This window comes from Xenopus tropicalis, chromosome 2 (genome assembly GCF_000004195.4).
Source record: "Xenopus tropicalis strain Nigerian chromosome 2, UCB_Xtro_10.0, whole genome shotgun sequence".
In the NCBI taxonomy this organism is placed as follows: domain Eukaryota; kingdom Metazoa; phylum Chordata; class Amphibia; order Anura; family Pipidae; genus Xenopus; species Xenopus tropicalis.
This window is the reverse complement of record NC_030678.2, coordinates 160,174,883-160,305,085: the sequence shown is the minus strand read 5'-3', so window position 1 is coordinate 160,305,085 and position 130,203 is coordinate 160,174,883. Positions and strand designations below refer to the sequence as shown.

The window sequence follows — 130,203 nt, the reverse complement described above, 5'->3', positions numbered from 1 at the left end:
AGGGTCTTTTTTTATAGCTTGCTCTAGGGGTGAGAGCTAGCGTTGGGGTATTTAGTGAGCAGCCTGCCGAAGGATTAAAGTCCTGGGTGTACCGCCCTCAGGATAGGGACTCAAGAGTACAGACTTAGACTTTGGGAATACTGTAGCTCGCCTAGCTTCCACTTGAACATTTTGACTATGCGCCAACTGGATACTGGCCCCTGAAGGACAAACACTTCTGAAGGTTTCATTTATGAAGATACTGTATGCTAAACAACTGTACTGTATCATCTGTTTCTGTTCCCCCAAGAGATTGGTGTTACATTCCTGCCAGTTAATACGTTTTGGGTCAATTCCCATAAGGTTCAACCCAAACACACAACTAACCACACCGCCTAGGGCAGGGATTCTTAACTTAAATGCTTTTTAGGGTGATTCACTATAATCCCACCAACTTCTTCTACTGGAGAAAATATTCATTTAAGCAAAAAGTACCGCTGGGTCTAAAGCATTTCGTCATGAAGCAGATCCCCCAACTTTATTTGGGTCCCCTGAGAAATTGGTTAAGAAACACTGTCCTTTAAGTAATTTATTTGAAATTGTCATTATTTTTAAAATCTACAATAATGAGTGCTTTCACTTTCTAGCCAAGTCTTCATCCTTTTTCATTTGTCTCTGTTTTTTGATTACATTGTGATGATAGGAGCTGAAACTTTCCCGTTTAAATGTTTCATTGTGAATTGAAGCGTAAGTTTTAATTACATTCTCGCAAGCAGTTTGGGGCAGCACTGGCGCGCCGAGAATACTGATTGTGGTACAGTCGGAGGTGTAATTGTAAGGAATAACAGACGTCACGAAGGACCAAAAAGCACTAACCAAGTAAAAGTGGTGGTCCAGGTGTACCAGCCCCAGACCCCCAGCAAGAGGTGTAGAGACCAAAGCAGCAACAGATATGGGCAATAAGGCACTTAAGAACATCCACAGGAGTCACAAAGTAAAAAGGTAAAAAGAAGTCTGTATTCAAAGTTACATTAAAACAATTAGTATCTCCATAAACCTTATGCGGTGTGTGTGCCCTAGGGGCACTTAATCACCCCCGTGGATGTTCATGAGTGCCTGATTGCCCACATCTGTTGCTACAGTCTCTCGCATCGGCAAGAGGCCATGAGCAATGATACTGTAATGATGGAGTCAGACCGGGGTTCATATGGAATATAACCAATAACCATTCCAGTGTGGCCTCTTCATTGTAAGTTCTACAGGTTACAAAACAACACCTCAAAAGTCAAAAATTTCAGATCACAGGACTCATATGCCACTGCCAAAGTAGCAAGTGCTAGGAGGTGCAAAAAAATGTTCTTACAGTGCATGTACTTACCTGCTATACCTGGGGAAGGCTAGTACATGGACCAGCTCAAGGTGCAGAGTGCAAGATAGCCCTGTACTTGAAGGGGAAGCAAAGGCTGAAAATGTCCTTAGCCTAGCGTAAAGGGCCATGCCATTTCAGCAAAACTGCACAATAATCCGACTGAAATTTTGACCCCACACTAGTGAATCTCGTTGACCAGGTCCACATCACAGGAGCCCCTCTTCTTATTCCGACCTCCAGCCCCAGGCCACCACATGTGCCCCAGACCTCCAGCACAGGCCACCGTATGTGCCCCTCACCTCCAGCCCCAGGCCACCACATGTGCCCCTGACCTCCAGCACAGGCCACCGTATGTGCCCCTCACCTCCAGCCCCAGGCCACCACATGTGCCCCTGACCTCCAGCACAGGCCACCGTATGTGCCCCTCACCTCCAGCCCCAGGCCACCACATGTGCCCCTGACCTCCAGCACAGGCCACCGTATGTGCATAAGAGCGATTCCAAGGCCCTGAGCCCGCCTGATTCCGCGATGAATTGATGATGCACGGCTGGGAAGAAAATAGCACATTGCACGGCTGGAAGGAAAATAGCACATTGCACTTTAAGAAAGCACCCGGTGGAAGTGATATAATCCAGCACTAAAATGGTGGCCACTAAATTTGTAATTTTGGGTAAAAGATTATGGCGGATAGGGAGAGCAGCACTGGCACCATGTATAGTGAGAGTACTTAGGCAATAGCTTTCCTTCTCCTTCAATGGCTGTCTTAGGAACAATAACTCCTAAGCTAAGGGGCACCTGTGGTTGCTCATATATCACCCCCAGCCCCCATCATGAATAAAGTGCTGCTGAATACAGAATAGATAAAAAATGGATATGCACCTATGGGTGCTAAGTGCAACACACAAAAACATGGCTGTTTTCAGCTATTTTATGCACTTTGCACTATACCTCTACACGTGTAAAACCTATACTGTTGACTTGAAAGGAATAAACCCCTACCCATCTATTTTTAATTGAGCCCCTGCACAGGCATTGCTCCCAATCTGTATGCCAGGCCCTGTGTAAAAGTCCAGGTCGCCCAGCAAAGTAACACGGTGGGACTGTCTTCAACTGTTTCCCATCTGCTGTCTGACTCCCTAGCAGTCACTGCCAAGCAGAAGAACATGGACATAATGTCAATCTGGCCTTGGCATCCAGTAAACATGCTACTGTTCAGAGATTGGAAGCCAGACATAAGCCAAGACACCCCTGACCCCACTGAGCTACTCTGCAGTTAGAGACCATGTAGGTGCCTACAAAGGCATTCTAAAAATGAAGGCATAGTGGCCCTTTAAGGAGCATACGTTTCTGTTTATGGATCAGTAAATCTGTATCTGTATAGGTCATCACTGGTTTTTCTGTAAAATTACAGTTTAACCAAAGTGCCAATATTTCGCCTAATTTGAGCCTAATTTCCTAATTGGGAGCATCATAAATGCAGCAGCATTCTGCCGGGCCTGACCTATATAAGTAGTATCGATGCACAGGATCGCAATTTATTGATACAGAGCAAACATTTAATAAGTGTTGATAAAACTGTCTCTACAGAGAATTATTCTGGCTCAAACCACTGACTGGAAAATTGAATAGGCTCGATATAAAATAGAGGCAGGTGCCTTATCTGCCACAGACAGCTTGCTAAGATCACTGTCCCCTGGGAAATATTTACTAAGGCAAGGCAAACGCTATAGGATTATACTCAGTCAATAACCAACGCCAGCTTGAGCTTCACGTGTACTTTTCATATCTCTTCAAAAAGTTTGTTTCGTTTTAGAATCTGCTGATGACAGGGCATTGCCAAACACCGATGCCCCATTGGCGACTGTGGGATGCTGGGGGGTTTTAGTTCCCCTTTATTTGCTATACATTAAATGGGAAGTGAGGCCTGAGAAATGAAGCTGTTTCATATGTATATTTGTATTTATATGGTGCTACCTATGCACGCTTGACAGCAGAACAACAAGTTAATAGAACAAAGAGGGATCAATACAATATATACAAAGTACAGTAACATTAAAGATTAAAAGCTGAGTGTCATATAGACATAAGGAAGGAGGCCTCTGGCCCATGGAGCTTACAGTCTAAATATATGTAATAACTGACAGTGACTAGAGATTAAGGGGGCGTTAACTAACATTCGGGTATTTTTTCACTCAGGGGAGAATGTCCGGCGGGTGATGGGGACCCCTGTGGGGGTGTGGGGGACATGGCAGGGGTACCTTGAGGGGTGTTGGGCCCCTGGGGCGGTGGGCCCTGCACCCCCCAGTCCGACCCTGAATGGCAGTATAAACTACCTATCTGTAATGGGCATAGAAAGGGTCAGTTTGGGTACTAGAGGGGGTTGCATTTCCTCTTTGCTAAAAGAGATAAATGGATTTTTACCTTAAAGATGACACGGCCTCAAGGTTTAAATTATGAAATTATATTTCTTTTATTACGAGTAATTTTTGAACAGGAGATGCTTTGTTTTATCTATTTTGTGTTTCTTTGCTTATATTGACCCCTCCCCCTGTTCCTTATTGGTTTATTTGTATTTGATTTTGATTGGTGGGTTTGGGGTTATATGTTATATGTTTGTACCAGCCTATGATTAGGTGCTTTATACGCGAAACGCTTAAGGCTATGTCTTTTGTTGATCAAAAAGAACTTAGAGGTCAGGGATATCCTCTTGTGTCTTTGACTCTTAACTTATTGCAACTGTACCTTGTATTTATTATTATACTTTGTATTTATCTATTATTATCTTATTAACCCTCTGTTTGTATTAATGTATTCTACTGTACAGCGCTGCGTACATAAGTAGCACTTTATAAATAAAGATATACATACTGTACATACATATGAGAAGTTATTTTATTCAGTGCTGTTTTAAGGATTTACCTAGAGTGTTCCTATAGTCCAGGGGTCGGGAACCTTTTTGGCTGAGAGAGCCACATATTTTAAAATGTAATTCTGTGAGAGCCATACAATATGTTTGGCCGCGGATGCTGCAGTAGGGTGGGTCCCAAGGATGCCGGATGCGGATGCGATGCAGAGGAGGGCATGGCCTCGCTCGGCGAATAGAAGCCGTGTTCTAAGGCTTAGAACACGTCTTCTATCCGCCGAGCGCAGGTGCAAGGTAGGGTGGGTGCCAAGGATGCCGAATGCAGATGTGATGTAGAGGAGGGTGTGGCCTGCCCTTGGCGGATAGAAGACTAAGGCTTAGAACACGTCTTCTATCCACCGAGTGCAGGCCACGCTCCCTGTTATTTTTTTTATTAAAGATTTGGCAGCGAGCCAGATGCAGCCATCAAAAGAGCGACATCTGGCTCCCGAGCCATAGGTTCCCTACCCCTGGTATAGTCCATGTATAGCCAAGCCACAGATAGGCTGGTATATTGCAATACTTGATATTATTGTACTTCCAGGTGCCCCCTTGACAATCAGTGTCTGTATATTATGCACTGTAATTGTGCTAATTGTTTTGTGAACATCTACTATATAAAGGGCAATATATGTTAAACATACCATTTGCAGTTCTTGTTTTGTTTTAAATAAGTATGCATTGAGCAATTGATTGATTTGTACTGATTTTCTGTTTGCCCCTATGCGGGTTTGGGAAGCAGATTCTCATTTGCACCCTTTTCTTTTTTCTTCTTAAAGATAGTAATTTTGTTCTAGTAATTGTGGTGTGCCTTCCAAAACTGTACTGTTTACATAGAGTGTCCCACAGATATGTGTAAATGTGTAGCCCAGCCACAGATTGGCTACTATAAGCAAAAAAGTGTCAGCACACTCAAAAATTGCAAAAGAAAAGAACATTTTATTAAATACACAACATAGAAAATAAAGCCCAACGTGTTTCAACCCAATAATGGGTCTTCATCAGGGGAAAAAAAGTTAACAAAATTTTCTTTTTTTTGCAATTTTTGAGTGTGCAGACACTTTTTTGCTTATGTGATTATTTCTGGAGTTGCTAAATGGTGTACTGCACCTCGCTCTTTATTTTGGTTTTGGTAAGGTGTGCACTCTGATATTTTGTATTACAGATTGGCTAATAAACTGCATTCCTTGATTGGCCCTCCAGTTTGCATCAATCCAGTCGGTCTGGCAGTTAACAGTCCCACTGGTGTTAATAGGAGGAGTGTTGGTTTCTAGTCCACCCTTTGTTGTTTAATAGGGTTCATTTTGCTTGGGGTGTTCTAATAATGGGGAGTTCTAATAATAGGTCTAGATCCATGGTGCCAGGTGTTTTTTTGTCTACTGACTCCCCAAAACTACACACCCCTGTCCTAAAATATACTCGCTAACTTACCCTTTGTTTTCCGCACTCCTCCCCTTAGAAAAAGGATATTATTTTATCTTTTTGTTCTACTCCCCTTTCTAAGATCTATGAGAAAAGCAACAGTAAATCCAAATAGACAGAAAATAATCCAGCAGCGGATGGAGCTCCCATATGAAAGGTGTTAGATTTAGAAGAATAGGATAGCCCTGGTATCTCTAAGGGTTGAAGCAGAATAGTTTAACTCTTTGTATCCCATCAAACATGGCACTCAATCATCCACATGAAATCAAATTCTTAGTCAAAATCCTGCAACACCATCTTCTAAATAGTTCTGTTTCTTGAGGGAGCTATTAAACTGCAATAAGGCACCAAATACAGCTGGGCATTATGGGTGCTAATAACTCCATCTCTACAGACCATACAGACTCTTCAGCAGTTCAGCTTATAAGCACCCATGCTCTGTGTATAAATACAACATATATGATATCAGAATCTGTGTACAATAAAACTAACATTATTTGATGTCTTTTTATATAAAAGCAAACCCTACTGTTCCCTTTAAATATAGCCCATACGCTACTGAGATGAGGAATTCACAGTATTGGGGGGGGGGGGGGCTGTATCTCTAGGGGCTGGGAAAGAAGCACATTTTCGTAGCCTGTAAATCAGGCATGTCAAACAAATTCAGCTAGCAGTCTGATATAAAGGCTTCTTGCCGAAGGTTCCAATTCTCTACCTTCAAAAGATCAGATATAAAGGAATACGGGATACGCTTGTTAACAATATATCTGATGCCAAGGTTCCACTTTTCCTGTAAAACTCCCAATCTCCTGCAATAATATTGACACAAGCACAACATTTTTTTTTAATATGCGGGTTTCCCAATTCCTGTCAGATTTAACCAGTACTATGTAAAGGGAATGAGAGAAGTGTTCACTATTAAATTGCTGAGTATTAGGAAAAGAAAAAATGATTACAGGTCCTTCAGACATTACAGGTCCTTCAGCAATTAGGGTTGTCTGGTCACTTTTTTACCGGCCCAGGTGGTAAAATATCAGCCAGGGCCGGGACCGGTATTGCAATTTACAAATGTACTTAACGATATATTGGGAAGGGAGCAAGATAGCAGCTCCCAGTAGGTATCAGAATAGCACTCAATAGTAAGAAATCCAAGTCCGACTTTGGACTCCTCCAGTTACATGGGAGTAGGAGAAACAATAGGTTACCTGAAAGCAGTTCTAATGTGTAGCGCTGGCTCCTTCTGAAAGCTCAGACTCAGGCACAAGGCACTGAGATAGGACCCAATAGGACTGTTCTGCCCCCAATAAGGGGTAATTATATCTTAGTTGGGATCAAGTACAGGTACTGTTTTATTATTACAGAGAAAAGGGAATCATTTAACCATTAAATAAACCCAATAGGGCTGTTCTGCCCCCAATAAGGGGTAATTATATCTTAGTTGGGATCAAGTACAGGTACTTTTTTATTATTACAGAGAAAAGGGAATCATTTAACCATGAAATAAACCCAATAGGACTGTTCTGCCCCCAATAAGGGGTAATTATATCTTAGTTGGGATCAAGTACAGGTACTGTTTTATTATTACAGAGAAAAAATAAATCATTTTTAAAAATTACATTTATTTGCTTAAAATGGAGTCTATGGGCTTTCCATAATTCAGAGCTATCTGGATAATGGGTTTCCAGATAACAGATCCCATACCTATATATTTTTCAGGACTATTCTAATAAATCACAGTTTGAGCTGTATATATATATATATAATTCTCCTACTGTATAAAGCGTTTTTGTTGTTACTGTATTACTGAGCATATAATGATGATTTTAGTATTTCTGTATTTGCTAATCTACTTTCTTCCCCATTAAAGATTCTGTTTAACCAAAGTATTATTATTCCGTGATTATCTTATTGATATATGCAAATCTGAATGGCAAAAAGTCCTGAATGATAACAGCAGCCCTCCCTGCTTTATTTAATTATTGCTTGTAAAAGATTAGGAAACCAGCGCATTCCTTGATATTTTAATTAAAGACATAAAGATGTGTGTTTAGTTTATTCTCTTGTTCCTGGCCAAATAAATCACTGTACATATTGGGCACATGTCAGTTTCATTCTGCTGCAATTAAGCTCTGAGCTGCCGTCTCCACTCACCTGAAGTCTGGATGACTTTTTATTGAGTTGCCGTGAATTCAATGCACAAGGTACCGGGATGGACTCACCAATGAGCATCTGTGTTTTATTATAACACAAGGTTTTCATTCTTTATTTTTCCTTTTCTTGCTCCTTTTTCGTTGTGCCACAATCTGGCCAGTGGATTTTCCCCATTTACTGACATTGCAAAGTTTGTTCCTGCTGAATTTACTCTCCGGCTTCAGCAGTTTAATGCGGATAGAAAGGGCTACACACGTTTACGTCCTGACCAGGATCATTAGACATCTCTGTACTGCCTGTACTCTCCCGAGCCCCTCAGCTTTCTGCTACCATTATTATTGTGCACCTGGTGATAGGAAGATCATAATTCAAATTATTGGCTATTTCCAGCACTGTAACACTGTAACTGGCCTTGAATCATTCTGGAATGTATAACAGAGGTGCCTCAGCCTGGGGCAAGGGATACTTTTAATTTTATTGACCACTTTTCTTTTGTACGATGTGAGAGAAGTGGTCGACCAACCTCACCACTGATGAAGTTTCATGACTGAATAAGGATTTTAGTGATGAGTTCTGAGCAGGGTCGGACTAGGGGTGCAGGGCCCACCTTGGCTGCACCCACATAGGCAAACCTAATGCACTGGATTTCATTGATCCTCACAATACTGTACCAAATTATCTGTTGCCTGCTGGGTAGCCTGGTGCGTTATGGGTTCCCTTAACAGCCTGGTATGAAGTACAGTTGCCACACTTGCTATATTTATAATGAGAGCAAATGCAAAATGCTCTGTTTTACCAGAACAGGTAAATCAGAACAATAAAAGAACAAATACAAAGAATGTTAGTAAAGAAAATGCAATACCATAGGCGTAGCAGGATGTATCTTGTGGTGCACCACATAGAGTTTAGGCATGATTGTTGTGTTGGGGCGCATTAATCTGTAATCCGTAGGTTAACATCAAGTCAGGTCGAGTAGGTTTTATTGTCATTTCAACCATATACAGTACAGTACATAGTGAGACGAAACAGCGTTCCTCCAGGCCCAAGATGCTACATACATGCAACCCATGAAAAAATTTACAACACAACATAAGTTTAATTTATGCTGTATTTGTTCTTTTATTGTTCTGATTTACCTGTTCTGGTAAAACAGAGCATTTTGCATTTGCTCTCATTATAAATAGAGCAAGTGTGGCATCTGTACTTCATACCAGGCTGTTAGGGGAACCCATAACGCACCAGGCTGCCCAGAAGGCAACAGATAATTTGGTACAGTATTGTGAGGATCTGGGACTTTGCTCCATTGAAATTCACTGGTTGCACCCAAAAGTCAATTCTTTGCAGTCCTAGAATGAAGCCCAAAAGCTGCGCCTCATTCTGTATGCGTTGCGGTCTGCGTTTGGCGGCTCCTCATACAGAGGGGAGAGGATGTGGACAATACTCTGGTGTCACCTTGCCCCGTTATAAATGATTATTGCTCTTTTTATAGAGTGCATTTCTTTCCAAATTAGATAAGATTCCTTTAAACATTAACTTGTACTTCATCTTGTTCATTCCCTGCGCTGAATCCAAATACCAAATATCTGAATCAAAGTTTTATCTGGGAATGAGGTCATTTCTGCCTGTTCTGCGCCCTTTTGTTACTCGACCTTAACAGTAATTAATAAAGAGACTGATTTATTGGCTGTCGGTCTCAGGAGTACTATATATTCTGCATGGCTGGAGACACTGAGACTGGCCTGGTCGTTCTTCTGCAACCAAAAAGGCTTATTATCAACTGATTGTCCCAGATAAAATATGACTTTATCTTCTAATGTCTCAATAATTTCCTCATGGCCATCAGGTCAAAACCAAATTGTTTTCTTGGTCCAAACAAACAGAACGTCATAAAATTGCTTTCCTAATACATTGTGGATTCTTTGTTAATCAGTTTTATTTTTATAAGATGTAAATCACGGCAGATGGAAATGGGATATTGCTAAGTATAATAACCTCATGAGGATTTACTGGCACAGGAGGCAGTCGAGTCTGTTACCACAAGAGAATATAAAAGAAGATTTTGGGTTACATGGTTTGTTAAAGTAACTCATTTTCTTGAGTCAATGCCCTTTTTTATACAAGACAGCACTTTATTTGCTTTAGTAGCCACAGAATGACACTGCCTGGCATTAGACAACTTGTTATCAACAAAAACCCCTAGATCCTTCTCCATTAAGGAAACCCCCAACACACTACCATTCAGTAGATAGTTTGCGTTTATATTATTCCTACCAAAGTGCATAACTTTGCACTTATCAACATTGAACCTCATTTTCCAGTTTGCTGCCCAGTTTCCCAATTTTGTCAAATCGCTCTGCAAAGCGGCAGCATCCTGCATGGAACTTATAGTTTTGCACAATTTAGTGTCGTCAGCAAAAATGTATACATATTCCTTTATACATATCTTTAAACATTTTTTTCTACCCCCACCCACTTCTGATGATGTCACTTCCGGTTTGCAGCTACAGCACTTCCTGTTTAATGGTAGTCAGCTGGTTATGGATCGGGTTGCAGATAAGGCAGTTGTGGGTCTGGTCAGATAGCAGATCGAAGCAAGTAAAAATGCAGGTTGTGGGCTCTACCTAATCAGTAAATCAGCAAAAGTTTTGTGTCTGTTCGACCAACACTTTGCAACACATATCTTAGATCCATAGATCCTTAGAGATCTCAGCATCTGGTATCTGAACCCTGATTATCTCTGTGGTTAAGACCTACATTCATTGTATTTTACACATCCTATCTGTAAATGTGTGTCCTATTGCCCTATTTCAACTTGAATTGCTGCCCCACCGGCTACACTGCCGTTTATTTATATCATTTCATTTACATCTCTGAAGCAAATAGTCTGAACCCATGAAAGATAACTTGTCACTGTCCAAAATTATGGAAAAAGGGTGAAATAATTTGATTTTGCATCAACATTCAATTTTATCAACATTCGAGTTTGATTTTTGTTTCACGATTTGAGATTTCTAGTACTAAAACTTGCACAATTCGAATTATGGTGCAGAAAATTGAATGTCTAGTATTTATTAAGGGGAAAAAAAATCTAAAAAAACTCCAATGTAAAACTCCATGTAGAAGCCAATGGGAGTTGTCCTGGCGTTTGTAAACTCACAACTTCGAGATCTTCCATATTTCTTTGGATTAGGCTTGAATCTCATGGATATGTGTCTTTCTTTAATCTCAACCACTATGTTCTTTTGAAAAAAAAAATCGTCCTAATTTCTAACTCCTCTGGGGCCCCAATATTTCTTGTAAAAAGACTTGGAGAGCAACACAAGCACCATAAAAGTTCATGGAGGAGCCAAATAAGGGCTGTGATTGGCTATTAGGGACCTCTATGCACCCTATCAGCTTACAGGGGGCTTTATTTGGTAGTAAATCTTGTTTTTATTCAACCAAAACTTGCCCCCAAGCCAGGAATTCAAAAATAACTCCCTGTTTTTTTTAGAATTTGTCAGCAGATGACAGAGTTATGTGAGCGCTCTATATAACTCTGAAGGCTGGTTATGAAAATACAAAAAAAGAAGGTTCTTCTTAGGAATACTTGCCTTTAATTTCACTCTGAAAGAGCATTCTAACAAGGAATTAATTCTCCGAGCGCGAGTAAATTCTCTCTGTGGGCTGCCGGACAGCTTTGTGGTTTTATGAAATAAGGTTGTGGTCAATTAATTTAACTACAGTAGTCCCACAAAGTGATTATTTGTGGAGATGTTCTAGTAACCCAAGGCAAGATAATAGATTTCCACTAGAGTTAAAATAATGCTCTGCTATATATATAATTTAATGTAAATCCTATGTACAGGGGGAGGTCCATTTGTCAACATTCTCATTTTCGTGGTTTTAGAGGTTTTTGAAACCATGACTAACCTCATTTCCACTAATCAATCATTTCTTAAAAAGATCTGAGTTAAAAAAAAACATAAAGAAAAAAGACACAGAAAAGACACCATGACTTTTTCATATTGTCGCACAAATGCACATGGCCAAGAAACCTAAAGTCCTATAAAGCCACAAAGCAATGAGTAAATGTCCCCCTAAATGTTGCTTCCCTCCAACTCTTATTTCCTGATGGTTCATTATAAACCCTTTCCTGTCCCCTCCTGTCTCATTTAACCCCTCCTGTAGCTAAATAGCCAGTAGGGGGCAGATTTATTGATGATCAAATGCAGAACTGAAGGTTTCCTGAAGGACTGCTAGTTATTCAGTCAATTTTGATTGAACCAATCAAGTTCCAGTACATGAAACTATGGCCCCAAGGGTTTCTTCTAAATGACAATGGTGTCATGCAATTAAATGTGAGTATAATAAGGATTGGGTCATTTATTGAGGTGGCATAAAACAATACTACGCACAATGCCTACCGGAGACACTATCCCCATACTATGAAGAGCAGGATCCCCAACTCTTTTTTTTACCTGTGAGCAACATTCAAATGTAAAAATAGTTAGGAAGCAACTCAAGCATGAAAAAAAGTTCAGGGGGTGCCAAATTAGGGCTGTTTGGTAGCTTTTATGTGAACTGGTAGCCTACAAGAGGCTCATTTTGGCATCTGTTTTTTTATACAACCAACGAGATCACCAAGCGAGTGGATCTTCACCCGATATCCCCACCTATGGGTGGGCAATATCGAGGAGCATGTAGGTAAAAAAAAAAAGTGATTTGATCGTTTGGCCCTGCCCCATTTATATTGGCAGCAACGGGGCCGTCAGTTCGGCCAGGTTGGAAAATTCAGTCAGATCGGGGGCCGCATCAGCTCGTTGATGCGGTCCCCATCCGACTGAATTTTCTAACATGGCTGATCGATATCTGGCCAATTTTAGGCCAGATATCGGTTGGGCAGGTCTCTCATTTCTGCCCATACACGGGCCGATAAGCTGCCGAATCAGTCCAAGGGACCGACATTGGCAGCTACTATCGGCCCGTGTATGGGGACCTTAACATGTTGCTCTCAAGTTGCTGGATAGGGAGCACTGATCTATATCAGTTCTGTCCAACCTCTGTGGTACTGAAGGCCGAAACTTTCCTGGCCAATGTGGTGGAGGGATGATAATGGAAGGCAGTTTTGACCGCTACTTTTTTTTTTTCAATCACACTCACTTCAGGCCACACCCATATTATTACAAGGCCTTTTCAGATCATACCCACAACTCTTTACCTGCCAAGAACGTAGTACTTATGTTTTTTGCAGTAGAGGCTTTCTCTCTGCATTGCCAGATTTTTATTTGATTTATTTAATGTCATTGCAGTTATATTCTTGCATTGTTACTTGTTCCATTTTACCTATTTTTGTGAGATAAATGCGGCAAATTGCAACAATTTTAGGTTATTTTCAGAATGCCACCAAAACCGCTAAGTTTAGGCAAGCTTTGCTATTTGGTAGTGTGGTGTAAAAAGATGTCTTACCTTTGTATGCACAATTTCTTACATACAAAGGTAAATCGTCCTAAATATGATGCTAGAGGTCTGCTGAACAGTTTGATGCCCAATATTGCATAGATATTCCAAAGTATGCAGTATGTACTGACCCCAGATGAAAATAGTGAATATGAATTGTGGAGTCGGTGTGGAGTGGGGGCTTACATGTAAAATGAAGGAAGTAGACTCCACGGTCCAAGCCCCCCTGTCCCCCACCCTTACAACTGCAGGGTTCTGCCTCCTCTATTGTTACGCCATTGGCTCATTGTGTAATTAGTATTTGTAAGGGCCAATGGCTGTAATATTGGATTTAGGGACTGAGGAGGAAGCTGGTTCTGGGGATCAGGCAAGACAGGTGCTGGACAGGCAAGGCAGGCAAAACAGGCTTTATCCTTTTTTAGCAAAAATCCACCAAGATAAGGAGTTTATTTTACTTTAACGTATTAGAATTAATAGCATGGTTCCAAACAAGCTAATTTTTTAACAAGAAGAGCTCCTTAAAGCTGTCCTTGGAACTCTCCTTCCAAATCAAATTGCTACTCAAGTCAGCTCTTAAAGCAGCAAAGCACATGCTCTGTCTGATGTTCGTTATGTTTGTAATCAAAGAGAAATGAGAGAGAGATGAGAAGGACAAAATATTGTAAATTGGACTGGAGACACTCAGTATGAAATAAGCTTAAGCTGATAAAGTACAAGTTAGACTGATTTAGGAGAATGCAATATTAAGGGTGCTACAGGTTACATTCATCACATACTGTATGTTATGGAAATGTTGTATTTAATTTAAAGACTCCCTTTTGGAGCACTCACCCAGCACCTAATCTGGGAACTGGCACTTATATTGTGTCACCCACTGTGACCTACAGCACTTATATTTGCCCATTTGTATCTGTTAGTTACCCTCCCATATAGATTGTAAGCTCTACGGGGCAGGGACCTCCTTCATCTTGTGTTTCTGACTCTTATTGCAACTGTACCTTGTATTTATTGTATTTATTGTTGTACTTTGTATTTATCCATTATCTTAATAACCCCCTGTTTGTATTAATGAATTCTACTGTACAGCGCTGCGTACATAAGTAGCATACATACATTTACTGCCCCCAAAGTCATTCAACAATGGATATATGCCATATAAGGGACAGTTTTGGCATAGCTAGGATCTAACATCTTATATTAACATCATGTCAAAATAAATACTTATGGGCTTTACCTTTATCAGTCAGACAGGTCTCAGGTGCAAGATTTACTGAAACTCTATAAATTCTCATTTACTGACATTTCCAAAAAAAAAACGAATATGGAAAGTTTGTGCGAGAAAAACTGTGACTCTTACGAGTTGATGCACCAAAACCTCTACTTTATCTTCTAGTAAAATGATTTCTCAAGTAATTCCCTATCCTTTTAATGTAGGCTGGAGGTAACATTCTGATGTACCTTTATGAGGATTATATGGGCACTAAACACTCACTGCTTGAGAAGGTGATCAAACCTACCTGCCATGGGTCACTTTCCAAGCACTTGATCAGTAAATGCCGTAGTACCTATGTTTTCCACTAGAAACCCAAAAAACCTTCAGCACAATTGGCGACATACACAATTTTAAGTCAAATGGATCTATAGTGGTAGCAAAGTTTTAATGGCTGTGTTGTCACCAATAGTGATGGGCGAAATGTTTAGCCAGGCATGGATTTGCAGCAAATTTCCGCGTTTCCCGAAACAGATGAAAAAATTAGCTGCGGAAAAATTGTCTATGCATCCAAAAATTGTCGCGCGTCAAAATAAATAGTCGCAGGCGTCAAAAGAATAGTTGCGGCATCAAAATAAATAGTCGCAGCATCAAAATAAATAGTCACGGGCCAAAATAAATAGTCGCGCGTCAAAAGAATAGTCATGGCATCAAAATAAATAGTCGCAGCGTCAATATAAATAGTCGCGCGTCAAAAGAAATAGTCGCGGCTCAAAAAATTAGTCGTGGGCGGCAATTTTTTTTACGTGCGTCATTTTCGCCGTTTGTGAATCTTTTGAAAGATTTTTCGGCAAAGTGAAACAGGACAGATTCTCTCATCACTAGTCACCAATCCTCTGTAATATGAACTCCTATTAACAGAGCTTTCCATTCTTTATTGTCATATAATACACAAGAGCCATGTATATCCTGTAAATGATATCCTTATAAATGGTGCTTAGTAGTGTTATCAGTTATAATTGGTACTTAGTGATGTCATTTCTGTCACATGGCTCACTGAAACGTGTGTGTTAAAATAACAAAATGTATCCCCTGTTGTAAAATATGAATATGAGGATATTAGAAGTCACCTGGGAGTTCCATGATGTATATACAAGCACTCGGCCTCGTGCTTTTATGGTCATATTTGGTATGGACTAAGCCAAGCAAAGTTCCTACCATTTGGTGGAGCTAATCTTGATGGGCGACAGATGAGAACATATTTTATGCACTTAGATGTTTCCCTTTTCTTGTAGGAACTCAGGAATGGGCTGTCGGACATGGTTAGCACTTTGAGCCTATAAAGGATTGCTATTAACTAAAGACGAGTTTATATCTTTTACTTTGCCTATTTTGCTGCTGTAAAGCAAAGAGGAGCCAAACGCAGTGTTTCAGCCCATTGATTCTTGCAAAGCAGTTGCCCTCTGCATCACCTTGTCTGCATGAATTCATTTAAACTGAGAGATGGACACAGATAATAAAGCTTCCTTGCAACAAAAAAAAAAAAGAATAATGCCCAAGAAATTTACCTCTTTTCTTTTTCAATATGTGTTGTTATCCGGCTCGACAGCAGCAGCCCTGTTTATAAATTCAACTCTCATCCTGAAGTTCTGATAGAAAAACAGAAAGAGAGGCAATGGAGAATTGGGCCTGTCTGAACACCTCGGCGCATCTCCTAAACGCGTGACACCTCATCTCATGTTCTGTCCCTCTAGTGGGACACAATCCCCTGGTAAAATAAACGTGTCCTGACTCCTCAGTTGGTCGGTTAGATTTAGAGGCCATGACTCCAGCCCTCCTACACTTGAGATGTAGCTAAGAACTTGAGGTGCTTTCTACATACTTGCTTCCCAAATTATTTTAAAATGGCATTGCATTAAAGGGGACCTGTCACCCTAAAAAATGATTCCAAATTCTTTTCTATTGTGTTTGTCAAGCAAAATAAACTTCACTTAAACTATATAAATAATATAAATCTTGTTTCCGTCAGTCTTGGAATAACACAATTACAGCAAATAGGCAGCTGCCATTTTGTGGGCACTGTTAGTAAGGCAAGCTTTGTATTACCACAAAATCTTGTGTATGTGCCAGAATGGGGGAGCTGATGCACGTGTCCATACACAATTAGATGGTGAGGAGGGAGGAGAAGTGAGTTCTGAAGGGAAAGTAAAAGTAATTGTTGCCCCACCTCTGTGCCTAAGGCAGTGAATATGCAGTGCTGTCGAAAGGGTATGCAAGGGCCTAGTTATAAAGTAAGCTATGTATATATATATATATGTAACATTGTTTTGTGGACTTGTTATATGTGACATGTGACTCTTGCCTCTCAGGTGGTCCCTCGCTGTCCTGGTGGAGGAAGGGTTAACTACACCGGATTCACACACAGAGCTTGGTCTCTCAAATAACTTGGGGTTCCTAAAACAAAATATTTACTCTTAATTGACTGTTGAGCTTCTCTTTGTTGGAGGAGGTTAGATGGTATAAACATCAATCATTTTATAAATGCTCAAGACACTTTCTTCCCTCAGATGGTGCTTTTACACTTTCAGCTGTAGTGTTCAGCCCAGAGGTAGGACTCACAGATCGGTGAACTAGTCCCCAGCACTAGGTGATGCTCACAGTGGTGTATTACACCAGGAATCTCCTATTCCTTAACATGACTACTTGAGTCCCTATACTGGCAGGTGGCTACACAGGGTACTAACACTTACTAGCCTCCTTGTTGAAGCCTCTGGCTGCTCTAATAACTACACTGATACTGCCATACACTCCTAGAGAGAGAGAGCTATTACAAAACTTTCTAGAACTCATTTAACCTACTAAGGTCTATGTCCGTCCCAGGCTCTCCAGCACACCACCTCCTTCAGCAAGTGGAGACCAAAAGAAACAGAACATATGATGGCTTTGCCTTTTTAAACACTAGGGAACCCTGACAACCCTGGGCAGTTAGTGAACTGCCAGGCAAATACCTGGAAAAGGAAAGAACTCACCCTCCTTAAAATCAAGACTAGCTCTTGTCCGTTTATTGCAATATACTTCAAGCTGGCCAACTACGTCAAAGTCATCCCTTCTGACCAGTTCCTACACTGACTTATGTGATTCATTACAAATTCTACTGCTTCAATATACGTTTATCAAAGGGACTAAGTTTTACCTGCAACTTAATGGTTTAAAATTTAGTGGTTGAGCACAACTTTCCCTTTTTTTGTTATAGATAAATTATGTGACCCTTTTCTTACCACACTCCTGTAAAATCAAATCACACTTGTCTTTCTTGGCTGTTTACCTGTATTTGGAATCCGGAAGCCTGGGCCTCTTTGCATGAAAGATACTGGGATCTGGGACTCTGGGATCAGTTCCTCCACCTAGTGGGCACTGGGGAGTACACCTTAGGGGAATTCCACTAGGGAAAATAAAACACACACAGTCTGCAGCAACAAAAAGTAAAGATATGCAACAGGCATCGATACCAATTAACCAATTACTATCAATTAACAATCCTGCCCTGGGGACCTATCTGTCTCACTAGCAGATAAAACACACTGGCAGCCTACCTATAACAGTGTTTTTTAATATCACAGTCCCACACAATAAATTATTCACAGTTCAGTTCAATGCAATATGTCCCTCCCCAAGAGCTCTTCTACCCTGGGTAGTGCTACCTTCCCAAAGTACCTCTCCTTGGACTTAGTAGCCATTTTCACGTAGCAGTACATGAATAAAACCTGCTCTGATACAGAGCCTCCTCTATAGCTTGGCCCACTGTACCCAGGCACAGCTTTCCTATTTTCTCCAAGAGGACAGCAGCAAACACAAGTACCCTCTGAGCCTTCTGTGTCTCTATGAAAATAGCTTTGTTTTATAGCAGGTACAGATGGTTTCTCATTTGCTGTTCCGATATCCCATTCTGCACGTAAAAGCTCTTGCAGGAGGGAAAATGCACTGTTCATGCTAAATTAGTTCTTTCCCTTGTGGCAGCTCAAGGTTTCTTGGCTCATACAAAATATAAATACCAACGTCACTCCTACAGAGGACCTTACAGTTTACCTTCATATGAAAAGTAAAATTTAGCAGCTGCAATTTGTAAAGGGGAAAATATAATAAATGTCTCAACTGTTGTAATAAGTCTAGTAACTAGTGATGGCCGAAGAAATTCACCAGGCATGGATTTGCAGCGAATTTCAGCATTTCGCCATTGGCGGATTCTTTTGCGAAATGGGCGTCAAAATTAGCTGCAAAAAATTAGCTGAAAAATTCACTGTGCGTCCAAAAATTGTCGTGAGCATCCAAAGAATTGTCGCAAGTGTCCAAAGAATTGTCTCACTCCAAAAAGAATTGTCTATCTCATGAAAAGAATTGTCTAGCACCAAAAAGAATTGTCTTTCTCATGAAAAGAATTGTCTCCCCATCAAAAGAATTGTTGCACGCCAAAAATAATTGTCTCTCATCAAAAGAATTGTCTCTCGTGTCAAAAAGAATTGTCTCTCTCATTAAAAGAATTGTCTCGCACCAAAAAGAATTGTCTCTCATCAAAAGAATTGTCTCTCTCATGAAAAGAATTGTCGCGCGCCAAAAAGAATTGTCTCTCATCAAAAGAATTGTCTCTCGTGTCAAAAAGAATTGTCTCTCTCATTAAAAGAATTGTCTCGCGCCAAAAAGAATTGTCTCGCACCAAAAAGAATTGTCTCTCATCAAAAGAATTGTCTCTCTCATGAAAAGAATTATCGCGTGCCAAAAAGAATTGTCTTTCATCAAAAGAATTGTCTCTCTCATGAAAAGAATTGTCGCGCGCCAAAACGAATTGTCTCTCATCAAAAGAATTGTCTCGCGCCAAAAAGAATTGTCTATCTCATCAAAAGAATTGTCGCATGTCAAACGTATTGGCGCAAAACAATTTTTTTTTGATGCGCTGCATTTTTACCATTTCGCAAATCTTTTGAAAGATTCAAGAATTTTTTGGTGAAATGGGACAGATTTGCTCATCACTACTAGTAGCCAGGTTGTGACTGGGCTGGCAGGACACCGGGAAAAAACCAAGTGGGCCTCACTGGTCCAGATCCGATCCCTACCTGCTGGTCCCCGTTGCCCTCCCCTGACTGTGGCAAAGTATAAGGCTAATGCCACACTTAAAGTGGACCTGTCACCCAGACATGAAAATCTGTATAATAAAAGTCCTGTTCAAATTAAACATGAAACCCAAATTCATTTTTATATTAACACATCCAAACCCATTATAAAGGCATTTAAAAATCACAGCTGTCACTCATATATTGCTTGCCCCGCCTCTATGCCTTAGGCATAGAGGCGGGGCAGACAATAACTTTAGCTTTCCATTCAGCACTTCCTAGATGTCACTGCACATCTCACTTTTCCCCTCCCTCCTCCTCATCTAATTGTGTAGCCAGTGCATGGGCATGGGCATCTGGTCCCCCATTGTGGCACATAAATAAGATTTTGGCATGATACAAAGCTTGCCTTAATAACAGTGCCCACAAAATGGTAGCTGCCTGCTTGCTTTGACTGAGTAATTCCGAGATGGAAGGAAACAAGATTTATATTATTTATATAGAGTAAGTAAAGTTTATTTTGCTCAACTAACAATATAGAAAATAATTTGGACTTATTTCTTAGGGTGACAGGTCCGCTTTAAGCATATTCTGAGCAAGCCGAAAAAGCGCTTGCCGAGAATACGCCCCTATGCTTGAAAAGCCTCCTATCTGTGCCTGCATCCCAAAGCATTTAATACGCTCGGAAGCAGGCACATGTAGCCAATTGTAATAAATCCTCTAGAGATATATAGATCTAAGCATTTAGAGTAGAAAAAGCTTACCCATTGTACAAGGTTGGTCCAGGTGCTCATGCCCCAGCCCCTCAGCATAGGGAAGCCATATAGGAACCGAATTAGTGAAGTAGGAAGGCACTCCGGGACTCCAAGAAGGCAGAGTTAAAGCTCAGGTATAAAGTAAAATTAAAGTAATTTTATTGGCTTATATACATAAATGCTATGAAGCCTTACACATTTCATACCATACTGGGTACTTAATCATAGGCTAGATAACATCTTTCAAACACAAAGTATTTAAAGTCAGTCTGACCAATCAGAAAACAGCAGTACTGACCAATCGTAAAAGGCATGTAATTAGAAAGTAATTACAGGAGTTGTGGTAGAAAATAAAAAAAAATAAGATTTAACATGCATTATGTGAAAACACTTTATAGTAGATAAATAATAATATGCTAGTATGCTAGCCAATGTGCAGAAGTATATGTCAGTGGTATAATTTTGCTGTTATTTATATATATATAACAAACATACATAATTGTCTGCTAAATATATACATATACACACAAAAATGCACAAAGAAGGAAAGAGGTCCCACAAGATAATTAATAGGTTAGAAAATTAATTGTCAGTATATAGGTAGAAATGGGCAAAAATGTCAAGATATATATAAGTGGGACATATAAGTTATATATATATATATAACTTATATGTCCCACTGGTGTATAACTTATATGGCACTGGTGTGTGGGTCCTGCCTCCTGTTTCAAACCATGCAGAAATACACCTATCAGCGCAGTGGAACCCTTTAGCTAGGTCAATAGGCAGTTAGACTTGCATTTAAGGATCAGACACAGACGTAAGAGTTGGACTGGCCCGCCGTGGTACCGGGAAAAATCTCGGTGGACATGCTGGAGCTGCTGGAAAGTCAGCCAGCCACTATCGCTCCCCGATCCACTGAGCTTTTTACTTTACTTTTAAAAAGATTGCTGTGCATTGCACTGTGCCATGTTTAATTTTTAGCAGCAAAGTAAGTAGCACAGCAGAGCCGAAATGGTGGTGGCTGGGGGTGAAGTGGGAGCAGGGAGTGGCAGTGGCTGGCCCTTGAATCGGGTACACCAGTCTAACTTTGTTACTACCCCTACCCTACCCCCTACTACCCCTACCCTACCCCCTACCCTTACTACCCCCCTGAACCAATAACTGGCTTAGAATTAATTATATAATTCATTTAATTCCTACTTCCTATGGTCGGAATACATATTAAAAGAGACCCCAGCATGGGGACACAAATTATGGACCTTACTCCTAGGTTAAAAGTCTCTGATGGACATGTCTTGTTAGGTGCATAAGGACATCCTGGAGGGACAAAGTGAGACCATTTGGAGAAGGCATCATCATCATCATTCATTAATAAGGGTTTCAGACTGAAACAGAGCGATTATCAGGCCCTGCTCCCAAGGGCTGACACCAAGATCTAGAATCATGTGTCAGTAAATAAAGGGAAAAACCAGAAACCAATACTGACCAAGAGTACTTTGAAAAAGGAGAGCTTTTATAGTGTAGAATTAGTGACCCGCTTCTCGGCTATTCATACCATGTGGGCTATATAAGCACAAAGAGCTGCCTTTCTCTCCCATTTGGCTGAGCGCTGTGCCTTTCTTTCATATGCAAGTTATGATTTATTGTAGATTTCTGCTCGGATTCTGTAATAATTTCAGGCATCCAAGAAGGGCCAGAAGATGTTATTATATTTCCATTTATAGTACAATGACGGGGAGATAGCATCAGAAGGAGAAATTTCCAGTTCTTACATGAGCACAGGACACAAAATAGCAGCCTGCCACGAGCTATTGTGATTTCTGATTTCATTTGCTGACAGGCACTTCTGCTTCCTTCCTTGCATTAACGTGCTCGGGGTTTGAACAAATTGCTGTGTGGAAAATTGCCGAACCTGCCTTAACGCTTCTCTTATTCTGTGCGCATCTGCTCCGTGTGGCTTAGCAGCGCTCCCCGAGATGCTTCGGGCCTGACCCTGGGCAAGAGCCTAGCGCCACATTTTAAACTCGCCAATATCAAAAGAGCTTTTTTTTGAAGACGCAGGGCTAAAACGCTTTGACAATTTCTAGCAGACGGTTGTCAGCGCCGGGCGAAGTTAAAATGATTTTCATGCAAGCGAAGAGAGTGTTGCCATCCATACTAATGGCCTGGCACGGAACTGAGTATTGGTGCTTAATCTACCAAAGCAATCGCAAATAATGAACCGAGCATCCGCGCAACCTTGAACTCTCTGTTGTCGCCGTACTGCGCCAAGGGTCAGCATCGTTTAGTATACAAAGTCACACACCGCTATTTCATTCTCTTTCCACCCACTGATCACATTTATTTAATTCTTCATGCAATACTGAGCCATCTTAAGAGGACTCTCTTCACTCAAGCGGAAAAGGCCATTTACTATACTGACCCGTATTGTAAAGTTTTCATGGCTGAAGAGACATTAGGCCTCATTTTTTTTTTGCCATTTATATGCAAATAAAACGATTACTGTTAATCAAAGAGCAGAACCCACATGATAGATTTTGGAGCACAACATTGGAAGAGTCAGTGTCAAAGTGACAAGGACACTAAGGGGCCCATTTATCGATGTACCATTGAGTCCGAATACAAAAAAAAGTATTTTTTCTAAGTTTTAGAACTGTGCGGATTTTGGCCCCAGGGCCAAACGATCGAATTAGCCTGGATTCTCCCGATATCGCCCACCTGTAGGTGGGGATATCAGGAGAAGATTGCCAAGCGAGCAGATCGGCCCATGTATGGGGACCTTAAGACTACTGAATGCAAGTCTCTACGTTCCCAGCTACAAGAAGCCACCTAATAAGACCCTGTTGAAGCAACAAGAGTTACTCTTTCCGTCAGCAAAAATATGGATCTGACAGCCGGAGGTATGTGTCCTTGCAGACCACTGGGATTTTATTATAGCTATGATTTAGTTAGGTCGCCATGGAAACTACAAAGTAAGCCTGTTTAACAAGGCAGTTATGACACAATATCTATTTTGGGTGACCCAAACCAAATGAGGTCAGCAACACACTGCAGGTAACATAGGGACCTAATATTTGGCTTAAATTATAAAACCTACACCCCCTTATAGCCAATGACTCTGGGGAGGTAACGTTTTTTTAAGTGTGAGATTAATAAATCTGGCATTTTAATTAAATGTTGTTATGCACGGAGAGCTCTTGAAGGCGCAGACGGTGCATTTCTAGGCAACATTTAATAATAGATCAGTGTGCTGCTTTTTGCTTGATCAGTATTTCCACTCTGTTGACCATTGCTTTCAAATACAAGGCAGAAAAACACCTTTATCTAAGCAGGTTCTTGGGTTTCTCATTGGTCAGGAAAGCCCCACAGTGTTGAAGCAAAAGCCATTTAATAGCCCAATAAATAGTCCTTTCTTAATTATAAGCATTTTTTTGTATTTGTTTATTATAAAGAACTGACAGATCATTTTGATTTTACCTGTTTACCCTGTAATCAGGAGAATTTGTTATACAGGTATGGGACCTGTTATCCAGAATGCTCAGGACCAGGGGTACTCCGGATAAGGGATCTTTCCGTAGTTTAGATCTCCATAACATATGTCTGCCAAAAATCATTTCAATATTAAATAAACCCAATAGGCTTGTTTAGTTTTCAATAAGGATTAATTACATATTATTTGGGATCAAGTACAGGTACTGTTTTATTATTACAGAGAAAAGGGAATCATTTAACCATTAAATAAACCCAATAGGGCTGTTCTGCCCCCAATAAGGGGTAATTATATCTTAGTTGGGATCAAGTACAGGTACTGTTTTATTATTACAGAGAAAAGGGAATCATTTAACCATTAAATAAACCCAATAGGGCTGTTCTGCCCCCAATAAGGGGTAATTATATCTTAGTTGGGATCAAGTACAGGTACTGTTTTATTATTACAGAGAAAAGGGAATCATTTAACCATTAAATAAACCCAATAGGACTGTTCTGCCCCAATAAGGGGTAATTATATCTTAGTTGGGATCAAGTACAGGTACTGTTTTATTATTACAGAGAAAAGGGAATCATTTAACCATTAAATAAACCCAATAGGGCTGTTCTGCCCCAATAAGGGGTAATTATATCTTAGTTGGGATCAAGTACAGGTACTGTTTTATTATTACAGAGAAAAGGGAATCATGTAAACATGAAATAAACCCAATAGGGCTGTTCTGCCCATACCTGTATAAGGAATAATAAGCACTGTATAAACAAACACCTCCCTCCAAAAGTAGCACATGACTCAGGCACTGAAGAATCAGGAAATTGCCTAATAAAACTATTGAACTTTCTCTGTTTGCTGTTTAGTTCAAGAACCAAAGATATTCAACAACGGACAGTAGTATATTCAGCACAAAAGCTATTCATAGAACTCATGTTGAATTAGGGGTATAACTCTTCCAAGAGTAATAAGGCTGCATGCAAATTTGTTATATCTGCAGAGTTAGGGAATAGGCACCAAATTAGAGAGAGGCCCTAAGGTGCCCGTAAGTGTAAGAAATAAAGCATCTTAGGGGGGATTTATCAACATTCTGATTTTCAAGGTTTTATATTTTTTAAACCATGAACTAAACTCATGTCAGTCATTTATAAAAAAAAATCAGAATCGAGGAAGCATGAATGAAAAAAAGAACTGCAACTTTTTCAATTTGTTACAAAAAAACACAACTTTATTGTATTGTCGCACAAAAGTCAGCGTCAAATAAATACCCGAAAACCTCTATACAAAGAAAGATCTTCCAGTTGTAAAAGAGACATCTACCACTGACTTTTATCTCGTCAGATTTTAGATGGCGTATTTTTTCATTTGGATTTGTTGCAGTTTTGACAAAATCACTTTTTTTTCCACAACAAAATCAGGTTTTTGCCAATAGTAATTGTCCCCTTTAATGTCAGACTGGACACAGCTAATAAACACTCCCAGTGTATCTTCCATGTCTCACTCAGGAAAATGTTGTAACCGTTTTCCAGCGCCTTTATGATATCCAGTTCAAGAATACTTTTGTAGAATTTAGAAACAGCTCCTTTGGTTTCCCCTCCCTTATTGAGAAGGACATCATTAAAGAAGTATTTTCTAATTTAGGAGGTAGTTCCTGCCTGTGTGTGTAGTGTGGTTATTAGGTTCCAGGGTGCAACAATGATATAACATGATGCAGAGTGTAACCAGTCCAGCGGAATCCTCAGTAGCGCTGCCATATTACATTGTTTAATATCCATTCCATATGCACGTATGGAAGAGCTTTGTTATTTCTTTAAGGTCTTTTTGTTTCAACATGAGGGTTTTACTCATTTCTTATTAAAAAAGAACTTAACCATCCGCTTGGCCAAATCCCTCACTGAAAGGATGAAGAACTTCTTTTCAGGAGAAAATATTGATATTTTCTATCCAGGGATAATATGGTCATAAAACTGCTAATGAAATGATAGGATTTCAAACGGGTGATTCTATTAACACAATTGTTGTTGCCAGTGCACCCAATATTTTCTAAGTCTGCCTGGCATCATTTCTGGTGTTTGAAATGCGAGTGATGTGTGCGCCATATTCAGCTCAAGTGTGTTGCACCTATTGATACAGGAGCTGAGGGAAGAGACCTCTTTATAGGTCCCTGGTAAGGCCTCACCTTGAGTATGGGGGGCAGTTTTGGGCTCCAGTCCTTAAGGATATTAATGAGCTGGAGAGAGTGCAGAGACTGCAACTAAACTGGTAAAGGGGATGGAAGGGTTAAACTATGAGGTTAGACTGTCAGGGTTGGGGTTGTTTTCTCTGGTTGCGAGGGGACATGATTACTCTGTACAAGTACATTAGAGGGGATTATAGGCAGTTGGGGGATGTTCTTTTTTCCCATAAAAACAATCAGCGCACCAGAGGCCCCCCCTTTAGATTAGAGGAACAGAGCTTCCATTTGAAGCAGCGTAGGGGGTTCCTCACGGTGAGGGCAGTGAGGTTGGGGAATGCCCTTCCTAGAGATGGGGTAATGGCAGATTCTGTTAATGTTAATTCTGTTAAACAATGTGAGTGGATAGATAGGTCAGTATGGGTCTGTATGTGAGTGGATAGATAGGTCAGTATGGGTCTGTATGTGAGTGGATAGATAGGTCAGTGTGGGTCTGTATGTGAGTGGATAGATAGGTCAGTATGGGTCTGTATGTGAGTGGATAGATAGGTCAGTATGGGTCTGTATGTGAGTGAATAGATAGGTCAGTATGGGTCTGTATGTGAGTGGATAGATGGGTCAGTATGGGTCTGTATGTGAGTGGATAGATAGGTCAGTGTGGGTCTGTATGTGAGTGGATAGATAGGTCAGTGTGGGTCTGTATGTGAGTGGATAGATAGGTCAGTATGGGTCTGTATGTGAGTGGATAGATAGGTCAGTATGGGTATGTATGTGAGTGGATAGATAGGTCAGTATGGGTATGTATGTGAGTGGATAGATAGGTCAGTGTGGGTCTGTATGTGAGTGGATAGATAGGTCAGTGTGGGTCTGTATGTGAGTGTATAGATAGGTCAGTGTGGGTCTGTATGTGAGTGGATAGATAGGTCAGTGTGGGTCTGTATGTGAGTGGATAGATAGGTCAGTATGGGTCTGTATGTGAGTGGATAGATAGGTCAGTATGGGTCTGTATGTGAGTGGATAGATAGGTCAGTATGGGTCTGTATGTGAGTGGATAGATAGGTCAGTATGGGTCTGTATGCGAGTGTATAGATAGGTCAGTATGGGTCTGTATGTGAGTGGATAGATAGGTCAGTATGGGTCTGTATGTGAGTGGATAGATAGGTCAGTGTGGGTCTGTATGTGAGTGAATAGATAGGTCAGTGTGGGTCTGTATGTGAGTGGATAGGTAGGTCAGTATGGGTCTGTATGTGAGTGGATAGATAGGTCAGTGTGGGTCTGTATGTGAGTGGATAGATAGGTCAGTGTGGGTCTGTATGTGAGTGTATAGATAGGTCAGTGTGGGTCTGTATGTGAGTGGATAGATAGGTCAGTGTGGGTCTGTATGTGAGTGGATAGGTCAGTATGGGTCTGTATGTGAGTGGATAGATAGGTCAGTATGGGTCTGTATGTGAGTGGATAGATAGGTCAGTATGGGTCTGTATGCGAGTGTATAGATAGGTCAGTATGGGTCTGTATGTGAGTGGATAGATAGGTCAGTATGGGTCTGTATGTGAGTGGATAGATAGGTCAGTGTGGGTCTGTATGTGAGTGAATAGATAGGTCAGTGTGGGTCTGTATGTGAGTGGATAGGTAGGTCAGTATGGGTCTGTATGTGAGTGGATAGATAGGTCAGTATGGGTCTGTATGTGAGTGGATAGATAGGTCAGTGTGGGTCTGTATGTGAGTGGATAGATAGGTCAGTATGGGTCTGTATGTGAGTGGATAGATAGGTCAGTATGGGTCTGTATGTGAGTGGATAGATAGGTCAGTATGGGTCTGTATGTGAGTGGATAGATAGGTCAGTGTGGGTCTGTATGTGAGTGGATAGATAGGTCAGTATGGGTCTGTATGTGAGTGGATAGATAGGTCAGTATGGGTCTGTATGTGAGTGGATAGATAGGTCAGTATGGGTCTGTATGTGAGTGATAGATAGGTCAGTATGGGTCTGTATGTGAGTGGATAGATAGGTCAGTATGGGTCTGTATGTGAGTGGATAGGTCAGTGTGGGGTCTGTATGTGAGTGGATAGATAGGTCAGTATGGGTCTGTATGTGAGTGGATAGATAGGTCAGTGTGGGTCTGTATGTGAGTGGATAGATAGGTCAGTATGGGTCTGTATGTGAGTGAATAGATAGGTCAGTATGGGTCTGTATGTGAGTGAATAGATAGGTCAGTGTGGGTCTGTATGTGAGTGGATAGATAGGTCAGTATGGGTCTGTATGTGAGTGAATAGATAGGTCAGTATGGGTCTGTATGTGAGTGAATAGATAGGTCAGTATGGGTCTGTATGTGAGTGAATAGATAGGTCAGTATGGGTCTGTATGTGAGTGAATAGATAGGTCAGTATGGGTCTGTATGTGAGTGAATAGATAGGTCAGTGTGGGTCTGTATGTGAGTGGATAGATAGGTCAGTATGGGTCTGTATGCGAGTGTATAGATAGGTCAGTATAGGTTGTGGGTGCTGGGTTTACTTGGAAGGGTTGAACTTGATGGACTCTGCTCTTTTTTCAACCCTATGTAACTATGTAAGAGCTACCACCTGGTTAGGAGCTGGCGGTTGCATTAGATTTCCCTTGCGTCATAGGTGTAGCAGTCCCTAATTAGGAACAGAAGACAGGAAGGTCTGAGCGACGCTAAGTGCAACTTTATGGATGTGCATATTTTGACACAAGTTATCCCCACCATGGCCTTCACACCTCCCGCAGAGGCTCCAACACCTGTCCGACCCCCTCCCCCGAGCGTGCATAAATTAAATTTACCCTAAACGTGTTGGGAAGGGAGATTGGCAGCTCGGGGGAGTGCCCTACCGGGATCAGGGCCTGCGAGTATCTTTAATAAAAGTGGTTTTATGGTTTTATGTGCAACTCACTGCGAAGAAAAGTGCAATTTGTCAACTGAGCCTTTAAAAGTACTTAGAATTTTGGTGCATGCCTTTGCCAAAACCCGCCTGAAATGCCTAAAATCAGATGACAATTTCCAAAATTCTAGCTTTTTATGAAAAAGGAACTATTTACCATATAAATAATGTCTTGGCTGAGCTTGGGAAAACAATTAGCAAGAACAAAATTGAAATTGTTTTAAATGTATGTCCCAAACTGCATTGATAAAATATATTAATTGTTTTCTTGACAGCCCCATTTATATCACAGATGGTGGGTAATTGAGCACATTAGGTTCAATACATTACTTGGTTATAGAGCCTGGCAAGCCATTACAAGCCATTTGCACTTACGGGCAAAACCCATGCCTGCGAAACAAACAGGGCAGCTAACGTCCTGCAATTAGGAAACAAACGGGTACATTCTGGCACATAAACAATTGCTCATTAATAATCACTCACTAAAACTCATTTACTAACCCTTAGCAAATCTCTACCAAAATCTACCTGTTCTTTAAGAATTTACCTATAATAGAGCCAAGTCAAAGCTAATGGCTGATGAGAATGGTTCTTACTAACTGTAAATACTAAATAAATATTGTGAATAAATAAGTTGTTTGATTCAATATAAAAGAAAAACAATGCATGGCTGTTTATGAAAAATGTCCTTGGATATAAAACATCTTTTCCAGAATAAAGTTAGAAAGTTTCCGTTTTCATACAGAGCCAGATTTAGGTCCAGTGCCGAGGGTGGTCTCCTACGACGTGTAAGTTACATGTGCACCCGAGGGCGGCCCCCCAAAACCTGCCTCCCTAGGCACAGGCCTTTGGTTGCCTATATATAAAGATGGCCCTGTTTACATATACACTGGGTGTATAGTAACTATCATTCTCTATCGGAAAGGTAGGCTAATAGGTAAGAGGTTGGCCAAGAGTGTAGGAATTAGCCCATTTGTCTTATTTCAAGTAGTTGCCAATCCTACATAATGCCCCACGCAATGTGCAAAGTGCAAAAAAAGCTGCAATAGGCCGCTTTTTTTGCACTTTGCTCATAACATTGCCCATTGTGCAAATTGCCTGTAGTAGATTCAAAAGGGGTGGTTGGGGGGCTCATGTAGGCCTTGCTCCTGCCCCCTACCAGCCTTGTATGGAGCGGCAAGAGGCACGGGCAGCATCAGGGCCAATCCTTATTGCCTGTTCTAACGCAGGAGGTAAGGTTATGGCTGGAGTTTGCCTACTGATGCTACTCTTTGCAGGGAATGCCAGAATTATGACCCAGTGCTCCCCTTAAAGAGAAACACATCCCTGGGCACAAGTGCTCTTAGGGTGAGCACTAAGGAGTGTGATCTGGCACTTACATACACTACATATACTGTACTTGCTCCCAAGTATGTAAGAATGACCCCAATAATCTTTCAACTGGTGTGTCATTATCATGTGGAGAGCGAGGCCATTTATACATGGGATCATACATAGAATGTTTCATAGGTCAAACAATATCTATGTACAATGGGTATTAGCCAGTTTTTGGCTTGGGAAGGTTTAAAATTTTATCCGCCAATGCGCCATGTGGGCCAGTGAATGGTGTGCCAGCAAATGAGCAAGGGAAGAGGAGCTGTCTTCACTCTCTGCAGGTCTGATTGTTTGGGCTGTTGGCCTGAACAAATGAAGCAATGTATAGCATATATCGTCCCTGTACAGAATCCATTCATTCGACCTGTGGGCCAATACTGTGCAGAATTGGCCAGTGTATGATTGCCTTTAGTTTCCTTGTTTGGTGTGTGGCACATTATGAAATGGATACCAAGGCATGCCTTAGGGTAAATTTTTTTAACCTTAAATTTGTCTCTTTTATGGCCATTTTTATGAATTTGAAAGTTTTTGCTAATCCAACTTTGCCTAGGACAACTCCCATGGACTTGAGGGTTGGAGATATATCCACCTGACGACTCTTCAGTACTCCTGCTTCTCCACTTCACATCTGTCTCTAGCTCACATTGATATGATTTATTTTATCCCAAAATTTGCTATCAGGTATTAAAGAGTATATATACTTACCCTGTGGAATATCCGACCCCTAATAACAACTTGGGAAACCTCTAGAGTAAACCCAAATAAGAGATGGTCGTTACATTTGATTTGGTTAGATTTAATTGATAAGGATGAACATATAACAGCAAAGATACAAGAATTTTTCCAGTTCAATGAGGACATGCCAATCCTTTAATTGTTTGGGATGCATTTAAAGCTGATATCAAGGGAACCTTACATAGAGAGATAACTGCTGAAGTGCAACACTACTGGAGGAGCAACCCTACACCCCAGAAACTCCAAAATCTCCAAACCTCACAAACTAACTACTCTACCCATTTAGCTCAAAAAGCCAAACAAATTTTCTTTTAGTAAGGCCTCTTACTTGAAAAAATCCCACTGCAAACTCCATCTTGTCCCCACAGACAATCACCAGCTGCCAGTAACGCCTACTCCTGGGGGGCTCTAAGTTTCACAGTTATTATCGCCACATTTATGCATTCATATGTGTCTGTGAATTATGCGTTAGTATTATTTCTATGCGATAATTACCTCAATGTGATAAAAATACCGCTTTGTGATAATGCGCTTTTTAACGCCTGTGATATGAGTGATAACGCATACGAAATGACTTTGATGAATCGGTACTTATTTATCGCATGCTTTTTAACGCAAAAAAACATGCAATAAGCGTTATCAACCTTTAGTGAATCGGCCCCTTAGTGTCTTATATTCTTATTCCCTGCACTTTAAATGCATTTCACTCTCTTACTTCAGATTTCCCTCTCATATCTCGGGAACCACATTACAGCTTTGGATTTGCTGTTATGAGAGGGGCATGTAAGTGAGTGAGCAGAACATTCCATGCAGTTCACCTCGTGTAAGCTACATACATTTTATATAAAGGTGACATTAGCTCTAAAATAAAAAGCAAGAGAGAAGACATCACAATACCTTGCAATCGTATGGAACGCTGGTGTCTCCGAAATTAGCAAGCACTTCTGGCGCCATGTATGGTAAAGGGCCAGACGTGCTACTGCTTCTTCCTCCCAGCGTGGCAAAGGTAAACTCACCTGAAATTGTATGGCAAAAGCAGGAATGTTAATGTTCATATATAAATACAACCCCAACAATAAACAACATGAAAAAAAAAATGTCCATTTTTTTCAGATTCTAAGGGGCTGATTTACTAAGACACGAATTCGAATCCGAATTGGAAAAATTCCGATTGGAAAACGAACATTTTGCGACTTTTCGGTATTTTTTGCGATTTTTTCGGCGACTTTACGACTTTTCGGAAATTATCGCGACTTTTTCGTTACCAATACGATTTGCGTAGCCATTCCGAAAGTTGCGCAAAATCTGGCGATTTTTTCGTAGCGTTAAAACTTGCGCAAAAAGTCGCGCCTTTTTTGTAGCGTTAAAACTTGCGCGAAAAGTCGCGCCTTTTTCGTAGCGTTAAAACTTGCGTGAAAAGTCGCGCCTTTTTCATGGCGTTAAAACTTGCACGAAAAGTCGCGCCTTTTTTCGTAGCGTTAAAACTTGCGCGAAAAGTCGCGCCTTTTTTTGTAGCGTTAACTTAAAAGGCGCGACGTTTCGCGCAAGCTTCAACGCTACGAAAAAATCGCGATTTTGCGCAACTTTCGGAATGGCTACGAAAAACTCTCGTTTTTTCGCGCAAATCGTATTGGTAACGAAAAAGTCGCGACAATTTTCCGAAAAAAATCGCAAAATACCGATCATTACGAAAAAAACGCAATCGGACACATTCGGCCCGTTCGTGGGTTAGTAAATGTGCCCCTAAGCGTCACTTACTAATTTTCACATCTGCCTCTGAAGCAATGACAATGTTCTTGGGCTTTAAGTCATGAAGAATTACCTCCTGCTGTTCCAGATGATACAGGCCCTGTGAAAAGAATAAAGCAAAAGTGAAAATATAAATATTTTTCATGTTTAATTAATTAGATATATCCAGAATAGCACCGAGGAGCACTGCATGTGACATACCTTTAGTATCTCCTTACAGATGTAGATCCAGCCCGGACCAATGGATCTCATGGTGTCAATCACCATGTCTGCACTGTTTCAGCAGCACAAATCTTAGTAGAAACCTACAACACAAATAAAGAATATATGGCACATAGATTTGTGCGTCCTACAATTTCATCAGGTGCTACTGAGAACAAAGTGGTCACATGTGCTGGACCCTTCTTTTTACCAAACTGGATCATATTTGCAGGCAAAACATATTAGGTGCATAATGGTGTAACCTATCACAGAAGTTCCATACTTACCCATAGTCCTTCATATGGAGAAGCTCTCACAGAGGGAGTAAAATAAAATGCCCCATAAAATTCTGATATGTTTCTGTGGTTCGAGATCTTCTCAAGTACCTAGATTTCACTGAGGATTTTTTTCTGCTTCTAGTTTCAAGCAAAAGGAACAAAGTAAATAAAATGGGCACATTTACCATTTCAGATACCCAAACCTTACTATGAAAAATGACAGCTTTGTAATATGACTGACTCTGTTCTTTTATTCCCTAAATGCCATAAAGTATTCAATCGGTATTTGCTACTTATTTTTATATTTACATGGTTATTGGGGGTCAGGGTATTTCATTGATTGGTGCCAAAATGGGAACACACTGATAGCTGGTTAGCAAGTTCTTCTACTGATAACCATAATGTTGGTGTAACAAAAGGCTAATTAGTATCTAATTAGAGTAATCATATAAGGACACATTACCTCCACGTCCTGGATGATAGTAATGGCCACCTCCTTCTTTTGGCTGCGGAGCCATGCCTGTAACAAAAAGTAGGGAAAGAAGCTCTGTGATCATTACTAATGGAACAGTATGGGAAAGCAAACAGATATAGCGTGTGGTAATGGGAAGGTTTATTGGCAGCTTCAGAACCACAAGAAAAACACAAAAATAGGGACAACACTAGAGGGTACAAGCGATAGGCAACATTACAGAGTCACCCAAAAGCATGAGACAAAATACACAATTTTAACACTGAGTAAAATATCTTACAACATAAATGACTCCATTGGGGTCCTCTCCTACAGGCTCTCCTAATTTCAGGAAACTCCCAGGTTTCTAAAAAATAAAATAGTATTTGAAAGCACAATAAATGCAATATTAAACTACTGTATATACTCGAGTATAAGCCTAGTTTTTCAGCACCCAAAATGTGCTGAAAAAAGTCACCCTCGGCTTATACTCGAGTCAGGTGCCATGTGTCCCTCCAGACTAGCACCCTCTGTCCTTTGTGTGCAAATTAGGCCACCTGCAACCAGACCCAGACCAGTGCCCTGGGCTAGGCTCCCACTAGCAATACTTATTCCCCCTTACATCTCCTCCGGGACCGGGTCTGCTGCCAGTTTGCCAATGTGTAATGAGCGTGGGGTAGTACTCATATTGTTTTTGTTGACCCTCTTCTCCGCTTACAGAGCTAGTTTACTGTTTTTCTTTGAAATAAATATTGAAAAACATATACCCCACTGATGCCTCAATTAATGTAATTTTATTGGTATTTATTTTGATTATTGAAACTTAGCAGTAGCTGCTGCATTTCCCACCCTAGGCTTATACTCGAGTCAATACGTTTTTCCAGTTTTCTTAGGTAAAATTAGGTACCTTGGCTTATATTCGGATCGGCTTTTACTCGAGTATATACAGTAATATAATACAGTCGGACAAATAACCTTTCCTTTATTAAATAAAAGGGAAGATTGTTTCATACTTACCATGATCTTCCTTTTGTAGAACTCCATGTCAGTGCGTTTTCCCCCTTGGGGTCGGTCTTTTAAAGATTTGGGGAGGGCCCTTCTGATGGGAGCAGGAGGGAGGGGCTATCCCAGTAAGTACTGGCATGGAGTTCGTCTAGAAAAGGAAGAACACACTAAGTATAAAAACAATCTTCCCTTTTATTTAATTTGTGGTTTTGGGGGGGTTGTTTGTAAGTGGATGAAAACACTTATAAAAACAAAAAATTCAAGGTTTTCGTTCTACATTTTAACTTGTTTGTGCTTTATCCATTCAAATCTTTTACACTAAACATCTGTGGTTTTAGTGAAAATGAGTTTATTTGTGGTTTCACATCTGAAGAACATGGAGCAGCTCTTAATAAACATGTTCTAATACAAAAATGACAGCAGGAGGGAACCATGTTTTATTGTTTGTCTAGTTTTCCTAGAGGGGCAAGATCAGAATTGAGGGCTTAAGTTGAAACAGCTAAAACAGCCTTGTAATGCTGGCGCCAGACAGGGTACCCTATTATCTTAAAGGAGAAGGAAAGGTAACATCACTGGGGGTGCCAAAATTTTAGCACCCCCCTGTGACTGTACTCACTCACCTGATACCCCGGGTTGGTGCTTCTATTAGGAGAAAATTGCACCAGCCTGGGGTAGCTGCGAGAAAGCGATCCTCTTCCTTCTAGGCCAGCCAGTGCTGGATTTATTATCCGGCCCGCCCCCATTCGCCGCCCGCCCCCCTGATGTTCGCAATCCCCTCACGCGCATTTAAACTCACATATGGAGCAGTGGGAAGAGGCCCCCATTTCTCCGTATGGGAGCAGAATTTCGGTGCGGCGGGGTGGCATGCCGCCCCTAAATTTGGGGGCCAGCGCAAACGTTACATAGGGTTGAAAAAAGACCTGAGGCCATCAAGTTCAACTATCCAAGTAAACCCAGCACACACAACCCACACCTACCAATCTAAACACTCACATACATAAACTATATATACAACCACTAATACTAACTGTAGATATTAGTATCACAATAGCCTTATAGACATTAACAGAATCTGCCATTACCACATCACTAGGAAGGGCATTCCCCAACCTCACTGCCCTCACCGTGAGAAACCACCTACGCTGCTTCAAATGGAAGCTCCGTTCCTCTAATCTATAGGGGTGGCCTCTGGTGCGTTGATTGTTTTTATGGGTAAAAAAGAACCCCCCCTATCTGCCTATAATCCCCTCTAATGTACTTGTACAGAGTAATCATGTCCCCTCGCAAGCGCCTCTTTTCCAGAGAAAACAACCCCAGCCCTGACAGTCTAACCTCATAGTTTAACCCTTCCATCCCCTTTACCAGTTTAGTTGCAGTCTCTGCACTCTCTCCAGCTCATTAATATCCTTCTTAAGGACTGGAGCCCAAAACTGCCCCCCATACTCAAGGTGAGGCCTTACCAGGGACCTATAAAGAGTAGTACGTAGTGCTAGTACTACTACGTAGTAGTAGAGTGAAAAGTCAAACTTTATCAAAAAAGCAGTTACCCTGGGCTGGTGCGGTTTTCTCCTAACAGGAGCACCAACCCGGGGTATAAGGTAAGCAATTACAATCACTGGGGGGTACCTAACATTTTGGCACCCCCAGTGATTGTACCTTTCCTTCTCTTTTAAAGAAAATCAACAAATATTTTAGTGCATGGGTCTTTCAAGGTACAAATGCAACCAACAGCTCCTTTTATTCTGAATACGCATTCAGCCACAGCATTCCAAGGTTAATGCCTTGATATCATCATTTGTATGATTATTTGTATACATTCCGCCACAAAATAAAATCGAGAGAGGCAGGCTAAACAGCACTCTGCTTATGAATTATGAGTTGTGTTTTATTTTGAGAGATAAAGGCTGTAATTCAAAAACGTCCTTTCCTTTCTCAAACGCCGGAGATGGAAAAGCCAAAGGGGCAATGCAAATGCGCACAAAGCCTTTCCATCCTATTGTCCTGCAGAGATAAAGGATGGAAGGCACAAAACAACCACGACGAACTTTAATGTCAAACGAAAGATCAATCTCTCTCATTTAATGGAAAAGTTTTATAATTACTTGGGAAAAAGTTTCCAGTCCCAGGTCTGTAATCACTGGTTACAAAATCCTAGTTTGTTGTTTTTGTTTTTTTTTTTTTAATCTTTTCAATTTAGGGCCGGCAATTAGAGGTAGAAACAATAAAGTCGCTTTAGCTAGCTCCGCATTGTTTAACATATTAGATGCAATCAATTCTACGCCCCGTCTCCCCGAGGACAGGAACGCTTTATAGAGTACAGATATTCCATTGCGGCACGAGGCATGGCCAGTAAATGAAAATCAGACGTCGGGGACACAATCCGAACATTGATGATGAAGTTGGTTCTCTAAACAATCGGTCCACTTTTAAAGTGAAAGGAGAGCTGTTTCTTCAAGATGAAGGAGCATATCGTATATCTCATAAAAGTACAAGTTATCTCTGTAGAACTTAAATGGGAACTCTGGTTTCAGGACCAAAAGAGCCCCACACAACACAGAAACCACTAATATACCTATCCCTGTAATCTGTTCCTTCATATAGTAGGAATAAATACAATTTGTATATGCTGAAATCCAGCCGCATCATCTGAAATCCTGGCAGGGGAGGAGGGACTAAAACTCTGAAGTGTAACAACTTTGCTGAAAGACAGCATGCAGGAACTGCATAACCCACAATGCATTGCACTGTGATGTTCCTTTCCTTATTGACATCACGTGTGCAGGGAATTGTGGGTTTGGGAGGATGCAGGCTGAAGGCAGGCTGAGGACAGGCGACTACTGTTACATTTTATTTGAGTCTCAAAGTAGTCAGATCAGCAGGGGAACAGGGGGCGGGGCTTAGGGAACTGTTCCAAACCATATTATTACATTAAAAATAATAAAAAAAGGCTGCATGTTTTTTAATTGATGTATATTGCATAGTTGCTTGAAATTTTGTTTTCTTTGGGGTGGAGTTCCCCTTTAATATACTCCAAACTGCATGGGTTGAGTTTCCAACATGATTAAGATGGATCAGTAATACAAAACAATGAAAGCACTTCCTATACATTTACTTACAGTTCAAATATTGAAGTGGAGACAGTCACCCAGGGCTGTAGGACCTACGGGGAATTGCAGATAACAGTAAGGCTAGTTAGTACATAATTGGTAATAAATATGGAATCGGAATCTGCCCCTATGCTCTAAAAATGTTTCTAATGTGCCGGCTGCTGGAACCAGGCACACACAGTGAATATCTGCTCAGAAATAACAGGATTCTGGGAAGAAATTCCTTTAGGCTCTTAGAAAAGTCCCATTTATATGGGCTTGTCCCATTTACATGGGTTTATCCTATAGACTAATGCTGACCCACTGGGTTTTCAATGCAAAAGCCAGGATAATAAGAGCCTAAAGGAATTTCTTCCCAGAATCCTATTAGGACATTTGCATACGTATGAGGCGATCTCCTCAACCCTTTTAGCTTGTTTGCTCAGAAATACAAACTCTTGCGTTTCAGTGCCAATATCCACCCCTGTGCCTGTGCCCAGGCCGATGCAATGGTTCCAGGTACAGGCCAGGAATAAGGCCACTAATGCCAGCATAGGGGCTGACTCTAGTCCTGCATAAGAACCAGCACCACGTGGCATTAGCCTTAGTGCTCCTTTTAAAGGTACGTGTCTACTTATATGGCGATAAACCAAATCCAGCAAAAGGCACAGAGTGCAATGGCAATGCAGCCCTGTCCTTACCCCCTGCCCTAGGGCCAGAGCTACCATCAGTAATCATGGGGTCCCATATTATGCCAGTTAATAGGGAAAGAGTTAAAAATATAGGAAATCTGGTATTTTTTCCCAGAAAAAGTGGCAACCCTACCTTGATGGTGGACCATATACAGAATGGGCACCTAACAATAAAAAATGCCACTCGTCTACAGGGTCACACCCCTGATTCCCCCCAGTCACATGCCATTATGCCCAAATCCCACCCACTCCCTCAAGTCCCATCTCTTCACATCACCTGAATCGCACATTTTTATGTCTTGGGACCCCCCTTTCTGCCCCAGGGCTGCTGATTGCCGTTCCCACTGTGCCCCCCTGATGGCAGCGTGTAAGTACAGGGCCCATGTGGAGTTAACCTCGAGTCGCTTTATAACCCCTGATGCACAAGTTTGGGGGTGGGTAGTGGGGATGCCTACTTGCACCTACCACTACATATACAATACAGGGATGCCAAACGCAGGGAGTGTTCATGGGACCCACCCAGGTCTCTGTGCTACAAAATGGGTCATGGAGTCCTGTGTTAATTCAACCTGCAGGCAGAGCTCCAAGTGCAAAAAATAGACATGGCTGATTGCACCCATTTTTTTTTACTTTGCACCCTGTCCTGCAGATAATAAATTCCCCCTTTAGTCAACATATAAAATACACAGAAAAAAGACTTGGGCATCAGGAAGCCAAAGCTTTGTAAGGTGTATGTTTGCCTTCTTGGCCCCATTTTTCATTACAAAATATATAAATATAAAATAGCTGCTAAGAATGTCTTGAAATATTTTAATTCAGTAATAGCAAAGATTAGACCTATTTTGCATTGCTTTAGGTGATCCATGCCCAAGTCAGGCAGGCACTTAAATAATTCAACATGAATGGATATTAGCAATTCTGCGCAGAAAAGTCGCACACGGGTTCCCTGGGGGGAGCATATTTTAGTTACACTCAATAGAAATCTTTATGCAGTCAGCAAGAGTTTATTACTCTGAATAACAAAATCTGCCAGTGTCTCTGTCGTTCCTTTTCTCATCTATGGAAGCATCGGTCACATGACCCTTGTGTGTTATACGCAGAGCCCATTATCAGGGGCATCTGGTGGGGATGCAAGGGGCGGTGGGCCTAGGTGCACCACACCCCTCAGCCAGTAATTATATAGTGAATAATGTACCACCTATTGTAAAATATAAGGATATTATCATTCACCAAATTGTTCCATGACCAAATAAAAGTATGAGGCTAAATGCTGGGTCCTTTAATCCTCATATTTCCCGACAGGGGGTACATTATTTATTTATAATACGCACGTTTCAGTGAGTCATGTGACAGAAATGACATTACTAAGCACTGATTATAACTGATGGCATCACTAAGCACTGTTTAAATAGTGAATACAGTACCCCCTGTTGTAAAATATAAGGAAATTATATTACATGACCATATAAAAGAATAAGGCCAAAGGCCAAGTGCTTTAATACAGGTCAGGGATCTCCGAGATGACTCCTAAAATCCTCATCTTTTTCAATCTAATTTTTATTATAAGTTTCAGTGAGTCATGTGGCAGAAGTTACATCACTAAGCACCGATTATAACTGATGACATCACTAAGCAACGTTTATAAGGATATAATTTACAGGATATTCATGGCTCTTGTGTATTGTAAGGATATCATTTACAAGATAACCAGGTCTGTTGTATATTATATTAAGATATAACTGGCTCAGCTAACACTGTTAGCAGTCGCCCCTTTAATGCAATGCTTGTTGCTTGCCATTGGAGATTAAAAGGGGCATGGCCTAGCAGCCCAGGCACGGCACAGTTAATGCTCTGTGTATAACAAGTACAGCTTTATAACTTTATATACAGCTAGGGCCCAGCAGCAATCAGTGTCACTATAGATAATCACAGACCTGCAGGGAGGTTAGAGGGAATACTGGCCTTTCATTTTACTAGCCCTACGACAACACAAATACAGTTTATAATGTTATATAACAGAGAGCAGAACAAGTCCTGTTGCTGCGGAAAACAAATACACAGAATGCGTTAGCATTTCAAATTTGAAGGGATTTGCATTTTCAACTCTAATAGGCATCTGAATATAAATTCTACATGGGCTTTCTGATTGCTGCTTCCCCCCCTGATGTGCAGTTTATCACTGAGAATGGCTGCATGCGTTCTGTTCAACTTGCCAGTTTATTCCATCTGGGTGCAGCTTATGGCCTCTCCAAATTCAGTAGCCCATTGGTTTATTTGGCAGGAAAGGCCATATCAGATATTTACAATTTTCAGAATTCTTAAGTTCTACATGGGCACGAGATTTAATGTGCCTGGGGTGTCAGTACCCGCTGCCTCTCTCTCTATAAAACTAAAACACATCTAAAGGGGGGGTTCACTTTCAAGTTAACTTTTCGTATGTTATAGAATGGCCTATTCCTAGCAACTTTGCAATTGGTCTTCCTAATTATTTTTTTTTATAGTTCTTGAATAATTTGCCTTTCCCTTCTGCCTCTTTCAAGCTTTCAAATGAGGGTCACTGACCCTGGCAGCCAAAACATATTACTCTGCGAGGCTACTATTTTATTATTGATTATTTGTTTAAACCACTACCTGGTTGCTAGGGTAAATAAGACCCTAGCAACCAGATACCTGCTAAAATTCCAAATGGAGAGCTGCTGAACAAAAAGCTAAATAACTGAAAAACCATTAAAAGTAAAGAGGAACAATTGCAAATTGTCTCAGAATATCAAGGTCTACGTCATATTAAAAGTTCATTTAAATGTGAACTACCCCTTTAAGCTAACTGATCACAAATGGATGGAGAACCCCTCACAGAAGTGCACATATAAATCCTTGTATATCCTAAGCATTTTAGGGTAAAAAAAGCCCTCCCACCCGCACTTTTGCACAGTATCCCTGGAAGTCAGTGGGAACGGCAAGAGATAGTTGGGAGGTTAATTTTTTACACCAGCAGCGAATCCACTAAGTCTCAAATTAGCTTTAGGTCAGTCTGTGTATGGGCCATCTTTAGCCTCCCCAAACAAAAAAGTCACCCTCCACCTATGCCCCTGATCTCCTGACTCCCCCATGCAGAGCTGATTAAATAAATTGCAGGGCCCAATTTGGATAATTTATGGAGGGTACACTCAATAGAAAGACTAGACTTTACCTTTCTCCTTGGTTTCATTGGCCCGAGGATTTCATGGCACTCTGTGGCCCTCAAGCACTTCATAGGAGATCCATGACAGTTCTCCATCCCACGCCCTGCCCATCAGGGAACCTCTGGTGTCTCGTCTCAAGGTAGCAATACTACTGTCTCATCCTAGTGATAAGCACTTCGGCAGAGCCTGATTTGGGACAACAGGTTCCGTTGGCCTAAGGCCAGCCCTGGTATTATGCCCCCCCCCCACTAGATCACTACTCATCTACACAAATATGCTGGGAACTTCACCAGAGAATATGGGGGTTACTAATTGGGGAAAAAAGCATCAATAAACAAACATAATCAGTTCCCTAAAAATATAAAGCATTCAAATAAAAATAATGAAATTAAAAAAATAATAAAATCACACCCATTTCATTATCCAGAAAGTTCCGAATTACGGAAAAGTCATCTCCCATAGACTCCATTTTAATAAAATAATTCACATTCTTAAAAATGGTTTCCCTTTTTTCTGTAATAATAAAACAGTACCAGTACTTGATCCCAACTAAGATATAATTACCCCTTATTGGGGGCAGAACAGCCCTATTGGGTTTATTTAATGGTTAAATGATTCCCTTTTCTCTGTAATAATAAAACAGTACCTGTACTTGATCCCAACTAAGATATAATTACCCCTTATTGGGGGCAGAACAGTCCTATTGGGTTTATTTAATGGTTAAATGATTCCCTTTTCTCTGTAATAATAAAACAGTACCTGTACTTGATCCCAACTAAGATATAATTACCACTTATTGGGGCAGAACAGCCCTATTGGGTTTATTTAATGGTTAAATGATTCCCTTTTCTCTGTAATAATAAAACAGTACCTGTACTTGATCCCAACTAAGATATAATTACCCCTTATTGGGGGCAGAACAGCCCTATTGGGTTTATTTCATGGTTAAATGATTCCCTTTTCTCTGTAATAATAACATAGTACCTGTACTTGATCCCAACTAATAATTTTATTAGCAGACTTAAGATAGGAGACCCAAATTACGGAAAGACCCCTTATCCGGAAATCCCGAGCTTTCTGGATAATGGGTCCCATATCTGTATATCATTATTATCATCAAAACCATGAGTGCCCATTTAATGGCTGTTACACATCATTTAATTCCACCTCAAGTCCTGTAGCCTTAGAAGAACGCTGGGAATTAGGAATTAAAATAACAATGAATTCTTAGATAAACTCCATAGTTTGGGTATATTACTTTGCTAGTGGTTTATATTTCTTTTTTCTTGTGTTCTAATGCGTTCCATGGCCAGCTCTGGGCTACTCCCCAAGCCTTAATGAGAACACTATAAATAATACATTTGGAATAATATTTCATTGTCGGAATTTATTTTGCTGCTATCAACATTGTAATTTTATTCCTGTTTATGTGTTAATCCCTCAGGCAGCTCAGAGGTGAGAGACCCCGGCACATTTTGACTTTTTGCCCTTAATAAAACGTTGATGTTTCTCTGTGAATAAGACGCCCGTGGGTGCCGTGCTTCTCCAGCCCTGGGAGCTGCGGTAGGAATTTTTAAAAAATGGTAATAAACGTTACAAATGCAGTTTTTGATTCTTGGGATTATCCGTTGTGTACTAGATTCTCTGGGCTGTTGATCTGCATTATAGTCCAGTAATATACAGAATGAAATAATCCTTAATGGAAATTGTTTCTCAGTCCTAGGGTTTCCGCCTTTTGCCCGGGGCAATACTGTCCAGCAGGGGAGGGGGCTTGGGCAATGGCTAAGGGAAACCATACCCCCGAACAATGTAGGTTTCTATAAAAATCACATGAAACAGCCCAGATGTAAAACCCTTTTTTAATACAAATAAACCATTTTCATAAAAATATACCTTTTTACATATCTCCCAACTATCCAGATTCGTGGGACAGTCTCTCTTTTGACAGCTCAACCCAAAATCCCTGATTATTATTTCCCTTTGATCTCCTGCACTGAAGCTAAAAAAGATACAAATTCAATTAAAAAGTAGCTTTTGGCAGAGAGCCAAGAAAACTTAGCGCGTGTCACCTGCACTTAGATACATTGTTTCTCACATTTAATTAAATAAGTGGCTTTTGGCAGAGAGCCCAGAAATCTTAATGAGCATCACCTGCACTTAGATACATTGTTTCTCACATTTAATTAAATAAGTGGCTTTTGGCAGAGAACCCAGAAATCTTAATGAGCATCACCTGCACTTGTATGTATGTATGTATGTATGTATATCTTTATTTATAAAGCGCTACTTATGTACGCAGCGCTGTACAGAAGAATTCATTAATACAGACAGGGGGGTTAAAGATAATGGATAAATACAAAGTACAACAATAAATACAATAAATACAAAGTGCAGTTGCAATAAAAGTCAGAAACACAAGATGAAGGAGGTCCCTGCCCCGTAGAGCTTACAATCTATATGGGAGGGGTAACTAACAGACACAAATAGGCACTTAGATACATTGTTTCTCACATTTAATTAAATAAGCAGCTTTTGACAGAACCCAGAAAGTTAACAAGCCCCCCCTGCACTGAGATACATTGTAACTAATAAGCTAAACAGGTCTCTTGGGGGAACTGAGACTTGCAGGTTAAAGGGCAATTTCAGCTTTTTCAGCAGAACTGTAATAACACATAAAACAGGACCCCAAAACCCCCAGAAATGTGTTCAAACTTTAAATAACCTGCCAAATTTAGTCAAATGGGATATTTAGGTTGATATATTGAGTGATATTTAGGGATGTGGTCGCAAAAATGGGCGTGGTCAAAATTTTTGCCGCGATGCACGCAGCATTTAGTTTATGACCCTCTTTTTGTTTTCAAAATGTCGGGAGGTATGTTTTTAGATATTTTTGCCATTGGATAATCCTAAATAGAAAATTGGCATTTACAGCCACCCCCTGGGATTATACTTTACACGGTGCACACAAACAAGCCAAGGGCACACATACATGCTAGGGCACATCAGCCAATGAATGGACAGAGTGCTGCCTTTTGCTCCCACACTACTTCCTGTTACAGTTAGAGCTGCATTATTTCTGGTCATGTGATCTCTGAGGGAGCACCCAGCCCATCACTAAATGGCGGCTCAAGGGAAAGGAAGGCAATATTTACTGATATATATATTCCAGTTTGGTAAGATTTTTCAATAGGCCACTTATTATGATATAAACTGTTTTATTTATTCTGGGTGTACAGATAATAGCGTCCGATTTACAACAAAATGTGTGTTGTGGTAATTTTTCCCAATCAGATGAAATTGTGGTGGGTGCAGTGCAATCGTGTTAGGAGAATCGCCATTTTGCGACCACAATGACGTCAGAATTCTGTGAAAAAAGCTGCATTTTGGGAAAAAAAAACATGAGGATTGCACTTTCCTCACTGCCCTTGTAGCTGTACAGGAGCCTTAGAATCTTTTGGTAAAGAAGCACAGTGGCTCGGGAGGGGGCACATCTGCCTTGGGGTCTACATGGGTTTCCTATGTGTTCTCTGGTTTCCTCCCACACACAAAAACTGACCATAGTGTGTGTGAATGTGATAGGGCCCTTAGACTGTGCAGTAAATGATGTATAATCTGCTCTCAGAACAACAATACCCAAGGTCCCAGTTTAGGCAGGATAGGCCCAAAGGGTACCCAAAGGATGTGGCTGAGACTCCTACGCTAGAGCTGCCATAAAGTGAGGATATAGCTCAGTTCCTTACAGAGCAGCGCCATGGCACTCAGATGGGGAAACCAAGAGAAAGATGGAATAGCGGCAGCACAAATACCCAGAGGAAGCCTTTTCCCATGACCCTGATATGAAAGGGAAGGGGGGTCTGGCTTGTACTTTGGTGCAGATATGTTGTGTGAAAAGTCAAAAGGCTAAAGCAAAATTGTTGAGCGTTAGAACATCATGTCTTGATAATTATTTATAGTTTGGCAAATAACTGCGAGTTTTCTATTTGCAGATTTAGATAGCGCTTGATACTTGGCTTATTAATACCCTGCAAGCAAGTGAGAGAAATCCAACAGATGCAATGTCAGTGATGTGGAAACCAAAGCAGTCAAGTTTAACCCCTTCTATGGCACTGGCAGTCCTTGACAGCCAGAGATTTCTGTTCTACAAGCTGCGGCAGGTAAGAGGTAAAAGGGTACATAAAAGCTAGAAGGTGACACCATAAAGTTTTTATATTGTTCCTGTGTCTTTTGTCGTGCCATATAAAATCAAACATTTTGCTTTGCAGTTCTCCAATACTTCTGTTGTCTTCTCCAGTTTGGTAGGAACCACTGGCACAGCTCCAAATTAATATAAAGGCTTGGGGAGCATCATTTTAAGAGATTTAATTCTCTGTAGCCAGGAATAAAAATTATATTTATGATATATGTTTTTTATTTAAGTCTATACCTCCACCCGCTTATTCCAACTCCAACTGATCAATAGCTCAAGCAGCCCAGGGCCTAAAGAATAATAAGTGCAGCCACCCTATTATTATTATTATTATTGACATTTATTTATAAAGCGCCAACATATTCCGCAGCGCTGTACAATAAGTGGGTTACATACATTGGACATACAGAGTAACATATAAAGCAATCAATAACCGATACAAGAGGTGAAGAGGGCCCTGCCCAAAAGAGCTTACAATCTATAAAGCACAATATGGGAAGGCACTACTGCAGCACAGCAGACATTCATATAAATTCTACTATTAGGGTGAAGACACACAGAGCTACTAGTAGCGGCTACTAAAGACAGTGCGGATCATTTACTGATAATTGCTAATTGTGTGTTTTAGCAGAGGCAATTCTCAGTATTGTCTATGGCAGGGTATTTTCTGGTGCTTAGTAGTCTTGAAAAAGTAGCTGCTACTAGTAGCCCAGTGTGTCTTCACCCTTAAACTTTAGCAGCATTTGATTTTTCAAGCCTGGATTGCCCCCTCCCTTGATTATATATAGTTTTGCGAGAGTAATTATCGCTTTCCAACCTGCTGTGTCCTCGTAAAGTGCTCTCTTTGATCTCACCTTTACCATAGAGTTTACTGACAGGAACAAATTCAAATCTTTTCATGCTCACAAGCAGCTCCCTACCTTGATCACTTCTGATACAGAATTGTGTGATCTTCATGTAATGTAATGAAGTGCACAAGATTGTGTGTCAGAAGCAATCAAGGAAGTTACCAGAGTTACGGGTTACAGAAGGAGTTTTCTGAGAGAAGGAAGTCTGACGCCAAAGATCATGTGTACACAAAAGAAGAAAATAAATCCCATGTTTCTTTTGATAGAGGACTCAGAGCCGCTTTTCTGTGAGTGCTAAACCTTACTTTGTTTTAGCCTTTCCTTCTCTTTTAACTAGTTTAGTTGCCCTTCTTTGCCCTTTGAGCACAGGAGACCAAAATTGTACTACATATTCTAGATGGGGCCTTCCCAATGCATTGTAAAGGGAATGAATGATCTTCTCCTGCAAATCTATACCCCTTGTAATACAGCTCCAAACCTAGTTTGCCCCTGCAGCTGCTGCCTGGAATTACTTACTACAACCAAATTAATTATCTACAAGTACCCCCAGGTCCTAACATTTTAAGATGGAAGGAATATACAACAGTAGGACAATTCTGGGCTTGTTTATACTTGGCACTATGGGCAAGGCATTGCTGTAGTTCAAAGTCTTTCTGAATAAAGGGTTTCTGGATAACAGATCCCATACATTGCGTGTTGCAAATGATTATGGCAACATTTAAAAACTATTACAAATGGAAATAAAATGTATCCATAGACACAAATATTTACATAGATACAGAAATATTATTGGTGCCACAGAAATGACAAATTATCTGTTTTGGTTCACCGCCCTTAGTAAACGAAGCCCTTAGTCATAATTATATAAACTAGCAGATTATTTACATCATATAACATCTTTGGATGTTAACATTTTTTAGCAGAAAAATATTTACGCCCAAGTAATCTCAATTGGACAGACTTGCCATTTTCTATAAAATTGTCTTATTTTTAAACCTGAATTGAATTTGTACTGAAATGATATTCAAGATTAGACCAGGTCTAGCAGCCAGTCATATTGCAGCATTTGTAGGTCACCTGTTGAAAAGCAAACTACTTACCATGAGTTACTAGACCAAGTATAAATTTTATTATATAGCCTAGATGGGTCTTCTGCACTGTAGATGGATGGGAATTTGTAGGTAATTAAAGGAATACTGACACATTCCTATGAAAATTCAAAGGAGATTCAAAAAGGAACCTCTCAGTATATACCGTATATACTCGAGTATAAGCTGAGTTTTCCAGCACTCAAAGGGCCTGATTCACTAAAGTGCGATGAAATGTGCGCTATTTTTAGCGTGCGCTATAAATTTTACCACGTCTTAATTTTGGCGATTTTTCGCACGATTCACTATAAGCATACTTCCGCTTTTTTACGCGCGATATTGCATGCGTTATTTAACTCGTGAAGACTATTTCAATGCGGTATTTGCCGGTACATGCGCTAAATTACGCACGCGAATAGTCGCCGAATATGAATGGTAGCATAGAAATAGTGTATAAAAATTGTCGCCACATATAAATGGTAGCATATAAATAGTAGATGCTTATAAATAGTAGCCACTAGTGATGAGCAAATGTGTTCTGGTTTCTTTAGAGAAAATTAGCAAATCTTTTGAAAGATCCACAAAACGGCAAAAATGTTGTGCGGGCAAAAAAATTGTTGCCCGTGACTATTATTTTTTGACGCTTGTATAAATTTTTGGACGTGCGTTTTTTCATGCGTTTTGCCATTGGCGGATTGTTTCGCGAAACGCATGAAAAAATCCGCCGTGAAAAAATTCAACGCACGTCCAAAAATTCGCTGCAAATCCATGCCTGGCGAAGCATTTCATCACTTGTAGCCAAATAGAAATAGTTGCGCAAATGAACGCACGCCATGTTAGCCATACACGCCAAAACTTGCAGAAAATTACTGTATTAAAAATGAACATTTGGCTGCAAACTGGCGGCTGCGTCACTCTAGGGGAAACACAGACTTCAATAAATAACACTGTAAGTCCATATTTTATTGCAAAAAACTCATTTACTGTACTTATCTATAATTATCGCCTGCCTGTAGTAGGTGTTAATTTTGAGTAAAATTGAGTAAAAAGACACAGACTTGAATAAATAACACTGTAAGTCCATATTTTATTGCAAAAAAAACATTTACTGTACTTTTCTATAATTTTTCGCCTGCCTGTAGTAAGTGTTAATTTTCGCATAGCCGAATGCGATATTTAGCGCTCAAAAGTTATAGTTAATCATGCGATCGTATTCTTTTCAGCACGGAAATTAACGCATGCGGTAAAACCAGCGCGAGAAATACCGCATGCGAAAATGGCGATTTATCGCAGGCGATAATACTATGGTGATTATCGCGTCTTTTTTACCGCAAAAAAGCGTGCAATAATTTTTATCTCACTTTAGTGAATCAGGCCCAAAATGTGCTAAAAAAGGAATCCTCGGCTTATACTAGAGTCAACTAGTAAGGGCACTGCAGGACTACTCGTCCTACCGGAGGATCCGACGCCCAAGCAACAAGGATGTCAGAATCAGCTTACACAGTAGCGCCGCTCGGACCCTGCCCGGGCACTGCAGGACTATTCGTCCTACCGGCGGATCCACCGCCTGAGCGTGCTGCGCACACGGGCAGCGGATCCTTCAGTAGGTCATGCAGCTTTCACTGTATCAAATAGCTTTCTTTATAATATTGTAAAATGTACATTGTACATGTTGCATTTTTCCACAATAAAGAATTTTAAGGGCTAAGTCCCGCCTGAAAATCTCCTTGTGTGCCATTACTCTAAACCTTTGCTCTAGTCCTGCAGTGCCCAGGCAGGGTCTAGGCGGTGCTACGTGTGATGTGCAGTGGTGCTTTGGCGGTTCACGGGGGGTGGGGGTTGTGCGCGCGGCATGCGTGCATGCTCGAAATGTGGTGTGTGGGCCTCACCTGGAACAGGTGAATGACAAACGCACTAAGGGGGAAGCAAGGGGCTGGGGAGCCCCAAGTTGGATGTTACAGGGTTCCCTTGCATTTAAAAGTGCAGAACTATGCTGCATTATCTGGGACATGGTGCAGAGTGCAGCCCATCATTTTCCACATTGGCCTGGGGAACAACTAACAAAGCACCATACCGTTTACCTCTCACCAGACATCACTTGGCAGAACTAGGATTTTACGCTACTGTAAATATGCAAGCTTAAATTTGGGCCTGGGAAAGGTAAGATGGCAACACAGAGCAGTGTTTGATTTTTTTTCTTGGGCTCATGCATTTTTATTCCTAAAAAGAAAAACTATAGGATTAAAAAAATGTAGCAATTAAATTGAGATGTTAACCTGTACAACCTTGCATGTGGTTATCTTATGTTGGATGCGCCTCATTTTCCAGCCCATACCTTGTGTTTGTTAATATGGTAGTCATGTAAGCACTTGAGTCCTTTTATTAAATAATTTGATTATTGAAACTCCCACTAGGGTGGGAAATGCAGTAGCGGCTGCATTTCCCACCCTAGGCTTATACTCAATAAGTTTTTCCAGTTTTCTTAGGTAAAATTAGGTACCTTGGCTTATACTCGAGTATATACGGTAAATAGTTGAGGCAAAAAAAGCTTTTTAGGTAAAAGTCTCCAACAGCAACCCCTAATCCATCAGTATCTGCTCGTCATGGAGCAGAAGGGGCCACACTGTTTTCCTGTGTCACGCTGGTTTGGGGGCGGCGTGATCCTTCCATAGGCTCATAGAAACAGTACTCCAGCCTGTGGAAGGATTGTGCTGTCCCCAACCCAGTGTGATGGACAAAAACGTTGAAGATCCTTTAGCTGTGTCAGAGTGTCCCTCAGGTAAGTACCACTCAGCTGAGGGAGCCTTTGAGGGACTTTTCACTAGCTACATATTATTCTGCAACTCTTTAGTAATACTGACACGTTCCTATAGATTTCTTGGAGCAGCAGTTTAGCAACAGCTAAAGGCCGTAGCCACAAATGGCACCAATAAAGCTACTATAATTGGGTGAAGCCCTCTAGAACTGATGGGGCCTTTGTCAGGAGACTAGGTAGCCTTGTCCAGAATCCAGCTTTTATTTGACATGTTCATTTGGTCAAATTATCAGCACTCCAGATAAATATATGCACGTACATTTGCCCTAGGTGTGCTGGTCACTTTATGGCATGTCGTGTTGGAACACCCAACTTTATAAAGCACCAATATATTCCTCAGCACTTTATAACAGGATTAAAAATGTAATTATCTTCCCATTATCTATCACTACAACAGAAGCATATAAATGTAAACATTAAGGGGCACATTTACAAATTCTCTAACATTTCTCATTTTTAAAAATTCAGCTAAGTCTGCGCGGTAAAAAGTTGCCGAAATAAGGACTTTTCCGAATTGTCGCCCCGGAAACTCAAATTATTTGAATTGTCGCACAAAAACCAGCACCAAAAATCAGAAACCATGAAAGTTCTGGGGCAAAATAAAGATCTTTCAAGGAGAGGGAAGGGACATTGTCCATTGACTTCTATGGTTAGTAAATGGCCCCCTAAGATTATGTAATGCAACCTAACTACTAATGATACTGAATCCAAGAGTAAGTAATAACACTGGTAATATCAACGGAATTGTCCACCACCTCTCCAGTTCCTCTGCCAATAAACCCTTCCTAATAAATAAACATGGATGATTAACAGTCCAAAAGGCGAGTCTATAATTTCAGGCTTAGATAGGAAATATTTGTCGGCAAAACCCTTTTGGAATTTGCTGTTATTTTTAGCAGCTGAGTGTGTATAAACCTATTAAACCTTGCATTCTGTAAAATCCAATAACTGAGTTTCTGGCAGATATAAAGTATTTTCATATTTTCACAACATTGATTACTTTGCTGAATTACTTCTGCCTGAAAGTTAATGCTGTGATGACTTCTCACAAATATTTTATTGATCAAAAAAGGCCACTAAAATGACCGTATTCCATTAAAGGGAAGTGGCACTCTATGTTTGGGAATGATGGCGCAGGCACAGATAAAAATGTGTTGTTTAAAAATGATTTATATAGGGTTGAAACCCCTCAATGGATGCAAAAAGTGCACCCGTGACTCATGTACTCAAACCCTGGAAGTAATGTATACAATCTGACTGACTCAGGCCTCTCAAGGAGATAAATTAAGACACAATCCTTTTCTCAGTCTGAGAGTATTGACTTATTCAATGTCAATAAATGCAAAGTTACAAATGTGAGTTATACACTAAATGATAGTGTGTTGGGGGTTTCCTTAATGGAGAAGGATCTAGGGGTTTTTGTAGATAACAAGTTGTCTAATGCCAGGCAGTGTCATTCTGTGGCTACTAAAGCAAATAAAGTGCTGTCTTGTATAAAAAGGGCATTGACTCAAGGGATGAGAACATAATTTTGCCCCTTTATAGGTCCCTGGTAAGGCCTCACCGTGAGTATGCAGTGCAGTTTTGGGCTCCAGTCCTTAAGAAGGATATTAATGAGCTGGAGAGAGTGCAGAGACGTGCAACTAAACTGGTTAAGGGGATGGAAGGGGAGGTCAGGGTTGGGGAAAAAGCAGTTTGCAAACAGATATGATTACTGTACAAGTACATTAGAGGGAATTATAGGCAGATGGGGGGGTTCTTTTTTCCCATAAAAACAATCAACGCACCAGAGGCCCCCCCTTTAGATTAGAGGAACGGAGTTTCCATATGAAGCAGCATAGGGGGTTCCTCACGGTGAGGGCAGTGAGGTTGGGGAATGCCCTTCCTAGTGATGTGGTAATGGCAGATTCTATTATTGGCATGAATGACTCCTTGGATAAGTATATTATCGGCTGATTTATATATAAATTTATCGGCTTGTGTGCCCCCTACTCAGGAATTTTGCCTCTTTGTGAAGACATTTTCTCAATTACCCGTCAAATCAGTCCCTGTTCCAAACACACTGTTACATGTAGGGGGTGATTTATGAACATTCCAATTTGATTTTTTTTCTGCTAAAACTTCCAATACTCACAAATTCTAAGTATTCAAGTTTTTCATATTCAGATTTTTTTTTTAATAAATAAGCAAACAAGTTTTTTTTTGTTTTTTTTTTAAATGTGAGTTTATTTAAAGTAGACACATTCACAACCTCGAAAACTTGATAAATAAGCCCAGTATTGTGTGAGCCCCACAGCGCAGCTCCAGTTACTGAGGCGAATCAGCCCTGAGCAGACTTCACGGCCCTCCATGCTGCTTCATAGAGGATTCTGGGAGGGATATTCCTTCCTTCTATGCTCTTCCCAGTCATGCTGCAATACGTATGTGTAATTACATGGGCCTAACTTTGTGGACTTTTGTGTCTTTTTTCAGCCCAAATCAACTATGTAACTGCCCTAAACTACTGGGCTTCCAGCAGGTCCCTGACCAATGAGAGATTAGGGGCCCTATTCACTAAAGTCCGAAATAAGGAGTGCTATTTATAGCATGCGTTAAAAATCTTATCACTTCTTATTTTTCACTCGATTCACTAAAAGGACACTTGTCATAATTAAGAAGCGATGTTCCTGGCGTTATTTATCTTGCGATTACATATTTTCAAGCAATATATTACGCAGCGCACAAGATATTACGCAGAGCGCAATATATTACGCACGTAACCATTACTTTCTGAAAACCACCATTTCCCTGAAAACTGGAGGATGCATCACTCTAGGGCCAACATATACTTGAAAAAATACGACTGCAAACTCCATGTTGTGTTACCAATAGCTCACGAACCGCAATTTTCTTTAAGTACCGCCTGCCCCAAGTAGGGTTAATATTCACACAGATTAACACGATATTTTGCACGTTTAACGCTTCATATGTGTTTGTGAATCATGCGTAAGTACTATTTCTATTCGCTAATTAACGCAATGCGTTTTTTTTGTGCATGCGATATGCGGATTAACACATGCGAAATGACTTTGATGAATCGGTACTTAATTATCGCATGCTTTTTAATGAAAAAAACTATGCGATAAGCGTTATTGACCTTTAGTGAATCGGCCCCTATAACGCTTATCGCATAGTTTTTTTCATTAAAATATGTTGTCGCAAGATAAATAACGCCAAGAACATCGCTTCTTAATTATGACAAGTGTCCTTTTAGTGAATCGAGCGAAAAATAAGAAGTGATAAGATTTTTAACGCATGCTATAAATAGCACTCCTTATTTCGGACTTTAGTGAATCGGGCCCTATATGTCTATACTTGTAAAACAGCTCATGTTCCTGAAGTTTTGAGGGCCCCTAAATGACTTTTATCTGCTTCCCACAAACCCAAGTCTCGCTTCTGTTATGTACGACTATTACAACTACAAACATCATTTCTAAACTGTAGAGATAGCGTCCCTGAGACATTCCGAGCTCTAAAGGGTATAGTTATTCTTCATGCACGGTGTCTATTTGTGTTGTCGTATTTATAGCAACTCTAACAGATCCTATATTTTTCCCACAATATTTTACATGGGACACTCAGAAATAATAATGATTTTGGCCGGTGTCTGAATGTTTAGGAATGCGCTTCTTGGCAACATTTAGTAAACAGGAACACAGTTCCTCTGTGTTTGTTGCAAGTAAAACAAGCTCATTTAATAAAGGAAGAAAAAATGAAGGCAACTTGAATTTATTTGATACCAGAAGAAACATGGCTTAAAGGGATCCTATACTGCACACCCAAGGAAAGGGTTCTTTTATGTGAACAAAACCTTTGCAAGACAAAGCAACAGAAAGATAAGTGGGCTCATTTATAAGGGCTAGAGCAATTACTGAAGTGTAAAGGGATGCAAAATGGTGGCCCTTAAGGCTGAGGTCCCCGACCTTTCTTACTCATGAGCCACAGTCAAATATAAAAAGACTTGGAGAGCAACACAAGCACCATAAAAGTTCATGGAGGAGCCAAATAAGGGCTGTGATTGGCTATTAGGCAGCCTCTATGCACCCTATCAGCTTACAGGGGCTTTATTTGGTAGGAAATCTTGTTTTTATTCAACCAAAACTTGCCCCCAAGTCAGGAATTCAAAAATAACTCCCTGGTTTGGGGGCAGTGAGAGCAACATCCAAGGGGTTGGGGAGCAACATGTTGCCCCGGAGCCACTGGTTGGGGATCACTGCATTTAGGGGTAACTGTTTGCACCAGAAACTAAATACAGCAAGTTGAACACTGGGGACAATTCTAGTGCATCTAAGGAATCAGTACAGCTTAAACTTGATGACTATAAATACGCAGGGCCATAGCTGGGGGCCCATGGAACCTGGTTAACATTTCTAGAAGCTCCTAATCTCACAGCCTTTTAATTGTAAATATTCTCAACTACCATGTTTATTAATCCCGTCTTCTCTATCCAAGTATGTCTTTTATCCTCCGTGGTAATGGGTCAAATTATCATAGTAACAATAGTGCCAATGAGATGTTTATTCTGATATGAGTAGATAATAATGCCAGAGGCTGATGTGTTTAATGTACTGCCTGTACTGATCAGATCTAGGGAACTAGGTAGTCTGAAAAAAAAATCACTTTTCTGTTGAATCCCAAACCAACAATACAAACATACTGGCCATACCCTCATCCCCACCCATCCCGATGGGAATACCAACCACTGTAGTTGACAAAGGTGAAAGTTATTTACCAAACACGCTAGGTACGTTGGGTTGGGTTGGGAGGAAGTGTTCTTTGTATTTTCTTTATGTTCTAAATATATTTCAATTAAAAAAAAAAACTTAGAAAGCAGGCGTAGTCTGAGCACTATCGCTTTAAGGGTGGTGCTTGTGTGTTTGCTACCACATGACCATCATTAGTGACTGCAGCCAGCTCTTCTATGGCAACAATTTGACTGAGAACTAAACCCAAAAATTAAATACGACAAGAAATGCCACATTTTATATAATGAGCTCATTGAACGAGCCTAAAGGTTCAGCATCTTTATAGTACCATACGGAAATCTATTAGAATTGCCCAGGGCACTGCACATGCTCAGTGAGCTCTAAGCAGCTGTTGAGAAGCTGAGTTTAGGGGATGTTGCAAACTATCAAACAGTAAATAATGTTGGCCTGTCATAGAGGGTCATGCTTCAGGGCTAATTATGAATTTCTGATGCTAATTGCACTGGTTTCTGAGCTGCCATGTAGTAATTATCTGTATTATTTACTTATCAGCCTTATCACAGAGTATGGGCAGGGAATCAGCAGAAAAGAAGATGGGGGGCTACTGGGGCATCTTTGGGGGCACAGATCTTCCCTGCTAAAGGGCTGTGGGTGCCTTGGCCTGGTACAGGAGCCTTAAACATATTTTACAACATTTCTAGCCTAATTGTTAAGTTAAGCTTTAGTTCTCCTTTAAGCTTTTTGAAAAGTAAACTTAATATCAAGCAACTTTGTAATATATATCAATTAAAATATATGCAGCCTTTTCATGATGTTTAATATAATAATAAGGTTTGGAACATTTCCCTAAGCCCCGCCCCCTGTTAATCTGCCTGACTACTTTGAGACTCAAATGAAATGTAACAGTAGTCGCCTGTCATCAGCCTGCCTTCAGCCTGCATCCTCCTCCCAATCCCACAATTCCCTGCACACGTGATGTCAATAAGGAAAGGAACATCACAGTGCAATGCATTGTGGGTTATGTAGTTCCTACATGCTGTCTGTAAGCTGGGGAGAAGTTGTTACAATTTGTAACATCAGTGTTTTAGTCCCTCCTCCCCTGCCAGGATTTCAAATGATGCAGAAAGAGAAGAACTGTTTTGCAGCTGGATTTCAGCAGATAAAATGGTATTTAGTCATACTTTTGAAGGAACAGATTACAGTGATAGGGATATTAGGGGTTTCTGTGTTGTGTGGGGCTCTTTAACAGATTTTGGCTTGGAAGCTGGAGTTCCCCTTTAATATTCTTTTAAACCATTATAAAATGTGTTAATATATTCCAGGCTGTACTGCCAACAGATAAATATAAAAATACATTTATTTACTTACTTTTGTGAACAAATATATTTATATTTTAGTAAAATCTGACAATATATTTAAAGGAAAGTTTTTCCTTCTGCCGTAGGATTTGCACTTTCCTAATCCTATTATTTTGCCGTTGCATTTAGAGAAGATTAGCAAGCCTTGTATTCCTGGGGTGGAAAGAAGCCACCTCGGTGTATTCCCAGGAACAGTGAACACAGCCGCAGATAAATGTATATTATAAATGTAAATAAGATTGTGTTATGTTGGGCAAATAACTGGTAAAACTGGAAACTACTCCTTTTTGGCTAATGCCCTATTTGGTTGTACGATTCTACAGAATGTTTTTGGGCACACAGTAAGCACAGCTTTTAAAGGGGTTGTTCATTCATAATTCTTCATTTTTTATTATTGGTGTTTCTTTTGAATTATTTAGCATTTTGTTTAGCAACTCGTCAGTTTGGAATTTCAGTAGCCATCCGGTTGCTAGGGTCTTAATGAATCTAGCAACCAAGCAGTGGTTTGAACGAGAGGTTGGTTGATAGATTTATATTTAGGTTGGTGTCGGAGATCATTTTCCAAAGAGAGAGCGGAGAGCAGAGGGGAGAGAGTTTTAGCAGCGCTGATCCTGGTCTGTAGCTTGAAAACTAAACATTTTAAAGGCGAAGGAAAGGTAAAAACTAAGAAAGGTCTGTGTAAATACAGCCATAAGCACTCACAGTAATCCTCTGTCAAAAGATACTTGTTTGTTTCCCTCTGCCAGAGACATGCAGCTGCCTGCTCTCTCCTGCTCCCCCCTCCCTCAAGAATGCTAAGAACTCCCTCCCCCACCTTAGGAATGTGGATCTGAGCAGGAAGCTGACTCATAGGAGCACATTTACTAATCCACGAACGTCCGAAAAGCGTCCGAATGCGTTTTTTTCGTAATGATCGGTATTTTGCGACTTTTTCGAGTGTTCAATAAGAAAAAGTCGCGACAATTCGCGAAAGTCGTAATGGCTATGAAAAAGTCGCAACAATTCACCAAAGTCATAATGGCTATGGAAAAGTCGCGACAATTCACAAAAATCATAATGGCTATGAAAAAGTCGCGACAATTCACGAAAGTCATAATGGCTATGAAAAAGTCGCAAAAAATACGAAAAAGTCGCAAAATGTTCGTTTTCCAGTCTAAATTTTTCCCATTCGGATTCGTTGATTAGTAAATCAGCCCCAAGGTCTTACTAACTGAGCATGTACACAGGTCTTGGTGCAGGAGTGACGCATTATGGGAACTTTCTATACAGAGCTTATTGGTTTTTTTTCCCTATGAGAAAGGTCTCTCAAGGTGAGCACCCTCTTTCACATATCGGTCTAAATAGATAGCCAAGTAAATCTGAGGATAGATTTCTAAACCATGGTCCCTCCCAGTACTTTAACAATACCAACTTCTACAGTCACAGCTTACAAAATAAGAACGAAACAAAATCTTTATTAAAAACATACATGTGTTCCAAAGAGCAAACACTGACCAGGAGTATTCTTCTCAGATAAAAAGACAATGTACATAGCTATGGCCTAGTACAGCGGTTCTTAACCTGTGGGTCGGAGCCCCTTTGGGGGTCAAAAAACCCTTTCACAGGGGTCGCCTAAGACCAGCGGAAAACACATATTTCCGATGGTCTTAGGAATAATTTTATGGTTGGGGGTCACCACAACATGAGGAACTGGTCGCGGCAGTAGGAAGGTTGGGAACCACTGGCCTAGTACTTTCACTCCTTTGTGACATCAAATGGTTTCCACCACTGGGCGAACTCTAACACTTTCTTTCTTTGGTCTTCAAATCTCTCCCGGACAGCTTTTCTCCAAATTCGTGGCTCCAAATCCAGCATACCCCCAATGATTTCCTTTAGACGAGAGAGGTTAAAAAAAAAGACAAGAATGAGCAACTGTTGTGGGAAGGCTGCCACTGGATATAACAGAAGATATGTCTCAGTATCTCTAGTCCAGGCTGTGTGTGAACTATAATGTCTACTTAAGGCCAAGGGAAGTATTATTATCCTTTATTCATATAGAACAGGTACTTTTATGCAAGGGATGCACCAAATCCACAATTTTGGGATCCGGCTGAACCTGCCCATGGTACCACTGTTCTGTTTGAATTTCTTTCAACAACTTTAAAGGAACAGTTCAGTGTAAAAATGAAACTGGGTAAAATAAACAATGTTTTAAATAGTTAGTTAGGCAAAAATTAATCTATAAAGGCTGGAGTGAGGGGAAGTCTAACATAATAGCCAGAACACTATTTCCTCTTTTACAGCTCTCTAAGATGTTAGCAATCAATAACAAATCAGTGACTTGAAGGGGGGGGCATATGGGACATAACTATCAGTTAGTTTCCATTTGAATCTGACCTGGGTGCTCACAAACTAACTGAACAGTTATGTCCCTTGTGCCACCCTTAAAGTCACTGACTAACTGATAGGTTAAAGAGCTGAAAGCAGGAAGTAGTGTTCTGGCTATTATGTTAGACATCTGCTCACTCCAGCTTTATAGATTACATTTTTGCCTAACTATCTTACAAATATGTTTTATTTTGTGCAGTCTATTTTACCTATTACACTGAACTGTTCCTTTAAAGCCATACCCTATCATCTGGATTGTTTGTTTATTTTTTGGCATCATACATGACAATTGAATACTGTTTGGTCTTTTGCGCTGCCATACATACATGGGTTTCAGTTTCAACATTAATTCTGTATCTTGGAAACAAAGGTATCACCTCTACATACAACATACTTATTTAACAGATTTTAAGAACAGCCCCACAAATTTTGGCTGCAATGGTTCTGTCTCTGCTCTGTAATTGCCTCTCTTTTGGGCTTAGTGGTGCATCATTCTATTCAGGAGAAGATGCTCTTTTAGATTTGGCTTGCTCAGAAATGTCAATTTTTTTTAAGTCTTTGTTATATGCATCTTTGACTTTGTGCCTGTATTTATGTTTTAGAAAAATAAACATATAAAATACAAAACATCAAAAGATCACTAAGATTTAAAAAAAATTAAAATCCTGGGCAAAGTTGCTATAGCAACACATGTTATTTATTCATTTGTCATAAGAGTAATATACCTTGCCAAAGTAAGATGGGAATTTGTGCTCATCTTCAATAACGTGGGCATAGCCTCCCTGCAAACCAAAATCCACAGAGAAATAGGGCAAACCTTTGGGCACCTAAAACAGAAATACATTTGTAAGCATTTTATAAATATATATTTAATATCATAAAAAATATACAGGCATTGTGTCAGCGCAGATATAAAAGGAAGGAAAAGTTCCCAGATGCTACCCAAACACAAGCTAAAGCTGGAAAGTACACAAGGTTCTATAGTTGAGAAGCAGCAGTAGGAAATACCTAATGCATTTACAGAACAAGCTGCTAAGAATTGGCTTTTATTGGCTTATGGCTGCAGCCTGCTTCTCAGAGCTACAGAAACAATTGGTTATTCTAGACAAATCCTGGTACAATTGGCTTATACAGGTATAGGACCCATTATCCAGAATGCTCGGGACCAAGGGTATTCCGGATAAGGGGTCTTTCCATAATTTGGATCTCCATACCTTAAGTCTACTAAAACGTTAATAAAACATTAATTAAACCCAGTAGGATTGTTTTGCAACATAGGTTATTTATTCTTAGTGGGATCCAATTACAAGGTCTGTTTTATTTCTACATAAAAAAAGGAAATCAGTTTTAAAATTCTGAATTATTTGCTTATAATGGAGTCTATGGGAGACGGGCTTTCCGTAATTCGGAGCTTTCTGGATAACGGGTTTCCGGATAAGGGGTCCGATACCTGTACTGCAGAATGTTACCAGCCCATCAAATACCGGGAGTAAAACAAACAAAATGCACCTAACGGGAAAAGGCAGCCATACACAGGCCAACTTTGCTATTATTATTACTTACTACAGTCAGTATAGTGTCCCCGAATTTGTAGCAGACAAGGTATTTATATCTATAACATATACAGATAAATAAGTCCCATTTAAACGTTAAAATAGTGTATGTAAAAAGACTTGGGGAGCAACACAAGCATCATAAAAGTTCATGGGGGAACCAAATAAGGGCTGTGATTGGCTATTAGGGGCCTCTATGCACACTATCAGCTTACAGGGGCTTTATTTGGTAGGAAATCTTGTTTTTATTCAACCAAAACTTGCCCCCAAGTCAGGAATTCAAAAATAACTCCCTGGTTTGGGGGCACTGAGAGCAACATCCAAGGGGTTGGGGAGCAACATGTTGCCCCGGAGTCACTGGTTGAGGTTTCCTGACATAGAGCATCAGTACACCCTGACACCTGCAGAACTGTACCAATGCTAAAATCGATTAATGACACAAGTTATACAGGTTATGAGAAACCCTAGGGAGCTGTACCTGGTATGGAGAATGTTATTTTACAAACTGGTTTAACTGGCCACAACTGCTAAAAAGCCCCCGTCTGGCTTCTTGTATTGTTCTCATTATACAATAACAGTCCATAATAACGACCAGTGAGAAGAATAGCTTCTTAGGCAAAATTGAAACCAAACCAAGCCAGTAATAGCTTCACTGAAGCTTAGGGTATTAAAGCAGAACAATTAATAACAGATAGACAGAACAGATAAAACATACACCTGTACGAGAATTCAATAGATAAGGGCAATAAAAAGAGAAACATCCCCAGCCAGTTTATGGCTATGACCCCAATTCCAAGGATATCCAGAATTATCTCTGGTGACCTCTTAAAGTCTGAGCTCAAGTGAAAAAATAAATCCAATTTCTATGTTCCGATCACACAGAAATCAGCGGGGGATTAAACACTAGATACATGCAGATTAAGCTACATTCTAAAGTGGATTATGCCAGATATAATTACAGCCAGGCAATGATAGGAAACTCTGTTGTGTAACATTGGGCTCTGAGAAGCAGACGTATTGGAACATATAAGCAGATAAATCATCATCATTAGTCAGAACAGTAAAATGCCTATGTATGCTTGGGTTCTCCCCCAATGGAAACACAAAGGGAATACATGTATTTCCAATTTAGCCTGTGGATTTGCATTGAAGCTCTGATTTTTGCTCAGTTTCATAACCCTTCAATTGATTTATAGCCAATACTATGGTTATTGTTTCATATTTTTAAATACTTTTGGAAATCTGCCATAAAAAGCCATATAAATCTTGATCTCCCTTGTCTTGAAAACATGAATATGTAACATTCTAACAGACTCCAGCCTCCATATTACACCATATAACAGAAGTATGAGTGTGCTCATTTCAAGAGAATCACATAGAAATGTCTCAATGTGATAATGAGGACAAAGATGGGAAATATAGAGGGATGGCAGCTCTTGGATAGTAAAATGTTTAGACTTTTTTAAACTTACAGCTCTTCGAATATCCTTTGTAGACAGGTCTATTAATTTCTTATTCATGGACCACTCCTCATCAGATTCCATTATGGCTTTCTGGTTTAATGAAAATAAACGCATGAATACATTGGTTAACATGGGAGATGGAATAAAAAATCAGCAAATAAGCCCTTTCTGAAAGGAACCAGAATTCACTAAATGGGCTAAATGTACGGCTGGATGGTAACATGGAAACCTTCGGGCGTTATGTATGTGATACCCGGCTCTATCAGCCAAATGTTCAACGAAACTGGAAAGTATAAACCATTAAAAACATCTGATATATTGACGACACTCCATTTAAAGTAAATTTGCAATTCATCGTAGGTTGGCTGACGGATACACTGCCGCTGATTTGTGACTCCAATATCTGCCCATAAATCTCTTATAATGGGTTTGTAGCTGGTGTGAAGGGAACATGTTTCTGTGAGCTTAACAGTCAAATGAATGAAACAACACAATGTATTAAACTGGTCAAGGTAAAGTGGCCATTAAACTGTTACTCCAAACTCTTATTCCATTGATTGGGTTTGTAGTCTCATTTGGTTCATTTTTTTCCTAATGAACATTTGATTTTTTAGAGAAAAATACAAGTAAGGAGACCAAACAGTGCAGTTTGTTGCCATTTCTCATTGGTCATGGCAATTTATTGATCCCAGAATGAAACACGTTGGCTCATTTTCAGAGTTTAGTTATTCCAAGATACAGTTGGACAAGGTACAGTAGTAAAGGTTGGAAAGGTCGATTCTGATAATCCAGTAGCCTGTGAATTTTACAGAAGTTTTCTGTTGTAAGTAAGTGACATTAATTAGACTTTATCTGACTCTTCCATAATCACTTACTGGCCTGTAGAGCATAGTGCCATCTTTCCTTTGCTTCCAAGAGGCACATGTGGCTTGGGCATAGGATTTCAACTCAAGTCACCACCATTTTTTGAGGATGGGGGGTCATCCAGCAACTGACCATAAACTGAAGTGCCACCTGTCTTATGTAAAATCTACCCCTGGAGTCATACTTTATATACAAACTATTCTATTCACTCATGACTCGTTTGTATCATTTAAAGGAGAAAGAAAGGGAAAAACTAAGTACGGTAAGCTTTATTGGAAAGGTCTATGTAAATACAGCCATAAGCACTCACAGAAATGCTGCACTGAGTCCTCTATCAAAAGAAACACAGGATTTCTTGTCTACTTTTTTGTAAACATGTTCTTAGGGTATCTGATTTCCTCTCTCAGAAAAATCCTTCGTTCCTGGGGCCAGAGTCTGCTCTCTTCCCTCTCCTGCTTCCCCCTCCCTTAGGAATATGTGATCTGAGCTACCAACCCCTAGAGCTGCAGCAGCTACAGTTACGGAAACTGAGCTAAAATGGCAGCTGCTCTCCTAAACAAACAGAGAAAGCTTCTAGGGCTGTTTACTCAGGTATGGTAAAGGTTTCTGCAGAATAAATATAGTAGCACTAATGTGGCAAATCTATTGGCAGTAAAATGCCAAACTGATTTTCCTTCTCCTTTAATAGCTAGTAGTTGTTCAGAAATTCAGAATAGCTACAGGTTGCTATTTGCTCTTTATCTGCAAGAGCTTGTCACTGTTGTAGAGAGTGAATACCACACAGCTTTAAAGTTTGGCAACTTCTGTCACCATCTGGCTGCAGATGAAATGAATGAGCTTGCAATTATCATGCCCACATTCCCAGAAAGCAATATTAGACGGGACAATGACAAACCCTTATATCTAGATCTTATTATGCTGTTTTACATAACTACCCCCTTAATCTGGCTACTTTGGGAAAAATTCCCTATTACCTTTCTTCACTAGTTCCCATGGCACTGTGGCTCATTTCTTTATAAACCTGAGGTTCTTTATATCCGTCTATTGCTCCTAATAATTGAATGCAAGTTGATAATTTACCTTAAAATATATTGGTGCCATATCACCCACTTCCTTTGGGAGAGGAATGCACTCATAGACCAAATGCAACCGTTTTCTTGCATATATGTTTGACTCCAAGAAGACACAGTCCAGACCTTTAGATTCAAACATCCTGACCAAGGCTTTCCGGAACACCTAGAGAGAGACGAAGCAGCCACTTGCTCTTTTAGCAATAACAAGGTTTACTTTTAGAACATAAACAACCAGATATGCCTTTATTTATATAAAAGTCAACTGCACGTTTTCATTTATCTTCCGGAAATTAGGTTAATATATTGGTTCTTGTTGCTTATTAGAAATGGGATCTACCATGTAAAACGTCAGCATATTTAATGTGATGGAACTGTGCTGTTTCTGCTTATGGAATGTTTATGCAACTGGTAAGGGGGTAAGTTACAAGCTGGTGTTTTAACTGCCATACTTTTGAACTTGAGCACTATTGTCAAATAGCAGTGCCCCTCAGATGTAAGAATCGTACAACCTCTGTATTTTCTGAATAAATATGAAATGGTGAAGAAGCAGCAGATACATCTGTATGACCTAGAAAGCGGCATACTGCTTAAATAGCACCTGTCTTACCCATCCCCAGCCTTACCTTAAGCTACAGGCATCTCTAGTCTGCTCAATTTATTGATCTACACCATTAAACTATAATGCAGCCTTCTCCTTTATCCCCCATATTTCAAAGCACTCCACTGCCACTGTATGGTTACTGCTGGCAATGAGCTGTGTTATCCATGGAATCAGGTCGCTAACATGACAAGTAATATATATATAGAATCGCTATTAAAAGCACCTGGATTTCATTATAGATGTCTTCATCCAGCAGAGTGCTCGCTGTGTGGTGCTGCAATGGAACGATCAGGCAATGTCCCTCTGTGAGTGACAGATGGTTGGGAAGACACAAGTATACCTAGAGAAAAAGATGTCAACATATGTAGTAAATGAAACCTAATTAGTAGTTGTTATCTTTCATACTGGTTTCCTTAGACTGCAGACTATTTGGACCTTTCCTTTTTAATATATTTGTATTTATACATGTATGTCATCCCATTTGCTAAATCAGTTTAAAAAACAGCAACTATTAGTGGTGGCAATCATAGAAATTCTTTGGCTCTCAGAGCCCTGAGAGGCAACAAGCGAGCCAATATGTTGTATGCGTAACAGAAAATATGCAGAGGAGGAATGTTCTTTCTTTAGTCAACATGGTTTGTCCTTCTTCTTTATGGTCGACTTGGAAGTAAAGTGAAAAAAATCAAAGGAGGCTTTATTGTCTACTTGGAGGTTAGTGAAGAAATCAAACAAAACATATAGTGGGGTGCTTCTGTCTATTTAATTATACTGGGAATGTGCATTCCTACTGTGCTCCCAAAGATTCCCTGCTTGGACCCACAGGCGTGTGCAGGAGTAACCATAGCAATGGGTGAGCCAGACCAAAACCTGTGGGTCAGGTAGGTTTGGCCTGACATCCACACAACTTTCGTAAGTGGGTTCAGAACTCTACCATGCGCCCACCCCCGGTGACCTTATCATGACCCGCTTCTATGTACAGATTCACGCCCACATGACATCACAAAGGGGCGGGTGCTTGGCAATAAATACCGAGACTCATCGGGTTAGGGTTGGGTGTAGGTCCAATTTTGTTGACTTGCACATCACTAGCAGAGTCGATGATGTACTGTAGCAGGTGTGGGTCCTACAATGGCAACATTTTGCAGGTTAGGGTCAGATGCAGGTTAAGGTTTTGCGGGTTAGGGTCAGATGCAGGTTAAGGTTTTGCGGGTTAGGGTCAGATGCAGGTTAAGGTTTGCGGGTTAGGGTCAGGTGCAGGTTAAGGTTTGCGGGTTAGGGTCAGGTGCAGGTTTGCGGGTTAGGGTCAGGTGCAGGTTAAGGTTTGCGGGTTAGGGTCAGGTGCAGGTTAAGGTTTGCGGGTTAGGGTCAGGTGCAGGTTAAGGTTTGCGGGTTAGGGTCAGGTGCAGGTTAAGGTTTGCGGGTTAGGGTCAGGTGCAGGTTAAGGTTTGCGGGTTAGGGTCAGGTGCAGGTTAAGGTTTGCGGGTTAGGGTCAGGTGCAGGTTAAGGTTTGCGGGTTAGGGTCAGGTGCAGGTTAAGGTTTGCGGGTTAGGGTCAGGTGCAGGTTAAGGTTTGCGGGTTAGGGTCAGGTGCAGGTTAAGGTTTGTGGGTTAGGGTCAGGTGCAGGTTAAGGTTTGCGGGTTAGGGTCAGGTGCAGGTTAAGGTTTGTGGATTGGGGTCAGGTTGTTCCTCCACCCCCTTCAACTTTGAAAGAAACTGATGGACGACTTCCTCCCAATTCAAAAACTGACCTATCTGATGAGAGGCTGTCCAAAGAAGTTCAGTACCATATGGGGTACTTGGCTAGATCTTCACACTGTCTGACTAGATGTAACCTTAACTTAGACACACTGAAACTTGTAACCTTACCTCACTCTTTTACTTTTCTTTCCCTTTTCTCTCTTGTTTGTAATTTAAAATTATGCAAAATAAATACAGAGTAGGAGCTCAATCAAGAGATATAAGTTTACATATGATGTGTTTCCAAGGGATCCAAGATCATTCCTGTTAACTAAGGGCCCCACTGACTGCAGTGCATTTAAACACAAACCAAAGGCAGAACACAGTGCAAGTGTGTAGCCTAAAGGAAACACTATATACTTTTAAATCAAATGATGCTAGAAAAAGTAAATAATGGAAAGGCCCATTGGCCGCGTATAGTTTCCATGAGAATCCCTCTGCCACAAGCTTTCCAGTTTGTTCCAGCCTAGGAGTAGGGCGGCAGGAGAGCATTTATAGGGGTTTGGAAGGAAGAGCTAAATATAGTCTTGTGCTCTGATTGTTCATTATTGAAGAGATAGGAGCTTGCTTGGAGACTGCTGAGCTGAAAATGAATAGAAGGATTCAGCGAAGCAAAGCCAAAGTGTAGGAACATGTACAGAGCCAACGTTTGCTGTGCCGTAGTTTAAGAAGGCGGTTTATTTTAAAGCCGGCAAGGACACAGGTAACCCTTGTTCTGCCACCCAGATTTAACACTAGGGTTACCATACTTTGTACCACAATCATTTTTTATTACTTTCGAATAATTGGTATCAAATATGCAGCTCTTTATCTGTATAGAACTAGAGGTTCAACCAGTAGGATGGTGGTTTCCTAACTTTTGCCATTCAAGCCCCCTTGAAGGTCTAGGCCAAGGTTTCCCTTACCTATATATATATATTGTTTTACTACTTCAGGGTATCCAGGCTTTTACTAAGGAACAGTGACAAGCTCTAAACTTTGCATCCGCTAGCGGTACAACATTAGCTAGACTTCTGTTAAGGTGTCCATCTTGAGTTTTGAAATTTTATTCAAAAGGTCTGGTCTGGAGATAGGTGAATTGTGCAACTCTGCCATTGGCCATTCACTAATTTGGAACTATATGACAGAATAATCACATCAAACAGATAATATCAGGCAACTATTGGTTATCTTCAGATAGTAAGATGCTGTCCGGGGTATGATTTTATCAAAAAGATCATGGTTTCTTTTGCAATGTCTCTTAATGTTTCTGAGGCTACAAGGTTTTTCATTTCCGAGATGCCAGCAAGGACCCCCTATCCCATGTTGGTAACATTACAAAGACTAAATCTAATCGGAACAGCAATTTCATGCTAACCTGACTCTGTCTGGGGTTTCAAGCTACAAACTAATCTGGATGTAATCTTGTGAAGGGAAACCACTAGCTACCTGAAGCTTTGTTAAACACATTTCATTTAACAGCAGTGTATCATTGAGCCACAGTATTTTTTACCTACTCATTTTGCATTGACCCCACCCAAACCAGAAATACCCATGTGTCCTGGGGCTCATGTAAAAAACGGTTATCTGTGGAATGACTGCAAAGATAAAAGCTGATCCAACAAGTGATGCCATATGGGTTGGTAAACACTTGTGTTTTGTCCCTGTGTATTCATTCTTTTTTTAATTGAATTTTAAAGTAAAGAGAGACAAAATATCATGGTTTCCTTTACAATTTTATACATTGTTCCGCAGTACAAATAAAACAGAACATTATTTTTAGTTTAAAACACTTGCAGGTCCAACTTAGCTTGTGAAATGAGTACAGATATAGGAAAATATTGGTATATCAGTAATTCTAACTCGGGGGTCCTGGGCCCACCAGGGCTGCCACCTCAGGGGCCCCTTCCCCAGTCTTCCATACGGAATACCTGATGCCGCAATCCCATCTCCCAGGCACTTAGCTTGTATTTCTACTTTACCCAACAATAAGGGGAACATCCACATTTTCAGGCAGGTCTGGGTTGGCCTGGTGTTTTGTCGCCCTGTGTGACCCTGGTCATTCAGCCACATCTTCAAGAATATCTAGTATAGCAAATACATATTCATGCCAAATCTCACCCTGACTGACTTTCAAGCTGGGCTTTTAGATGTATCATAGATACAAAATTGCAGTTCTCACCCTAACTGGCCTACAGGCTGAGCCTAGTCCAAGCAAGGACCAGCACCACAGCTGGAAAACAACCGCTTTCAAAGAAAAGTCCTAGGAAAAATGTAATTCTCAGAATTCAATGTGTTTTTTACCACAATGCAACATTTTTCACAGCATAACGTGATCATCACAATCAGGGGCAACACTTTTCACCAGATACTAGAGATGCAAAGAGTTTGTGCACTTGCCCTAGTCAGTTAAGTGGACATGGAACTGTACTTGATTCAACATGATTCAACTGGAACAACACTAAGCACCTAAAATCCCTTTAAAGTGTACAACAAAATAATAAAAATGACAAGCAACTGCAGATTTCCTTGGAATACCAATGCCAACATTAAACTAAAAGTCAATTTTAAGGTTGAGTGCCCTTGAATAATGCAGCTAGTGGTGCATATTCATTTTAGAATTGTGTCAGCTCATATAAACTCCTACATGCACGTGAGGGGATCCAGTAGGCATGTGTTAAGCCAAAGCATCAACGTGGAGACAACTTGTCCTCATATGGTTTCCCAACTCAGAACGACAAGGTCTCTAAAATGGGTAACATAATATGGTTCTCTGTCACTATGATAATATGGGAAATCACTCATATATCGAGACAGCTTCTGTAGCTTCCATTTGGCGGGCCTGACCTTTGGACTCCCCCAGACAGAGACTACACATATAATTAAACCAGACAGCAGCCTGGAATCAGCCATGACAGCACGCTCATTTGCTTCCATTCTACTAGTATTTACTGTCTTCCTGCATTCCACCACATCATTATTATTCTCATTTTTATTCTGCACGCTTTACCAAAACTATATCATTCACATGGTTCTGCAGCATGAGAACTTACATATTTTGGCCAAAGTTGGCATTAAATATATCATAATTTTGTAATATTTGTTTAAATAATCTGCTGTAGTTGTTTGCTATCAATTATTCCAATCCAAATGATACCCTTTAATGGGCATGTGGCTCTCAGGCTCCCTAGCCGAGTATGCTCATTTGGCTCTCAGGTTTCCTTGAAGGACAAGAAGACTAAGGGGCTGATTTACTAATCCACGAACGGTCCGAAGGCGTCCGAATGCGTTTTTTTCGTAATGATCGGTATTATTTTTTCGTAAATAGTCGCGACTTTTTCGTAGCCGTTACGACTGTTCCGCAAAATGTCGCGACTTTTTCATACCGTTACAACTTGCGCGAATTGTCGCAACTTTTTTGTAGCCTTCGCGCAGAGTACAAAAGTTTCGGATTCATTCAAGCTTCAGTATCGTGACTTTTCTTAGGCCAGGTTGGAGCTGCAGAGTGCCATTGAGTCCTATGGGAGGCTTCCAAAATCATGCTAAGTCTGAAAGTTTTGCCCGCAGTTTACAAGCGCTCAATACGAAAAAGTTGAGGCAAGATACGAGCAAATCGTAACGGCTACGAAAAAGTCGCGACAATTCGCGCAAGTCGTAAAGGCTACGAAAAAGTTGCGACAATTTACGAAAAGTCGTAACGGCGACGAAAAAAATCGCAAAAAAAGAAAAAGTCGCAAAATGTTCGTTTTCCAATCACAATTTTTCCCATTCGGATTCGTGGGTTAGTAAATCAGCCCCTATAGGTGCCCATACACCTTAAGATCTACGGGTGGGCGATATCGGGAGAATCCAGGCTAATTCGATTGTTTGGCCCTGGGGCCAAACGATCAAATTATTATGGCGGGTATAGACAAAGTCGTTCCGGGGACCGCATCAACAAGCCGACACGGTCCCCAATCCGACTAGTTTTATAACTCAGGCCAGATATCGGTCAGGTAGGCCCGTCGGTAGTGCCCATAAACGGGCCGATTAGCTGCCGAGTCGGTCTAAGGGACCGATATCAGCAGCTAGAATCAGCCCATGTATGGGGACCTTAAGTACATATTCTAATGGCTCCATGTCTGTTTGAAAGATGGCAGTAGCCTCCAGGGGTCCTATGAGGCCCACAATTAAAAACTTAAAGTGCCTATAGTATCTGATGCATTTTGGTGGCGAACACCAAAGATTTTCAGAGCAACTGAAGCACACATACAATTTCATCCGACACATTACCACCATGCAGCTCGGTGAGTAAATGCAGAGTAGTTGTTACGGCTGACTGTTCACGTCCAGGGTCAGACGAGGCAGACAGGACACCAAGAAAAAAACCTGGTGGGCCCTGGTCCTCTCATATAGAATGCTGCAGGCACTCTGCAATCATTGTAATTAGATGCAGCTTACAAGGGGTCTTCTGTATCCCCTATTACAAAGTTCATATGGCGCAAAACACTACTCCTTTAAAAAATATTTATTATACATTAAGAAACAGTAATGGTGCCTATGTGACTATTATATATATATATATATATATATATATATACATACAAAATGCAGAATGAAGAGCACACCAACACATACAGGTGATACCTGGGTGCCAGAGCAGTAAAATTGTAATAAAATAAAAAGTGTTGGCACTCACAGGATTTGCACGATAGTACTTACAGACAACAAGTCATAGTCAGATGCAATAAGGTGAGGTTTATTGGTCCAAGGTTTCGGTTCCTTACTAGAACCTTCGTCAGGGAAGGCCGAGAGCTTTCATCCTCCTCCTATTATTAATATCCTCCACTAAGCACTGATTATGACTGATGACATCACTAAGCACTGTTTATAAGGATATCAGGGCTCTTATGTTATTATATATATCACTTCAGAGAGGACCAGCACTCCTTCTTCAAGTGATTTAGTTATTATATGATGTTTGGCCCACATTCTGGCTGGTTTGTGGACACACAGAGCTCATAAGTCCAAAGGAAAGATGGGGCAGAACCACAGAGAGCAGCAGAGGCTCATCAAGATCCAGTAGTAGAATAAAGCATTCACCTTATATATCTTTAATGCTATTTTGTAATCTAGGACACTCATTAGAGTTCGGACAAACTGACACAAGGGGAGTGATTAATCTACTATAAAAGCCAACTCGGCAATGCATCAGGGACAATATCATGACATTTTAAGGTCATCGTAGCAACAGCCAGTAGAGAAGTTTTTCCAGTGCTAATTGGACAAGTTCCCATTCTTACCTGGATCTGTCGGAACTACTGAAGCCCTTTAAATCTCCCCCCACCCCCGAGCTTTCAACTAAATGTGTCCTTGGAGAGACTTTAATTGGCAAGGGCTTGAGGGAGGCTCATTAAGAGTGAAGAGGAGTAAACTAAACATTAAAGGGAAACTGAAGCCTTAAGCTAACACTCAACTAAAATGGTGATGTTTTCACCGAACAGGGATACTGCATGATCTTTAATGTAAACCATTCCTGTGTAAGTATCCTGTACCCATACCTCCCCAACAACGGTGCTGGGGTCACTGGGTCCCATGCCAGTAAAGGAGGCAACTGTGTCTGAAGCTTGGAGGGCCAGCACATTTAAAGGAAAGCTATAAACCCCAGAATGAATAGTTAACCAACAGCTTGTTCCTTATATATATATATATATATATATATATATATATATATCAGTAATTATTGCCCTTTAAATGTTTTCCTTAAGACACCATTTTGTGATGGGCTCCCTCAGAGATCAGCTGACAGGAAATAATGCAGCTCTAACTGTAACAGGAAGTAGTGTGGGAGCAAAAAGACAGAACTGTGTCCATTCATTGGCTGATGTGTCCTAACACGTATGTGTGCCTTGGTTTGTTTTTGTGCACCATGAATGGTATGATCCCAGGGGGCGGCCCTTAGTACTTAAAATGGCAATTTTCTATTTAGGATTACCCAATGGCACATACTACTAAAAAAGTAAATTTTTATGAAAACAGCTTGTTTAGATGAACCAGAGTTTTACATATGAACTGTTTCAAGCAATATATTTTTATAGAGACCTACACTGTTCAGGGGTAGAGTTTTCCTTTAATGCCTATAGCTACTGTATAGGAGAGTGTACATTAGCTTAGCCTGCCAAGAGATCAGTGCCTTTTATTCCATTAATATTGCCACCCGCAGCCCTAGAGATAATATAGCTTTCACATTCTTGGCGGCAAAGGGTTCCCTGTAAGTACAAGTAAACTTAGCTTGTTTAGAAAATGTGTTGCGACAATACCCGAGTGTGCTGATATTTATGCTCGAGCAGAATACATTACATTAAGATGCCTGATTTCTGAGTCATCCATTTCTTTCTATTGTCTCTTGCCTGCTGGAAGCCTCAGTCCACAAATCACTTCTGCGTCTATCCTCAGCACTATCCGCACTCAAATTAGCCCTGCAAAAAAAGATCTCTCATTTCCCGGAGGTTAGAGACGGAGGCAGATTTTTGACGGCTGCATTTCTGTACCATGCGGATACCGTGATATGCCACTTAGTCTTTTCCTATGTTACTTTATAAATACAAATATGTAGGAATTAAAAAGAAATAAGTAAAATGAAGACAGCACATTTGGTTTTCTACAGCTACAGAGGTTCATGTCCAGGGCCCACAATAAGCTTCCCCTTCATGCTATTTGTTAAAGGAAAAAAAAAGGTTAAGTGAAACAACAATTATAAATAAGGTACCTAGAAGGATTTTTCCTTTTCTCAAACAAATCATCGTAGTGATCAAGAGAGGGGTAGAACCCACAGCAAGAGACCCTGGTTCTTTAGGAGCACCATCAGAAAATTTGGAGCTCCATACAAGTTATTTATATAGGGCCCCACATTAACAAAGGGGCGCAGTACAGTTTTGGCCATGCCACTGGTGTGCACTTCACTAAATTGCTCGGACAAATGGATCAACTTGTTTAATGTTATTTTTTTTCAACCATGGCTACTAAGATACAAACTCACCAGTCATTTTACTGAAGGTGGGGATGTAATTATAGAGGAAACAAGGTGTCAGGGGACCCAGGAACTATAGGAGGCCCCTGAGGGATTGATAAGTAGCTACATATGTTTATGGAAAATGTCTTGTTCCCAAAGTTTAGGGGCCCAATAACCAGTCATTCCACTGTTCATGTAGGAGACAGCTCATATCATTCAGATATGGATCCCGATATAAACAGTTGATTAGGCTCTATAAGAAGAAGTTCATATAAACAGTTAAAATGATTAATAAGTCAGTCAGTTCATTGGGGATCAGTGGAATATACCTTAAGATTTTTAATTCATCAGTGGCCAGTGGAGTTTGCCCCTACCTGCCCCTGCCAAGCTTCTCTGCACTGTCAGTGCTTGATTTGCGACAAACAGAAGCTTCTTTGTAAGGTTAGAAGTTTCTAGGACAGTTTTTGTGGACGGTATATAAATTGTGTAAGTTTTAACATAACTTTATACATAATTTACACAATTTGCATACATTTTGTGATGTGGCCAGGCCCCATTCAGATGAAGATTTCACTGGGTTTAGGACAAAAGTCCCTCCCCTCCCCATGATGGTGGCCCTGAAACTGTTAAGCGCTTTCTTTTCAGGGTACTGCTCTAGCAACTCAAAGGCTACAGCCTCCTGCAGCAACTCCGGGATCCATGTTTCACAGACAAACAGAGAGTCAGATACTGCCTGGTACCCCTTTTATATACTGTATTGCATGCATACATCTGCTTTTGTCTCATCACAAGGCTTTGTCTTTGTGCACAGTGGGCAGATTTCAACCGAAAATTGAAATGAACCCAGTGTGCTTAGTGACATGCATGTAGGAGGGTAACAAGCATGTCTCTGCTTAAAAACCCAGAGCAGTTGAAAGCAGTAGGGCGATTTCTCAGCTGCTAGATTTCCCCTTACCTTGGTACCAATAGCCACTATAAGATGCTTGGGAAGTTCAGCATTATCGAAGCAAAACCGGCATTTTTCCATTGTGGCAGTGAGACTGCGATGCTCGTGCATTGCTTGCATTCTTTCTCTTTCTTCCTCTTTATCTGTATGCTCTTTCTTTGCAGCTTTGGTGACAAACATATCATCCAAGGTGTAGTAGTCTCGGTCCGTTTTCTCCATAAACTGAGGACAAACGCACAGAAAAAAAATTGTCAGAAGGCAGTAACACTCCTTAGCTAAAAGCTGGCCATCAAACCATAACGGGGCATTGTGCAAATATGACATTTTCCATGTCTCAAGGATCAACCCATAGGGCACCTTAGCTACTCTGAGCGAGGACCTGCTTGTAAGGGTTGTCTGGGAAATCCAAGAGTAAATTTAACCCCCTTCCCAAGGATGCAGTTCTATATTTACACCCCACCTTGCTATCTTGATAACGTAGGAATTCTTGGAAAAAAACAAATTGCACCTTGCTCACAGCATAAATGAACAAAAATGAACCCTCATGTCTTTGACGCTTACTGCAAAGTTTTTCCCTCATAAAGCCACTGCAATGGCAGGCAGCAGCTAAACAGCATTTGCCTTGAAGCTTGCATGCTATTTACTAATGCAGATGCAAATTATTATGCATTTAAAAAAACTGTGCAAGTTGCAATGCAAGGTATTCTGAGTGGCCCGTCAATGTATACAGTATACAAACAATAGCATTTGCTTGCAACCCACTAGATGTATGTTAGGTGTAACCCCCGAAAGTAATACAGGTAAAGGACCTGTTATCCAGAATTCTCAGGGGTTTTCCAGATAAGGGGTCTTTCTGTAACTTGGATTATCATACTTTTAGTCTGCTAAAAATCATTTAAACATTAAATAAACTCAATAGGACTGTTCTGCCCCCAATAAGGGGTAATTATATCTTAGTTGGGATCAAGTACAGGTACTGTTTTATTATTACAGAGAAAAGGGAATCATTTAACCATTAAATAAACCCAATAGGGCTGTTCTGCCCCCAATAAGGGGTAATTATATCTTAGTTGGGATCAAGTACAGGTACTGTTTTATTATTACAGGGAAAAGGGAATCATTTAACCATTAATTAAACCCAATAGGACTGTTCTGCCCCCAATAAGGGGTAATTATATCTTAGTTGGGATCAAGTACAGGTACTGTTTTATTATTACAGAGAAAAGGGAATCATTTAACCATTAATTAAACCCAATAGGACTGTTCTGCCCCCAATAAGGGGTAATTATATCTTAGTTGGGATCAAGTACAAGGTGCTGTTTTATTGTTACAGAGAAAAAGGAAATCATTTTTTTAAAAAAACTTGAATTATTTGCTAAAATGAAGTGATTGGAGAGATTGCCTTCCAGTACTTCAGAACTTTCTAAATAATGGATTTTCAGATAAGGAATCCCACGCCTGTACACCTTTAAGGCAGGTGTTATGAAAAAATATGCATGCGAAAAATAGCGGCTAATTTTGTACTTGTAAACAAGTCAGATAGATAAAAAAAGATAAATTAACTTTCAAAGATGCAAACTTGCATTTTTTTTCAAGCAAAGGAGGCTTCAGACCCCATTTAATTTGTATTTTAAGGACCAGTAAAGCAAGCAATTAAAATTATTTCTGTTACCTGATATTCTATGTATCTGTCCTGTGCATGCCAAAATGCTTGAACTGCTTCCAAACGCCCTACCAAACAGAACAATATGCATTTTTTAAGGTGGCCATACACAGGCAAATTTAAGCTGCTGATTTGGCCTCTTCAGTCCAATAAAGAAGTGTATCTGCCCGTGTGTGGGGCCCTCCAGCAGGCTTACTAGACCAACATCTGGCTGAAAATTGTCCAGATGTTGATTAAAGTGGCCATATACGGGCAGATTTATGTTGCCAATTCCAGTCCTTCAGACCAGTTCAGCAGCTTATCTGCCCATGTATGGGGACCCCAGACAGGCCTACCCGACCGACATCTGGCCCAAAATTGGCCAGTTTAAGTTTTCTGCCGGATCGAGGACCACATTGGCTCATTGATGCAGTCCTCACTCCGATGGATCCTTTACCCATTGTAATTTAATCTTTTCACCTGAGGACCAAATGACCATATTACCCCAGTATCGCATTAGGTGGGCTTATCATATCTTTAATGTATGGCCGCCTTTAGGCAGATTTGATCTTTCTGTCAGTTAGAGGACTACATAGGCTTGTTGATTCAGTCCTAACCCTGACTGCCTGTATCCATGTCATTGTGATGCATATAAATGCAATCTGAGAGTCAGTTGACCCATGGACATCCTCTTATTCCTGTGTCAGCCTGCGTGCATGCATACGGTGTGGATTTCAGCACTGAAACTCACGAGTAGGCATTTTAGCACTGAAATCCGCCCCCTGTATCTGCACTCAGCCAACGCAGTGACTCTGGGTACAGACACAGAAGCACAGTCACAACTAGAGGCCTGCACTTATAAGCAGGATGAGAAATAGCCCATGTGGCTGTAGCCCAGTGATCCCCAACCTTTTTTTACCTGTGAGCAACATAAATATATAAAAAGACTTGGGGAGCAACACAACCATAAACCATGTTCCTGGGGTACCAAATAAGGACTGTTATTGGCTATTTGGTAGCTCCTGTATGGACTGGCAGCCTATAGAAGGCTCTATTTGGCAGTACACCTGGTTTTTATGCAACCAAAACTTGCCCAAAAGCCAGAAATTGAAAAATAAGCCCCTGCTTTGAGACCACTGGGAGCAACATCCAAGGAGTTGGAGAGCAACATGTTGCTCACGAGCCACTGGTTGGGGATCCCTGCTGTAGCCTTTCGTCAGTCTCTCTTACTTATATACATTCTAATACATCTTCCTTTGCATTTTATATAGAAGAAGGGCAAATTGGGCTGTTTGTCTCATTTCACTTCTTTAACAGCCCCTCATTCAAGATGCAAAAAGTGATGAACTAAATCCAATTTCCAATTATTTTACTAGGATTTGTTTTGCTATTAAGGGTTTCTGATGCAAGAATGCATTAAGGGCTGCACCAGGAGTGCCAGGCAGAAAGTACAGAAATGGAGTTCAAAATCATGATAGAGAATTCCTTTACCCAACAATACAGCAAGGACCATATGTCAGATCTCTTTTACATTGAAGACATGTCTGACGGCGCTGGCATTTCTGAATAAGTGGTCAAAATACACCAGGGCTTCCCTAGAAGTGCGGCCAACTGACCGTAACACACTCTGGGATTCCAGTGCTGTTTGTGCCTGCTGAGACAAGGGATGGAAACGGAGCTTGATGGGTTCTGTACAGCTCTTACAGGTACAGGGGACTAGCAGCCTTAAACAAGGCAAGGGGGGTGAATACAAAAAAGCAGGCAAAACCTCCACATATTTCATTGAGAATAGAAGGATAAACAAGCAGCTTACGGTACCTTTTAGATTAGGCTGCAGTCTATATATATATATATATATATATATATATATATATATATATATATATATATATATATATATATATATGTATGTATATGGCGATAATTGTTACATCAATATTTACAACTAAATTAAAAGTTACAAAAAATGAATTTGTCACCATATTATGTTTATTATGTATAGGTGTCTACATGAAAAAATGGCCTGGCCAATAAGTCTCAAGTGAAGGCTTTCTATTAAAGGAAAACCCTCAGAATGAATACTTAACCAACACATAGTTTATATTATATTAAGTGGCCAAAACTGGAATATATATATCAGTAAATATTGCCCTTTTACATCCTTTCCCTTGAGCCGCCATTTAGTGATGGGCTGTGTGCTCCCTCAGAGATCAGCTGACAGGAAGTAATGCAGCTCTGACTGTAACAGGAAGTAGTGTGGGAGCAAAAGACATAATGTGCCCTAACATGTATGCCCTTGTTTTGTGAAACGTATAATCCCAGGCGGCCCTTTGTACTTAAACTGGCAATTTTTTAATAAAAACTGCATAAAAGTGGCCTGTTCCCTTTTAGGCAGTACTGAGATACAGAGCTGCGTGGCCCCACTCTATATTCATGCTTCTGCTCGGCAAACCTGGGGATTTCTTTTATATTTAATATTGAAGGACATGTAAACCCCCAACCCAAAAAAATGTAATCAGTGAACAGCCTCTTTGAAATCTTTAAATACCTGCCACTTCTGTAGTTCAGAGGTTAATAGTAAGGCTGCAGCACCCCCTTAATCATTTAGGATTCCTTCTCCTCCTCTAACCCACTCGGCCCCCTCCATTAGGAACTGACTTTGGCTCTTGGCTTACTAAACATGCTCAGTTCTTCTCCACTAAGTTTGCCAAACACACCCTCCAGTCTAGCAATGAAGAGATGGCAATGCTGGTTTCCATATAAACTAGCTGCACACTCTGCTAGAGATATATATTTTTTCTTCTAACCTCCTGTCCCGAGATCAGCTTAACGGTTGCAGGGCACTATCGAAAAAGTACTTTTTATCAAAATAAGTTCTGCCTGTGTAAGCCTGCATTGTTTTTTAGCACATGTGCTGTTTGTAAATGCAAATGTCAGAGAGGGGGCGCCGGGTGAAAGCTGCTATTTGTTTAAGGAAAATGTGATGGTGCTGGCGAACAGAGGGGATATTAGCAATACAAATGGTGTGGTTTGGGGGGAAGAGGTGTTCCCAACTTATATACATGGTAGGAAAATGTAGGGTTTCAGGTAATACTGCAGTTAATCAGATGTCTAGAAACAGTGTGAAGTCACTGAGATTATGAAACCTCAAACAAGTTACATTACATTACATTAACATTTATTTATAAAGCGCCAACATATTCCGCAGCGCTGTACAATAAGTGGGTTTCATACATTGGACATACAGAGTAACATATGAAGCAACCAATAACCGATACAAGGGGTGAAGAGGGCCCTGCCCAAAAGAGCTTACAAGTTGGTCTAACATCTTATTTCTCACCCTAAAACATTTAGTGCAGTCAACGTTTCAGGTGAAGTGACGCCTTTAAAGTTGTGGTATGATATAGTGTTGCTGCAAGGGATGCAATGAGTTATTTGCTACAGTCTGCTGATCAGGCACTCCAAATCCTTCAGGCGACTGTCAGGATTATGACAACAGGAATCAATCTGCATCAGCATCCTCTCCTGCAAGGTGTCTGTTCATTTCTCTAACCTAACACTGATTAATGAACCCATGGAACATAATGGGGCAGCCACATATGGTGCTTGCAGGACTCCACAGCTCAGCAGCAATTGTTAATGATAAAGACAAGTGACGGGCTGGAGTCAGGTATTCAATACATGGCTGCTGGCTGAATTCAGTTTAACTTAGTCATACTGACCAGTTTTTGAGTTTAATGACACATTTTTGGGTCAGCTGTAGTGGGAACTGTATTGTGGAATGGCATGTGAAAGCCTAATCCACAAAACTATAGAGCAGTACATCTTTAAATACATTAAAAAGAGTTTGAAAGGCAGCACACTCAAAAAAGCCCAGCTGCTGCCAGAAAAAACAATATCAGCATGTGTTCTCTCAGCCTTTCTCAACTTTGAGAAAAGGAAACTGTTAAAAAAAAGCCTGATTAGATGAGGAAGGCCTATGTATTTCAAAATGTCTGCATCTGCAGACTTTGGAAAGTGCATTCAAAATGGCCTTATAATTTCTCCAGAGCTGCTTTAAATGAAATTTTCTGGACTCCTCCAGATATCCATATCTTTTGAGCAGTACAGATACCACAACCTTTAAGACAGTGGATACCATCAGTGTCCAATCCATCTCCAAATTATGTTCGTCTTCACACACATGGTCCTAGGGACCCATCAACATTGCCACATTGCTTGTTGGAGACCAAACTTGGGTGTTGTATGCTTAGATTCCTTGTAGGTTTCAACATAAATCATGCATTGTAATAAGTAGCAAGTAATCCCCCCCAAAAGTCATAAACCCAATTACGGATTCTTTATTGCCCAGGGAACGGTATACTGTATACATAAAGCTATTAGGTATCAGATATTACAAAAATGCCCTTGCGTAAATCAGTGAAATGGATATCAGCAGCTGCTGAGGAAACATTCATAGCTGGGCCAGCAGAACATGAAAGGTGTAATAAACAAGAGCAAGCATCTCCATTTGCTCCAGGAATTGCCCATTCAACACAAGTTCAACTCAAACAGTTTATTTTTAAATGCTAAGTAAATAATTGTACATTTGAGGCTTCCGGCATAAAGCTTTCTGTCTCATAACTTACCCCGAGGCATTCCAGAATCCTTATTATTAAAGTCATTAGTTATTGGTCTGCCATTGAGTGATAAATACGACCATTTGACCTTGGCGTACATCGCCAGTGAAGGATCTGAGAGCAGAATGGCTATGTACCTGTAATTGCTTCCTTTGTGCTTCAGTGAGGTTATATATTTGAAATTCTGCTTTTTAGAGTCTTATTTTAAAGTAAGTAGAATCTGGAATGTTGAGGAATGATATGAAGAAAGGCATCGGGAGAAATGGTAATTTGTAGGGATGCAAAGAATTAAGGTTTAATCTATATTTTACAGTTGTTGCTTGATACTGGTAATTTTTAAAAAGCCAATAACGCCAACAAATTACAGTTTTTTTTTTTAAATCCATTCAAAATATATGGTTAAAATACACGGCACTAATATCATTTATACCAACAAGTCGCTGTGTAGCCATGGGGCTGCAAGTCATGTTTTAATAGGGCTACGGGGCATTTGCAATGCAGATAAAAGATTAGTTATTTAGAACACAATGGTTTTGGAACTTTGCAGGACTCAAATGCCATTTATGACTCTTTGCACCTATATGGCATGAAAATAGGATTGTTGCTGCCAACAAAATATTTTAATGCCATTGCTGGACAAACAGATAAATCATCTAAATAAAATACTGGCCTTTTAAGGGTGAAGGTACACAGAGCTACTAGTAGCAGCTACTTGTTGTGGCTACTAAAATAGACAATGTTGATCATTTATTGATAATTGTCTCTATGTGTGTTTTAGCCGAGGCAATTCTCAGTATTCTCTATGACAGGAGATTTTTTGGCTTTTAGTAGCTGTGAAAAAGCAGCTGCTACTAGTAGGTGTCTTCACCTAAACTACACGGCCAAAAGTATGTGGAATTGGCTACTGAAGGGAAACTAACATTGCCAGCACAGTTGCCCATACACATGCAATTCTGTGCATCCTACTTCTTGCCAACAGTTTGTGGAAGGTTCTTTTCTGTTGCAGCAGTACTGTGTTCCCATACACAAAGTAAGGTCCATACAGAATGGGTTGGCAGAGATGGTAGCAGAACTGGACTTGACTGCTCACAGCCCTGACATCACCCCAAATAAACACCTCGACCCAACCAAACGCCTTGACCCAATGAGATGAACTTAAATATCCACGTGAGCCAGGCCTGATCCCATCATCGGTACCCAAACTACAAATCCACCAACAATGTTACAACATCTAATGGAAAGCCTTCCCAAAACAATGTTCAGTGGAAAGCCTTTCCATAAGAGCAGGAGGTAAAGAATGTTTTTTTGCAGCAACCAGGGGGATAATATAATAATATTATTATATTAATAATAAATAATAAACAACAGTAATAATAATATGAAAACCATTGGTTTTGAAACAAGAACCACTTATTGTACAGCTCTGCGGAATATGTTGGTGCATTATAAATAAATGTTAATAATAATAAATCCTTGAAGCACAATCTCAGCTGAATGCAGAACACCTTTACCTCCCTAGACTCACTTGGACTGCCCCGCTTTCCAATGCTAAGAGAAATGATTGGACTGTTTGGAGCAGTATATGAAGACCATTGGGGGCTCACACATTAAGGCTCATTACTAAGTGCAAACCAGCCCAGAACTATGTTGGTTTTAAGTTGGTATCTCTACAGCTGTTGAGAGCTGCAATTCCCTGTATACTAATGAAGGCAACTGAGATCTGTTGCTACAGTCGAAGAGATGTGTTTCCAACATCCGTCTCATACAGACTTTTTCAAGCTGTACCGCTTCCATAAAGCACCGAGCATGGGAAGTATAAAACATAGGAAATTAGGTCACAGCAGATGAGAAAAACTGGTCTCATAATGAACACAGAGCGCTCCGTCAGCAAACTGTAATGACATCTCCCCTAGTCTGAGCATAAAGACAGCAACTTACTCACTTAATACACATTTAATAATCTTGAATCAAGGAATAGAAAGTCTGCCTTGCAGCAAAAGCCATCTCTTGCAGCAGTGAGGCTGAATATCAGTTCACCAAACTACTGTTTATATACCACCAAAGACTGGCCAAACAACCAATAGATGGATGAGTGCACACTAAGTACCATCTCTTTATGCAGCTTTTTCATGATTTTTAATGTAATAATATGGTTTGGAACAGTTCCCTATGCCCCGCCCCCCTTCCCCTGCTGATCTGGCTGACTACTGTGAGACACAAATAAAATGTAACAGTAATCGATTATCCTCAGCCTGCCTTCAGCCTGCCTCCTCCCAATCCCACAATTCCCTGCACACGTGGTGTCAATAAGGAAAGGACCATCACAGTGCAATGCATTGTGGGCTATGTAGTTCCTGCATGCTGTCTGTAATCTGGGGAGAAGTTGTTACAATTTGCAACATCAATGTTTTAGTCCCTTCACCTGCCAGGATTTCAAATGATGCAGAAAGAGAAGAATTGTTTTGCAGCTGGATTTCAGCATATAGAAATGGTATTTATTCATACTTTCTGAAGGAACAGATTACAGTGATATTAGGGGTTTTTGTGTTGTGTGGGACTCTTTAACACACTTTGGTTTGGAAGCCAGAGTTCCCCTTTAAGATATTTTAATGACATTAGATATTTCAGGCTACTATTGCCTGGTTGTCCCTTACTTTGCTCAGGAAGGCAAGGGCCAAACATCTGCAGTTGCCTCCTTTGCCCATAGTTAAAACCTAGCAAAGGGGCAGATCAATGGCACCGGGGGCTGGGGTGTGGCATCAGAGGCATAGACTCATGTAATGGGGGGAATTATGACATTGAGGCTGTGTGACTGCGTCTCTTGGGCGCAACTCTTCCTGGTTTCAGAAGGTTGAATGCAGAAAGTTTTGAACCAGACAGCCCCTTGAAAAACCAGGCTGTCCAGTTCAAAACCAGATGGGTGCCAACCCTAGAAGGAAATGTATGTGGTTTTGAATTAACTATGGACCTTATTTCATATTCTGTATCCTAGGAAAAATGTCACTGTATTAAAGGTATTGGAACTAGGTGAACTACAGGGAGGGAAAAGCTTAAGGATCCAGTTTTAGGCTTAAACAAATGGACATTGGTAATACAAGTGAAAGGTAAGATCAGTGGAGGTAAACTAATAAATAATATTTAAAAATATTAAATATGCCCCATTATATAATCCCCTTGGCCCCCTCCAACACCAAAAAGGTCACTTATCCACTATCTAATAGCCAAGACGACAAAGCTAGGCAGCATATGTTTTTTTGCAGTCACCATCTTCGCTTTCATTACCAGAAGTGAGGCACCCAACACGGTAAAGCTGCAGATCTCTGCACTCTGTGTATGTTATACAGCAGATAAGCACATTTTTGTCCAGTGAAAACTATGGGGTTCAGGAGGGGACCAGCGGGGCATTACACTGTAAAATGTTTTAGTTAGGTCTCAACAAAACTGAAAGCTATGCAGGGACCTGGGGACCTTTCTCTAATGACAAATGAAGTACATTAAAATTGCAAAACGTAATTGCTGCTAATCTCAGTCCCTTTATACTCTCTACACTTCTGGTTCTAACTAATAGAACAATGAAGCAGAAGCCAGCTGATTATCAGATGTCAGAATAAAATAGTCCTGGCTGGAGAAGAGCAGACTATTGCTATATCAGACCAACAGTGCAGAAAGGAACAGACAGATACTGCAATTACAGTGTTAATATCATTGAAATTTTTAATTTACGTATATTGGAAAGTTAATTAAAATCATTCACCCTTTCAAGTTACATTTCCGGCACCATACGGCACTCACTAACTAGGAAGGCATTGATCAGTAGCTACTGAAGCCTAGAGGAGCATTTCCTCGGGCAATGTATGCCTATCTGTGAATATTACAGCACTCACTGCGTTTATTGCTTGAAAATGAAACAGGTCATTGTTTCTATGGAGGGTGAAAAGAGCCAGAGGTGTAGGGGCCACACAGATACTGTACATTACACAACCCTTGATCTCTCCGTGATTGCTTTCTGTTACTAAGATTTGCTATAAAACCATCAACCCCAGGGTCACAGAACATGACTAGACTACTGGTTCTTGACAGGAACAGCAGATAAATGGGTGAATATATGAAATGTTGTTTATAAAGTGACAGCTACTGACAGTGAGAACATTTGGGGACATATTTCCAGTTTTACTCTGGCAACCCCTTGCTGAGTGATTTATTCCAATAGTTTCCAGCATTCCACTTTAAATGAAAAAAAATTATTTATTTATAAACTGGGTCTATTTTAAGTTCAGTTTTAGATACATTTTTAGTAGGGCATGAGGGATAAGGTTATCCCAGTCAAATAAACTTATATAATATGTATTCTATATATTTTTTAAAGTGAGTGGACATTGCTCTAGCAAAACTGAATTTTAGCAACCCCATTGGAACAGTGAAACTGCATTGTCAGTTATGGGCATATGATTCTGAGAAATGTGTTCACTGTGATTAGATGCAGGCTGCAGGCTTCTAATATGTCATAAACTGCCACCAAAACAGCAAAACAGAGACGCTAATGTGACAAACTAAGGCATTAGCCCAAATGGCTAATACAAAAGGGTTTGCAGAGGTCTGTAGCTGTTCCTGTTAAAAGGGAGTACAATAAAATTGCAAGTACAGGTTTAGGACCCATTATCCAGAATGGTCGGGACCAAGGGTATTTCGGATAAGGGATCTTTCCGTAATTTGGATCTCCATAATTAAGTCTACTAAAAAATCAATAAACCATTAATCAAACTCAATAGGATTGTTTTGCCTCCAATAAGGATTAATTATATCTTAGTTGGGATCAAGTACAGGTACTGTTTTATTATTACAGAGAAAAGGGAATCATTTAACCATTAAATAATCCCAATAGGGCTGTTCTGCCCCCAATAAGGGGTAATTATATCTTAGTTGGGATCAAGTACAGGTACTGTTTTATTATTACAGAGAAAAGGGAATCATTTAACCATTAAATAAACCCAAAAGGGCTGTTCTGCCCCCAATAAGGGGTAATTATATCTTAGTTGGGATCAAGTACAGGTACTGTTTTATTATTACCGAGAAAAAATTTGATTAAAATGGAGTCTATGGGAGACAGGCTTTCCATAATTCGGAGCTTTCTGGATAATGGGTTTCCGGATAAGGGATCCCATACCTGTATCAACTACTACACTGTACATATAACCCATTCATCTCCATTTAAAAGGCAATTGTACCTAGTAACACTTTCCCTATATGGGCCAATACTGGCTACTGACTTGAAAATAAGAAGGCAGCATACAAGAGCCAAAGCCCAATTCAGTATTTTGACCAAGTTATTATTTGGAAGGCTTGGAAAATCCCAAACTGCAAGAGCTACATTGGGCCATGGATGCAGTCCTCTCCTGACAGATCTGCAAGGGTAGCTAATAAAATCCTAACACTGGCCAATAACAAAACAAATTGGTCAGTTAGCTCTAAACAACTACTTGGGTGATTGGATTGGGCAAAGAACTAACCACAAATGTATATCTGAGGCCCTTGATGAGCTTAAAGCCACAAATAAAATGGACTGGGACAGCAGGAGGGGATTGTCTTTAAAAAAGGACAGAGAAAACAAGAATTCTTCCAAGGGCAATCATTAATCAAACATTGGACTAAGTACAGAAATCCAAAAAAAATGTTCCTATTAGGGTTGTGTGGCCATCCAGCTTGACATCTCCTATGTAAATCTGGTCTCAAAAGGTATTATACTGAATGATCATTTAAAGATACAGAAATAAATAAAAAGAACAAATTTGATATAGCTTTCATATAACCCTTCAATAATACTACATCGCTTACAGTATATGACCAAAACCCAAACCCATCTACTTCCAGATCCCTGTTGTGTTCTGGTGCCACTGGGGCTGTAGCTTTTAGAAATAGCCAGTACCTTGGAGGCCATGCGGAGAAACTGTTTATTTTGGTCCTCTGATGTCCCCATCTTTTCTCTCTTGACCATATCTTGAAGGCTTTGGTTATCATCATCATGAAAGTATCTCACCCTCTCCTTATCAACATGAGTAGCAACCTAAAAAAGAACATACAATGGAAATGTATGTAACACACATGCATAAGTCACCGAGATTTAAGCAGTATTTTGAGGTTTAGATGTTTTTTTCATACTGTAGTGTAAAGATACCGAACAACTAAGATTTGACTCAATCAAGCAACAATTAAATTTAATTTAAGTACAGTAGGCCTCAGACATCAGAGTAATGCTGCCTAAGCCTCATAGCAAGATCTGATGAGCCTACGGGATATTTTTATTTCCAGGATTCTCAAAATAATTTCACCCACAGTACTGTCATAGGGCAATGTGTTTCCCATTTAGCATAAAAGGTGGTTCCAGGCATTGTCATTGTCTTTTTATGGAGGAACACATACCAGTGGAGAACCACCTCACGTACCCTCAACCAACAGGTACAGAAAAGGGTTGTGAAGGATGAGTGTTCCCACAATCTTCCTTAAATACTGTAGAAAGGCCACACTTGGTTCTTGCGGGTGTCAAACTAGGCCTTCCAAGGCCCCATCTAAGAACCTGACCTCCAGGACCCAATCCTGTACATAGTGCTAAATGTTATAGGCATTATATAGGACTATGGTAAAAGTAATAAAGATTGATAAGAAATGTCTTGGGCACACACAGGCAGCATAGGGCAGGCAGAGTATGGCACACACACAGGCAGCATATGGCTTCCATTAGCAGCCCTCCACCATGCATGGGCAAGAAATTCCGGCCCTTGGCACCGCAGAAGTTGGACAGCACTGATTTAGATCATTAATTTCAGCCACTGCCTATAGATCATGTAGATGTGCATAGATGGTACCATTGCGCATGGCTCTATTACCCAAGTGCTTGGCACTAAAAGTTACATATTCTAGCCAAGCACTGAACTTTTTAAAACCCATAAGACCCAACCACTGTTATTAAATAGTCCCGTCCTCTAAATATTTCAAGCCTTCCAATTTCTGCATTCCCGTCATACTGATGCTAACATTTCCTTGGAGAGAAAACTTAAATGAAAAAGCCCTTAAAGAAAATGAGCAGTAACAGTTGGCGAGAACATTAACAGAGAGAGAGAGAGAAAAATAGAACATTAATTTATACTTCTTTCCATAAATCCCAGCGACCCTGAAGATGATTTTTATTCTAAGTTGCACGCCGTTACGAAGCTAATGCAAAGAACTGATTCTTAATATCGCTGTACGGGCTTACGAATGTGCATCTTCAGTTGTTTCTCCATAAAGGCGAAGTAAACACCTGAACATGATCATAATGAACAATGTTTGTGTAGAAAATGTGTTTAGGGCAGTCAATGGGCCTACATCACTTTGGTGGCAAAGCCTTTCTCACTGACTCACTCACTTTAGTTTCACAGAGTGATATTGCTAGTGTCCCTTGTAGACGTGTTTACCTTCAAATAATCTGTGAGTTACTTCCAGCAGGCTAATGCAGTGTAATTGTGTCATGTCCCCCTGAGAGAACCAGAGCAGTCAAAACACTGTGCGTCATCAGCCTAAAATTATCTGTACCTCCTAGCCATACCAGGGGATTTCTCATCATCTCTGACAAAACCCATTTCTATTATAGAGGGATGCTGTGATCTGAATCTCAACATCATCTAAAGTAGTACAGGTATAGGACCCATTATCCAGAATGCTCGGGACCAAGGGTATTCCGGATAAGGGGTCTTTCCGTAATTTGGATCTCAGTACCTTAAGTCTACTAAAAAATCAATAAAACATTAATTAAACCCAATAGGATTGTTTTGCATCCAATAAGGATTAATTATATCTTAGTTGGGATCAATTAAAAGGTTCTGTTTTATTTCTACATAGAAAAAGGAAATCAGTTTTAAAATTCTGAATTATTTGATTAAAATGGAGTCTATGGGAGACGGGATTTCCGTAATTCGGAGCTTTCTGGATAACGGGTTTCCGGATAAGGGGTCCGATACCTGTATTTGATCTTATCCGTTTAAACTCCCTTTGAAGGTATAACTTTTGGTCAAGGCCCCACCATTGCTCATAATACAGTAACCGATACAGGAAGACATTTTGCCATTAATTAGTTCCAAGGATAACTAAGAGAGTAAATACATTTCATCTTCAAATATTCCTACATAGAGATCAGTCAGTGGGGGCTTCTCTCCTAAAAACACACAAAGTCGATCTTGAAGTTTAAGGCTGATGTCCCACGCAGAGATTAGTCGCCAATGACCGCGTCTCCTAATTGCCTTTCTACTGGCAACATAGGGAATCTGTTTGCAGGAGGAAACTTTGCCAAAGTGATATATAGGCCTTTCCACCAGTGATGCTCTATGTTGCCAGTGGAAAGGCATTTATTAGAGATTGCCTGTGGTAGCAGAGATCTGTTGCCAGTGACTAATCTCTGTGTGGGACATCAGCCTAAGACTTCAAGATCGGCTTTATATGTTTTTAGGAGAGAAGCCCCCCAACCCCACTGTCATGAAGGAATGTTCATTTCCTAGCCTAACCCCAACAATTACATTTTCCACATGCCCAAAATTACACTGCAAGATACAGCACCTCACTACACTCTTCCCATATTTCTCCACGCCTTCCTGGATTTGTACTCTGTTCCTAATGGAGCCACCATGTTTTTACCACCCACATCCAGTCTTAGACAATTCTTGTTTGCTTTCTTCTACTTCTGGAATCCTGTTTCTGAATTGCTTTGTAAAAAAAACTTAAAGGAAAACTATACCCCCAAACAATGTTGGTCTCTATAAAAATATATTGTATAAACAGCTCATATGTAAAACCCTGCTTCATCTAAATAAACCATTTTCATAAAAATATACTTATAAAATATACTTATAACAAGCCAAGGCACACATACATGTTAGGTCATATCAGCCAATTAATAGACAGAGTTCCGCCTTTTGCTTCCACACTACTTCCTGTTACAGTTAGAGCTGCATTATTTCCTGTCAGCTGATCTCTGAGGGAGCACCCAGCCCATCACTAAATGGTGGCTCAAGGGAAAGGATGTAAAAGGGCAATATTTATTCTTATATAAATGTTCCAGTTTGGCAAGATTCTTGAATAGGTCACTTAACATAATACATACATACATACATATAAACTATCTGTTGGTTAAATATTCATTCTGGGGGTATAGTTTTCCTTTAAGGTGGCCATACACTGGCCGATAAAAGCTGCAGACTTTGGCAGCTCATAGGCCCATTGATGGGGCCCTCAAATGGCCTACCCAACCAATATCTGACCAAAAATTAGCCAGATATTAACCAGTCAGGTTTTAAAATTATGTTGGGGTGCACAGTGCATCGAAACGCTCATCAATGTGGTTGATTGATCTTCAATGTGATTGATTGTCAAGGTGGGCATAATGGAGAAAGATATGCTCACCAAACAAACTCTCCATCAGACCATCTTATTCACTCTAAGCCCTTACCAGCCAATGACTCAACGACTGGGAATGGGTCTTTCTGTGTCTCTTAACACTTGGCACCTTGCCGGCAACATTATATATTTTATTATCCCTGTTTAGTGTATTATTTCCTGTCTGATTTATGTGTGTTGTTTGAAATTTGGCAGTGCCACATATACCAGAGGCTTTATATAGACAACACTATACACAAGTACCTACCATCTGTCTCTTCCTCCTTCCGCCTTTTGGCTCCATTGAATCTGCTGCTGCATTCACAGGCCATGCCCGTCCTGACTGATCTGTCCTGACAAGGAGAACTTCATTGTCTTTATTCAAGTTGGATTCCTATAGAAGAGAGAGGGGAAAATATTTCAAAGAATGAATATAAATGTACGTAGATTTGTGCTGTAAATGAAACCAGTTTGGATTATACTGTAAGTAGCCTATATTTTAATGCAGGGTATAAAATATAAACGTAGTAAAAATGGGAAATTCATTTTTGCGCTGAGCCAGAATAGAGAGAATCTAACATTTACTTGTTGCTTTTTCCTGGAGAAGCTGACCTTTTTCTTTCTGTAGCGGGTGTTAAATTATTTAAATGCTCAGAAGGCTTTTAACTTTTATTGCTAATGAAAGACTCGCTGTGCTTATTTTCTTATCCCCCTTAAACAAAATGATTAGGCCACTTCAATAATGAGATTTGTGGACAGGGAAAAGGGAATAAAGCGAATGGTGTTGAGTAGAATCTAAAAGAGACATTTTATGGTGAGAAAAACAACATTCAGCTCCCAATAAAATGTTTCTATATGATCAGGGACTGAAGGAGAAATCTCTCAGTAGATAGAATAAGGAAGGCATTGAGGAATCAATAAATATTCCATAAAGGCTGGTCTGTTCCAATAGGTCAAACTCATCCAAAGTGTTGCCAGGATTGTGAGCTGGATCACCCTCCTACTACCTTTATTTGTCCAGACTTCATCTTGGAACACTAAATGAGATCTACAATAGAGTCCTATGAGGACCTGTACCCTCGCCCAGCAACCTACGACCTGGACATGCAACCCGCATTATTACTTGTTTTAACCCACTACCCAAGCCGTAACTGCCTTCTACAACACAATCCACAACCCACTGATCACCTTTAAACAAGAAGTGCTATTGCTGCAAACCTGAAGTGACATTGTCAGAAGTGGATGAGGCCAACCAAAGAACCCGTAACCCGCAGACCCAAGACCCATCAGCCCGCATTTTAAAATCCAACCTGCAACCCGCAGTGTATCAACAACCCCCTTCATTCGTAACTCCTGGCAGTGATATCAGCTCAATCCCATGACTGGACTGTGCAGCAAATGTATGAAATGATTCATCCTTGATATACTGGCGCCAAAAAGTTCATAATATTTTAGCCTTAGGTTAGGTGTTCAGGTGTATAAAGAGGCTGTGTCTGTGTAGCTCCTAGCCAAGCAACAGCTCTGCTTCAACTGAAGAAGGTTATTCAACTGTTCCTATACTGGCTACACAATCTAAGCTAAATTAAAAAAATACATTTTACATTGTGCATAACACATAAGGAATGTTACAGTGGCTCCCAAATTCTGGACTCTGTAGAGTCAACAGCACAATGATATAAGCCAAGGAGATCAATAAAGTCTGGAGGCCATAAAAATCTTCTGGAGCGCCACGCCTGAGCAGTGGGCTTTCAAGCAGGACAGCCCCATCTTTAAGGGATGGTCAATCTTTAAGTTATATAATGCCCTATTCCTGAAACTTTGCAACTGGTTTTTATCATTTATTTTTAATAGTTTTTGAAGGATATGCCTTCTTCTTCTGCCTCTTTCCAGCTTTCAAATGGCGGTCACTGACCCCAGAAGGCAAAACACCTTCATTTTATAAGGCTGCATTTTTATTTTTACTACTTATCTTTCTATTTACACTCTCTCCTATTTATACTCCAGTCTCTTATGTAATCCACAGCCTCGTTACTATGGTAAATAAGACCATAGCAACCAGATAGCTGCTGAAATGGCAAACTGTACAGCTTCTGAACATAAAGCTACATAACTGAAAAGAGAAAGTGCAATTTGTCTAAGTATATCAATGTCTAGGTCGGGACCTAGGGTTTTCCAGATAAGGGATCTTTCTGTTATTTGGATCTCTTTACCTCTGCTAAAAAAAAAATATTGAATAAACCCAATAGGCTTGTTTTGCCCCCAATAAGGGATAATTATATCTTAGTTGGGATCAAGTACAGGTACTGTTTTATTATTACAGAGAAAAGGGAATCATTTAACCATTAAATAAACCCAATAGGGCTGTTCTGCCCCCAATAAGGGGTAATTATATCTTAGTTGGGATCAAGTACAGGTACTGTTTTATTATTACAGAGAAAAGGGAATCATTTAACCATTAAATAAACCCAATAGGGCTGTTCTGCCCCCAATAAGGGGTAATTATATCTTAGTTGGGATCAAGTACAGGTACTGTTTTATTATTACAGAGAAAAGGGAATCATTTAACCTTTAAATAAACCCAATAGGACTGTTCTGCCCCCAATAAGGGGTAATTATATCTTAGTTGGGATCAAGTACAGGTACTGTTTTATTATTACAGAGAAAAAGGAATTATTTAACCATTAAATAAACCCAATAGGGCTGTTCTGCCCCCAATAAGGGGTAATTATACCTTAGTTGGGATCAAGAACAGGTACTGTTTTATTATAACAGAGAAAAGGGAAATAATTTTAAAAATTTTTAATTATTTGCTTATAATGGAGTCTATGGGAGACAGTCTTTCCGTAATTCAGAACTTTCTGGAAAACAGGTTTCCGGATAACGGATCCCATACCTGTACTAAAAGTTAAGTTAAAGGTGAACCACCCCTTCAAGGTATGCAAAATGTGTCTAGAGGTCTTTTGTTTGAATAAGAACCTAGAACTTCCAGCCTGTAGTCTAACAGTCCCCCTTTAGGATAAAGACATGCCGACATTTTCTCTCTTCAGATCAATAAACTGGCAGTACTGCACTTTCAGGGTGTTTGTATGATAGTCAATTGGAGGCGGCAAGTACAATTTTGGGCACTTCTTTGTTGCTTATCCAGTATATGCTGGCGGAAAAAAATACTTCTTATGCGCTCAGCTTTAGCAAGTGGGTAAGTCACTGCAAATCATGCAGGAATCAGAGAAATGACAATAGTCCTGAATGCTCCCATGTTGTTATCTCTTGTGCTGAATACAGGCCTGGCAGCGAACTCCACTCTCCTTGCTGCTATTTTTAAAAGAAAACTAAATTGCCGGCTCCTTACAGATAACAATTTCACTACTCATTTTAAAACAGACTACTGCCAGCAAAAGAATAAAAAGAATGAATTGCAGTGTCATTGGCTGAAACAGACTGTTCCGCAGGCATCCAAGCAATGCAGAGGCTAACAATGGGAGCACAGACAATCAGAAGTGGATACACGGGATAGGGGAACAAGTTAAAAATATCAGGAAAGTCATTTAAAAGATACGAGGCCAGTCAGATAATAGTAACCAAATATTCTCTCATTATTGTCCGTGCTTATTTCAACTCATTCACATTCTCAAAACTAGAAAAGAGACTTGGAGTGCAGCAGCGAATGAGAAATAACCAGATAAAGTGCCCCAAGAACGCAGCAGTAATGAATATGCTTTTGTGCTTTATAAAACGTGTTAGGTGTGTATTTGATGTTTTTGTCAGTACAGGCAAATATATTCTAAGCATTCACAGCAAAATATTTGCTCTTCTTTCCACAACAAACTGGAGTTGTGAGCACTTCATAATAAACAATAATTAAAAAGGTTCAATCATTTTTATGTCACTGAAAGCAGTTGTTGTCTCACTTTTTAGTACAAAGCCTTGCACTCGAGTGGCCATACACCGGTCATTTACAGCCATCTATAGCACTTTAGAGTCTGGCCGCATTAAAGGAGACATATCCTATAAAAATTATAAATGTGCCAGTGAATTATACTCCTCTAGATATAGAAGTATTGTGCCTAAAAATGTTGTGTTTTTAACTGATTTTTTGAGAAATTCGACCAAAACCTCACTAGCCCCACCCATCTGTTCCACTTCCTGCTGGCTGAATTCTCTGGATGTGCAGGGGAGCCGGTGGCTCTCAGTACAGGCACTGTAGGATAGGAACCAATCAGCAGCTAGGCTGACCTGATAGGGAACTGAAGCCTGTCTTTGCTTGTGTGACTGCAGGGTTGTGATTGGCTCTCCCCCTTCTACTGTGCTTCTGGCAGGGACCGTTAGGACACGCCCACTCTTCATTTCATACACCGACAGAGAAGCGAGAGGATCTATAGGGAGCTCCAATAAAGGGGCCATTTTTACAGATAGGATTAATGTTTAGCCCAAAGTGAAACCAGCACCGGATATTATTCATAATTGCCTACAAAATTAGGGATTTCCCCATTTATCTAATAGGTCTCCTTTAACAGGGGAGTTCAAGGCATTGTGGGAAATGGAGTCTTGGCAACAATGAGATCATCCACTGAGTGCCTATAATTAAGGGCGGTGGAACCCGAAACATCTAAGGCAATTATGGCTCTGATGTTTTTAAGCTGAGCTAATAAAGCACTATTTTTATTGGAAGAGTGGCTGCTGTCCTGTATTTTAATTTTTTCTTTTGATCATCCACTGGGGCCTACAGACAGCCATCGGACAAGGACTGCATCAACACTCAAACCTGCCTGATTGAGATCTGCTTGATATCTTTCGGGCAGGCCCACTGGGGGCTGAGAAGTTGTCTGGAGGGGCCGCGGCAGTGGGTCCACATAGGGGCTACACCCTTGCAAACCTCATAACAATTGAATAGTTAAAGTGATACAAACACTAAAAAAAAAAATGATGACAGAGCTGCTTTTGTAAGTAATTGTAACTTGAAGTTCCAAATCTTGACTGTTTTGCCGACCTGCCTGTCCCTTCTCAGTCAGTTATAGCTTCTAATGCTACCGGACAAATATAGCAGCCCCCTTATAGAGGAACATGGGGGATAACAGAGGTAATGTAGAAGCACTGGGCAAATATTTTTATGGTGATATTCTAAAGCTCATGCAAAGGCAATGTTATGATAGTTTTAGATATTTCTGGTGTCAGTATCTCTTTAAGTTTAAAAGTGAACTCCAACTTCAAATATAAAATCTATAAAAAGAAATGAACGCACAGATGTTTTAAGATTACAGTGGGTTGTAGGAACAAATACAAACTTCCTTGTGTGAAGTAAGTAGAAAATAAATACAATAGCAATATCAGTAAAGTTATACTGGCTCCCAGCATCAATTAGGTACCAATGTGGCCAAGCATTCCAAGGGTGGCTATGTTAGGGACTTCATGCAGAGGGCTCCTAGATCAAGCTTCAGTGTGTAACACACATTATACATTCTCTTTGGCAGAGTAATGTAAAAATCAATTGCAATCTTAGCGGACATGCTTGGTTTGGTCCTGAGACAGAATCCCTAATTATCAGCTTTGCTACTTCTCTAACTCAGATATGTGACCAAGAAACAGGCTTTTTTCCCCTTAGAGAAGTGCAGAAGCTGGAGACAGAGAGACAGCAATCTTTTCTTACAATCTTGTTCCAGAATACAGTACATAACAAGCCTCTATCACCAGAGGCTGATAATCTTCCCTTCTTTTCACGAGCACCGTCACACCAGGCTTTATCGACCTCCGAGTTGTAATGCACAGCAAGAGAGGTCGGATGAAGTGCTTGAGAGAAAGAGGATTACTGACAGCAGGAGGTGGAAAAACATGGCCGAGTCTACAAATTATAGTGGTTTATTTTTATATGTTGGCCTCACAATGTATTTTGTATCTCCTGAGCAGCAAAAAGGTAATTAACTGTATAACTTTTTCAGTTGTCTCTACCTTAGTGCCATAATGCAGGTATTTAGCACTTGCATAATAAGCACAGCAGTATGTACTAAACATGTGTGCTACCTTTGATATAGAGCTTTATGCCCACTAGAGATGAGGGGGCTGGTCTGGAACAGCTTGGGTTGAAGTATTGGTGTATACTACAGAACTTTGTCAGGAACGGGTTAGGATGGCCCACTGGACTTGTCATTTGTGTGCTGCGGCTGTGCTACCCACTCCCTAATTCTTTGTTGGTTTGACCACATTCCTAGTAACGCAAGGGTCCCCAGCCTTTCTTACTCGTTTGCCACAGTCAAATGGTTAAAAGGCTTGGAGAGCAACACAAGCACCATAAAAGTCCATGGAGGTGCCAAATTAGGGCTAAGATTGGCTATTAGGGGCCTCTATGCCCCTAATCAGCTTACAGGGGCTTTATTTGGTAGTAAATCTTGTTTTTATTCAACCAAAACTTGCCCCCAAGTCAAGAATTAAAAAATAACTCCCTGGTTTGGGGGCACTGAGAGGAACATCCAAGGGGTTGGTGAGCATGTTGCCCCCAAGCCACTGGTTGGGGATCACTGTTCTAACATCTTCAGAGTCCTACTCTATAAAGTGCTGCAGAAGACAATGGCGCTACAGAAATCATTGTTGAGCTTTAGTTGTCATTTGAAGGGATACTGCTGGCATATTGCCTCCATTTAGGGGTGCTCTTCAATGTATTTAGTTCCAATCTGGAAGTCTTATCTTGCTTTATGAAAGGAATATTGTATATATTCTCAGGGTCACAAGCAATGCCCCACAGGACAAAGCAAAGCACCACCCTCTTTGTAATGGCTGCTTGAGAGCAATATAGATGCATTCTAAAGCTCCTGCCTTACCTCGGCCTCAGACCTTCTCTCTGATACAGGAGATGTTCCCTGAGACTTCCTTTCTTTCTGCTGGCGGGCTTCTTCCAGCTGGGCTCTCAATTTTGATGCCAAATCCTAAATGAATAAATAAATGACAGATGTTTATTAATTACAAAATATATGGCTGTGTGAAATACAGACATCTAATCAGCATGCAGCATGCTGTATCTACATGGGAAACATGAACCCAATCTAGCCATGGAAATCTAGCCATGGAAATGTTGACACTAGAAATAGTTGATGAATAATCCATTTGATCAACAATCAAAGACTGTAATGTATAAGGCTAGAAGTGTTCACACATATATATATTTATGCATTAATAAACTCCTCATCCACATTTTACAGCCAATAAATGACAGTAGAGACTTCACAACCCCATACATAGACCATACAGTGGGCAGGTTACTTTAATAAACAAAGTACACTTCTTATCAACTGAGCGCTTTAAACAGGATGAGATGTAAGAAATATTCACCAATGACAGAATAAAAATCATTTTTGTTGACAAACTGGAAGTCATAAATTCAAAGTTATTGCAAAGAGAGTAACAAAAACCCTAAAATGGTGTCAATGCCACAATAACCAGGGCTTTTATTGAATCCTTTCCTGTTAGGAATAATTTAGGTATGGCAATAAAGATTTTATGTAAACATTACAATACAAGAACATTGTATTGCTCGTACTGTGTGATTACTGTTGCCGGAAAGCAACATAAATATCATTGTGACAATGTTTATAATAATTATTGCATTTTTTTGCTTATTGAACTACTCATGTTTGTTTAAAGGGGAACTTCGAGATCCGAACCAAAATTTGTTAAGGAGCCCCAACAACACAGAAGATTTTTATTCATCCAGGTCATGGTATATCTAGTAAAAGTAAATCTAAAGCAATCTAAGTGCATTGCACTGTGATGTTCCTTTCCTTATTGACATCACGTGTGCAGGGCATTGTGGGATTGGGAGGATGCAGGCTGAAGGCAGACTGAGGACAGTCATGCGTATTTCCCATAGATCAGCAGGGAAATTCCATTCCCCTTGAAAGCTATCTTCTTTACAATATAGGTCCTGTGGCTTGTGGGCTGTTGCAGAACCACGACTACCATCATTCCAACAACAGCCAAGGTTGCCACTGGAACAATGCAGGTCCTTGTTTATCAACTATTCAAGCCAGGGGGCATGCCATATTTAGATGTGACAGAAAATAATATGGACCGAGCACATACATAGAGTCTTACCATGTTACCCAGCAGTTCTGCCTTGACAATCTTAGCTCCGAGCTTGTTCATTTCCTCATCACTGAGAATTCTGATAGGCTGAGGACTTCTGTCAGGCCTGCAGGAAAGACTATTAGTAAGTCAAATGATACCCATCTTTTAATTCGCTGCAAGTACATAGTAATATTCCAGTCAGGACAAATGTTACATCTCTCGCAGTATCTGAACTGATATTTTCGGATTTATATTCTGAATTAATATTTCCGAGTTCAGATATCCTTACTTTTTTGAATGTATTGGGAAAATATATTTCATGGCAAAAAAAAAAAAACAAAACCTCCCAGCAATACCATCTTGGTTTATGGCAGCCATGAACACTCAAGACCAGATCAAGTGTCTCACAAGTCATAGAGTACAATCAATATCCAAAAGGCTAGTTTATGTTTACTACAAAACTACTTGGAGAGATCTTTGCCTTTAATGGTAAGGGCAATGGTACACTTAGCAATTCTGGCTGAGACATGTAAAGGAAAACTATACCCTCAGAATGAATACTTAACCAGCAGATAGATTACATTATATTAAGTGGCCTATTATTTATATATCAGTAAATATTGCCCTTTTACATCTTTTCCCTTGAGCTGCCATTTAGTGATGTGATGTTCCTTTTCTTATAGACATCACGTGTGCAGGGAATTGTGGGATTTGGAGGATGCAGGCTGAAGGCAGGCTGAGGACAGTCACCTACTGTTACATTTTATTGAGTCACAAAGTAGTCAGCCAGATCAGCAGGGGAACAGGGGGCGGGGCTTAGGGAACTGTTCCAAACCATATTATTACATTAAAAATCAGGAAAATGCTGCATATTTTATTTAATTGATGTATATTACAAAGTTGCTTAAAGTTATGTTTACTTTTCAAAAAGCTTATGTTGTGTTTGGGTGGAGTTCGGGTTTACAGGTCCCCTGCTTATACCACTCAACTAGACCAGAATTTCTATCTAAATATTTTTGCACGTTAACATAAAGTTATTCAATTGAAGTCTAACATTTGCTTGTTTATGTTTTGTTTTCTAATTTATGCTTTGACTTTCCCTGATAAAATCTGTTGTTCTGTGGCAGAACAAATTGGAGCATGAACAAATCATATTTCATATTCCTGCTCTAGGCTCTTGGAAATTAAAAGAAGATGTGTGCATAGATAAGCCAGGTCTAGACTTTTATCTTTTCAAGATTGGGCCCTCAATACAGAATGCCTTCAAATGCCTTACTGGCATAATAATATCAAATGAACACTGCAACATAAGAAATAGCGCAAAGCCAATATAGGGTAGAATAAACGTAATTCCAAGTACGGAGAGAACTTAAAAAGTGCGAGTTGGAGCTCATTGTAATGATCCATGGCCCCCTCATACTGTTCAGCCTTTCCTCTTCGCTACCTCCAAGAGAACCCACAATTGTTAAGACATCAATTACTTATATGTAGAAAGAGGGAAAGAGGCCCTGTTACTTATTTATATCGTTCATTCTCTTTCTGGCAGGCCACCACCCCCAAAGTCATCAGGCCATGTGCTCTGAACACTATACAGGTATGGGACCTATTATCCTGAATGCTCCTGACCTGGGGCTTTCCAGATAAGGGGTCTTTGGGTAATTTGGATCTTCATACCTTAAGTCTACTTAAAAAGCAAAACAAACAGAATTTTTTTGCTTCCAGTAGGAATTAATTATATCTTAGCTGGAGTCAAGTACAGGTACTGTTTTATTATTACAGAGTAAAGGGAATCATTTAACCATGAAATAAACCCAATAGGGCTGTTCTGCCCCCAATAAGGGGTAATTATATCTTAGTTGGGATCAAGTACAGGTACTGTTTTATTATTACAGAGAAAAGGGAATCATTTAACCATTAAATAAACCCAATAGGACTGTTCTGCCCCCAATAAGGATTAATTATATCTTAGTTGGGATCAAGTACAGGTACTGTTTTATTATTACAGAGAAAAGGGAATCATTTAACCATGAAATAAACCCAATAGGGCTGTTCTGCCCCCAATAAGGGGTAATTATATTTTAGCTGGAGTCAAGTACAGGTACTGTTTTATTATTACAGAGTAAAGGGAATCATTTAACCATGAAATAAACCCAATAGGGCTGTTCTGCCCCCAATAAGGGGTAATTATATCTTAGTTGGGATCAAGTACAGGTACTGTTTTATTATTACAGAGAAAAGGGAATCATTTAACCATGAAATAAACCCAATAGGACTGTTCTGCCCCCAATAAGGGGTAATTATATCTTAGTTGGGATCAAGTACAGGTACTGTTTTATTATTACAGAGAAAAGGGAATCATTTAACCATTAAATAAACCCAATAGGACTGTTCTGCCCCCAATAAGGGGTAATTATATCTTAGTTGGGATCAAGTACAGGTACTGTTTTATTATTACAGAGAAAAGGGAATCATTTAACCATTAAATAAACCCAATAGGACTGTTCTGCCCCCAATAAGGGGTAATTATATCTTAGTTGGGATCAAGTACAGGTACTGTTTTATTATTACAGAGAAAAAGTAATAATTTTTAGAAATGTGAATTATTTGATTACAATCAAATATTTCAGTGCTTTCTGGATAACGGGTTTCCAGATAACAGATCCTATACATGTACTCCACAAACCCCAACAGAACTGTACAGGTATAGGACCCGTTATCCAGAATGCACTGATATATTTGATTGTAATCAAATAATTCACATTTCTAAAAATGATTCCTTTTTCCCTGTTATATTAAAACAGACCAAGGGTATTCCGGATAAGGGGTCTTTCCGTAATTTGGATCTCCATACTTTAAGTCTACTAAAAATGTAATAAAACATTAATTAAACCCAATAGGAATGTTTTGCATCCAATAAGGATTAATTATATCTTAGTTGTGCTCGATTACAAGGTACTGTTTTTATACTACAGAAAAAAAGGAAATCAGTTTTAAAATTCTGAACTATTTGATGAAAATGGAGTCTATGGGAGACGGGCTTTCCGTAATTAGGAGCTTTCTGGATAACGGTTTTCCATACCTGTACTAACTAAGGTTAAAAACTCATTAAATCTGGGAACAAAAGTAGAACACCAGCATCAGAAACCCACCCCAATACTTCCAAGCTCTTGGGACCTTACTTAGCATGGGCCTTTAGCTTTACCATTAGGACTCCCATTACCTTGAGAAACAACTGTAACCCATTATAAGTTAATGTAACAGTGCATTCGATATGTCAGCTCTTTAAGCCAGCCAAATGTACTCAAGAAGCATATTTCCAGCAACTGCTTTTGGCCTCACTAGAATGGTGGTCAAAATCTCCTATCAATTGTTTCCAGCTTGCCATAGCTATCCATTTAATTATACTAATATCAGAGGATTGCAGTATCATTGTGTTTAATTATCACAAACAAACAATATGTAAGTGTTTTTGTAAATTGATGGACAATATAAAGCAGAGAGATGGTTGTGTGTAAAACAAACAGTAAATAAAATCTATATTTTATCGATTCTCCTCTCTTAAATACTGTAGGGAACAGTAGGTGGTTTGAGAGTTCAAAGCTGCATTCTGACTAATTTGGAACATGACAGGTCTTAAAGAGAAGCCTTTCTGGCCTCTGCAGCACAGAACCCTGTTAAATTATTAAATAACCACTGACAACTATCACTTTAGAACAAACGCAGAAATAAAAGCAGCTGTGGTGTATACTGAATTCTAAGAGTACAGGCAAACAGATATAATAAAACTAAGACAATTCAAAGTCTTTCTTTAATATTTATTACTAATTACATTTGATTTAAAAGAAGAAGAATACCTTGGTGATTGTGGTCTCTCTTTCACAGACTGTGATTCCCTGCTGTAGGCATCTGGCTCAGTTTGCTCCCTGGAACCCTTCCTTTCTTTAGACACGGAGTCCTCCTTTTGGGATTCCTGTTTCTTCTCACTACAATATTTAGGCTGTATCTTTTTCCAAGATAATTCACCCTCACTACCTGAAGGTTTATGGAAAAAAGGTTTTTCAGAGTCTTGGGATTGCTGCTGCTTCTTCTCGCTGCAGTCTTTAGATGGTACCTTTTTCCAAGATATTTCATCCTCATTACTCAAGGGTTTCTGGAAACAAGGTTTTGAAGAGTCTTGAACACCAGTTACCTTATTCTTTAGTGATTTATAGTCTCTGATATTTAAGGATCTGCCATCATCATCAGATGGTTTTAAAAACGGATTCTTTGGTTTAAAGGAGACACTTTTATCTTGATTTCTGTCTTCAAATGATTGCCTTCTGTGTTCTGGTTCTTTCCTATATCTGCTGGACTCCTCGCTGTGCTTGTATTCTTGACTTTCTTTATGGGAATATTTGTTGTATCGATTATGATCAGTATGGCGAGGCCTACTATTGTCATCAGTGTGTTGGCTTGACCTTGGATACCTTCTAAACTCATCATCCTGAGAATGAGATTTTTTCCACCTCTCTCTTTGGCCATCATTAGAATTCTGTGAGGCTGCCTGTTCTGCTGCTTCTAGTTTTCTTTGGAAATCTTCCATTGACTTAATTGGAATGGGAAACAAAACAAACACAAAACATTTCACTATAACAAATAACGGTCTAAAGAAGTGCTAAGAGTTTTCAGCTGGAAGAGGGCCACATTATTATGTAAATGCATTTGAGACTATAAAGGTTGCACAGTTATTCTCACCCCATATCTCTCCGCCACAATGTCATCAAGGCTTCGGTTTTCCCTTTCAGATTGTTCTTTCATCCTCTGATATGATTTTCTTAACCAGCTCAACCCTCCATCCTCAACATGTTGCACTGGAACAGAAAAGGCAAATAATTCCTCTGGGTTGTATTAGAGATTACTTGAAAATGATAAAGGGTCCCTTTGTTTAAGTAACTATATAGAAATTTCTACATAGCTGCGACGATTTTGTCTAGGTTACGGTGAAAGTTTAAAGGTATTCTTTATTTAAGACGGTCAGGCAATAGGATAGCAGTCTCTTAAGGGTAAACCATTGACACAATAAAGGTTAATATCTATTCAATAAGGTATAACCAGCTGGAAGCTAGTTTTATTTTTAGGCTCTGCTGCTCTCAGCCTGCATTTTTTCTCAGGCTGAGAGAAATGGATTTGCTCACTTGCCCAGCTCCTTAAAGGCACATGCTGTGGAGTGGAGGTCGGTCCAAAAATGCCTGCATTCTCTTTTTTGGGCCGACCTTCAATCCGCTGTTTGTGCCTGCATTCAAGCGATAGCTCTACTTTTAATGTCCGATGGCTTCTGTGGCAGCAGTTGTAGGTCTAGGTCAGAAAAATGTCTTCTGTGGGGTCCTGTGTTAATGAGGGGAATAAATAGGTATGTTAGAGAAGGGTTCATGTTCTTTTCCAGTGGCCCCTAAAACGTGGCCCTGGTCCCCACAGAAGACATCTCTGTCTATGTGTCTATTTGATCTTCTTGACACACCTAAAAGCTTTAACCTTGTTACCATTTGGTTGTACGGGTTAGGGGGGGGTTGAATGGTTAATTTCTAAAACAGATCAAGGCACCTCTTCTCTCTTTGACTATTTCAATAAAGTTCAGCTATTGAACATTTTGGTTATCAGACATCTGGCCCAATGTAGATATATTTGGACAACACTCTTTTAGCAGAAAATTCTCCAACTTGGAAGATTAACTACCATAAAAGAACCCAACTGTCATGGTAAAGGACACTAGTAAGTCTAATACCTGCAGGGCCACAGACTAGGGATAGGCTATGTACAAAGTATATTCATGTGAGACCCTTTGGGCTGTAGAATGCAGGAATAATAGGTTTGATGCAGTGATACTCACACTTTTTTACTGAAGTAACATCCCCCTCCTTGGGTGGCAGCCCTGTACCACCATCCTTCCAGTAAGGATTCAGCTCTCTGGACAGCAACTTCTCCTAATATATAAACACATTTACCGAAATAAACATACTTGCCTTTAGGAGGATAAACACTTGTGATTTAGTATGCACATCATGAAGACATAAAAAGTGAAGCACATTCAACTACAAAATAGCTACAATATAGCTTGCAGAAAGAATACACTTTTGGGTTCATTAAAGTCATAAAACCGCGACTTGACAGTACGCCGCAAGTTAGATGTATGATATAATAAAAATCCAATTTTCGGAGGAATAAAAGCATGTTTGTAAAAGAAATTTAATATAAACAAAGTAACAAAGCTAATTGGTAAACAAGTTAGATCCTTATCACGGCTAAACACAGACAGCGTAATGTAATAAAAGCCCAATCAGATGTAAGTTTTTAAACGGAGGACCAGCAAAAGCTACATGCTAATTGGACGCTATATTATTAGACCAGTAGAAAACTTTGTTCCTTTAAATACGTTATGCCCTCAAATGCCAACCAACTGAAGGAGGAGTTCATTTTAGCCTAAAGACACTAGGCAGTTTTACAAGCAGAAAAAACACCTGAAATTGCCTACCAACACCTAATTAATTTACGAGATATTGTCCATCTGCACTGGCACAGGCACTTGTAGCAGTAAAGATGTGCTAGAAAACTCACCGGAAAGCAGAAAAAACACAGTTCAATTTTCTCTGCTTACGATGAAACCCCCTCACAAGTCATTAGCCTTTAGCATCTTGAGTTGCACTCCACCCGAGTGTTATTTCAGTATCTGGCACTACTCATCTACAGTACAGTCCACATAAACCAATGCTCTTTTAGAGCAATGTAATAAGAGATGTCAACTTTGCTCCTGTTCTAGCAACTTATAGCAACTCACCAAGAGATTCTTTTTCTCACTTCCGTAATGGGCAACCTCTACATTACTTATACTGAGGGTAAATAGATACCACGAAGGGCCACATTTGTATTGTTCCGTTCATTTTGGGCTACTGCCAAGCAGCAGCTTCTCTACAATGTTCTCCCTGTGGTTCAGTTTCCTCAGCTTGCCTCAGTTTTCTTCAGTTGGTAGATTACATAGTTACATAGATAAGTTGGGTTGAAAAAAAGACATCAGTCCATCGGGTTCAGCCCTTCCAAGTGAACCCAGCACACACATAAACCTGACCTATCTATCTATACACTCACATACATAAACCATATATACCAACAATCAATACATCAATGTAGATTTTAGTATATATAATAGCCTTGGATATTCTGCTTGATCAAGAAATAATTTAAGCCCCTCTTATAGGCATTAACAGAATCTGCCATCACAACATCACTAGGAAGGGCATTCCCCAACCTCACTGCCCTCACCGTGAAAAACCGCCTACGCTGCTTCAAATGTAAGTTCTGTTTCTATAATCTAAAGGGGGGGGGGCTCTTTAGCTCTGAAAAAAGAACATCCCCTATCTGCCTATAATCCCCTCTAATGTACTTGTACAGAGTTATCATGTCCCCTCGCAAGCACCTCTTTTCCAGAGAAAACAACCCCAACCCTGACACAGTCTAACCTCATAGCTTAACCCTTCCATCCCCTTTACCAGTTTAGTTGCAGTCTCTGCACTCTCTCCAGCTCATTAATATCCTTCTTAAGGACTGGAGCCCAAAACTGCCCCCCATACTCAAGGTGAGGCCTTACCAGAGACCTATAAAGGGGCAAAATTATGTTTTCATCTCTTGAGTCAATGCCCTTTTTTATACAAGACAGCACTGAATTCCACAGCCACAGAATGACACTGCCTGAAATTAGACAACTTGTTATCTACAAAAATCCCCAGATCCTTCTCAATTAAGAATACCCCCAACACACTACCATTTAGTGTATAACTCACATTTACATTATTTCCACCATGCATAACTTTGCACTTTTCAACATTAAATCCCATTTCCAGTTTGCTGCCCAGTTTTCCAATAATGTCAAATATAATTTGTGTGGTACTGTATCAAATGCTTGATTAACTGATTTCTGGAGAACTTGACCCGGTGTGTGGCTTTGTGTAAATGCAAAGCGCTTGGGTAATACATCGACACAATAAATCAGTGATCCTCAACCAGTTGTTGAGCGATATGTTGCTTACCACTTAGATGTTGCTCCCAGTGGTCCCAAAGTAAGTGCTTTTTTTTGAATTCCTGGCTGAAAAGCAAGTTTTGGTTGCAAAAAATCAGGTGTACTGCCAAAAAGAGCCTCCTATAGGCTGGCCGTCCACATAGGGGCTACCAAATAGCCAATTACAGCCCTTTTATGGAACCCCCTTATTTTGCTCCCCAAACCTTGTTACATTTGTTAGTGTCTCACAGGTAAAAAAAAAAAAAAAAAAGGTTGGGGACCCCTGCTATAAGTAATTCCTAATAATAATGGGAAGCAAGTGATTAGCTTTGCATCACCACTAATTAAGTTATACTGAAGTATCTGTTAAATCCCTTTTGTATTTAAAATCATATAAAGCTAGAAATAGGGTGTGAATCTCTAATCAGGGCTGCAGACTAATAAAATGTTAAATATGTGCCACATTTATGTGACTCTCTGTATATTACTCTCTCAAGAACGGATGGATCTCAGTGAGAAAATGCTAATGACGGAAAATGCATCTCCGACTGCTTCGTAATGATTCTTGGCCTTAAGAGCACGGGAGGCCAGAGAAATACTGCAGCCATTAATGTTTAAGCTTTATTGTAAGAAAGAACAGCGTGTTTTGTAAAGGAACAAACTGTGAGATCTTCAAACACTAACAGGTCATGTTTTATTTTAACCCAGTCAGTACAAACGGTACAGAAATGCTGATAAGTCACCAGTATGTACCTGCTAAAGAATAGCTCATCTTTGACAGTCACTATTAAACCGCTAAATAGTTCTACTTTCCTACGACTTTTATCAATTCAATTCCAGGGTTGACATTGGGAATCATGCACCCCATACCGCCGCCCTCCCCACCTATAATTAGACAGTTATCACCCTGGGCGGAGCACCCTGCCAACAAGTAGGAAAAAAAACCCCCACATATACATGACCAAGCCGCTGATCTGCCACACCCATGATTAGACCAGTAACATGTGACAAGAAAGCTCATTCCATAACCTCTGAATTGCACTAAAGGTTTCCTCCGATAACAAGTAATAATATCTTAGTTGGGACCAAGTACAGGTACTGTTTTATTATTACAGAGAAAAGGGAATAATTTAACCATTAAATAAACCCAATAGGGCTGTTCTGCCCCCAATAAGGGGTAATTATATCTTAGTTGGGATCAAGTACAGGTACTGTTTTATTATTACAGAGAAAAGGGAATCATTTAACCATTAAATAAACCCAATAGGGCTGTTCTGCCCCAATAAGGGGTAATTATATCTTAGTTGGGATCAAGTACAGGTACTGTTTTATTATTACAGAGAAAAGGGAATCATTTAACCATTAAATAAACCCAATAGGGCTGTTCTGCCCCCAATAAGGGGTAATTATATTTTAGTTGGGATCAAGTACAGGTACTGTTTTATTATTACAGAGAAAAGGGAATCATTTAACCATTAAATAAACCCAATAGGGCTGTTCTGCCCCCAATAAGGGGTAATTATATCTTAGTTGGGATCAAGAACAGGTACTGTTTTATTATTAAAAAGAAAAAGGAAATTTAAAAATGTATATTTTTTTCTACATGGAGTCTATGAGAGATGGTCTTTCCATATTCCAGAAACCCGTTATCCAGAAAGTTCTGAATTATGGGGATTTCTGTGTGCTACCATATTACTTTTATTTCCCAGGCTATCCCTGAGTAGGCTTGCGATTATTATTACAGGGAAAATAAAAAAATTATGATTATTAATATTTGATTAAAATAGAGTCTATGGGGGGGAGGTGGCCTTCCCATAATTGTGAGCTTTCTGGATAACGGATGCCATACCTGTATTTTGTACATTCCCAAGCTGAAGCCTACACAAGGGACCACTGAAAATACACTAAAGAAGGTGTATATAGGCATCCGAGAGCTAGTTCCTAAGGCAGCTGCTTTAGGGAAGCAGCCTCAGGTGCCTATATAATAAAATAAATATATAAATACACAAAAAATTTCCTCAGCCATGCCAGATGAAACTTATGGAAGTCTAGTGTTAGAGCTGGGGGGGGGGGGGGGTGAGGGTGTTTAGGGTGTGAAGTGGTGTGATGTACTTGGGTACTTGAATACATTGCAGTTCACAATACTATAAGTTTGTGCCAGCATGGTTTTATGCGTAACAGATCTTGCCAGACTAATTTAGTCGCCTTTTATGAGGAGGTGAGCAGGAACCTCGATGCTGGAATGGCAGTTGATGTCATCTACTTGGACTTTGCTAAAGCATTTGATACAGTACCGCACAGAAGGTTAATGATCAAATTAAGGAATATTGGCCTAGAACATAATATTTGTAATTGGATAGAGAACTGGCTGAAGGATAGAGTACAAAGAGTGGTTGTAAATGGAACATTTTCTAATTGGACCAGTGTGGTTAGTGGAGTACCGCAGGGGTCAGTCCTTGGGCCTTTGCTTTTTAACTTGTTTATTAATGACCTGGAGGTGGGCATAGATAGTACTGTTTCTATTTTTGCTGATGACACTAAATTGTGCAAAACTATAAGTTCCATGCAGGATGCTGCCGCTTTGCAGAGCGATTTGACAAAATTGGAAAACTGGGCAGCAAACTGAAAAATGAGGTTCAATGTTGATAAGTGCAAAATAATATAAACGCGAACTATATACTGAATGGTAGTGTGTTGGGGGTTTCCTTAATGGAGAAGGATCTGGGGGTTTTTGTAGATAACAAGTTGTCTAATTCCAGGCAGTGTCATTCTGTGGCTACTAAAGCAAATAAAGTGCTGTCTTGTATAAAAAAGGGCATTGACTCAAGGGATGAAAACATAATTTTGCCTCTTTATAGGTCCCTGGTAAGGCCTCACCGTGAGTATGTGGTGCAGTTTTGGGCTCCAGTCCTTAAGAAGGATATTAATGAGCTGGAGAGAGTGCAGAGACGTGCAACTAAACTGGTAAGGGGGATGGAAGGGTTAAACTATGAGGTGAGACTGTCGAGGTTGGGGTTGTTTTCTCTGGAAAAGAGGCGCTTGCGAGGGGACATGATTACTCTGTACAAGTACATTAGAGGGGATTATAGGCAGATGGGGGATGTTCTTTTTTCCCATAAAAACAATCAACGCACCAGAAGCCCCCCCTTTAGATTAGAGGAACAAAGTTTCCATTTGAAGCAGCGTAGGGGGGTTTTTCACGGTGAGGGCAGTGAGGTTGGGGAATGCCCTTCCTAGTGATGGGGTAATGGCAGATTCTGTTAATGCCTATAAGAGGGGCCTGGATGAGTTCTTGAACCATCAGAATATCCAAGGCTATTGTGGTACTAATATCTACAGTTAGTATTAGTGGTTGTATATATAGTTTATGTATGTGAGTGTATAGATTGGTAGGTGTGGGTTTTGTGTGCTGGGTTTACTTGGAAGGGTTGAACTTGATGGACTCTGGTCTTTTTTCAACCCTATGTAACTATACTATACTATGTCACTTCCGCAACCTAAGGTACCTAGAGCTGCACCGGACCTAAATACAGCCCTGAGAAGGTCCCCAGACTGTTTTTTAATGAAAAGGAGCACTATACTTGGGAAAAAAACTAAAATGTAATCACATGGAGTGAGCCTTTCCTTGTCCTTTAAGCTTTTACTTCCTATAAAGGTTTGTGACTTGGTACAGGGAGAACAAGAACACTGGTATCTGCAGGTGATTAAAACACATGTCTTGTTTTATAAGCACAAACAATGGTTGGCTGGGACAAAGTAGCCATGCCTAAAAACCTCATTGTCATTCCCAGCGCTCCCAGCCTGTTGGCTTCCTTACCGTTTCTGCAGCTTGGGCTTTTTCATGCTCCAGTGTTTTCTCTTTTTGTTTTTCCGCTCTCATCGCTGCAGCTGATGTCGCTTTCAGGGACATGAAGTCTAGGGTCATCCACTCGTCCCTCTGAAAAGGCAAGCACAGGTTCATTTAGTACATTTCTGGCAAATGCTTGCGTTACGGATAAAAAGCTTCAGTAAAAAGCCTGTTGTAAAATAACTAAGGAGTGTGCCAGAAGCACGGTGCCAAAGGCTAAACCAGGCTCAAAATGACTTTCCTTTCATACGTAAATAGAATGGCACCATGTACCGAGCATACACTGGGGTGAGATAAAGGCTTACTGGGAATGCAGGATTCAAAAATATAAGGAGGAAAAGTCAAAAGTAAATTCAAGAAACTGCAATAAACAGAATTATCTATGTAGATAATCCAATTCAATGGACCAGTATTACCAATAATAAGAATGATGAAAGGAAAACTATATCCCAGAACAAATGCATAAAATCATATCAAATAGCTTATATGTAAAACCCTTCTTTATATAAATACACTACTTTCATAAAAATATACTTTTTATTAATATGTGCCATTGGGTAATCCTAAATAGAAAACTGCCATTTTAAGAATTAAGGTCCACCCCCTGGGATCATACGATTCACAGTGCACACAAAGGAACCAAGGCACACATAGGCCCCATCAGCCAATTAATAGGCAAAGTTCTGTATTTACTCCCACACTACTTCCTGTTACAGTTAGAGCTGCATTATTTCCTGTCAGCTGATCTCTGAGGGAGCACACAGTCCATCACTAAATGGCGGCTCAAGGGAAAATATGTAAATGGACAAGATTTATTGATTATATATATATTTATAGAGTGCAGTTTTGTAAGATTCTTTAGTAAGTCACATAATATGATATATATCTGTTGGTCTGATATTGTTTCTAGGGATATAGTTTTCCTTTAATATCACCTGAATGTACTATTCTTTACATGTAAAATTGGATTCTTATAGCACTGTGTTTTGTGGTCAGGGTCACTGGTTCCGGCAAACAAATATAAAAAGAATGACCGGGGGCTTTAATTTTATTATATTATTATTATAAGGCCCTATAATGTTTGCCTCCAATTTTGTTTATAAAATGGTTACCTGTTCACTAGGGAAATTAACCCCAAGCAACCAGAAGAGCTGCAAATAAATAATTAAAAACCTACAAAGAACTAAAAATATATTGAAGACCAATTGCAAATGTTCTTAGACTTCTGCTATCTACACCCTACTCAAAGTTCATTTTAAATTGAACTACCCCTTTAAAACAGCAGTCTCAGTGCCGCTGGGCACAGGGATCCCCACAAGATTGATTGTGAGACCACAATCAACAACACTTTGTCTTAAATTTCAGTTTCTTCAGTGACTGAGCAGCTTTATAATTCTATAATTGCCATATTTAGAATTAGCATGCAGGAGCTTCAACAGCAAATTGTGCTGCCCTTATGTTCCAGCTGCAGGCCTAGCCGGCAATAACTTCGTTCCCAAGTCTTTCTGCCATGGGTGACGGTATCTCATTATTATGCTCAGAACACTGCATGAGAATACATTCACTGCATCACAATTAAGAACTATCAGGACCAGTTCAATAAAAGGACACCTTTCAATAGGGGAAGCTAAAAGCTTGCATTATTTTGCAGAATAGTACCCACTGAAATAACCTTCGCTAGTTAACTCACACAGGGTTTCAGGTATAATACCTTGTTAGCTGAGGTTTTTTTCCCTGAGTGGGCTTTCTTAAAGCCTTCTATAAGCTGCTGATCTTTTCAAGACAGGTCCTTCAGGGAAAAAAACATCAACTAATGAGGTATTTTTGCCCAAAAACCCTGTGTGAGTTCCTTAAAGGTCCCCATACCCTATAAGATCCGCTCGCTTGGCGATGTCGCCAAGCGAGCGGATCTTCACCCGATATCCCCACCTACGGGTGGGCGATATCAGGTAGCAAGGGACTTAAAAAAAAAATAATCCGATCGTTTGGCCCTGGGTCCAAACGATCGGATTACATTTAAGATTATGGGGCAGTCGGTTCGGGGACCGCATCAACGAGCCGATGTGGTCCCCGATCCGAATGGATTTTCTAACCTGGCCAATTTCAGGCCAGATATCGGTCGGCCAGGCCGCTCTGTTCTGCCCATACACGGGCCGATTAGCTGCCGAATCGGTCCAAGGGACCGATATCGGCAGCTATAGTCGGCCCGTGTATGGGGGCCTTATCTCATGAGGAGTTTCATTTATGATTGCTCGAGCAATCATAAATCTGCCCCTTAGTATTTGGAGTGCTACTACAATCCCTTATCATATCATATGATTTCTCCCCTTTCAGCCTGTGGGACAAATGTGTTACTCACAACACAATTATAGCAAGAATGCAACCAAATATCCAAGGCTATTGTGATACTAATAGCTACAGTTAGTATTAGTGGTTGTTTATATAGTTATGTATGTGAGTGTATAGATTGGTAAGTATAGGTTGTGGGTGCTGGGTTTACTCCGATGGGTTGAACTTGATGGACTCTGGTCTTTTTTCAACCCTATGTAACCCAGCAGAGAGGTGTCAGCCTATAAAAAAATATATGACCAGAAGTGAACTGATACAGCCACCTTACCTTGATGTGGTATAAAGGCTTGGCCAAGTGAGTCAGGCTCCATTTGGGAAGAGTTAAAGAAAGCACTTTTAATGAACAAACATGTCCTAACAAAACTAGCATTTTTCTTAACCTAGGGTGTCAAATGTATGTATGTACATTAACACTGCAATAAATCTGACACACAAAGCTCAGCCAACAGATCCCATTACAATCTTTGGAAGCAGTTTACAAAACAAAATAAAGTTTGATCTTTGATAAAAATGCTTCTATTAAAGGCATGTGGCCCTTTAAGAAAAATAAAACACAAAATGTAATTCAGAAATAAAAGACTTCTATTACATAGGAAGATATTGCAGAAGGATGCTACCGTAGCTTTATATTTATCTTTAGAATGACAACATAATCAAAATGTTCCAGCAAACATTGCAACACCTGCAAAAAAATCATATTACAGCTGAAGTCATTGCAGGGTCAGTTTTTACCAAAGGAATTCGAACAAACATAAAATGCATTCAATTTTGTGTTATATAAAGCACTTTTCTTGGGAACCTTTCATCCCTTCATCCCACTGCAAATATATAAAATAAATAAATATAAATCAACAGACAAACGAAAAATTAAATAAAAAACCCCAAGAAACGACTACATCAAACTCTTCCAATATACCAACTCAATTTAGGTGGCAATATGGCTGTATACTGATTGACCGCCTAGCCATGAACCTCACCTTGGGTGAATCAACTTTTACAAATTCTCTTCAGTCTGTCCAAACTGTAAACCTGCTGATGCCCTTACTAGTGGGTGGATGGAGACGTGGCACATGAGATACACATATCTGATCAGACAGCGGTACCGAAGTAAACAGTAAAATCAAGAAATAACTAATACAAACTACATGCACAATGTGCATAACATTTTATAAACGTAATATTCCCATCTTCATTAGACCAATTTCCTTAATACAATCCCTTTAATTTTAGTATCATGGTTGTTGTAGGTATCTCCCCTATGAAAGCTAAAGTAGAGGGTTCAGCCCGTAAGACCAGAATACACTTGTTGCAAGAAATGCAACCAAGCAGAGAGGTCCAGAGATAGTTATGCCTACCACACATTTATAGTGGTAGTATTGCTGATCTCTATCATACAGTTTGACCACTTAGCCAGGTACATTACCATGGGTGACCGCTTTCTTCTACTTTTGATAGTGGTAGATGAAGTGAACGCTGTATATGGTTTTACCTTCCACCCTGCAATTATTTAGGAATATCTACTACAGCGAATGAGGTTTGACTCCCTAACCAGTAATGGCCTTCCTAAACCTGGACATTAACACATTCCTGCCTTTTTGCGGCTTCTGCTACTTTTCCTCTGTCAAGAAAAGCCATATTAGAAACTTGGCTACAACTTTCTTCCCAAAACAAATATTACATTTACCATTGCCCTCTGGAATGGAATGTCTATTCTATCTCTGTAATATGACATTGTTATCTTCAGTTTCTTGCCCTAAGTTAATTTTGTGTGTTGGTGTATATTCCTAGTTCTGTACTAAAGCTGGTCCCACTACAGACTGAACGCTGAACAATTCTGCAATGCTAGTGGATTACCAAATTGAATGGATCAGCCTTGTTGCATAGAAGATGGAAATATGGAAATATCGTATCAAAACCCCAATTTGGGGGCTCCACAAAACATATCACACAATTCAGAAATCTCGAATTCCAGTTTGTCAAACTCGAATTTTCTCAAAAATTCAAATGATAATTATTTTATTCTTTTATTGAGTTTCTATAGTCAATAGGAGGTGTATTTTCAACACTGATGGTACTTTGTTTTTGAATTGTAAACAGTCAAATTTGTGAAAATTCGTTTTTAGTTGAGTTAGTCGAGTCAATTGGTTAAAATGATAGTAATCGAGGAAAAAAAAAAAAATAGCAAGAATCACATTGCTCCATTCATTTTCAATGAGTGATTAGTATGTGTTGTATGACAAACTGTATTGTCTGACTAACTGTGATGCAAAAGCGAGAGGGAGGGGATTTTTCATGCATGTGCCGTTCCTCTAAATCAGTGATCCCCAAGCAGTGACTCCGGGGCAACAGGTTGCTCCCCAACCCCTTGGATGTTGCTCTCAGTGCCCCCAAACCAGGGAGTTATTTTTGAATTCCTGACTTGGGGGCAAGTTTTGGTTGAATAAAAACAAGATTTCCTACCAAATAAAGCCCCCTGTAAGCGGATAGTGTGCATAGAGGCTGCCTAATAGCCAATCACAGCCCTTATTTGGCTCCTCCATGAACTTTTATGGTGCTTGTGTTGCTCTCCAAGTCTTCATTTGACTGTGGCTCACGAGTAAAAAAGGTTAGGGACCTCTGCTCTAAATGGTCGCTCTTCATCAGTGTCGGACTAGGATGCCAAAGACCATCCAGAGAACCTTAGACCATGGGCCCACTCTCCAAACTATTTTTCATTCACTTTTTACTCAATCTCTATATTGTCCCAGTGACACCTGGGCCCACCGGGAGTTTTCCTGGTATCCCTGTGGGCCAGTCCGACACTGCTTTTCATGACATAGGCCCAACAGACTTAAAGGAGAAGGAAAGGTAAAAACTAAGTAAGCTTTATCAGAAAGGTCTATGTAAATACAGCCATAAGCACTCACAGAAACGCTGCACTGACGTCACGAAATTTTTGTACCGAACGATTGTAAACAGCGGCAAAACCGTTCCGATTTTTTCGCACTAAAAATACGAAAAAGTTGCGCAAGCGTCATAAAAGTCGTGCAAGGTACGAAAAAGTTGTGGAAAATACAATTGGACTGATCGAACGAACACTCTAAACGTTCGTTGATAAGTAAATGTGCCCCATAGTCTTACTGACTGAGCATGTTCACTTGGTCTGGGTGTCTGTGCAGGAGTGAGGCATTATGGGAACTTTCTTTACACAGCTCAGCGGTTTTTCTTCCTGTTTGGCTTCTGATCTTCTGAACGGGAGAAATATGGGGAGACTTAAGGGCACTATTGAGAGAACTGAAGGTTTGCCTGCAGCTTGAGATTAACTCTTTATTAGCCTTTCCTTCTGCTTAAAGAAAAGGAAAACTCCTTGACGAAGTTACTGCTTTTACAAACGGTATATGTAAAAAATAAAGCTGGAGATCTGAGAAAGCAGTTTAGAAACAAGACTAACCTGAAAACTGATTTAAAACCGATAAACTGCTCTGGATTTGAAAATAAAGCCACATTACCAAAATAACAGCTTCTGCAATGTTGTTGCATGTGAAATACAGCTTACACTGATGGAGCATTTAGCCTTTATGCCCTTGTGTAATTAGGTATGCTTGAAACCAAATGGTGCTTAAATCTGTTATTAAGTTGTATGGCTAGGGATTAGATACAGCACAGTTATATTACTCTCTGACACCAGTAATAAAGTTAGAAATTCCATTTAATGCTCAGTGTGAAATTAATTCGTTCCATATTTCAAAACAAATGACTCACATTCTAAACATTTCAAACTTCCCTTACAAAAATAATTTTAGGTTTTAAGTGTTTTCTTTATTAGAAAATAAAAATGATTATGGGAGTATATTACTGAATAGTTTATAAAGAGGCCCCTCGGGGAAATACTGAAAGGGCTTTCCAAACACAAATGTATACTGCTCTTTAAAAACACACAAAAATCCAGTATAAGCACCCCTCAAAAAAAACACCTTTCCCCCTACATCGCCATCTTGGATTTTGCTAGAAATGTTAGTGATATTGCACATGCTTAGTGTGCTCTTGGCAGCTGTTGAGGAGCTTAGCTTAGGGGTTGTCTCAAATCATCAAGCAAAAGACGAGGTTTGTCTGTCATATAAGCTGATGGTAAAAGGCAGATTATTATCCTGATGCTAACTGGAACCCTTGTCGTAAGACTTGGCAGGGAGATGAAATTCAAACAAATCTAGGAGACTTCTGGTATAGGTTTGGGGATAAACAGCCACTCTATATGACTACGGTACAGCCAATTCTTCTATGATCAACTGGAAACCTAAGGGCATCACAAAACTGTACATGGCCCAACAGTTTCCCATTAGGACAGAGGCAAAAGTTAAGGCTCAAAAAAGGGTCAGGGAAACATACCAGGGATGAAGAGATGAAAAGACCCAGTAAGAGATAGGGAAGCGTAAAAAAAGATACAGATAGGGAACACAAAGTGATGGATACTGAGAGAAAGAAAGAAAAGGGAGTGACAAAGAAAATGGAAGGAGATAAAAAAAAAAAGGAGAGGAATGAGAAAAGGTAGAAGAACAAAACTAATATACATACATTCATAATGTTCATAAACCGAATGCAAGTCCTTAAAATCACAAGACTTTTTTGTAAAAAAAAAAAAAATGAAAAAAAATTGAAAATTTCTTACTTTGCATTTGCAAATTAGGATTTGGTTTGGTATTCACCCAAATCTTTCTCAAAGGATTCATGGTTCGGCCAGATCCTAAAATAGTGGATTTAATGCATCCCTAAAATGAAGTTTTATAAGTAATCATCTGGAAGGTAGGATGGGAAGGAGAACACATATTATTATTAACATGTATAAAGTGCCAACACATTTGGCAGTTCTGTACAATAAAAAAAGTTTATACACTAAACATACAGAACTGCATACAAAGCAAAAAAACAACCAATGCAAGAGTTGAAGATGGCCCTGCCCAAAAAAGCTTACAATCTATAAGGAGAAAGGATTGATACACAAGGTGTGGGAACAGGCAAGATCAGAATTAAGCAATGTGAGAGATGTAGCACAGAGTATTGCTTTAAAGCTATGCTAAACTAAATGAGGGCAAGCTTCCCTAAATAAATCTGTTAAGAGACCTTTTGAACCAAATAGTTTGGAAGAAAGTCTGAAAGACTGTGGGAGCAAGTTCTAGAGAAGGGCCCCCTTATGAATTCAGTGCTGCCCAATGCAGGTAGTGCAATATTCACTGGCACAACCACTGTACTCCAAAGCGGAGCAGTCATACGGTAATTTAGGCCAGAGGGCCTTAACTGTCTTTCAATAAGTAAATGACCCCTACTATCTTGCACAGTCCCATACAAGGGCAGATTTTAGCTGCCAATTCGGGTCCTTTAGACCAATTTGTCAGCTTATCTGCCTGTGTATGGGTACCCCCGACAGGCCTACCTGGCCAAGATCTGGCCTAAAATTGGCCAGATCTCGATCGGGCAGGTTTGATTTTCCATCAGATTGGGGACCGCATCGGCTCTTTGATGTGGTCCCTGATCTGACGACTCCATTCCCTGCCACTTTAATACGAATTAGCCCGACATCGACCACCTTTAGGTGGGCATTTCAGGAGAAGATCTGCTCACCAAACAAGCAAATCTTCCCCTGTATGCCCACTTTTATTCTTCTGGAGACAGCAAATAAAATGTTTCGTCAGACAAGTCAGAATAAGTAGTAAAGAGAATACTGAGACAGATGTCACTAATAATCACATGAAAAACAAATAACATCAAGCCAAAAAAATTTTTTTTGCCCAAAAAAACGAAAATATAATTCTAAGCAACTTTCCAGTATGAATTTTTTTTAATTATTAATTTTTATTATTTTATTATAAAGCAATAATTTGATGGTAGTTAAAATTCAAGACTAAAGTGAAGCATAAGCCCATCTGCGCAGGGGACAGGGACACATCATGCCTGTTCTGAGCAGGCAGATGGTACCATGACATGGGCAGCTTGATAACAAATAAAAAATAGCAGGGGAAAGTACATTTTAAGTAAGGACTTTGCATGAACCACTCCAAACTCAACCTTTAATTAAGGGTAGAACCAAATATAAACTGGGCTTACAGGAAGCGACAGATGGGCGAGATTTCATTTAGTTTGTATTACTGACTGAGGAAATAGCTCGGATTGCCCAGATGATGATATTTTAAACACAATATATAAAACGGATGATGTTGTCATTAAACAACAGAAATTAATTAGTTTAATCTGGCATGGTTAAGTGGCTCCGTTAGGAACTTATGATGTATAAACCAGGGATATCACACTCTTGTGCCTCCATCTGTTCTGAGATGCAACCCACAGACGGCCAAGGACACAGGCAAGCGTGGTATAAACATGACATTCTGCAGTACTCACAAAGCTCAAAGTATACTTAGGTGTCCTACAAAGACCTAAATAACACAATCAAGGCATCTTATAAAAAGCATAGCCCTTAGTGTTCCTTCATCAGGGACTTTGCTGCACTCTGCTCAGGCAGTGAGTACATGGCACCCTGCAACTGCTATCATTCACTTACTTGAGCGTCTGAACAACAAGTAAGTTGGAGAACTGTGGGAGATTCTTGTGCTCCAAAACTGTGATTGCAGGCACTGACGGCAGGGTTCATAAGGGTGAAGGCACACAAAACTACTTAGTAGCAGCTACTTGTCATGGCTACTAAACACCAGAAAATACCCTGCCATAGACAATACTGAGACTTGCTAATACAGTTAATGCTGTTATCGTCATATGAAAATTTTGAGTTAAATTTTTTGTTAAAACTTGAAACTCGTTTCCATGAATCCTCTTTATTTTTCCCAAACAGGATTTGCTCCAGCAGCTATTTTAGGAGCATTGGTACTCATTCTTGGAAAACACTAATGTGTTGAAGTTTCACTTGAAACTGGGTGAAACAGAAAAGAATGATAAGATTAACTTCCCCTTGAAAATATGTAAAGGACAGGCTGTCACTGAGTATTTTATTCCTCTTCTATTCTAAGCCTCCATAGGATTATATGGTACTCGACAGATCAAACCTGCTGAATGATTTTTTTGCCAAAAAAAAGTTAACCAAACATTAACAAATCACGAATTATGGGAGTTATTTCCTAAAAACTCACATTTTTCAAAAACCATTATCGGAAAAATCGAGTACTGTCAGAAACCGTTCATAAATGGCAAAAATATCTAGAAGTAAAATAAATTTACTCTTTTTCTCAAAATTGTGCCCCACAGTGCTGCCCTGGATTTGTCATTGGGCTCCAAGAGCCTTTGCCGCAGCAACCTCCACAGGTACCACTAGGGAACTGTAGCAATTATGTGGTCGCGTCTGTACATCCATAGCAGCTTTAATTAGCACTAAAGGGAACTATCGGCTGCCACTGGTAGCACCCTGCAGCGATAACTGTGCATAGACTGGTGGTCTTGGAAATATCTGCATAAAAAAAGCGCTGGTAACAAGGATGAGACGCAGGCTATCCATCCCAAGCTCATGGCAGAATTTTGGCATAACTGTGTCCACTGCCTATGCCACTTGTCTTCCTTTTACTTGCAGCGCAACCACCAACAAAATACACAGGGTCCCAACATTATCTGTAGAAACCAGGTTCCTGCAGTGCCGAGCTGCATTTCCACTCTTCTCATATTAGTAATTTTTAGGGAATTGTAGTTTAGCAGCATCTGGGCCGTACTGCACTCATCATATGATCACAAAACAGCTGCAAATGCTGTTACACCTTAGAGTGAACACTGTACCCCATACTAAAACTTATAAAACTATTAAAATTTACCTTGTGTTCTACTGCAAGGAGAAGAGAGCAATAACACATACAAAGTCTAAACTACGTATAACCTATAATATCCAACAGGACTTATTCCCTGAGCTGCAGTTTGAAACCCAACATCCAAAAGAAAAAACTCTGCTGGTAACTACTTATTATTCTGCATTATACAGAGCACTGTTATGTGACTGAGTGCGGTTTCTCACCAAGGATTAGGTTTGGGCCACCTCTAGTGGAATATTGAAGCTGCAAGATAATCATAAACCAAATTGTGACTTAACTGAAGAGCAGTGAGCATGGTGGATGCATATATATTGTTTAAAAGAATACTAACAGCCCAATATCGAAACATTTTATACAATGCAGCGGAGGAGTTTTACAAACTCTGCTGATTAAGTACTGGCAGATGAAAGAGGAGGTAATGAGATTATTACATACAAAAGTCAAGTGGATTTTCCTCCTTGGCACTAAATATCCAAATGGCTTAAATTCAATTTTCGACGTCAATTGGTTTGTTTGCAATACAATCCATCTTGCTATTTAAACGCAAGGATTTTTTCATTGCTAGTTTGTTAGAGGTTTGGCTTTGTTTGCCCATATGCCACCTGTATCTGTCTGGTTTTAAATATGCACAAAGGGTTAACCACCCATACTGATTAAGTACTTGTGTAACTTCATGCAACTCATGCAAGTCATGTAACTTCCAGGTCTCTATGAGAGCCTAGTATGTCCTCTTCCATTTTTCCTATGATTAAGTGTGGCTGCACACAAAACACATCAGGCATGGTTGTTGTTTTAACTATTTGGTCAGTCGGTGTTTGAAACCCACATTGAGACTGAAGCTTTCTGCCTCCCAAGCTACAGGTTTGAGCTTTATGCACCCGAACCATACTCTGGCAATTGTGAGCACTGATTATATAAAACCTCTGGGTTTCTGCCTTTCAATTATATTTTAGTATCGTAGATGGAGTAAAAATTAAATTACCTCTGTAGATTTTTCAGGGACTTCAGCCTTAACTTCAGCCTTAATTTTCCATGCCTTCTTCTCACTGGCTGCCTGTAGTGGGGGAGCCTCAACCCATTCCTCCTCAGAATCCTGCAAAGACATAATAGTTTAAGGCTAGTGGTAAAATTGCTACAAAACACATCCTATAATAAAGATGCAATAAAAGTGAACCATTATATCAACATGTGAACGTTCCTTTAGTGTAAAAGGAGACATATTGGATAAATGGAAAAACCCCAAGTTTGTTGGCAATTATGAATAATATATGGTGCTGGTTTCACTTTGGGCTAAACGTAAATCCAATCAATTTTAGCGTGGGCGTGTTCTAAAAGTCCCTGCCACAAGGACAGTAGGAGGGGGATAGCCAATCACAGCCTTGCACTCACACAAGCAAAGACAGGCTTCAGTTCCCTATCAGGTCAGCCTAGCTGCTGATTGGCTCCTATCCTACAGTGCAGTGTACTGAGAGCTGCCGGCTCCCCTGCACATTCAGCCAGCAGGAAGTGGAACAGATGGTTGGGACTAGTGGGGTTTTGGTGGAATTTCTCAATAAATCAACCCAAAACACAACTTTTTTTAAGCACAATCCTTCTATATTTAGAGGAGTATAATTCACTGGTACATTCTTAATTTTTATATGATATGTCTCCTTTAATAGGTTATGTGAAAAAGTCCCTTTTTGGCATCTAAACATAAACTTTATATAGTAATATAATTCTTTCATATCAATTTCAGTTTGATATGCTTTGTGCATAAAACCACTTTTCTTAAAGGTATTTGCTTCAAAATGCAGGGCTTGTACTTCTGTAAAGTGGGCCTTGGCACTGCTCAGTCTTTCCTGCCCTATGTTCCAAATTGAGTGCTGCTGTGCATATTAACATAGGGGCACCCTGGAGCTACCAGCACCTCCTGACCAGGCAGTAGCTCCATAATTCCCTCTGCTCCCTCAGTCGCTTAAGTGCAGCTGCACCAAAAGAATCAGGCACACGCTGAACGCTTAAAATTACGACAGTGATCGCAGGCAATGATACCAGGCAGATATGGAAAATATTTGGTGCAACTGCACCTGATTTGCAACTAAGCACACATGCATTTGCTCCATTTTCAGACTTAATTCCGGTAGGCGCAGTGCAATTATGTCAATAGGATTGCCCATTTGCATCAAAACCTGGGTTGTGGAAAAGACACAGCATTGTGGGGAAAAAATACATGTCGACGGCCCTCGAATTCGCATTTTGCTCACTGTGCCTTGTAAACCAATGCGCCCAATTATCTTCCCTTCCCAATGTCCCACGGTATACCGAAGAACTGTCCTCAGAATCATCATTCCTTTCCGATTTCTGCTTTTTGCTTTTTTTCTTTTTCTCCTTTTTCAGTTTGTGGCGGTGTTTCTCCTTTTTCTTTTTATTCTTTGCAGAATGTTCCTGAAAAGACAAAACACAGTAAAAGAGACATAAAATAAACAGCATGATGCTTAGAAAAAAATATATTTAGCGATAGTTTGATTGGTTCTTCTCTGGACACAAGAACTTACAGAGTACGAAGGATTTTGCGAGCACAAATTAACTGGCGGCTAAAATCAGTTTATAGCTATTTATGTTTACCTGCGTGTATTACCTGATTTAATGCTTCTAACCGATCATTAACATCATCTAGCATCCAGGTGTCTTCTCCTCGTAGGCGCTGCTGCTCTTTACGCTTCTCTGCTTTAGAGTAGTCATCTTTGGCCTATAAGAATTAAAGAAAAAGAAAATGACAGAATAGTCATAAATCTAATTCAAAAATAAAAAATAATAATGAAAAAAAGCATAATGAATAATTAAGCAAAAAATAGCAAACAGCCAAAGTTGGTCAGAATATAAAGTATGACTTATATAAAGTAATTCCATATATCCATTCACCTACTTACATAATGGAATGCCTTTTATGTTACCTATGGGTAAATGCTACGTTATGTTTTGACAGGTAAAATAGGCAAAAAGTATGTTTAGCACAGGCCTAGTTCATTGTATTATGGCTGAACAAGGGGATATACAGCCACATTTCAGCTTTGTCAATATTTATTATACTTATTGATATGTATTTATAAACATATTCCGCAGCACTGTACAATAAATGGGTGTACACATAGAACATACATGGAACTGGAACTCTATCCCTGAATCCCCCCGTAGGGAAAACTCACCCACTCTCTTTAAGATAAAACTCAGATGCTACCTTCTGGAGCACTAAAACATTATTTTGCCCAGTCCTGCGCTTAAGGGCAAATGCCCATACCTGGTGCCCTCTTACCTTCCAGTTTGTGCCTGTATTTTACCCAACCACTTAGATTGTAAGCTCTACGGGGCAGGGACCTCCTTCCTACTGTGTCTCATACCACATGGCACTTATATATATATATTTATTGTATTTATTTATTATAACACTTGTCCTCCCTGTGTGTCAATTTGTATTCTGTAAGATTGTACAGCGCTGCGTACCCTTGTGGCGCTTTACAGAGCTGAGTGGGCACCTGGGAGTGTAGGAAAGCTGCATTAATTGGGAGGTTAGATTAATATGTGATTGCAAAACTGCAGCAGTTGCTGAACTACAACATTCCATTCCCACAGGCAGCTCTTGCCTCTGCCTTCATTGTCACTAATAACATGGGTCCCTGTGCTACTGGCCCCTCAGCCCCTGCCCAATACAAGCCGCCTGTACCTTGCTGAGCAGCTCCTGCCGTGCTCTCCTCTTGCTCTCACGTTTCTCCTCAATACTCCTGCTACTTTCAAACATGCCTCCGTCAGCTGCCATCACTCTGGCACCTTAAAGCTGTAGCTGTAATCCACTAATAACAAGGGCGGCTCAAAATCACTGCTTGCTCCCACCGTATACTGCCGCATCAATTCTGTGACTTGCAAACACGCTTTTTAGTAAGGTAATACAAAACACGGCAGATAAACTATAAGCCGCAGCTACATCGCCTCCATATTGGTACACCCGGAAGGGGGACATAACCATTTGGATACACTGACGTCGCATCCATGTTAGTACACCCAAAGTAACAGGGTACATCAATGAGGTACCGTAACGTCGCCGCCATGTTAGTACACCCGGAAGTAGCGTGAAGCCAAGATAAAGACTTCCTACTAAGAACTCAGTGCAAGTTTACGCAGGATTCTAGGCGAGTGGAACTCCCGCCTGTAGAGAGGGGTGGGTTGCGCTGTAGTGAGTTGTTGGGTCGCTTTGCTGCAGGCTTATAGCTGCCCGTCGCCCTTTTGGTGAGCAGAGTACAGATACTGTTAGATACAGGTCCTGAATAGGGCTGAGTGAGAAGGGCAGGGTAGGGGCGCATTTGCCCAAGCTGGGTCCCTTGGTGGGGAGGGAGGGGGGCAGATATGTTTTCAGGTTTATGGTGAGGACAGAGGTAATGGACAGAGCTAAAGCAGTGGTTTTGGTATGTATTTAGACTAAATGTGCCTTAAATATCATTAATGTACCTTCATTTTTAAATTATTATGCCCAAATGAACTTTCATTTCTAAATGTTGCACACTATGAGCGCCATCTTGTGTGTTGGTCACTGAGGATTATGACCTTAAGGGGCACATTTACTAACCCACGAACGGGCCGAATGCGTTTTTTTCAGGATGATCGGTATTTTGCGATTTTTCACAAAATTTTCGCGACTTTTTCATAGCCGTTCCGAATGTTTCGCAAAATGTCGCGACTTTTTTGTAGCGTTACGACTTGCGCGAATTGTCGCAACTTTTTCGCAGCTTTCGCGCCGAGTACGAAAGTTTTGGATTCATTCAAGCTGGTGACTTTTCTTGGGCCGGGTTGGAGCTGCAGAGTGCCATTGAGCCCTATGGGAGACTTTCCTTGGGCCGGGTTGGAGCTGCAGAGTGCCATTGAGCCCTATGGGAGACTTTCCTTGGGCCGGGTTGGAGCTGCAGAGTGCCATTGAGCCCTATGGGAGACTTTCCTTGGGCCGGGTTGGAGCTGCAGAGTGCCATTGAGCCCTATGGGAGACTTTCCTGGGCCAGGTTGGAGCTGCAGAGTGCCATTGAGCCCTATGGGAGACTTTCCTTGGGCCAGGTTGGAGCTGCAGAGTGCCATTGAGCCCTATGGGAGACTTTCCTTGGGCCGGGTTGGAGCTGCAGAGTGCCATTGAGCCCTATGGGAGACTTTCCTTGGGCCAGGTTGGAGCTGCAGAGTGCCATTGAGCCCTATGGGAGGCTTTCCTTGGGCCAGGTTGGAGCTGCAGATTGCCATTGAGCCCTATGGGAGACTTTCCTTGGGCCAGGTTGGAGCTGCAGAGTGCCATTGAGCCCTATGGGAGACTTTCCTTGGGCCGGGTTGGAGCTGCAGAGTGCCATTGAGCCCTATGGGAGACTTTCCTTGGGTCAGGTTGGAGCTGCAGATTGCCATTGAGCCCTATGGGAGACTTTCCTTGGGCCGGGTTGGAGCTGCAGAGTGCCATTGAGCCCTATGGGAGACTTTCCTTGGGCCAGGTTGGAGCTGCAGAGTGCCATTGAGCCCTATGGGAGACTTTCCTTGGGCCAGGTTGGAGCTGCAGAGTGCCATTGAGCCCTATGGGAGACTTTCCTGGGCCAGGTTGGAGCTGCAGAGTGCCATTGAGCCCTATGGGAGACTTTCCTTGGCCCGGGTTGGAGCTGCAGAGTGCCATTGAGCCCTATGGGAGACTTGCCTTGGCCCGGGTTGGAGCTGCAGAGTGCCATTGAGCCCTATGGGAGACTTTCCTTGGGCCAGGTTGGAGCTGCAGAGTGCCATTGAGCCCTATGGGAGGCTTTCCTTGGGCCAGGTTGGAGCTGCAGATTGCCATTGAACCCTATGGGAGACTTTCCTTGGGCCAGGTTGGAGCTGCAGAGTGCCATTGAGCCCTATGGGAGACTTTCCTTGGGCCAGGTTGGAGCTGCAGAGTGCCATTGAGCCCTATGGGAGACTTTCCTTGGGTCAGGTTGGAGCTGCAGATTGCCATTGAGCCCTATGGGAGACTTTCCTTGGGCCGGGTTGGAGCTGCAGAGTGCCATTGAGCCCTATGGGAGACTTTCCTTGGGCCGGGTTGGAGCTGCAGAGTGCCATTGAGCCCTATGGGAGACTTTCATTGGGCCGGGTTGGAGCTGCAGAGTGCCATTGAGCCCTATGGGAGACTTTCCTTGGGCCGGGTTGGAGCTGCAGAGTGCCATTGAGCCCTATGGGAGACTTTCCTTGGGCCGGGTTGGAGCTGCAGAGTGCCATTGAGCCCTATGGGAGACTTTCCTTGGGCCAGGTTGGAGCTGCAGAGTGCCATTGAGCCCTATGGGAGACTTTCCTTGGGCCGGGTTTGAGCTGCAGAGTGCCATTGAGCCCTACGGGAGACTTTCCTTGGGCTGGGTTGGAGCTGCAGAGTGCCATTGAGCCCTATGGGAGACTTTCCTTGGGCCGGGTTGGAGCTGCAGAGTGCCATTGAGCCCTACGGGAGACATTCCTTGGGCCGGGTTGGAGCTGCAGAGTGCCATTGAGCCCTATGGGAGACTTTCCTTGGGCCAGGTTGGAGCTGCAGAGTGCCATTGAGCCCTATGGGAGACTTTCCTTGGGCTGGGTTGGAGCTGCTGAGTGCCATTGAGTCCAATGGGAGGCGTCAATACGAAAAAGTCGCGACTTTTCGCGCAAGTCATAATGGTTACGAAAAAGTCACGACAATTTCCAAAAAATCGTAACGGCGACGAAAAAATATGAAAAAAATCGCAAAATGTTCGTTTTCCAATCGGAATTTTTCCGATTCGGATTCGTGGGTTAGTAAATGTGCCCCTAAGACTTGCATCATTTAACCTGGGCATGTTATATGAATGTTCCCGGCTTCTGTATGTTCTGCCGGGAATGGCCTCTCCTAAATCATTTGCCATTGTCCTTGATGCTAAGCCAGGGGTGGCCAGAGCTTTTTCATTGGCGATCGACCAATGACCAGGGATGCGGAAGTGCGGCGAGAATACATACGTACGCATTCACGCAGCACTTCCGCATCCCCGGCTTAATCACGGTCCACCAGAAATCCATGGGGGATCAACGTCTTTGCCACCCCTGTGCTAAGTGTCAATCATTTTTGCCTTTCACTCCCCCCAGCCTGTGGAAATATTAGGAAAGGTCAGTGGACAGGACAACAGGACTGATAACAGCCATAATGAGCCCTAAACCTGCCCAATAGATATGATTGATCATGGTCCAATAAATGGGCGAGTATGATCTGGAAGGGCCAAGTTGGCAGCTGTTTTCACCCTGTTAGTTCTCTCCAGTGCTACTAATAAAGTGGTCATCCTCCATTCTTATAAATAGGTGACTGTCATCAGTAACAATAAACGACTGATACTGAAATGTTGGTAAATTAAGTGTATGGATGCACACTTACCTTATGAATTTTCTTTCTGTGTTCTAGGAATCGTGTATGCTCCACTTAAAAGCTGACATTGTAACATTGTATCCTGGGAGGCCATACAATTAAGGTCCAGGCCATGGCCACAAAGCCAAAGAAACGCAAGTGTGTGTTAACGGAGTCTATTTTAATAGACTTTCCATTTATTAGGCCAGGCCCTACTGAGAACTATGCTTTTTGTACATTGTGTCAAACTGCGTTTACTATTGCGAGCGGCGGGAGATCTACGGTGAAAGAGCATTCGGCTTCCAAACGGCATCTAAACGCCTCCCAGACTTTTATTGTAAAAGAAAACTCCTTCTTTAAAACGTTTCTGCCTGATGCCAGTGAATTCAGTTTAGCGTTTCAGGAAGGGACATTCGCTTTTCACACAATAAGACATCACCAAAGCTTTTTATCTATGGATTGCTCAGCAGGTCTGATTAAAAGATTCTACGAACGCAAATTTAGTTGCTCGAAGACTAAATGTGAAACCATAATAACCGACGTGTTAGCCAAATGGGCAGAAGACACGGTTCTTCAAGATATTGACAAAGTATCTTATGTCACTTTGCTTACTGATGCTTCAAACAGTGGGCAAGTTAAGCGATATCCTGTGCTTTTGAGGTATGTTATAATAGATACCAAACCTATGGGTGACTGTAAAGTTCAAATAAAGACCAAACTTGTTGATTGTTTTGAAACAGATGGAGAGACCACAGAAACGTTGTCTGAAGATGTCCTCCAAGTCATAAGAAAGGTACTTGTAGAAGACAAAATAGTGGGCATGTCAGCCGATAATATGAACTCCGATTTTGGAGGCTTAAAAAGAAAAGGCACCAATAATGTTGTAAACAGAATTAGGGAATCCCTGAAAAGGAACGTGATTGCTATAGGATGCATAACACATATTGTGCATAACTGTGCACAGTGTTCGGTTGACATGATTCCATTAGACATTCAAGGAATGGTTACAAAGATTTTTGGCTTTTTTCATGTATTCTCTGTAAGAGCTGAATGTTTAAAAGAATTCTGTGAGTTCACCAGTCAACAATGGAAAGAGATTCAGAGTTACAGCAATGTGCGGTGCCTCTCGCTGTTGCCGTTTCTCGGCAAAGTTCTCCAGCATTACGCAGCTTTAAAATCGTTCTTTTTGGCTGAAGAAAAATGCCCGGTGGTCTTGAAAAAATGGTTTTCGGATCCTTCTACTTTGCTTTGGTTGGAGTTTGCAAATTCAAGTCTTTGTCTGTTTCAGGAAACTGTTAATAAAATTGAAAATCAGGAGGGAACCGCCATTGAATCTTCAGTAATTATGAATGATTTAATCCAAAAGATAACAGTGAGGAGAAATGAAAACTTTATTCCACCTAAGGTCAAAACCATTCTGTCTTCCATGGAAGAGCATGGCTCGTACACAATAGCTTGCTTTTTCAAAGTCTCCAATGACTTCTACACCACTGCTTTACAGTACCTGAATGCTTGGAGTGTTAATTTTGAGCATGTTGACAAAATGGAGTGCATGTTACTAAAACATTTACCGGATAGGCAGTCATTTGAGCACGCCGTTCATTTTTTCTTAAGCAAGTCTAATTTGGTGGATATAAAGGAAGACGATCTATTTAATGAGATTACATGCTTAAAAAGTTTTGTCACAAAGGATAAAGTCCAGGAGTGGAACTCAAATGGTGTCACTACTTGTGAGAGATGGAGCCAAGTTTTTTCTCATTTCAGTCAGAAATCGCTATCTTTCACACAGCTAAAAACAATAGTTGAATTAACACTCTGTATGCCTGGAAGCAGTGCTCCAATACAAAAAGTCTTCTCGGCTATGAACATGATGTCGGACGCTGATTACTCCAAACTTGGTGTGCAGAGTCTCAAGTCAGTTTTAATGGTTCTGATTAACTTTCCAATGTCATGCCAGGAGTTTGCTGTAGAACTGGCATATAGAAAAGATATACTACAGAAGATACAATTATCAGAAACATGATGTACAACTAAAACTTTGCTGGACTTAACTGGAATGAGAACCAATAATCCCATGACAGGTTGCTGTTGATTGTGTACTGATGGTGTTTTTCTATCATTCTTTGAGAAGGCCTTTACTTAATAGAGAAGTAAAGTTTAATGAAGAGAGAGAGGCTAGAAATGCTACGTATTATGTATTGGTTTTCTACACTGGGCTAGGTTGATCAAAGCCTTTTAGCAGTGAAGATTTGTGCCCCCAAAGATGCCCCCCTGTAGCTCCCCATCTTCTTTTCTGCTGATTTACAATACATTCTCTGGGCTGCTGTCACTTACCTGAGCTTAGGAAGCAACTTGCAATATACAATAAAGACAATAAAAGTCACGAAACAAGGCTAGCTAGTAATGAATTCAGATTCACATTACATGTTAATATATCTGTTTATCTCGACTGCCGCCCGGAGCACACTGAGCATGTGCAGTGTCGCTGACAATCAAAAGACAGGAAGCTCTTGTCGACAATTTTTGCAGGACTGGATTATTACAGTTAGGGCTGCTGAACCTCTGCTGGTACCAGAGCCACCAGGTCAGAGAATAGAAAAGGACTGGCAAACGCTACTTCCAATAGCAATTATAAAAACCAATAAGTAAAAAAAACCATTGCAAATTTGTAATTAATGTATATTGCAAGGTTACTTACAATTAAGTTTTCTTTTATTAGGCAAAAAATTATATTTTGGGTTGACTTTTCCTTTAAGATGTTTCAAGTATTTCATGTGTCCAGTAACATCACCTTTCCAAAATGTTGTTTCACATTAGTAAGGGATAGACTCATAGTGAGTGGTGCCATATAATTTGCTTCTGCCAATATAATACTGAAAATAG

General features: G+C 40.4%; 2 protein-coding genes across 6 annotated transcripts; one reads left to right on the top strand and one right to left on the bottom strand.

Annotated features, from left to right (window-relative positions):
- Nucleotides 1-58,100: 58,100 nt before the first annotated feature.
- Nucleotides 58,101-123,976, bottom strand: cwf19l2 (CWF19 like cell cycle control factor 2). Of its 2 annotated transcripts, none has more exons than XM_012957166.3 (18): nucleotides 123,664-123,976; nucleotides 122,581-122,691; nucleotides 122,265-122,387; nucleotides 120,943-121,053; nucleotides 109,804-109,923; nucleotides 103,827-103,920; nucleotides 102,695-102,810; nucleotides 101,815-102,545; nucleotides 97,988-98,096; nucleotides 96,718-96,822; nucleotides 90,177-90,302; nucleotides 86,433-86,570; nucleotides 74,258-74,470; nucleotides 64,819-64,935; nucleotides 64,002-64,157; nucleotides 62,067-62,147; nucleotides 59,767-59,868; nucleotides 58,101-58,543 (listed from the first exon to the last, which is right to left on the bottom strand). In XM_012957166.3, the coding sequence occupies exons 1-18, from the start codon at nucleotides 123,754-123,756 to the stop codon at nucleotides 58,409-58,411; spliced, it is 2,781 nt and encodes a 926-aa protein (XP_012812620.2). In that variant the 5' UTR covers nucleotides 123,757-123,976; the 3' UTR covers nucleotides 58,101-58,408.
- Nucleotides 123,977-124,073: 97 nt separating this feature from the next.
- Nucleotides 124,074-129,943, top strand: LOC100492546. 4 transcript variants are annotated; one of them, XM_002934937.5, is made up of 2 exons: nucleotides 124,074-124,155; nucleotides 127,378-129,943. In XM_002934937.5, exon 2 carries the CDS (start codon nucleotides 127,454-127,456, stop codon nucleotides 129,341-129,343), a length of 1,890 nt encoding a protein of 629 aa, XP_002934983.3. In that variant the 5' UTR covers nucleotides 124,074-124,155; nucleotides 127,378-127,453; the 3' UTR covers nucleotides 129,344-129,943. The 4 variants fall into 4 exon arrangements, with proteins under 4 accessions (XP_002934983.3, XP_004912148.2, XP_004912147.2 ...); XM_004912091.4 differs by having other exon boundaries at nucleotides 124,095-124,223; XM_004912090.4 differs by having other exon boundaries at nucleotides 124,095-124,399.
- The last annotated feature ends 260 nt before the right edge of the window (nucleotides 129,944-130,203 follow it).

Coding starts and splice junctions, on each gene's coding strand:
- cwf19l2 (XM_012957166.3), bottom strand. CDS start 123,756: ATGGCAGCTGACGGAGGCATGTTTGAAAGTAGCAGGAGTATTGAGGAG. Junction 102,811..103,826: donor TGTTACTTCAGTAAAAAAGT/GTGAGTATCACT, acceptor TTTCTGTTCCAG/TGCAACATGTTGAGGATGGA. Junction 58,544..59,766: donor TCCCATCTTACTTTGGCAAG/GTATATTACTCT, acceptor TCTCGTCTAAAG/GAAATCATTGGGGGTATGCT.
- LOC100492546 (XM_002934937.5), top strand. CDS start 127,454: ATGGCCACAAAGCCAAAGAAACGCAAGTGTGTGTTAACGGAGTCTATT.